Source organism: Lepisma saccharinum, chromosome 13, assembly GCF_977018435.1.
Source record: "Lepisma saccharinum chromosome 13, izLepSacc3.1, whole genome shotgun sequence".
Classification (NCBI taxonomy): domain Eukaryota; kingdom Metazoa; phylum Arthropoda; class Insecta; order Zygentoma; family Lepismatidae; genus Lepisma; species Lepisma saccharinum.
Genome location: NC_139241.1, coordinates 9,729,040 through 9,873,218, shown reverse-complemented (window position 1 = coordinate 9,873,218; position 144,179 = coordinate 9,729,040). Strand labels below are relative to the sequence as shown.

The 144,179-nt window shown below is 39.2% G+C and overlaps 3 protein-coding genes across 3 annotated transcripts; 2 read left to right on the top strand and 1 right to left on the bottom strand.

The window, feature by feature from the left end:
* The first annotated feature begins 27,045 nt into the window (after positions 1–27,045).
* Positions 27,046–27,495, top strand: LOC145996693 (uncharacterized). Its single transcript, XM_083133211.1, has one exon. It carries the CDS (start codon positions 27,046–27,048, stop codon positions 27,493–27,495), a length of 450 nt encoding a protein of 149 aa, XP_082989337.1.
* On the top strand, positions 27,495–27,848 carry LOC145996691 (uncharacterized). The gene has a single exon (XM_083133210.1). The coding sequence runs from the start codon at positions 27,495–27,497 to the stop codon at positions 27,846–27,848; it is 354 nt and encodes a 117-aa protein (XP_082989336.1).
* Positions 27,849–51,192: 23,344 nt separating this feature from the next.
* Positions 51,193–142,465, bottom strand: LOC145996871 (uncharacterized). Its single transcript, XM_083133419.1, has 4 exons — positions 142,376–142,465; positions 138,094–138,270; positions 121,439–121,945; positions 51,193–51,422 (listed from the first exon to the last, which is right to left on the bottom strand). Exons 2-4 carry the CDS (start codon positions 138,222–138,224, stop codon positions 51,233–51,235), a joined length of 828 nt encoding a protein of 275 aa, XP_082989545.1. The 5' UTR covers positions 138,225–138,270; positions 142,376–142,465; the 3' UTR covers positions 51,193–51,232.
* Between the last annotated feature and the right edge of the window lie 1,714 nt (positions 142,466–144,179).

Below are 144,179 nucleotides of genomic sequence, written 5' to 3'. Positions count from 1 at the left end.
TGCTTCTGAGGCTAATTGCAATGCTAAAGGTAAATGGCGAGGAAATGTAACGGAGGAGAAACAGTCCCAAAAGTTATGGGCTGCATGTAAGTTAATACCACAGAGATATTACAATAGGTGTAGGTGTAGGTTCTACCAGCAGAACAACCTAACTCAGATTCAAGCAGCAAAAAAATAAACAGAAACCAACATGGCATCCAGAAAGAGAAGTCAATAGTCACACTCATAGAACAGCTAAAAGACTACATAGCCGAAACCTTAGAGAAACATAAAACTGCAAACACAATATATATAGATCCTTCCAAAGTATAGGATAGAGTAAAAACATGGCTTGCTTATGGACAAACTCAACAACATAGGAATAAAATAGACAAGCAATCCTTTTTTCAGTACAAAATTCCAATTACTCAAGTAAGCTACATCATACGTTGTACATAAGAAGAGCAAATTAGCATCATCAGCAGTAAACCATCATGCAACTTCTACCTGCTGAAACAACTGAGTATAATTTATCAGAAAAGATGCCTAATTGACCTCTACATTAATAATGCTACCAGAATACTAAGGTTTCAAAAGTGAACACTAAGAATAATGTTCAGACTAAAGTATAGGGCATCTTGCAAAGGATTATTATTTACTACATCTACAATTCAGTAACAATTATTCTAAATACTACTAACTTGGGCAAAATATAGTCAAATACACTACACAAGAAGGAAAGATAATTACAAGTAGAACATTATTATATAGTACACTATAATTATTACCGTTACATATCGTTGGTTCGAGTACCGGGACCATCTAAATCGTAATTGGACCTGTACCTACACCCATTACCACCATTCATAGCAGTTCATAAACCACAAACTCTTATTTTCAATATTATAAACATTAATTATTATCGTTTCATACATTACATACTTTGCAGTAATAAGCATAAAATCATATGCATAACATATAGTACTACTAATTACCTTCTATATACATATTTTTCATAAGATGAAAAATGAAAAATTCATAAAAGTTATAAATATGCAAATACATAAATGCAAATTTTTCTAATGATGTGCAAATTAGTTCTTAATTATATGCAAATAAATTCTAAGCACATGCAAACAAATTATGAATAGTAAACAGCAACAGGCCTTGGCATGTTCACCATCTACTACAAGAATCTGGCTGTGGAATCTTCGGATTCGCAACAACATCATTTCGCCATACCATGGCTTGATAATGTGCTCTCAATATACCTAGGTAGCATAGTGAAGAGCTGACTGTGTTGGTAGCATTTTCTCTGATTCGGCAATTTTCTTTTGAAACAAGGTAAACCAGACAGCTCCAACATCTGATTTTGCAGAGTTTGGCATGTAAAGTTTAGAAGCAAAATGTTCTAATGCATCAAAAATACCATTAGATGGTGTTGCATCCAATCCCAAGTTTGCAAAAGCTTGCAAAATATTTGTATCACATTGCTGAAATGCTTTCCAACATGAAAGTTTACCTTTACCAGTGAAAGCTCCTGTGGTATCGCTTCCAGTTAAGGCATGAAACCTAGGCAATGCATTCACTTTTTCTTCACCTAAAGCATTGTAGATTGGTTTTAGAGCAATCTGTCTTTTCTTCTTACTACTCCCTAAAATACACGATATTCTAGAACATAGCATAGGGTATCGCCGAAGAGCCAATATAACATCTGTATCTGGTGAGTGAATATCAATAGTAGAGGCTCCTCGTAAGGTTGCATCAGCAGTGTGTAATATCAATTTTGTGTCAGCTTCCTCGTGTGAGCTTCGTAGGTGCTGTACTGTGATGTGAGTAGCTGCAACTTCTTCTCGCCATGCCACAATGACATGTAGTTTCAGTTCTTTAAACCGACTGATAATTGTATTTGCCAAGTAGGCAGTTAACTCTTCTTTAGTCTGCACACTAGACAGCAATGTTTTCATGGTACTGTTCTTTGTTCTTGTATTGTCAACGATATGATATGCGATTGATGCATTTCCTCCAAGACGTTTTTGGCGAGTTGCATTCTTCAATGAAACTGGAATATTAATCAAAAACAACTTGCACTTCGTCATAGGAGTTATAGTATGTCTGTAATCTATTAAGGAAATGATTGGACAAATCTTCACAAGTATAGATATAATGAGGCTTATCAAGGCTCTGCAAAAATGCCATACCATCTACAATTGCAACACACATGTGGTTGGGCGGCTCAGGATCTTCAGGTGCTTGGTCACCAATTTGAGATTCTTGATTGGCAAGAAGGTCGCTCTTGCTACTTGGTAAAAGCAGGTTACCTTCAGGTGTGAAGAGTGCACATGGAACAACCGAAAGCTCATAATTAGATATAGCATCTCTGAGATCTGCAGTTGGTTTAGACTTTGCAACTAATAGCAATCTCACAAACAATGCACAGTCTTCTTTCAGCTGCAATGCCTTAGACTGAAGTTTCACACTTGCTGTTTTGCCATTACTATTAAACATGTTAAGCTTCAACATTGTCATTTTTGACCATAAATTGGTTACATTATTTTGTATGCAAGTTTCAACAATCTTGTCATAAGCTCCCTGACCAATGACATTGCTGTCACAAACATCTTTCTTAATGCTGTCATTCATGACAGCCTTTGTCATAAAATTCGTGAGATCTGTAGATTTGAATTTGAATTTGAATTTGAATTTGAAATTTTGGGAGCGTCAGCACTTAGGCTATTTTGCTCCCGTCACATTATATGGGGGCCAGCCCCTTATCATTACAAATAACAACTCTAACGTTGTATCACTAAAAATCTTAAAAAGTTCTGACTTCTGTTAAAAGCTGAGGCTGTAAACGGGCACTCAGCACACACAAGGACAAAAAGCAGGACAACACACACAAAATTATACTGGTCATAATGCCAGTCGCCAGAGCCTCGTTAGTCTTTAGTCCAGGGTGCACTACGTGGAAGTGAGGTTGACTTTTGGGCGCCTTAGAAGAAGGCCGCCCCTTACACCCCGTGAGATCTGTAGATGTTTCTTTAAATACATTGCCTTGGTTCTGTAGCACCTCAGCAAAGTTATTCACATTACATTCATGTAGATGGAAAAAGGCCTTTGTGTTTTCATGATGCCCACCACGCTGTTTGGAAACAATGCCTGCCGTTGCTTTGTAATCTGCAGCAAGAACAGCCATAGCAGGTGCAATTAAGAAGAATCTTGTTCTGGCTGATGGTATTCCTGTTATACCAATTAATCCTCCACTCACTTTCATGGTACGGTTCATATGTTCTAGAGCATGATCTGCCCCTATAGCACAGAAAGGTATGATGTTTCTATTTACAACCCAATTGCCTCTTGAAAACTCATGGAACAATTCTGGATTTGTTTCTGGAAGAGCTTGCATCTCTACCAAATATAGTGGAATCATGGAATCATAGTGATGCTTGTCATGTGCAAAGAAGTACTTGACTAATACATCAAGGGAGGATAAATGAAGTTGCCAATCACCAGTTCTAACAGACTTTATAAATAAAGTCTATCACCATTTCGATATACAGCAACATTGCCTTTGCATTTGGAACAGATTTCAATTTTTCATCAAACACTTCCATTTTTGCATAGATATCTTTTGATTCAAGAACTTGCTTAAATTGCTGCATTGCTTTCTTTATGGACTATTTTTTTTCCAATACTACTGCTAAATGCATGTTGTAGGTTTGTAAATGATCTTTGAATGTCATCTTTCAAGGTTGGGTTCTGTGCATAAAATTATTCCATGTACTGTGAAAAGAGTGCCTGGACACTTATCAAATGTGCTTCAATTCCTCTTCTCACATGTTTTCCAAGAAGAATTGAACTTCTTGTTGTAGATCCATGCAAGCCACTCTGAATCCAGGCCATATCTAATCCACTATTCTCTGCAAAAGCACTAATACACCTCAGTGCTGCCATTACTACCTAGGTATGTGCAGTTCACCTGGTCTGAGCACAATATGATGAAGGTCACTTCTACTCATTTGTAGCTGTTTTGCTGGTATATACAGACCCATATCCAATGTAATTACTGTTTTCCTACCATTCCCCATTACTGCATAATTAATGCTCTGAGCCTGAAGTAAAATGGTAAGCAGTGTGCTCCATTCTGTTGATAGTGTGTGAATCAGTGGTGCAACACGTACTCTGGTTCTAGGTAGTACATTACTCAGGTGGGAATTGTATGCGGACCACGTAGGAATCAGGTTAACTGTGCAATCACGACTGACACTATTAATGTCTTCTTCACTAGCAATATCTTCTGTTGCAGCATGTAATGTCTTTGCTATGAGCCATGACTTCATTTCCGTAACACCTAGATTGTCTTTCATTGATGAAAAATTAGTATATGTTGGAGATTTTTGAGTTGGTTTGGTTGGCATACTGCATTCTTTCAATAATGTCACGCTGTCTGGAATTTTTGTTATGGCTCTATTGTTAGATGATTTGATCAAGTGTGTAGCTGGTGAATTATCATCTGGTTCTTTCTGTTGATAAATGGCAAGGGCTGTTGCATGTGTGGTATTCTTCCCATCTAGTGTATCCTAAATGAAATCCACGTTGTCCACTGCGAAGAAAATATATCTGTCCTTGATATCATCTATTATCGTCTCAGCTATTTGTGTTTCACATCGTCAAAGTCAATCGTATCCAATTGACAGACCATAGCCATGCAAAAGCTCAATGACTTGTTCTTTACAGATTGGTGAACTGATAATCCTACAGCTACTTGCCGAGGCATTACACGTGTAGGCTGACTATTTGTAGTTGTTGTACATTTCACTTGTCTCTCATTATATGTCATGGATATTGCAGTATGTGATATGCTCATGACAGCCTTGTTAACACTTGATTGCTTGCATTCTGAAGACATATGTTCAACAGTACCACAAATAAGCCATCTGAAAAAAGAATACACTTCTCGTGGCACATGTTCTTCTGTTGCTTCTAATGATCCTGTGAATTACCACTTCTTAGTGTTCATATAGACTTACAAAGATAACTAGCAGCATCATACAAACTCCTCATAGTCAAGTCCAAATCTTCATCATTCTGTGATGTCATAGCAATATCTCGTGCATGCTTCATACTAACAATTTCAGGTTGATTTCTTTGTGATGGACAGTGAAATTCAATATCTGTAACATTTTTCTGCAGCAATTTCTTAATTTCTTTCCTTGTTATAGATGGATAAGCGACATTATTCATAACACAAATGTTTTCATAAGTGGTTTGCACATCAGCCATACTCAAGGAACCAGTCTTTAAACACTCTTGAATCATGCAGATGTATTCAATCTCTGATGCAGCTTCAGGGGCTGTAAAGATATTGGGTGCACTGGTATCAGGACATCGTAGTACATGTGTCACATTTTTTGCCCAGCACGGCAAATGGTACATAAAGTCGATAGCATGACCATCTTCAGGGTTGATTGCTGTATTGAGCTTTATCTGGAGGGCTTCATTTCCACTTTTAGCAATAGCATCACTCAGGCTTTTTTGAGCATGATCAACCGACAGCTTCCTGAGGGAATTTGCACGTGTCTGACCACCATTACAGAAGAAGCATTCATCTTTCTTGAATGGAATGCAATACGGACGTGTTAGTTTTGTAGTGCTGCTTTCTGCCACAGTTGGTGTTTGCTGATTTTGGCTTTCATAGCGCTTTTTCATATGCTCCAATTTTCCGTTGTGAGTGACATCTTGATAACAACTTTGGTGCCATGATGCCCTGTTGTCTGCCAGCATGGCAGCAGTCATTCCACGTAGACGAATATTAGATGATACATACTTCACGTTTTCGTATTCAGCATTCTCTTGCACACTTTGTAAAACCTTTTCATGTGTTGTGGGGTTTGTGATTAGTCCTTCGGTTAATTTCTGTTGACATATTATACACAGTGCATAGTTGATTTCCATTTTTAGCCTCGTTTCTGGTTCACTGAGATCCATCTGAAACAGAAAGTTTTTTTGTATTTAATTATGCATAACATGAGCTTGTTAAAACATTTTTAAAATAAATGTGTACTGTTACCGCTAGTTTTTACACAATTCACATTATTCCTAATAATCATAATTGTATAAACTGCATCAAGAAGTATTCAAAGCTTTGAAAATTTGTTGTAGTCGTATAAATGATGAAGATTTCGGTGAAAGGAGTTGTCGGCCATTTTGAATCCTCCCACCCCCCTGCACAATTTTTGGGACTGGCAACATCCATATTCGTTTTCCTTGTGCCAATACCTTTCAGAGAAACTAACTCCCATTATTGTACCACAAAAATCTCACGTGAAACTATATGCTCCCCCACTAGATAGATTATACTGACCAGGAGTAATAATATTTTTTTCATTTCCTACAACAACCCTATTATTGTGTTCTGTGATATTAGGAATAAGATACATACTGCAGAAAGCACGTAGAGCTATAGATTTAGGATAGATAATATCATTGTGTAAGCTAAGTTTTAGTATTGAAGTCTCACTAGTGAGATGGAATACTCCCATCATGCTTTAGATGCCACAATGCTTTCCGAAAATCTTCAATTGATGGTTTATTTATTTGAGATAAGAAGGCCTGCATAGAAACACATAGGTGGCCACAATTTACATCCCCAAAACTTTGGAATACACTAACTGACTAAAGCCAATGGTGGTATGTCTCCAAAAGAATCAAAATCAAAAGCTATGTTAGCTTGTTTGTAATAACAAATCCAGTGGGTGCCTTGATTTTCGAAAGTATCCAAATTGACTACTCTACACTCTATTTTAAATGGTCCCTTGAAGGGTAAGGAATCTGACATGAAAACACCTCTGAAGTATTTACTTTACAGTAACTGAATCATATTTTCAATATCATAGTTGGATAATGGTTCTATTTTTTTAAAATATTTTCTGAAAGCATTAATACCCTTGCCTTTCTTCTCCATTGCCAGATTATGACGTTTTTGTTCTTCTAGTTCAGCTTTGTTCTTCTATGCATCAATTAGTTTTTGCTATAGCTGCACTACCTCCTGCTAGAGTCCCCATAGCACCTAGAGATGCTAAAATAGCTGGAATACTAAATATGAATCCACCAGTGTGTTTCTTTTTTCTAGAACTCTGCAATATTTTTAACTGAGGTGTATTAAGTGTTAATTTCATTCCATGACCTCTACTCAAACAAGATTCTTTCTTCTAATGTTGTTTTTTAGTGAGGAGATTGTCTAAGGATCCTAGAGATTTTAGATCTGAATAAGGTACTTGGTATACAATACCTTTAGGTTTCATCATGATGGGTATATATATATATATAAGATTATAGTCCCCAACCCAATTTTTGTTCTGTATTCATGACAATGGTTGTACCTAATGCTGCTATTTTTTCACCTAATGAAACATCTTTGCTGATTAGTCTTCCAAATGCTACTTGTTCCAATTTTTGATCAGCCTTATGACGAAAACTAAGGTCATTGCAAGTATTCTAGGCAATGTCATGGTCTTTACAAGCTGTATCCAAAGGATTAATTCCTTTGTCTTCTTTCTCCAGTCCTTGTTCTAGTTTAGTCCCTGGACCACAGTATTGGTAACCAGGTAAGTGCATTTTGAAAGGAAGTTTGTTAATAATGTCATTAACTAAACCCTGACCCTTCCTGAATTTGGGAGGTAGAGTATTAATAATTTTAATTAAGTATCCTATGCCTTTACTGTCATTTACAATAAAATTAGCTAGTTTAGCACTAAACATATCTACAATGCATATTTTTTCATTATAGAAATTATTATTGCCAGCATTTTCTTCTCCTGCTATGACCAACAATCTATTCATGAGTTTTGGTTTGAGTTGCTGTTTTAAGTCCACTTTATGCACAGTAAGGCTAATCGGGACTGGACCTACAGTTTAAAGTGGGATCCGAACCACTTGCGCCTCCACCGGGTATCGAACCCGGGACCCCTTGATTACAAGGCGAGGACGCTACCACTGCGCCATCGGGGAGGCTATTCATGAGTTTTCTCACATCATCCACCCACACAAACTCTTTAGGTAGAGAATTGTAGTGTTTAATGCCACTACCAGTTTTAAGTTGGTTCCATATAGGTATAATCAAATTTTTGTATTTGTCTCCACTGCTAGATTTAACTATATTCTGACTAGCATCATTGTTTTGGTATAGAGCATCAGACTGGTAATCTTCATCTGTATAATCTCTAGGGTGTTTCTTGGTGATGAGTTCCCACAGTCCCACAGTGCCAGGATATCTAGACCAGCTATTTGCTCCACCCAAATTGAATTTAACGTCATCTCCTTGAAAAGTAACTCTAGATTTTCCAATTTTCCAAACTACACCCTCATTAGGCTCCATGGTTGGATATAATCCAAACACTTCATCTTTGTCAAATTTCCCAGTATTCAGGTAATCAATCTCTTGCCAAGGGACCTAATTCAATTTTTTCTGAATCTCCTATGGCCTTAGTAGGTGGTTGTTGGAGTACTAGAGGAGTATGAATACTAGATAATGGTGTAGGAGGATAATCTGCATAATTTCTAGCAGCAAGAGGCACTAGCTCATTTATGAGATTATTATTTTGTTCTGTGACCCTTAATTTCTCTACCAAGACCAGATAGCATCAATAATTGGTTGATATTGACGTTTGTGTTGTTCATATATTCCTCTATTCTCAGATTTCCAGCCTTTAAATCTTTTAGCCAATTATTCACGTAAATTCAAATTGTCTTCAATTTTACGTTTTGTCATTTTTGTTCATAGGTTATTTATAACGTCACAACATATCTTATAATGACTCAACATTTATAAAATTGTTAATTTGTTTCTATATTTTCCATTGTTTGGTTTTTTGAGTCACATCAATTGTGGCAAATCCAAAATCATCTTTGTTCCAGCAGGAAGAACAGAATTTTGAAAATTGACTGTAGTTTAAATCTCCTCCTACATAGTCATTATATACATGTTTAAGATTAGTGTGGTCCTAATGAAACAGACAAACTAGATTTGTATTATCATGAAGTAACTGTTTGGGAATCTTAGAATAAGTCTGAGCCAGATAAAAACAGTCTATTCCCCTATGAGGACCCTGAGTTAAAAAATTACGTACTTCATTTTGATTTTCTAAAATTACATCATCAAAAACTACAACTGAGTTTTCAAGACAATGGTCAACTGGTTTGATTTCTGATTTAAATGTAGCTATGCCCAGTCCCTCATACAGTTTCAGCTGCTGGTATTTTGGTTGCTCCAAACTTTTTGAGAAAATATACAAGTGTCTGTTCTTCCAGTCTAACCAATTGGAGGCAAGCAGAAAATTATCTACAAGTAGTGTAGTTTTTCCACAACCAGATGGACCTACAATGAGACACCTAATATTGTTAGGTAGCAACTCACCATTTTTCTTTCTAGTTGCTAGTAAATCAGGCAAACGTCTTACCACATTCCATGTTGTTGTCATAGAATTACTTGGTCTGTGGTAATTCAACTTTTTTCTGTAAGTCCCAGCCATTTCACTAATAACTTTTTGTTTTTTCTATGTAATACTTTCTCAATAAGATATGTATCTGGGTATTCAGTTTTGCTAAGTTCTTCTTCATAAAATCTTCCTTTCAATATTTCATTGCAATTGTCTTTTATTATATATGTATGTATGTATACCTGTTCCCTGGTAAGACTTCAACCACAGTGAACAACTCTGTACTCCAATTTTTAGTAAAACCCTTTTCAAAATGATGTTTCAATATACTCTCACTTGATCTCCTACTTTGTACTTGGGTTTCTTGGTTGTATATTGATATTTAGGACAGTGAATTAGGATCTTGTAATTCGTCAGATTTAGTTACTTCAGCAGTTTCATATGCATGGTTCTATGTATAGAATTATTGTAATTATGAACAAGATCAGATAAAATTGTTAACCACTTATAGTTACCCTGCAAACTAAACTGTTTCCACATATGATTTTTTAGTGTCCTGTTGAATCTCTCAATTATGCTAGCTTTCAAATTACTGTATGTAGAATAATGTCTAATATCATGCTGGACCATTAATTTGGTGAATGTGGAATTGTAAAATTATTTTTCTCTGTCTGTCTGTAGGTGACGAGGTATTCTGCCGTGTTCAAAAATAGACTTAAAGGCCTCAGTGACACAAGCTCCTGTTTTAGATTCCAGAGGAATAGCCCAATTCAGATAATTCAGATTTTCCAGGTTAGTAATTTGTTGTTGGACTATACTCAGAGTTTCAGTAATGCCAGGTAATTTTGATTCCAGTATTTCCTGGACACTCATTAGTTCATTTTCCATTGTTGCCAAAGTGGGCTATGGTACTTTGAATTTTCCCAAAATCCTCGTAAGTCTCAAGTTGGAGTTTGATGTTAGTAACATTACGATCAATGGCATTAAGTTCACTGGAGGAGGATAGAATATTTATAAAATTTTCTAATATTTGAAGTTTTGCTTCGACTTCAGTTATGGCAGTATGCAGCTCATCCGTTTGTAGTTCAATTTTTATATTTTCCAATGTAGGAATCTCAAAGGATTGAAACTGCTCACACAAATCCGCCATTATACTATCATAATCTTCTTGAGTTTTAATATTATGGATAATAGCTTGTAGTTCTGTACGAATACTGTTTGTTTGATTATTTAATTGTTGTTTCAGTTGTTCTACATTAGTAGTCTGAGCTTGTCTGAATTTCTCAACCTCATTTTTTTAATTTGCCTACACTCTCTTCTAAGTTTTGAAGATTGTCTATTGGAGTTCAGCATCAATTTTGAGAATAGGATCCAGACACTGACACTGGAGGCTAGCTATCTCAGATTGGATACTAGAGTTGAGAGTTTCTTGCAATGTTCGTAGATCAGTACGTAATTTTCTGACTCTAATATCAAGTACAAGAATTTCATCACTGTGATCAATGTGTTTTGTATGACCAAAAATATCATTAGGCATTTTGGTAATGGTTATTTATGATAGGTAAGTACTTTTCAACTCCAAAAATACAGGTATTAGTTTATCATACTCTCCCAGCAATTATATATACAGACAATCATTTGCAGATATATCATATGTGGTGGCAGTGCCCATTTTATCATATTTAATACTACAGATATTAATCCCAGTAAATATTTTTATCTCACCTTTGTTCTCGGGTTTTATGGTAAATTGGAGTTTCCCACCAAAGGGGAATTTGTAATAATTTAGATTATTATTAAAAAATATAAAATATTTTATTGACAAATATTACATTGGTTGTCATCTCCTAGGCAATAGTGACCCCATGGTAATGTATGTATTTCACGTGAGAGGATCTGTCTCTTGTCATCCTCTGAATCCAGGGCAATTTTTCTTATTTTATTTGTAGTTAATATATGATCAACACTTTGGATTCTTCCTTCCTCCCTTAGTTTGGGAGACTTAGTTTTGAGACAGTTGTAATAATCATCAAAGGAGAGTTTATTCTCTACTATGGTTCTACCTACTCCCTTGCTTTTTTAATATCTTTTTCTGATCCAATTGCATACATCATTGCTTGTAATCCAATAAATTCCTTAATAATATCATTACTTTTCCATGTTTTGGTTTACCTGGCAACTTTTTGTTGTGGGAAGGAATATCAAAATTAGGAGGTATGAAGATGAAGATGTGTCAAAATAATCAACCAACTTAGGATGTTTTATATCTTCATACAGATTAGGTGTCTTGATATGATATATAAAACTATCTGTGTCCATATAAAGAGAAAGGTCATCTTTATAAAAAGGCTTTATTGTATTATAGTGAAGTTGATACATGTGGAGCTTAGACATATCCAGAACTGCAGTTCCCAGATAGATAGGTTTGGTAATTTGAACCATGGCTTCTCCACTTGAAAAACTGACAATTTTTCATCATATATTATACGAAATTGAAATTTTGGATTTTCCACTAATTTATTACACTTTTTTGGATCAGAGACTAGTCTTACACCTACATGCTTCCTAATATTCTCCATGGGGTCAAGAGTCATCAGAAGCTTCTTTTCTTTTGATTCAGGTGGACACTTGAACTCAGGGGTTGGTGGCAAATCAGAAAATAGATTATGCAACTCATGAGAGAAATCAAAATTCACCTCAGCAAGAAACCATACTAAGTGTCATCAAAATTTTCTATGTCTATTGATGTAGGGTCTATCCACTGAAAATCACCATAGGGAAGAAAGTTTCTGCATCATTGAATAACCATATAAATTATTTACATCAACATAGAATATATAGCTACAGTTTTCATTTGTCTTATATTCTGTCATATGTCTATTATTGGCTTTTGCATATCTTTGTGCGCATTGTACCATGCCCCCACGCATAGCTCTTTCTATAAATAGAAACATGTTTACATCTGAAATTAGCTCCGGGCTCAATTTTTTTAACATAGCTGCCCAAGCTAACCCTGGCAAACTGTAAAAATGTGCAGGGTCCAATTCATAGATATCCATGGACAATTTTCTAAAAGCTTGAAATAGTTATGTCAGTAAGAATTGTCACATCTAACTTTAGATAAGCATCATGGTAATCTCCAAGTGTCTTACATCCTAATTTCTAATCTTTATCTGTAATATTATTTTCTCTTAGTTGGCTATAGAACTCCTTGAAAGGAGGAAGAGATTCATCATTAAACTTAGTATAGTCAATTACATATTCATATGGATAGACCAATTTTTGTCTAATATGTTCTATGCCTAAGCCAGGAAAACTATTAGTTGTAATTTGGAATTTGTCATCAGATAATTTGTTGGCAAGAGCATCCAGGCCAGCATAGGGAAATCTCATAGAGTCTAGAAATCTCATCTTAATAGTGCCACAACCAGGAATCTTCACTGTTTTGCTAAGACTAATGCATTTTTCTTGATTTTCTGCTAGGACTTCTATATTTTCTGTATCATAACTGAGATGTTTAACCAAATGGTGGAAATCATAACCACTGCTATTATGGAAGAATATAGGGACAAATTTGTTTCTCTGTACTTTGAGATTGAAATTATTGCGTAAGGGTCCAAGATTTTCTCCTGTGAAATGGCCATGATGATGAATTTTCTTATCTTCATTTGTAAATTATGAATTGCACTGTGGGCAAATCTCAGTAGCATCATATAATTGTTCTTCATCAGCAGATAATGGCACTCTTGGTTTTGACGCAGATAATATGTTAAAAAAATCTTTCTTCTTCTATTATTTTTTGGAAAAAAAATGTTTGACAGCATTAGGTCCTCTGTATACATAAGGCTCATTAGATTTTAATGAATTACGCCACACAACTATATAACCATAACTACAGATCTCTTGGAGTTGATAAGGTTGTAGAAGATATTTCAGGATCAGGGTCTGAATAGTTGCATGGTTTGAGTAGTGCCTCAAAATCTGCTGATATTATAGCTGGATGCTCCAACAGGGCCTTGTATTGTTTGAATTTCTCAACTTCTTTTGGTTTGGGCATAATCATACGTACAGGCTTGTTCTCACCACAGTATTGCTTGTGTTCTTAAGGGCCGGTTGCACCATCGCCACTTAATCTGCCACTTAACGAAGTGCTGGATAACGACAGGCGGGAGATTTAGGCGGCGGTGGGTTGCACCAAGCATTTTTATCCTCGGCCTTGTAAGGTGGAACTTTCTCCTGCTTGCCGTACGACCTGGCAACAGAAACTGGAGAAAGTTGTGTTTTCGATTGTGTTTTGTTTGTTTATTACGTGCTAATATCTGCTTGTCAATTCCAAATGCATGCTTTTTCAACTGAAATATGTTTAAAAAAACTAAATATTTATTGCAATAAAATGAAACAGCTGATAGAAGTAGGTAATGCATGTGTCGTACTCTCATATAATATCAAATGTATGTTATATGATACAATATCACCCGTAATCTTTCAAAGTAGTGGGATGCTTACAAAATTTTCAATTTATTTTTCACGTACTCCAATTAACATAATGCAAAAAAGAATATTCCTCGTCTTATCTTTCAGTAAGACATACGGTCACTTTTTTAAAAATATTAAACACTACTAAACAGTGACCAAAATTTTACGAAGTCGTAACAAATGCAAGTTACATTTATTCAATTTTTAGTGCAAGGCTGACATATCTGAGTTTGTGCAAATATATGGAATGAGAAGAGCAATCTTCTATTCTGCTCTTACTAATTTATCATTCGTTTCTGTTAATAATTTATCAATCCGTAACCCCTTCTTTAGCGAATAGCGAGTATTAGTATTATTAACGTTGACCATCTTATAGGTTTCTTCTTTATTTATAATGCAGCTTTTGTGAAAGTTGGTTAACGATGCAGATGAAAATTAATTTTTTGTATTCAAAACAAATTCGAATAGCACAAAAAAAATCGTTAATCAACGGTTCCATGTACAAGGTACATTTTGGGAATTACTATCATCATAGCACAAAAGGAAGAATCAAATAGTAATGTAGAGTACCGTACTACTGTATGTACGCATATTCTATTCTTATTAAGAAAAAAAAGAAACTCCAGGCTGTATATACTTTCAGATAGGTAGTTTCGTGCAACGTTATATGCTAGTGCAATGCAAGAACGTATATATTTCTTTACAAAAAAAGTAATATTCACCAGGAAAATATACATTGTACATACGTACAAGCTGTGGTCCTTTTTAGACGAGCGGATAGGGACAGTATTAGCACCTTGGGTAATACATGCTAACAACACCAAACATGGCCTGCCTAACCTATCCACGTATGTATATAATAGCTTAAATAAACAAATTATAATTTGCCAAACCTATTTACATGCTCATTTATGCTATTATATGCCTACATGGATAGGTTAGGCAGGCCAGGTTTGGTGTTGTTAGCATGTATTTCCCAAGGTGCTAATGCTGCCCCTGGCCGCTCGTCTTTTTAGGCCAGTTATTTTGAAAAATCAAATATTAGTTCATGTGTATTGCATATGAATGTTAAAAACAAACAAACTTGAGTGCACGTTTTATGCATCTTCAGGCATGTAGATTCGTGCAAGGTTTATTACAATGGTGCATTTTCTTTGTATCTACGAAACGTAACACCATTCGGAAATTGTTCCTTGTATATACGTATCAACGCTGTAAAGATACTGCTGTACCTGTCTCTATTATTGTCAGTTTTAAAGTTAAAGTACAAAATCTCGCACAATGTAATGAAAAATATGTTACTTCACATAAAACGTTTCCTCTAAGTAGTAAATACCGAAAAAAAACTTTGGCATTTACGTCTTATGCTCTCCCATAAATATTAGGGTAGGGTTGGTTAGGTTAGGTACAAAACCAGTAGGAAATTGTTCCTTGTACATGCATGTCAACATCGTAAGGATGCTTGTTAACAGTAAACTTTTTTTTTTTGCCAATTTTGGAAGTTAACATACAAAATCACACATATACAATGTATATGTTTCTTAAAACATTGGTATTACGTCTTATGTACTACTAGGTATGTAGTTTCTTGCAAGGTTATTATTGTAAATGTGTGTGTTTATAAAAAAATACACCACCATACGGAAATTGTTCCTTGTACGTACATATGTATGAACTGGACGGTAAGAGTAGCTACTGCTAAATATTATACGTGCATTCTGTGCCAGTTGTTATTCGGAAACAACACATTACTTGTTTATTTGCAATGTTAGATTCACACCAATGGCGACGGAAGTGACTCTAATAATATTACACGTGTTTTAATCTTAAAGATTACAAATTACCAGGATTGCGAAAAAGCAACTGATGCATGGTGTACATTTCGTGTATTGCATTTGGTTGAAAAAAATTGTTACAGCAAACACACATTCATTTATTTGGAACGGCATTTTAATACAATTTTGCAAGCATCAAACGCATTACTTTAACCTGGTTTTATTTTCTGTACCCTCATGCACTCAAATCCTACATATGAAATTACAGTGAAACTGCTAATGCTAATATCAATATACAACATTTTCGGAACACACACGAAAATGACCATCTAATATTCATTTCTACACATATATTTACAAACGTTGCTTTATTTATTGCCGTTCCTGGGATAATTAACAAATCCGCCTTTTTTTGCTCTTATTTGGTAATGCAAAACATGCAGCAAACTTTCGCAATTTGCAACAGCTGATCGAGACTTTGCCATTTTATCAACTATAAAAGTGTAAACACAGATTATACTAGGTGCTGCATGTATCTGTTGGCTGCACAGTGTACTGCTTTTCCATGTTTACCTGGCACTTAACGCGTTAGGTGGAGCCCCGACCGCCACTTACGTTACACGGGACTTTAAGTGCTAGGTAACGTTAGGCGGACATTGAACAACCGCAAAATGGTGTTAAGTGGGGGATAAGACGTTAAGTGGAGATGGTGCAACCGGCCCTTAAGCTTCTGGATAGCATCATAGTTCTGATTATCAAATATGGACAAACACCTACGACAAATTTTGGTTTCCCCATGATGTTTAGTTGCTTGACTTCTAACCAGATGAGAAAGATTATGAATTAGACAGTAATGAACATTTTTATCATTTGAAATAAGTAACAAATCAATCTCAGTAGCATTATCATTATTAATATTACTTATTCTGAGAGGATATACAAAATTATTCTCTGTATAAGCATACACATAGATTGCCAAGAGTTCTTTTGCTTTTCAAATTTTGTTATATCAGATATAGCAACAGGATATTGGACACCTGACATATCATGCTTAAAGTTTGTCTCATACTGTATATAATGATGGATTAGCTCTGGATTGCCTTTCCTATCAAATGGGTAAAGTTTTGCCAAGAGACACCACAGAAAACACTTATCTTTATTTTTTTATATTTACTACAGCTTTCTTGTTCTGAATATCTACTGGAAGAAGAACATGGTGAGATTTTGACTTATTTTCAATTGTATGTGGGAATCCACATAATTTCCAACCAGATCCTTTACCATCAAATTCCTCATGTTTTGTGAGTAATGTGTCCATAAGCTGGGCATAAATTTGTTCCAAATTATGTATTTCACTCAAATATAGAGGCTGAATCTTGGAACAATTACTAACTCTCTAGCCTTCTTAAACCCGAAGGTTCATGGCTGCAGCAACACAGACCTTCAATCTTTCCCTATCTAAAACAAGATCTATATACTCTTTTTCATCCCTACCGATTTCCCTTAGGTCCATCTCAACGTTGTCCCTCCATCTTCGTCTTGGCCTTTCTACAGGTCTCTTACCATCAGGTTTCCCAACAAGAATCCTGTAAACTCCTCTTTCCTCTCCCATTCGTGCCACATGGCCTGCCCACCTAAGTCTAATCTTGGAACAAAGGTGATGTATATGATGTGTTTCATCAGGTTTCTCATATTCAGAGAATAGAGTAGTATAAAACCTGATAGATTTATTTTTAAGTTCTTTTCTCAAGAGTTCTATTATTTAAGATTTTATGTTCTTCAAAAAATTGTTGATATCACCATGTGACTCTGATTCAAAGGAGTAATCATTAAGACGACCACCAAAAGCTGTTGCACTAGGTGTAGTCAAAAATCTACTTTGTTTCGGTTTAGGATCATCAGTTCGATCTATATCTGCTTGTCATTTTCTAGGATTAGTCTGGCTGGTTGATGGTTGAGATTTGCAACTGATCTTCTTATGTCTGCACATATGAGGTATGCTAATAAGATTTCCACAATAGGGGCAGGGTTGAGTTGGTAATTTAGGAGTCTTGGGTTGGCCATTGCATATTGCCAAGTATTTATCTTAGATACGAATTTACCACAAATGTGTCACTCAGTTTTACAAGTAGGATTAAATAGTAAAATATTTTGGGTGTATATATATATATATATATATATATAGAGAGAGAGAGAGAGAGAGAGAGAGAGAGGGGGAGCGAGATAGAGAGAAAGACCATACTTACCAATCTTGGCAATATTTGAGCTTTAGAGCTTCTAACTGAAACTTTGTATACTAGCTCTTCAAGCAATCTGAACACACTATATTTAACTAGAACAGTGTATAATAGATTTCTAGACCACTCAAAATACTGAGGTATTGCAAACAAAACAAATTAGAAACTCCTCTAATTTACTAGATAATACTAGTATAAAATTCTAAAGTAAAATTTACTTAAACCAATAATTTTAACAAATTCTGTATGGTAACAGGGTTTACATAGCTTAAACAATAAAGATTGTCCACCCTAGATGGGATTTTAGATGTATCTGTGTATGTTAATATTTTCTTCACCATATATTCTTGTAGCTTGCAACATGTTGATTAATATGCAAAAAAATTGAGCTCTCTATGATCATTTGTTCAGAAGATATAAACAGTTAAAGTTACTTTTTGGCAGGTGGGCCAAAATGATTCTCAGACTACAACTAGTGAAAATATCATATATGATATGATCACCATACATGCTTCTAGTTAAGCTTTTGCCAGATTTCAGCCATTTTGCTCTATCTCTCACCATTTTCGAGATATGGACCACCACAGTTAATTTTTGGCAGGTGGGCCAAAATGATTCTCAGACAACAACTCATTTTCATCAAATAAATACTTAAATATTTTACACAATACCTCATCAGGCATATCTGTTAACATGTTATAGTTAAGTAAAAAACACTAATATCAAATATATAACTTATTATAACTAACTAACTAACTCTCTAGCCTTCTTAAACCCGAAGGTTCATGGCTGCAGCAACACAGGCCTTCCATGTTTCCCTATTTTGAGCAAGTTCTATATACTCTTTTCCATCCCTACCGATTTCCCTTAGGTCCATCTCAACGTTGTCCCTCCATTTTCGTCTTGGCCTTCCTACTGGTCTCTTACCATCAGGTTTCCCAACAAGAATCCTGTAAACTCCTCGTTCCTCTCCCATTCGTGCCACATGGCCTGCCCACCTAAGTCTTCTTGATTTAATTATTCTAATAATATCTGGACATGAATACAAATTATGTAGTTCTAAATTATGTAACCTTCTCCACTCACCTGTCTCCTCATCCCTTTTAGGTCCAAATATTTTCCTAAGGATCTTATTTTCAAATACTCTCAATTTATGTTCCTCTTTCAATGTAAGGGACCAAGTTTCACATGCATATAATACTACAGGCAAAATTACTGTTTTGTATATTTTAACTTTCAGTTTCTTAGATATTAAACGAGAAGACAAAAGTTTATGAAGAGAGAAGTAACATGCATTTCCTGAATTAAGACTACTTTTTATTTCCTCTTTAATATAATTTTCATTTGTTAATATTACTCCTAAGTATTTGAATTTGGAAACTGGTTCAAACGAGTTGTTATCAATAATTAGATTTTGATTATTACCTAACACTTGGTTTCGGCCTGTAAGCATATATTTAGTTTTCTCTTTGTTAACTTCCAAACCTATCTCTTTAGCAGTTTTGAAAAATATTTTAGCATTATTCTTAATTGTATTCACATCATCCCCCAGTAAGTCTACATCATCTGCATATGCTAACAACTGAGTCACACCATTTAATTTTAGTCCTTCTTTAGTTTCTTTTACCTTCCTAACAGCATATTCTAAGGCAAAATTAAAGAGCAATGGAGATAATGCATCTCCTTGTTTTAACCCATCATGAATTGTAAATTTGTCAGACATATTAAAACCCACACGAATTTTACTTTCTGTTTCACTGGTACATACTTTTATCATACTAACAAGCTTCTTAGGTATTCCAAACTCAACTAATATATTATATAGTTTATCTCTTTTGACTGAATCATATGCTTTTTTGAAATCAATGAATAGCTGATGGACATTTTGATTATATTCCCACTTTTTTTCAAGTGTCTGTCTGATGTGAAAAATTTGATCTGTAGTTGATCTGTTACGTTTAAATCCACATTGATAATCACCTATAATTTCATTAGCATATGGGGTTAGTCTTGTTAAAAGAATGTTAGATAATATTTTATATTTTGTTGAGAGTAGAGAAATTCCACGGTAATTATTGCAGTTCATTTTATCACCTTTTTTAAACACAGGAACAATTATGGATTCTTTCCACTGTTGAGGGATTTCTTCTTTATTCCATATTAAACAGATTAATTTATGAATTTGATACATTAATGAATTTCCACCATATTTAATTAACTCAGCTGGTATTAAATCAATGCCAGGTGCTTTGTTATTCTTTAGCCTTTTAATAGCATCTTTAACTTCAGTCAAGTTGGGTTCTGGAACTAAAGGTTCTGCTGTGTGTACTTCATTCACTTCTGATTTATCTCCTAGATGGACATTTAAAAGGTCATTAAAGTAGTTCTTCCATCTATTTAGAATATCACTTGGGTCAGCTAGAAAATCACCGTCTTTATCTTTTATCAAGTTTACTTTAGGTTGCCACCCCTTTCTAAATTCATTGACACCTTTATATAAATCTCTGATATTTTTATTTTTGCTGTTTGTTTCAATTTCGTTAATTTTGCTTTTCAAGTAATCTCTTTTTTTACTTCTGAACGTGCGGTTAACTTCTCGCTTTATTCTATTATAATTGTTTAGATTTGTATCATCAGAGTTATTTAACCACCTAAGTCTAGCCTGATTTCTTATTTCTATTAGATTATGACATTCATTATCAAACCATGGCTTACTTTTTCTCGGTTTATGGTATCCTATACTTTCTTTAGCTGCTGATTCTATTGCATTACGTATGTGCTCCCAATTCTTATTTACGTCTGTTTCATTTAAATTTTCGTCATCATTTAAATCCTGCAAAACATCAAATCTATTTGACAGTTTAATTTGGTAATCTTTCTTAATTCTTTCATCAGTAAACTTTCCTGTATCAAATTTTAGAACTTTTAGATTTTGTTGCTTATGATTTATCACTGAGAGTCTTTCTCTTAATTTAGCAATTACTAAATAATGGTCACTAGCACAGTCAGCACCTCTATGTGTACGAACGTCAATTATACTAGTATGCCTTCTCTTATCAATGAGAATATGATCTATCTGATTGTGAGTTTTACCATCTGGAGAAGACCAGGTATATTTATGGATATCTTTATGTTTAAAAGTGGTACTTTTCACAATTAAATTCTTTGAGGTTGCAAAAGTAATCAATCTTATACCATTATCATTACTTAATTCGTGAAGACTTTCTTTACCAATCGTGGGTTTAAATGTCTCTTCTTTGCCAATTTGTGCATTACAGTCACCTAACAGAATTTTCATATCATACTGAGAAAATTTATCAAAGACCTGTTCTAACTCTGCATAAAAATCATCTTTAGTATTATCATCTTTATCTTCCGTTGGTGTATGTATGTTTATTAAAATAATTTTACACCACCTACCCTGTAAAACTGCATATGATATCCTATCATTAATAAATTCTACTGTTTTAAGAGCCGATATAATTCTATTATTTATGAAAAAGCCTGTTCCAAAATTATGATTTTCAGTACCACCATAGAAAAAAGTATAATTTTTAGTTTTACAATTCCCTTCTCCTGGCCACCTAACTTCCTGGACAGCTACTACATCTAATTTATACTTAACTATCTCATTAACTGTACACTGAAATGCCCCAGGCCGGTAAAGGCTCAGAACATTCCAGGTGCCTAATTTAATATCCTTCTTCCTAACGTAGATCTTATCCTTAGTCCAGAGACCTCCCAAAGTAGTCCCCACCCGGAGATCCGAACGGGGGACTATTTTACCTCCGGAATATTTTACCTTGGGAACATCCATGGCCTTATATTGTTGTTTCTTGACATGTGTTTTTACAGTGCAGAGTTGTCAGCTCTACGCCTAACCCCCAATATGAATGGAGGAACTACTACGAACGAACACAAACACATTAGACAGCACAACTACTACACAAGACACACACAAACACATCACAACTACAACAAAATATAAACACAAACACACCACAACTACTACACAAGACAAACACAAACAAATTAGACAGCACAACTACTACGCAAGACAAAACCAACATACTAGACAGCACAACTACTACACATACATACTAGACAGCACAACTACAACACAAGACACATACATACACACCACCGATACTACACAAGATATCCGATAAGGATATCTATTAGTGTCATCGAGCGGACGATTGAAAATGATGCGACTAATTTCAACGAGATCAGTAAGTCGAAACGAACAAATGTGCAGGCTGGCTCTAGGGTGCTGGTGAAAAGACCAAGCTTCAGGTTCTTTTGAGTAGTGAAAGTCATTTGGTTCATTTAACCGTTCTCATTCATCAAAACTTAAAAAAAAAACCTAGGTTTTGGGAAAGGCGAGTTGGGCGCTACAAATATCCTCTCAATTTGCAGAATAAGTTCATCGGCGTTTGTTTGAAGCCATGGAACATGTTGAAACAACCGGTACGGCGATTCATCATCTGGCTCATTATCTTCACATCCCCATCGAATGTAACTGATTGGTTCCCCGTAAAGATGTCAGCCACATACTCCGACCAACTTGGAGGAAAATGGATGTGCGCTCGAAACGTGTGAACTTCCGCTTCTTGAACTCTCCTTAACGAACCGATGTGGCACCCACCGCCCAAACCAGCGTGACACTTTGAGGAAAAAATATTACTCCCCGTGTTTTTTCTGCTCTTAATCAGAAGTGTTCAATGTAACGCAAACAGACTGAAACTTTGCTTGTTTTCTGTTCCAAATCACTGTCACTAGGCAAGTAAATCCTCTTCCCAATTCCGGTTCAGCGCAGTGTGATGGCGCTCGCTCTCTATAACTTATTATAGTCTCTTATTTACGAGTTCAATTTTATATTATTTGGATCTAAATAATGTTCTACTGGGTGAAAATATTCTAAGTCCAGAGTGTCTCAGTTAGAATTAACAGTAAAATTATATACAATACTTACAGTGTTGTACTGAATGAAAATATTCAAAGTTCCAGAGACTCTCAGTTAGAGAAGACAGAAAACAAGAGAGAGATATACAAAGTCCGTTGGAAAATATTTTTACAAGTCTGCCTTGTTCTTTAACAGTAAAATTTACTGTACAACGCTTGGTGTGTTTTCTGGGTGAAAATATTCTAAGTGCAGAGTGTCTCAGTTCACTCGCTAAACAAAAAAAATCATGAAAATTCCCCCCCCCCCCGATTCCGGGCACTGCCCCTGGGTTTTTTGCCCTACCGCTACCGTGGCCCCGCCTGTTTCCATAGAGTCCCTTTAAAGGCATGTTAGAATCTGCCCAACATTATGTAGGTAAGGAATTTTATTATTAGAAAGAGGTAAGTTTCGTATCACGTAGATCTCTAAAAATTTTCATCCGCGCTAGTTAAAAACACCCTTCGTTAGAAGAAACTTCATTTTGAACGAAAATATTTGAAATGTGGTAGAAATCGAGGGAGGAGGATTTCACGATTCAGCCCATTTTCAAGGCCTGTGAAGTACGCCAGGTTTTCTCCAGCCACAAATACAAGCCACGCCCACAATAGCAGGGTTGCAATCCGCAAACATCACGAATTTCAGTGTATGGTACAAGGTAACCAAGAACGTTCTTGCCATTCTAGAGCAGTGATAAACAAAAAGCAATACAGTGGACGGTACGTACCTTTAGGTTTCGAAGTAATGTCCATCAGCATCCAACACCTGTTGCCAACGTTCCTGCAGCTGCACAATACCCTGGTGATAAAACTCGGCAGGCTTGGATGCAAAGAAGTCCGTGAGTGCGTTCCGCAGGTCTCCCTCACTACGAAGGATCTCCCACGGAGGTGGTTGTCGAGGGAATTAAACAGGTGATAATCTGTTGGTGCAAGGTCCAGTGAATATGGTGGATGGCACAGTGTCTCCCAGGCAAGTTGCTGAATGGTCTCCCGGGCCTTCTTTGCCACATGTGGCTTCGCATTGTCATGCAGGAACAGCACACCCTTGCGATTCACCAATGCCGGCTCCTTCTGCCGCAATGCACGGTGCACCCTTTGCAACTGCTGGGAGTAGAGGTCAGCAGTGATGGTCTGACCAGGTGGAAGGAGCTCGTAATGCACCACTTGCCGACAATTCCACCATACAGAGAGCATAACCTTTCGTGGGTGCAGAAGTGGTCTTGAAGTGTGAGGAACAGGGTTACATGGTGACAACCAATGTCTGGTATGCTTGGGAGTGTCAGAGAGACCCACTTTTCGTCACCAGTGAGCAAGCTATCAAATATGGGTGTGTTCAGGTGCCGAGAGAGCAAGGACAAACAGGCGGTCACTCGTTGTTCCTTGTTGGCTGCCGACAATGTGTGGGGTACCCACTTGCTTAACTTGTATGACTTCCCTATCCCATGCAGGTGCAGTCTGACTGTTTCAGCTGAAACATGGAACCTTTCTGCAAGTTCATCACACGTTAGACCACTGTCCTCCTCGCTGGCTGCTTTCAGGGCCTCATCATCCAACATGTGGTCGTCCACAGCGAGGTTCATCCGAAAGGCTCACAACTCCCGAACGGAATTTCTGGAACCAATGCCTGGCAGTGCGTTCGTTCACGGTATTCTCCCCAAATGCCTGGCAAATACGGCGACTTGATGCGGCAGCTGACAGGCCCACTTTAAAGTCATACAACAAACACACGCAAACAAGCTGCTTCGATACCTCAATTTCTCTTCGACACTGGACGAGCTATGACTGCTGTGTGTGTGCAACGTGTCTATATTACTGACAGCTGATGGTCAGACTAACTCCCGATCACTTGGCAGGCACGTGCGTCATTTCGTTTCCTCTCTGTGCATGATTAATGGGACGTCAAAAACGGCAAGAACTTTTTTGGTTACCTTGTATAACGCACCTCTTCTCGCAGAATAAGCTAAGTAAACTAAGATTATACACATACGTAATGCTTAAATACATCATTCTAATAAAAATATGGTATTACGTAAGAAAAACATTAAAGAAACAAATATTTTTGTTTGTATTCTACAATGCCGTTCTAACACGAAACCACTCGTTCAGATCCAGATGCAAATGAAAATTCTAAAAAAGAGACCTAATAAAAATTGGATTTTATGGGTTTAAAAAAAACAAAAGAAAACATTAACGAACCATATAAAATGAAAAAAATACAGTCACACCCTACAAATAATAAAGATACATGCCCTCGAAGAAAGACGTGTTTCTCGCTTTATGATATCGACCGTGATTCAGCCACGGAAACACACTCACATTCACTGCCACGGGTTACATGTGCTACATTTTTCAACAGTGTCATGTTATTCTCTTATTCTTTTAAGAGAAAACATTATTTTTTCAAATCTTCAGCAGTTATTAGCATCTAAACTTGCAAGGTGGTATCACCGTGTGTGTGTAGTCGCCATTTTTAAGGATCGTGTGAGACCCAATTTGCTGCCTTCGCAAACGAGTCGAGTCGGAGGTAGGTAGGAAAGTGGAGCCCTACTTAACCACCGTGTGAAATTGGCTTTATACAAACTTAAACGATTCCTTCAAATGTAACAACTCCTCACATAAATATTATACAAGGAATGACAGCAACCTCACGATACCATCACACAACACCACGTTATTTGAGAAAGAGCAAAAATACATGGCTGCTCACTGTTTCAATAACCTTCTAGGTGACATAAAACAATACAATCATATACCTCATGTAAAAAGCATGTAAAAATACCTACTAGATCATTGTTTTTATTCGGTTAAAGAGTAACTGACAATAAATTGCAAATTGTCACATCCTAAATGAACTCCTAGGACATGTATATGAACTCCAAGAAACGTTAATAAGATCAACTATAATGTAATCATTGTCTTTAAATGTAACGTATAATATCTTCATACTTGTACCTATCTGACAAGTTCCATACCATGTGTTGAAAACAATCACTGTACAATGGTCAACTGAATGAAATATATCATATCACATCTTATTACTTATCGGGGATTCATAAGGGCGAATTCCCTAATGAGTTTTCAAATGAATTTTTAATACTCCACAGAGAAAATCTCTATTCGTATTGAGGACATTCGTATGAACGAATTCCCTCGTGAATTCTCATGTGGACTTTCAGGTTTCCACTTTTAGTAAATATCTTTTTGCACTAAAGGCATTCGTATGGACGAATGCCCTAGTGACTGTTCAAATGTACTTTTAAATTTGATCTAGTAGAAAATCTCTTACTGCGGTGAGAGCATCAGTATGGAAGAATACCCTCGTGAATTCACAAATCAACTTTCAAATTTGCTCTAAAACAAAATCTCTTATTACATTGAGAGCATCCATATGAACGAATACCCTTGTGAATTGCCATGTGGGTTTTCAAAGTTCCACTTTCAGTAAATCTCTTTTCACACCGAAGGCATTCATATGGACGAACACCTTGTGGATTCTCATATGGGCTTCCAAATTTCCATTTTGAGTAAATGTCTTCTTGCACTAAGGGCATTTATATGGACGAACACCCTCGTGAACATTCATATGGTCCAATACCCTAATAGAGGGAAAAGGAGAGTGCTGACTCACCCGGGCGAGCCGTTCCCTTTTATGCCTTTATTTTAACAGCAGTGTTGCCAACTTAGCGTAGCCTTTTACGATGTATATTTTGAGGGCCTATAGATTTTTGCGATGTATGTTAACATAACCAGCAGTGTTTCCAACTCGGCGTAGCCTTTTACGATGTATATTTTAAGAGGTCATAACCTTTTACGATGTATGTTAATCTTACTGGCAGTGTTGCCAACTCCTCCTTGTTCACGATCAAACACGACAACATGAAAGCCAGAGTCCCGTACGACAACTTTTCCGTCGGGGATCGTCTGTATGCAGAAGCTACTGCGACGAGCATGGAGCATCCGATACCGATTTTCTTGGAGCTGGTGCTGTCCTATCCCGTCGCCAACGTCAGTTGTGGGTCCTAGGTAAGTCGCCGATCTTAAGTAAGCAAGAAAGAAAAAATAACATAAAATAAAGAAATGAAGGAATGAAAGAAATCTATCAAGATAATAGTTCATGCTCCATCTTTGCTTCATCCCCCCTCCATCCTTGCATCGGAGCACTGTTGTCTATAAGTCTCAAACAACGTCGCCTACATCGTCATGAGAGCGGCTTTCGTGAACGAACTGCACAAACCTGCCTGCAGGAAGTATCGTCGACTGCCCGTGGTCACCAAGGGGATCGACGACCTCTGGCAGGCCGACCTCGTGGAGATGAGCACGGGGAACCTCAAGAGTCTTCACAAGATCAACAAAGCTTTCAGGTACCGGCTCACCGTCGTGGACATTTTCAGGAAGTATGCTTGGGCGGTGCCCGTCAAGAACAAGACGGGGGTCGAGGTCGCAAAAGCTTTCGGATCCGTTCTTGGCGTCGGCACCTCCGAGAAAAGATCGTCTCGTTTCCTTCAGACAGATCGCTGCAAGGAATTTTACAACTCGGTCTTCCAGAAGGTGCTGAAGGATAACGGCATCCTCCACTATTCCACCTACAGTGAGTTGAAGGCGAGCACCGTGGACCCTCAAGAACCTCATGTAGAAGCAGTTCAGACCTGATGAACGAATACAACAACCGTCGCCACAGGACGATCAGAATGAACACATCGGAGGTGACCAAGCAAGACGAGGGGCACTTAATCTCCGAGGCGTACTGCAAGCGAAGCGAGAGCAGCGGTCGCAAGAGAGCAAAGTATAAAATAGGGAACAAGGTGAAGGTGAGCAAGTTCAAGCGACCGGGTTTGTTTGATAAAGGTTTCACCAGGAACTGGTCCACCGAGGTCTTCACTGCAACCGACCTTCTCCTGCCATCCTCCTCGCCCTACGTACCCAACTACAAACTTAAAAGCGCCGTGGACGGCGAGGACATAGAGGGGAGATTCAACGGACAGGAAATATCATCCACCCAGTAAACGGACACGTACCTCGTAGAGAAAGTGCTGCGCTGCAAGAAGGGTAAACTTTTCGTCAAGTGGCTGGGTCGTCCCGGTTCGCAGAATTCCTGGGTAAATTCCGGCGAGCATCATATGAGCTGGAACGAAACCAAGAGGTTACCCTACGTCGCCGAAGATGGTAAACGGAAGAAAAACGGCGAGTTGCTCCCCGAAAGCATTCGATGTCTCATAGTGGGGCCCCTCGGTATGCGGCAAAACGACGTTGATGGTGGACAATTTCATCCTGGCTCGATTGGGAGAACAGGCAGCTGTGTTTTTTCAAAAGTCTCGAGCAACCGAAATACAAGCAACTGACCGAGATCTACGGCGATCTGTAGCCACCTTCGCCTCGGAGATGATGCCTTTCGACGAGAGTCGCGAGAATTCGGTGGTTGTCTTCGACGACGTCATCCTGGAAAATCAGGACGAGGTGCGAAATTACTTTACTCGAGGCCTCCCCAAGGGTATGGATTGCTTTTACTTGGCTCAGACCTTCTCCAAAATTCTTCTTGGCGTCGATCACGGTTTTGGCGATCGCGGCAAGTCCATCTGTAAACTGCTTTCTGCTTCCGGATCCTTCAGCTGGTGCCTTCCTTTCTTCTTGCGCCTCCCCCAAACCAACATTGTGTAGTGTAGGAAAAACGAGAAAAAGGCTTTGGTGATACGATAGGGAAGAGACTGTGTCGATTATTTCGGCGAGAAGGAAAAAATAGATGGATGCGTGTATCGCCTTACTCAAACCAATAATGAAGTGTGCAGGAAACGAAGTGAATCAAAAAGGTTTTCTACGTACGTACGATATAATACAGAAGTGTGTGTGTGTGTGTGCAGTGGATTCGTTATATATAGAATGTGAATTGGCCTAATTACAAATACTGCATTTTTTGGACTTCCCTCCGATCGGAGAATATCCCAATGGAACGGTGTGAATACCGCAGTTCAAAAGTTTTCTCTTGTTGTCCTTTGCGTCCAACGCCACTTTGTTCAGTTTCATCGTCTTCACATCATGGCCCATGGTCTTTAACCTCCTCTCTTCCCGCAGGATGGGGAGTTACTTTCTTCTTCAAGCATTCGATGTAATCCTCGACGTTTAACTTCCCCTGAACAGTGCTTTTCTTTACTTCCTTGGACTTCTTGATGGTGGCGACGGCCGTTCTGATGCAATACACTTTGGACCTGAGTCCCATGAACTTCCTGATGATCTCGCCGTTCATTTAGTCCTTCATCAATCCAGGAAGCAGTTAAGCAGTTTGCAGTGCACTACGTAATGTTCCTTCCTCTCCAACGTCAGAAGTTTAGGTTGATTGGAGCGAGAAGAACATTTTAGTTCAGCCGCCAAAGGAAAATCCGAATGGGGCTGGTGCAATTCCGAAGGATACTCCAAGTCTACCTCCGCGAAGTATTCTGTGGGTCCTTCAAAATTATCCTCTCGAGGCAGATGTTTCAGTCCTTCCTTGGTGATGTCCGACCACTCGAAATCAGACAGTGGCAGCTTCTGCGTCTACGCGTAACCATACAGGTTATTGGCGTCCAAGTACATTATTTAGTTGGACTCCTGATTGGGATTGTACTCGGAGCCCATGTACTCATTCTTCGCTTTCGACGCCTCCCCTGATGCATTTCTCGATGAAAAGCTGCATGTCGCATAGATCTTCCGCGAAAAGCTGCAATCGGATGCCCGTGTAATACAACATGGCATTCCAGGTGAATCCCGGAAGGCTCACGAAGTGCGCCGGGTCGACTTCTTAATCACGAATAGCGGTTCGGCGAAACGCTTGGAGCACGTCGAAGAGGAGAAGAACGTCGAGCTTCAGGTATTGATCATGGAAATCACCCTGCGAGCTGCATTGAAACTCGTTCCACATACTTTTCGCGTGCGCGTAGTCTTCGTCAGGTAGAATTGAAAGCATCTTTCAACGGAAGATCCGTTTCGTCGAACGTTGAGGGACCATCGCGGAAATGGCCTCTGGTAACTTCCAGCACGTCCAACATGGAAACGCTTTTTTCGAGGCTAGCCTGGAGGAAGCGGTAAGAATCGATGAATCCAAGTTCAATTCTTCTATATTTTGGCTTCTTGCCAGCAGCGCACAAGGTTCACCCATCATCACAGGGAATCGTTTCGCTCTTAACATGATAGCCCGATGGAATGTTCACCCACTTGCTGATGGTAATGTATTTCTCGTCGGTTTCGGCAATTACACGAGTAGACCTAGTGGCCCGGTACCAAGTCATCAATTGGCGCTCGAATCATCATTTGGCGCTCGATCGCCTTAATGGATTTCTCTCGTAAGGCATGTGTTGCCAACTCCTTACCCGAAAAAATCACCAAGATTATGACGCTCGTCGTAGCTTTTTATGATGTACATTTTGAGGGCAGAGTTGGCAACACTGTGGGTTTACTGTAGCCTTTTATGAGGGGGGGGGTTTATTGCTTTCTGTTTGCATCTGGCAACACTACCGTAGATTGACAGTGTTGTTAACCTACTGGGTTTTTCACTGTAAATTTTCATCAAAGGGCCTGAGGGGGTCCATGTATTTTTTATGTCTGGCAACACTGTTGGGGGCCTAGTGTTGGCGACACTGTGGGTTTACTGTAGCCTTTTATGAGGGGGGTCTATTGCCCCCTGTTTACATTTGGCAATTTTATTGGATGTTTTGTTTGAGGCTTGGGTTTTGCCAACCCATCCGAAGAAAATTCCACTATATGATCTTTCACTGGCTAAGCTAACCTACAAATAGGAATTGGCAACACCGACGAGTCTTGAATTATTATTTGAGGCTCGTCGGTGTTGCCTACCCACTCTTCAAAAATTCTACTATATGATATTTTGAAACTTTTGAATGCAACTTATCGTAATTTTCCAACTGTGGGACCAAAGGTTTATATATTGTGACTTTTGTAAACCTTTTTCGGGAACAATGTGTCGCACACACACACGCGCGCGCGCGTGCCTGTATTGTGACGCAAGCAAACAAAAAAAATTTTGCGTGTCATTACAAAAAACACTTTGACCGTATTCTTAAATAACTAACAAAGACAATGAATCTTTTTGGCTTTCGCAAACAGATCAACATGGAGACTGCACCGCCAAATTCCAATAACCTTTTACCTTCCGTGTTACCTAAACTCAACGGTCTGTTGATCATTCACCTCAACAGCATTTGGACGAAACTGAATGACGATGTGGGCAAGATGTTTTATGTTTTTAATAACAATTTACATTTCTACGAAATTCCGATCGACGGGAAACTTCAAATCACCGTGAATCCGGAAAACGCAGGCGAAATCAAAATTTCTACCGGCAAGAACATTTTTCGAATCAAGCACGACAAGATGCTTTCTAACATTAAGTACGATGTGTCTGCAGGAGATTATTTTTACATGGAACTCCTCGGAGATTACGACAAACTCATTCCTCTCTTCGTAGAATTACGAATCGTCTATCCTATTATAAATAACCGTTAACCAAAAATGCCTAACGACATTTTCGGCAACACCAAGCGTGTGGACCACGCAGAAGAGATTCTCATGTTGGATATTCGAGTTAAGAAGTTGAGGACCGATTTGATCGCTTTGCAGGAAACCTTAAACAAAAGTTTAGAGTCGGAAATCGCTACGCTCCAAACGCAATGTCTCGACCCCATTCTGAAAATCGATTCCGAACTGAAAACGCTCATAAAAAATTATGTCGACGTACCTTCTTACGACAGCGTTCAAAATATACAGTTGAGCGTGGATTCGCTTCAAAATGATTTGGCCAAATTACAGCAATTTCAATCGAAAAATGAAGATTTGGAAAAACTGAAACTCGAAATCGAAGAACGAACTTCCGCAATAGAAAAGAATTTCTCTGAACTTCAAACCGTCGTGAACGATATAGACGCAGAACGCTTGCATGTCGTTGTTTCCAAATTACAAGAAGAATTCACCAGCACGTTGGAAGAAATTAAATCCAAGTTGCAGACTTTGGAAGATACAATGACGAACCTACCATCGTCGGACGAACTGCAGGTCATCGGTAAAAGCGTCGCGAACATAAAAATTCAATTGGAGGCCTATCGAGATTTCGAACACATTCAAACCACCATCGCTACGCTTCAGGCGTCCTTGGAATTGATCAACGAAGAAATTAAAAATATTCACGCTGAAGCGAGAGCGTTGACGAGCATTCAAGACACGTTGAGCACGGTTCAGCAGAAGATCGAATATTTAGAAAATTTTAACGTCGAAACGAATCTCGCTCATTTTCATCACGTACTCGACAACATACAGGGTGACTTGGAATCGTTACGGACGAGCGTACCTTCGAGCGAAGATTTGGAAAAATTAAAAACGGCGGTGACGGCACTATCCGATTCGAGCGACATCAAAAGTTCATTGAGCGATCTCGAGAGTAAAGTGGCCAATCTCCCCACCTCCAAAGAATTGCACGTTTTGAAAAGAAACATATCTCGAATGCTGAAACGACTAGAAACGGAAACGGCGAACGTGGAACAGATTCGAGACGAAATTAGTTCGCTGGTGTCGACGCTGCCCACTTCGCAGAGCGTCGCCGACCTTCACACGCAGTTTACAGAGATGCGAAGCATCGTGAACGATCTTACCGAGAAGAGCTCGAAATTGAATCAAGTCGAGAACCTTCAGAACATCGTCGTCAACATCAGAGATCAAGTTGGAGTGCTGGAATCCACGCAGGAATCGACGCTGGCCTCTTTCGGTGCCAAGTTGCAAGAACTCAACGAAAACTACAAGCAGTTGAACGTGGAAGTGAAAATCAAACCGTCGTTTTCTACCGTAACGGATACCATAGTCGAGCATTTGCTGCCCATCGAAAATAAACTCGGACAAGTTCACAGTAATCTGCTCGGCGTCGACACTAAATTCGCTAAACTGCATTTTCTGCAAGCCATCGAAATCAACAGCATACCCAATCAACAGAGAATCTCCACGTTCGTCGAAGGTAACAAACTGTACATGTTGCATCCTTATCATCCGTACTACAAGTTTCTCCTCGACGGCACGATTCAGATAAACGAATTTTCGTACTGGTCTCACGGTAGAAAAGCTAGCGTTCCCACCATGACCTTGATATCGAATCGTGGTGTCCAGAAAGCAGGAAACATTCCTCTGGCACGTTGGAACGAAACGCGCAACATATATGAAATACACGAAGACGAAGATCTCACCGTTTTCGACGTGAGTGCCGGCGATAAGCTGATCATTCAAAACACGAGTGAAGTACCACCCTCTTTGAATCCCATCACGCTTGTGCTTCTCTTGAAACGTAATCTCTAAGAAAAAATGTCTAGGCAAGCCATCGTCGAAGAATTGCATAAACCTGCACGCCGCAACTACGAACGTTTGGCTGTGGTAACCAAGGGCATCGACGACCTCTGGCAAAGCGACCTCGTGGAGATGAGTAGCGGCAATTTGAAAAACGTACATAAATTGAACAAGGGCAACAAGTACCTCCTCACCGTCATAGACACGTTTTCGAAATTCGCATGGGCTCTACCTTTGAAGGCGAAAACGGGAACGTGCGTCACGGAAGCATTCAAATTAATTTTTCGCGAAAGCGGTGGCAGACGACCACGGTTTCTGCAAACGGACAACGGTAAAGAATTTTACAACGCCGTATTCCAAAAATTTATTCAAAAACATGGCATTCGACATTATTCGAGCTTCAGTCACATCAAAGCCAGCATCGTGGAAAGATTTAATCGAACCTTGAAAACACACATGTGGAAACGATTCACGCTTCGGGGAAATTACAAATGGGTCGACATCCTGCCGGAACTCGTCGACACCTATAATGATACAGTACACAGAACGATAGGCATGAAGCCAGTTGACGTTACCAAATCTGACGAGCAGCATTTAATTTCTACCGTTTACTGTCCAAAGTACACACCCACGACAAAAAAAGCTAAATACAAAATTGGAGACCAGGTGAGGATCAGCAAATTCAAACGCACCTTCGAGAAGGGATTCACAAAAAATTGGAGCACGGAACTTTTTACGGTGGTTCGAGTTCTACCTGGAAACCGACACACGTATATAATAAAAGATAGTAGCGGCGAGATTTTGAAAGGAAGATTTTACGAAAAGGAACTCTCTAAAACAAAACACCCCGACACGTACCTCATCGAGAAAGTATTGCGTAGGAAAGGTGACAAACTGTTTGTCAAATGGCTGGGACTTCCAGAAAAAAGTTGGATCGACGCGGACGAAGTGATCTTGTGAGTACGTGGAACGTGGTGAAGCGTCTACCGGATCCGGAAAGTCAAACGAAGAAAAAGAACGGCGAGTTGCTTCCCGACAGCATCCGCTGTCTGATCGTAGGTCCTTCGGGGTGTGGGAAAACGACACTGCTCGTGGACAATTTTCTCCTCGCACCGAATTGGTTAAATTGGAAGAACAGGCACCTGTACGTGTTCTCGAAAAGTTTGGAGCAATCCAAATACCAGCAACTGATAAAACTGTACGATGGTCTGGACATTGCAACATTCGCCTCGGAAATAAAACCGCTCGACGATTGTCGTGAAAATTCAGTCGTTGTGTTCGACGACGCCATCCTGGAAAATCAAAATGAAATTCGCAACTTTTTCACGCAAGGTCGTCACAAAGGAATGGATTGTTTTTACCTAGCTCAAACGTTTTCCAAAATTCCAAAACAGTTAGTGCGCGACAACGCCAATTTCATATGTTTGTTTCGTCAAGATCACACCAACCTCAAGCACGCGTACGATGACTACGTAGGCGGAGACATGAACTACAATCAATTTTCGGAAGGCTGCTCTACTTGCTGGAACGGTGACGATTTCGGATTTGTGACGATCGACATGACGAGAAAACCCAACGATGGAAAATACAGAAACAAAATCAACGACTTTCTAAACGTTGCAACGTTGTGAGAAACGACGTATATAAATAACGTCATGACGAAACGAAAAATCGAAGACGAAAATCTCAAGCTTCGCGATTACCTCGCGAAACGCTTCAAAGGTTGGAAATCCGAGAATCGCGGATTCTACGAAGAGAAGAAACGTCAGGATCAACCTGTGATCGATGCCATCAGCAGTCTAGGTAAAGAAATTAAAAGTGTCACGGAACAAAATAAAAATTTGATTAATGAACTCGTACCGCTCGCAGCTAAAAGTTACGCCGTACCCACGCCTATTTCGAGCATTCCTTCGACGCCGTTCGAACTGAAGGATGCACCGGCACGACGTCGAGCCATAGGCAGCACGTCGTCGTCTTCGGATAAAATCGAGTTGGGGCCTTTGGCACGAGACTACCTGAGCACGGGGAAATTCGACAAGGATGAAGTGTTCGGATTGTATCCCAGCATGGAAACCAGCGAAGGCGGCGGTGTGGTGTGGAAGATTGGGAAATCGAAGGTGACCTTCGAAGGCAACGACATTAAAGTCAATTTAGGCGACAAGGATAGTTGGAACAGGTATCCGGGTACGGTGGGACTGTGGGAACTCGTTGCCAAAAAGCAGCCGAAAGATTACACCGACGAAGATTACCAAAGTTACAAGGAAATTCTGATCATGACGGATGCCTTGTACCAGAACAACGACGCCTCGCAGAATAGGGTGAAATCGAGCAGCGGCGAGAAGTACAGGAATCTCATCAAACCGATTTGGAACCAGGTCAAAACAGGCAGCGGCGTCAAACGCTACAACACGTTACCCAAAGAATTCGTTTGGGTGGACGACGTTAGGAAACTCGTGGACCGATTGTTGGTGATAGCCGGCGAAGAGAATGCAGGCAATCGTAATTTCTACAACGAGAAGGTTGGCATCGTGGACATGATCAGCACGAAACTTTCCAACTTCATCGTGAACGACGACAAGGGCATAGGTTACCTGATCAAAATCATCAACACGCTGCCTCCAAAATTTTGGAACGTGGCCGAAGGAAAGGGACTCGTGAACGACATCATCAACAAGTTACCTTTCGAGATGCATCTACCTGGCTACCAGTACTGCGGACCGGGTACCAAACTCGAGAAAAGATTGGAGAGAGGAGACAAGGGTGTGAATCCGTTGGACGCGGCATGCAAAGATCACGACATCGCTTACAACACCACGCAGACGGATCTGGACGCACGTCACGAAGCAGACAAAAAATTGGAACATGCAGCTTTCGAAAGGTTCGTGAGCAGAGACGCATCGCTGGGTGAACGGGTCGCCGCACTGGGTACCACCATCGCCATGAACACGAAACAAAAATTGGGGTGGGGTATATAAATAACATACAGTAAAAAATAAACTGATTTGCCGCACGAACTACTATCTAAAATATTCAAAAAGGTAGTTAACGGAGATGTTAATAAACTTGTGATCATAGCTAAAACGACGCCGGCATTTCACATGGGATGCGAAATAGTTCTCAAGGACCGTCTTCGGGAGATCAGTGGAATGAGGTGCGGTGATCTCGACACTCTTCTGTCGGCCGCGGGGGGAGAAATTGAACGAGAGGTTGGATGAACTGCACGAGGCGAGGCAGGGAAGAAGACGATATACTGATGATTGGCGTAAGTCCAAACAGGAAACTGAAGAAATCATCACGCAAATCATCGCGTTCTCCGAAGCACGAACTTTCTTCCTCTGTTAAAAAAATCTTCGATACAAATCATGAAAAAAAAAATATATAAATAACACACATCGTGAAAAAAAATAATCTTCGGTATATATAAATAACACACATCGTGAAAAAAAATTAAATTTCTCTAACACATACACTGAAAATTTCTCTTCTTCGATATGACAACTGAAAAAATGAGTGAGCTCCAAGCATTAAAACAAATGCTAAATTTGTCATTCGAGTATGTAAAAATTCGGGAATTGGAAGTCGGCAAATCTTACACGATAACTTCCGGTTCAATCGTTTCTACCCAGTATGGTCCCAAGGTACGCCTGTTGCTCAACGCACAATACAGTCTATTTTTACCAGATCGATACGCTAACATGTTATCGGACGAGAAGCTATCTATTTTAATCGAGAACAAAACTCGAATCGTGTACAAGGGGGCAAAGGAACTTCTTGGCAAGAAAACGAAGCACGTAATAGAATTTGTGTAGCGACTGCGGGGCCGTGAAAAAAAAATCTCAGAATATTTATATATAAATAACATACCGTAAAAAAAACTACACAAGAAAAAAATCTCAGAATATATATATAAATAACATACCGTGAAAATAACACATAGAGCATCAACATGAAGCCCAAGGGTGTCGTGTACCAGATACCATACTCCAATCTGAAAAATCTAGGTGCCCTCGATGGGTTACTCACCAAGAAACAACGCGAGAAGAAACGTTCTTGCTTGTCGAAAGGACACGGAATGAAATTGCTGCTCAGCACACCTCAATTGAAAAGATTGCAGCGTTCGCGGAAACAGCAAAAGGTCGGAGGTTTCATATTCAGCATCCCGGCCATCCTAGCAGCATTGGGGGCTGTTGGAAGTTTAGCCGGCGGTAGCGCCGCCATCGCGAAAACCGTCATCGACTCGAAGAAGAACAAGGCCGAGTTGGAAGAACAGAAACGTCACAACCTGGCCATGGAGAAGAAAAAGGGGAAGGGCGTGATGAAAAAGTTTAAAAAAAAGAAACAGAAGCACTCACCAACCGAGACATTGAATCTCTGATCGAACCGTTACAAATCAAACACTTCAGAGGAGTTTTCATGTCCGACTCGTTACCTTCAAGCGTTAAAAGAAGAGAATGCGGAGTAGTCAACTTGGACGGTCAAGAAAATCCAGGCACGCATTGGATATGTTACCACAAAAATGATGATAAAGCATTTGTTTTCGATTCTTTCGGAGGTGTTCCACCTACAAATTTAATTCATTATCTGAAAACGAGCAAAACCTCTATATACTACAACGACGAACGCATTCAAGATTTCGGAGACGTGAACTGCGGCCATCTCTGCCTCTCTGTGCTCGCGTTTCTCTCTAAAATAAATAACCCTACGGTCGAAGATTTCCAGAAAGTACTGTGGAACCTGAAACAGCATCACTAGGATGGGCGTGTTCCATCTCACGAGCGAATCTTCAATCTTGAAACTCACGCTGCACGACGACATCGTCTATCCTAAATCCGTGGCTCTGCGTGCATTCTACAGCATGTACCTCATACCTAATGTTACGCAGCACAACAACAAAATTAGCGTCGGAAGCGAACACATCGTCGTCACGCCAGGACAATACAATCTTTCCACTTTGCAAGCTCAGTTACCCAAAGGCACATACCTTTCTCAAAATTCGGTCACTCACAGAGTGGAAATCCTATCCGCGACGGAGACCGTGGACCTGGGCACCATAGGAGAACTTTTAGGTTTCGAGAACGACACCAAACTCGAAGCTGGCATCAAGCACGTAGCAACCAACATTCCTAAATTCTTGGCCATAGAGACTCTGAACGTACACTGCAACGTGGCCGAAGGTATGATCACGAAATCTTCGGACGGATTGTTAGGAAGTCACAAGCAGACGGGAATCATAGCCACTTTCAAACCAAGTTCCGAGTTCATGGAACCGATCATCTACACGCCCTCTTCGCCGATCTATTTTCCAGTATGTCGCAACCGCATAGACGACATAGAGTTGGTGGTGACGAACGAGAAAGGAGACGTGGTGGATTTCGCAGGTGCCACTACGACGGCCATCGTGGAGATCAACGTATAATAAATAACCATACATGTAAAATGGAGCAAATCGAAAGTTACGAATTGCAATCTTTCCCTCCCAACCGTCGCACGTTCGCCAATCTCAACGAGGCAAACAGGGAGATCGAATACGACGTGGACGTAGGCGACGGGTTTATTCATCCTCACAGAGCGGACCTCTACCTTCAATTCGACGTGGTGAAGAAAGAAAGCGAAGACGCGTTTCCCGCAGCAGCAAACTTGATACTCGTGGACAACTTCGTGCCTCACCTGTTCTCGCAGGTGGAGGTGAGGAAACACAACACCGTCATCGACAGAATAGATTATCCAGGCATCACGTCGACGGCAGTGGGAACGTTGAAATTATCCAAAACGGACGCAGCGTACTACCAGGCCGGGGGATTCGAAGCCGGAACCAAAATATCGACGAAAAGTCACACGGTGCTCTTTCCCATGCGTCTGCTGCCTGGTTTCTTCTCGGATTACAAGGAGATCATGTGGAAGGGAGGACTGAGGATCACGTTTCGAAGAGCAGCCAACGACAACGACGCACTGATGCGATACGCTACTTTGGGTCCGGACGGCACCACGCCGATAGCCAACACTTTACCCGAAGCAGCGAAATGCGTCATCCGAAGCATGGAATTGAGAATGCCGGTGGTGGAATACGAAACGAACTACGCCCTCAAGTACAAAGCGGAGATCTTGAAAAATCCGCAGGTGTCGATTCACTTTCACGGTTACCAGTGCGTGCAGAAGATGGCGTCGGGAAGTCACATGGAATTCGACGTGACGACGCAGTTCAACAACATACAGTTCGACATGCCAGATTTCGTCGTAGTGCTCTTTCAGACCGGACGCGATAACGATCAGGAAAAAGATTCCAGCAAGTTCGACGACTGCAAGATCAAGAACGTTTATCTGAAGAACGGTAGGAACGAAGTGTTCCCGCGCGAGAATTACAACCTCGACATGACCAAAGACGATTACCTCAAACTTTACGAAGCTTACACGGCTTACAAACGCGTGACCGAGGGAAGCGTGGACGTGTACTACGCGCCCAGCGAATTCAAAGCACGGAGACCCATGACCGTCATCAACACATCTAAGAGGAAGCAAGTGGTGGTCAACGATCGTACCAACATCAAGATCGTCTGCGAGTTTCACGATGCCTTGCCCGAGGATACCCTGTGCAGTGTCATTCTTATTGCAGAGAAAACATTTGTGTATGACGTCAAGAATGAAAGAGTGACTGAACAGTTTTAAATAAATAAAAAAAAAATAGCACACAATAAGAAATGTGGAATTTTATATATATAAGTACAAATTGCAATTAGCAGTTTCCAGAAGTTTAATTTTGCTGTGCCATGCATGCATGTAATCGAGGAAGTGGAAGTAAATTAAAATTGTTTTTTTTTTTCGCATTGCCTATTACTTTTTGTTGCACTCTGGGCAGGCCTTACTAGTTTGGAGGCGATAGTGGCCCCACGGAAGTGTATGGACCCCACATTCAAGAATACACCTCTTGTCGTCGTGTGCATCCAGAGCAACTTTCCTGACAATATTAGTTGTAAGCACATGATCGACGCTTTGGATACGATGCTCTTTTTGTAGAATGGGCGATTTTGTTCTGAGGCACTCGAGGTAATCCTCAAACTTGAGGTGCTCCCGAACCACTTGCCTGCTTACACCCTTTGCCTTTTTTGTTACTGAACCCTCAGCCCGGATCGCATAGGCTTTGGCACGAAGTCCAGCAAACTCCACAATCACATCCCCGTCTTTCTCGTCCTTGAGTTTGCCGGGTATTTTTTTGTTCCGGGGCAGAATTCCATACCGGTTTAGCTGGGGATAGCCCGATGTGTCGAAGAGCTTGACAAGAGCTGGAACTTTGGCCATATCACCATACGCATCGGCCGTGCGAACATGGTACACCAAGCTGTCTGTGTCTGTGTAGAGGAGCGAGATATTGTGGTTGTAGTGTGCACGTAGTATGCCGTAATATGTCTCGAACATGCACAACTTGCTCAGATCCAAAACTGCAGCTCCCACATAGATGGGCTTGTTGAGTAACACCTTGCCCCGGTTCATGTGAATCAGAGACATCTGTTCGTTGTAAATTGTTCGAGACCTGAACAGTGGGCTTGCAACAAGTCGACGACACTGTGTTTTCTTCGTCACCAACCTCACATCAACGCGATTTCGCACATTCTCCATGGTCTTCCCAAATACCGCATTGTTCATTAATTTGAAAAAATCGCGATCAAGTTCCGAAGTGGCATCAGTGCGATGTTTGGTGTTCAGTTCGATGTACGGCTTCAACCATGGAGACTGCCTGAACAAGAGCACGCCGTAAACTGCTTTGACCGAGACCCCTTGCTGCATTAACCACTGGAGGTTCCGGTAGTGTAGCACATAACGCTTTTTGGGCTCCAAGTCCATGACGAGCTTCGGTTGATCCGAGCCAGGTGGGCACTTCAATTCCGGAGCAGGCGAAAGGTCACAGAATGTATCCTGCAGCTTCTCGGGGAAGTCGAGGTCCACCTCGGCAAAAAACCCAAACTCGTCGCACTCTTTTTCGATGTCGAAGTTGGAGGGGTCAGCCCACTCAAACTGTCCTGTTGGGAGTGGCTGCATCATGGAGTGCCCGTAAAGATTATTCACGTCAGTGTACATGATGTAGCTTGATGGTTGGGAGGGGTCGTAACCAGTGGCCATGTGGGGATTGTTGGCGTGTGCGAAGCGTTGCGACACTTGGACCATGCCGCCCCGGATAGCTCTCTCGATGAAAAGCATGATATCATTATCGGTGATAAGTGAAAGTTTAACTTTAGTCAGCAGGAGCATGGCCGACCATGCCAGTCCAGGAAGGCTGTAAAAATATACAGGGTCCAGGTTGTAAATGTTTATCGCAGTCGCCCGAAACGCCTGGAACACATCGGCAAGAAGCGTCACATCAAGCTTCAGGTATGCATCGTGGTAATCACCGAAAGTTCGGCAACCCAACTCGACCCACATAGACTGAGCATGCTTGTACTCCTCGTCGGTAATACCAGAACCTCTCAGCTGGCTGTAGAACTTATCCTGGGGAGGCAGCAACTCTTCTTCGAACTTGGAAGGGTCTGTGACGTATTCGTAGGGGTAGACCCCTTTACGTCTGATGAGTGCGACATCTAAGTTCGGGAAACTTGATGTGGTAATGGCTAGTTGGTCGTCTCTGAGCTTCCCAGCAAGAGCATCGAGGCTTGCCTGGAGGAACCTCAGAGAGTCGAGGAACCGAAGCTCGATGCTCTTGCTTGAGTTGGGGATCGGCACCCACTTGCTGATGCTAATATAACGCTCCTCGTTCTGCGCCAGGACATTGATTCTCGCATTGTCGTACCCTAGATGTGTAACCAAGTGATGGAAATCATATCCCGAGCCATTGTGAAAAAAGACCGGTATGAAGCGCGGGTCCCTGGCTCTCAAGTTACATCTGTTGCACCACGGGCCAATGTAGCTTCCGGTCCCATAATGGTCATGGTGGTGGACCTTTTTGTTATCGTCAGTGAAGACCGAGTTGCAAACAGGACAATTTAGAGCCATTTCGTGCTGATGCTTGTCTTCCGGAGACAGAGGCAGCATGGGCTTGGGGGCCAGCAGCACCTTCCCTATCTTGATGGCTTCCTGTTGCATTCTCTCCAGGAAGTGTTTGACCGGGTCGGGACCGCGATACACATAGGGCTCGGAGGCAATATGTTGGTCTCGCCACACCACAACATAGGAGTAACTCGAGGCCTCGTGGATTTGGAAAGGAATGGTAGAGGATGTTTCGGGGTTGGGCTCGCAGTTAGACAGAGGTTGAAGAAAGGCCTCGAAGTCTGCTACAATATAGGCAGGATGCTTCACCATAGCACTGTGCATGCGAAAGCACTCTACTGCACCAGGTTCGGGCAGGATAATTCGTGCAGGCTCGTTGGTACCACAGTAGAACATGTGGCGAGCTAGCTTCTCAGCAGCAATGTTGGGACCTCTGATGCGCCGGTAATCCTGCTGTTCTCGATTATTAAATGTAGCCAAGCACCTGCGACACACCTCGACGTGGCGACTATCACTGCTCCGTTGGGTCGAAACAAGCCGAGAGAGGGAACGGATAAGGGTGTAATGGTGATGGGTCTCGTTCTTGATGAGCAGGAGGTTGATTTCTCGTACCTCGTTGTTGTTGCTCACGTTGCTCACCCGGATGGGGTGGACCTCATTTTCATTCTCGGTGAGACCGTAAACATTAATGGCTAATTGTAGGCCCAACAAGTCACGAGCACGAACCTCAAACTTGCGAATATGCAAGACTTCTACAGGGTAGGCAATCCCGGCCATTGCATCCTCCAGTTCCGACTCATACTGCGTGTAGTGGTTAACACGGCATGGACTGTTTTTCCAGTGAACAGGGTGCAATGCTGCCAGCACCGACCAGAGGAAGCATTTGGTGTCTTTGTTCTGAATATTGAGAACAGCTTTCCTTGCTTCAACCTCGGGTGGCAGGGCAATATAGCTAGACCCTGCCAGTGGCAGGAACTTGCTAAGCGTCAGACAAAGTTCGTGGGGGTCGCCACACAGCGAACCGCCCGAGCCTTTAGCCTGATGCTCCTCGTGCTTTGCCACAAACTCCTCGACAAACTTGTCGTAGATGCTGTCGAGGTCAGTGATATCTGCCTGATGCAGTGTTTTTGCTTTTGTCGCATGGAAGAATTTATATATTTCATCAGATGGTTTCTTATACTTGCAGCATAGCACAGCATAGAATTTAGTGGAGTATGTAGCCAATGCATCGTTGAGGATGGATATTATCTTAGCTCGCTCGCTCTCCAGAAAACTACGCACATCGCAGAAGCTGTCTGATGTTATGTTAAAGTCTTCTAATAAATGCTCAAATGCAAATTGGTCTGCTTTCTTCGCCAGCTTGACGCGTTTGGCAGGTGGCGATGCATCGAGGGAGGTTACTTCTACCTTTCGCTTGGAAGGTTGCGGTAGAGATGTTCCAGTGCTCTTGCAAGTAAGCTGGTGTCGCTTGAAGTTGGCAATAGATTTATTTTTCCCACACTTAGAGCACAGTTTGGTCGCACATATTCGCTTTCCCGGCACACAAGTACGACAGTGCCTTTGAAAATGTTCACTTGACATAGCAATTTGGCACGTAGGGCAATTTTTTACAGAACGCATAATGCAGAGATTTTTTGGGGGTATGTTATTTAATACCAAATGCTGTGCAATGCAAAATATAATTGCTCACTTTTTTTTTAACTATTTTCTATGACCTTATTTGGGTTTTTTTTCGCCAAATTATATGCTTCTAGTCTCCTATACAATACAATATACGTACAATATTGTCAACAGTATTATATTTGAACAGGTCGCTTGTCACCTAAACACTACAGCTCACAGGTCGGGAAAATCTGACATGAAAGCAGATAATACGTTTATGCCTTATTTATATATAATTTTCACGGGGCGTTCAATATTGTCAACGGTATTATATTTGAGCGCGTCGCTTGTCACCTAAACACTACAGCTCACAGGTCGGGAAAATCTGACATGAAAGCAGATAATACGTTTATGCCTTATTTATATATAATTTTCACGGGGCGTTCAATATTGTCAACGGTATTATATTTGAGCGCGTCACTTGTCACCTAAACACTACAGCTCACAGGTCGGGAAAATCTGACATGAAAGCAGATAATACGTTTATGCCTTATTTATATGTAATTTTCACGGGGCGTACAATATTGTCAACGGTATTATATTTGAGCGCGTCGCTTGTCACCTAAACACTACAGCTCACAGGTCGGGAAAATCTGACATGAAAGCAGATAATACGTTTATGCCTTATTTATATATAATTTTCACGGGGCGTTCAATATTGTCAACGGTATTATATTTGAGCGCGTCACTTGTCACCTAAACACTACAGCTCACAGGTCGGGAAAATCTGACATGAAAGCAGATAATACGTTTATGCCTTATTTATATGTAATTTTCACGGGGCGTACAATATTGTCAACAGTATTATATTTCAGCAGGTCGCTTGTCCCCTAAACACTACAGCTCACAGGTCGGGAAAATCTGACATGAAAGCAGATAATACGCTTATGCCTTATTTATATATAATTTTCACGGGGCGTACAATATTGTCAACAGTATTATATTTTAGCAGGTCGCTTGTCACCTAAACACTACAGCTCACAGGTCGGGAAAATCTGACATGAAAGCAGATAATACGTTTATGCCTTATTTATATATAATTTTCACGGGGCGTACAATATTGTCAACAGTATTATATTTTAGCAGGTCGCTTGTCACCTAAACACTACAGCTCACAGGTCGGGAAAATCTGACATGAAAGCAGATAATACGTTTATGCCTTATTTATATATAATTTTCACGGGGCGTTCAATATTGTTAAGAGCGTCAGTTTTTGTAGAGCTCTCTTTTTCCATCTTTCCTCTATACAGTAAAGTTGTAGAAGACACAATTAGCTAACCTAGCATACAACATACCTTCCTAATTAATATGGATATTGTCACACATTCCTCTTATTTTATACTGTTGTAAATAGAAAAAATTATGTACGGTAAATGTTTTGTACATTATAGGGAAAAAATGCAAAATATCCCCCAATTTTAATTCGATCCACCTCTGAATCGAATTTTTACATATTCTCACGCCACCACATATTGTCCTATTTGCTTCTTTTACTTGCCTTGCTTAATTAACTCTCGCTAATTAGCATTTTTTTGGAAGAAGTCAACTAGAACAACATATAGCGGTATGAGAAATATGCAAATCAAAGAACATTTTAGCAATATATGGGCCCTAGCAATTAGCTTCGTCGACTAAGAGTACTCCTTCAAACATCTTCAGCTAGATCGTATTACTACGCGAGGACGTTTAAAATTTTTGGGTGTTGAAAAAGTTTGACGCTACTTTTTATTTCTATTGTTTGCTAATAAATGGCGCTAATAATACCCCCTCCCCTGCCCTCTCCCCTCTTCTCCTCTGCTGTATGACAAATAGCACAAACATAAAAATCAAGATTTTGGAGAGCAAAACATAAAATTTGCATGCATCTGATATCGAACCGGGAACTTTTATCTTTCGGGGAGTCAACATTATTTTTTTACTCAGTCGTCATATAACATTGAACACACGCAAAGATTCACATGTGCTTTTTATTATTTTGTGTTCGGTAAGTACAAGTATAATCTTACATAAATTATTGTTTAATTTAATAAATTGTAAACTCAAAACCTGCTAAACTAACACTCCTTCTGTATTTCATTAAACTATTGAAAGCGAATGTTGCGTGCATGCGGAAATAACACAGAAAAAAAAACCCGGATGGAAGCAATTTAAAATCACTGGGGCAAGGTCAGTATTACGAGAGCGTAAAAACATGTGCTTCCATTCAACTTCGAAAAATAAGAATGAATGTGTGCATACAGAACACATATGCTTTCTTTTCACAGTTGTAAAATCATATAAATTGTGCATGAAGTAAGTTACGGGAAGGCTCTCTCAATTAGGTACAAGTATTGTACAATTAGGTACAAATTGTTGTACAATTATTTTCCCCAGTTGCCCAGTTGGAGTTGGGGGCATAACACTGGTATTATTTGTAATCACAGTGCTTACTCATGTATTTTGTTTAATATTTTATTTCAAATTCACTGTCAGAAACTAGTGTTACCTACTCTGTTGGTTGTCACCGTCAAGCTTCCAGTATTCGTACAGCGTAAAAAGCTATAACCCCCTCTCAAAATATATACATTGTATACGCCAAGATGCTCAATAGCCTAGCAACACATCATGAAAAAACATGCCAAGAGGACCCAGTTGGTTTATAAGTCAGTGCTGCCAATTCCTATTTGTAGGTTAGCTTAGCCAGTGAAAAATCATATTGTTACGATATAGTAGAATTTTTGTAGAGTGGGTAGGCAACACCGACGAGCATCAAATGATGATTTCAAGCCTCAAATAATAATTTCGAGCCTCAAAAAAAAGAAACATCCAATAAAATTGCCAAATGTAAACAGGGGGCAATAGACCCCCCTCATAAAAGGCTACAGTAAACCCACAGTGTCGCCAACACTAGGCCCCCAACAGTGTTGCCAGACATAAAAAATACATGGACCCCCTCAGGCCCTTTGATGAAAATTTACAATAAAAAACCCAGTAGGTTAACAACACTGTCAATCTACGGTAGTGTTGCCAGATGCAAACAGAAAGCAATAAACCCCCCCCCTCATAAAAGGCTACAGTAAACCCACAGTGTTGCCAACTCTGCCCTCAAAATGTACATCATATAAAGCTACGACGAGCGTCATAATCTTGGTGATTTTTTCGGGTAAGGAGTTGGCAACACATGCCTTACGAGAGAAATCCATTAAGGCGATCGAGCGCCAAATGATGATTCGAGCGCCAATTGATGACTTGGTACCGGGCCACTAGGTCTACTTACACGGATGGGCTTTTCGTCGTAGCCGAGCTCATTGTCAAAATGGTGAAGATCATAATTGCTGAGCCCGTGGAAAAATACCGGCACGAACTTGGCGATTCGAAGCTTCAAATTGCATCTATGGCATAACTGACCGATGTATTGACCCGTTACGTGATTGTGGTGTGCAACTTTTATCATACGGTCATCAAATTTTGACCTGCAATTTGGACAATGTGTTGCGCAAACACACCTCAATTCTTCGCCTTCAGTGACGTCTTTCATGGGTTTCATCCTGAAAAAACCTCACCCCATTCCACCACTTCCTTGACCAGGAATTCCAGGAAGCGTTTCCCAGCCTCGGGTCCTCGGTAAAGAACAGGTTCCTTGCTATCTTCGTCCGCTCCGGCGATCCAGTGCACGTAGTATGCGAAACTGCAAGGTACGTGCTCCTGGTAGGCCGTGGTTGATGATTTCGCCGGGTCGGGGTTGCAGATAGCCATGGGCTTCAAGAACGCTTCGAAGTCCGCAACGATGACAACGGGAACTTCCAGCTGGGCCTTGTGCTTTCTGAAGAAGTGGTAACCCCCAGGGAACACGCACCTGGATGGTTTACGCTGCACGCAATCTCTCAGGTGTACAAGCAGTCTCTCCTTGGCGATTCTTGAACCTCGGTTGTCGAAAGATATCATGCATCGATGACAGATTTCGATGCGACAATTGTGTTTTGTCATTTAGCTTCGGACCAGCTTCGAAAGATCACGGATGAGGAAGTAATGGTGATGTTTCACATTTTTCATCAACAGCAGGTGCACTACATTTTGCTGATCCGAAGCGGTAAAATGGGCACTTTTTTGTTGCTGATTGTATATCCGTACACATTTACCCTGATTGGGATCTTGTTCATTTGTTGATAGGTCTTTTCGAATTTTTCGATTTTTGCCAGCTACACAGGAAATGGAACGCCTTCGAAATATTCATCCAATTCATTCTCATACAGACTGTAATTTCCAACGTGCGCCGCGTTTTTTGTTTTATGATCCAAATGGGCCAAGAGGCACCATTTGAAACACTGGTCGTCGATGTTTTCAATATTAACAACAGCTTTCTTGTTTTCGATCGCCTCCGGGAGCTTCACGTAAATCGATCCCGAAAGAGGCTGGTATTTGCTTACGTTGATGTTGAGGGTGTGTTGTGACAGTCAGATTTACCGTCATTATTATTATTATCATTATTATTCATGTATGTAGCGGTAAAAAGACGTGTTGATTCAAAGTGATGATTGTTTTAATTTGTAAGATTACATATTTGATTTTTGCCAAGCCGACGGGAGGAACGAGACGTTCGCGTGTGTTAAGGGTGAGCACCTCAAGGGTCACGCTATGCGTCTAAAGCTTAGGAAATTCGACTGTAATGACAAACATTTAAATATCTCGGTTTCCAACGGTCAGATTCATGTGAAACTTATACCAGCGCAGCGGCATGTGTACAAGGACGGATGTGTGGAGTTTCGTCACGATCAAGCGACAATTACGGACGCCAGATGAAATCGGTTCTAATTGATCAGTTTGTGGACAGCGATTGCAATTGAGCTATGGGCGACAGCCAGGCGGAAGCTTAATCCGCACAAGTAAACTTCGGACACGGTCCGTCCTAGTTTGGAGACAATAGAGCGTGGTGGAATAACCTCTCCGGAAGCGTCACTCCAACGTCCGCCTAGCGTCCTTTTTGAAAATCCAAATAAAACGAAGGACGTGGTTTTTCGATACACAGTCTTACCGCGATCCTTGTAGCGAGAGCAGCTCCGTGCTACCTCTCCATATACAGTTTTGCCGCGATTCTTGGAACGAGAGCACCTTCGTGCTACCTTTCGTGTACAGTGGACTTTGTTGTGTTGTGCGAACACCAGTGTGTGTGATAGGCAGTAAGTCTACACGAGTGCGCCTACCTCAACCGCTGGGGGAAGTTGAAGCGAAACCGTGTTTCCGTGATTACCTTACGCCATTTATAATTTTTGAGAAACGAGGAACACCGGAAACTATGGCGGGCTAGAGGAAGAAGAGAGATGAGGGCGTTACGTCGATTCGCCCGATATCAGACGAGACTACGCCGATGATGCCTACCCGCCACGGAGAGAGAGAGAGAGAGAGAAAGATGAGCCACGCCGACGATGCCTATCCGCCGCCATGGAGAGAGAGAGAACGTCGAACGCCGCCCTATTGATACGCCGACGATGCCTACCATCCGCCACGTTGACGCCCCGACGACGCCGACGACGCCTACCAGCCGCGACAGAGAGACGTAGAGAGAGATGTTGACGCCCCGACGACGCCGACGACGCCTACAACGACCGCTCAGATGCGACGTCCGAACCGCGCCATACCACGGAGATCCACCGATCCCGAGAGGAAGAGGAGCCGGGGAACTAGGTGTATGAATGCTTTTTGCATCTTCGTCGTCGCGACCAAGGAAACCTTTCGCGTGGATACTATGTGTTTTCAATCGCCCATAAAGACGCCAGGATGCACCCCGGAAGCTGAGAGATGGTAAAGTATTCATCTGTGTGAACCTTAACACGTGACGGCCCGATTGATTTAGAGAACGCCCTTGAAATTCGTCGACATTTTGAAAACGCCCACTCAACTCGAACTTCATACCAAACTCCCGTCGCGCTTGTCATTTGTAATCTATTCGTCTCAGGTCAATTTTTCTTATTCCTTGTGATATTTTATTTATGATCTTAAATTCATTGTTGTTTGTGCTCCTTTGTATTTGTTTAAAGTGCGTACTATTAGAGTAAAGCGCCGCCCGCTTAATTGCATATTCTACTTGAGGTTTGTTCATTTTTGTGTGTCAGCGCTGTGTCGCTGCTAGCTATGTCCGGTCGCATATGTGATTATTTGTTAAAGTATTTGCCTGGTAATGTGAATTGCTCGTCGCGGCGAAGTGTTTAAGCCCCGCCTGCTAGAGAGTATATGTTTGCGCCACTCAACGGAGGTTATTTGTTATGTTTGGAACCACGTGAGGTCTTGTAAAAGGAAAACGTCCGCCCACGTGAATGTAATTGCCGTTGAGACGCCTTCGTTTATACTGGTCAAGTAATGTATGGTCACCGCGCCGACTAGTTTCTTTTTTAAAAACAAAAGGTGAACTTAATTAAGGGCTGGCTAGGATTTAAGTAGCACTGGAGCAAAATCACAAATGACCTGATTAGACAAAAAGTAAGATAAAATTAATTGAGAATGCAATAATTAGGGCTTGTCGTCATAAAACCTGTACATGTCATGTATAATTTCTTGTGTCGATGACCCCATGAGGATTGAATCTGAGAGAGAATGTGAGAGTGCAAGTGTGGGGACCTGTAATAATTCCATTTTTGTTGGTTATGAATAGAATATACTTTTTATTTTCATGTTAATTTTGGGCTATATCATTTTCGTATGCATGTCGCTACCCGTGATTTTCAGGTATGCAGCTAGCCGCTTCCCGGCTACAGGTAAAGAGGTAGTAATTTGAAAGTACATATGTCTTTGTTTTTATTCGATATGGCTTATTACTATGCACTGTTGGTCACCGGTTCCTACACATGAACTTAACCTGGACCGTAACGCTATTTCGCTTGTCCGAGGGAGATTTTTCCGCCTCTATCTAGGTAGTGGTAGCATTTGTTTTCCCGGGCAAGGGAGGGCGTAACAGTGTGCAGTGTTGCAAAGACTGCAACCCGATCCTTTGCCTTGAAACTATTCCTGCTTCCGGACGAGCTCGTCCACCAGCTTGTCGTAAAGCTCGTTTATTCCCGCCTTCTCGCTTTCCAGCAGAAGTTGTTGTTTTGTTCTACTGGAGAACACGTGGTTTTGTTCCGACGGCTGCTTCTAGAAAACGGAATCCAAAACCAGGTTGAATTTGAAGGGGCCCTTGTCGAGAGTGGAATCCAAAATCTTGACCACTTCTTCTTTCTTCTCCTCCAGGAAAACTTTGGCGCTGCAGGGTGAACCCCTATTCTCGCTGTTAAGGCTGTAATTTGCCTACATCTACCTGAAGGCCGTTCTCTTCGGCGCAATGTATTCTGGGTCGCGTGGTTTAGCTGGTTCAGAGATCTTTCTTCTTTTATCCTTGCTCGACTGGTCGTCAGCATCGTTCGGAGACTGTTTTCGCTTTACCCCACTGCGACTCTTCTGACGACAAGCCAAATATTTTGATATTGCAATTTTCCTATATTTGGGGGGAGGTTTGGTGATGCTGGCGGATTCTTTCGACGATCCCGGGCGTTGAACACATCTTTGTTATGGCGACTGAGGTGGGACTTGGTTTGCGGGATATTACAGAGGGGACAGTTGACTTGGGGTTGCTTCGTCTTCGGAACAGAAGATGTAGTGGATGCGTCTTGTGGCTGCACCATTTTCTGCAACAGAGAAAGCCCACTTTTCAAGGATATGTCAATGCAAATGCAATACGCTATTGTATATATTTCGGGGCCATGTACTTGATTTGATTGAGAACAAAATTCGTAAATAAACGTCGAGCCGCCTGAAAACACGGAAATTCTGAAAATTGACTAGCGGGTGAAGAAACTTCGTAGTGATCTGAAGAAGCCTTAGCTTCCAGAAGTTATCATCGTAATATCCGGGCGCTTGGATCTCGTCGAAAGCGCTTTGGGTGAGCTACTTCGGTCTCCGGAAAGAAAGACGCTCTGGAAGCAATATTAAGCGGTCTAACTTCCGTTCAAATCATAATTTTGCACAGCGCACCGAATCGAGATAGGTTGTCCCCGTTCGACGAGCACGCTAGAATATACGTCTTGGACGCCTACAAGCCTTACTAAGAGTTTTTCTTCAGGCGAAGATTTAAAGTGATCCACTTCTCGTTCAACAAAGTACCGCGAGTGTACCTGTATCCCTATCTCCAAATTGCAGACAGCCACAAGAGTGTGAAGTATGCCAGCGCCAACTCGGATTCCATTCAACGGGGAATATACATATCGATGTTCCTTTGGAACCAGATGAAGATAAAATCCCGGAAATTTTCGCCATCGAGGCAGGAGACAGGCTGTACATCGAGAACAAATGACTTCCACGGGCTAAAAATCCGATAACGGTCGTTCTAATGTACGAGACTTTGTTGCAAACTCTGTAATAGTGAAGTTTTGTTGCGTTAAAAAATTAAAGAAATGTGAAATATATCTATCTAACTTGAGAACGAAATATCATGATAAGATTCATTTTGGTAAATTTCCCGACCTCGGAGAAGAAATTAACCTTGCCAATTGACCCAGAGCACCTGATTTCATTAAGAAGCGTATCGTACCCAAGGTATTGGGTAAGAAGTATAAAGTCTTAGCATAGCAGGTAGCAGAGATAGGAATGCTGAATAAGTAATCAGACAAAGGTCGGGTGATTGACTTGGAAGGGTATGTGGCATGAGTGTTGGAATTGTCAGGAGGTGTGATCAGTTGGCGAGAATACGAGAGAGAGCAAGGTCTGCGGATTGTGAGAGAGAAGGAAAGTGGAGAAAGATTATTGGACGATGGTGTGTGATTGACTCGATGTCTGACAGGGAGGTCAGACAAGTGACGTTTGAGAGGACAAGTGTAGGAACAATCTTCATCTATTTGTAAGGCAAGTAATATCCTTTTCTAAACCAATCCATATCGGTTCAGTCATGGAGAGTATAAAACCCATATCTAACCTAAGTTAATTTCTATCGCCATTCCTTTAAGTGTAACCTCTTGCATTTATCACATTTAGGCGAAGCGAGTGATAACCATCTGAGAGATGAATGAGAAATAACTACATCACCCAATTCAATCTAGAGGTTCTTGGTTCGATCCCAAACGCAGCATGGGAGTTGCGTTACGTGGTGGACGTGCTTTGGGCTTCTCATCCATTTTGTTGCAAATGCGATGAGAAAACACTGCAGTACGTGAAATACTGCAATTTTCATTTATTTCATCCCGAAATGTCATGAAAATAATAGAGCCTTCTAGCTTTTCAAATTACGTACGTGCGATATGGCGCCGGAATTTTACTTGTTAGCGCTTCACGTTGTGTTAATTATCAATTATTACCAAATATCAATAAAAGAAAGCAAAAGTAGGCCTAGCAATATGTTACGCGGTAAGGCGCAAATAAATAAGAGTAGAGTTTCAACTAGGTTATTCGGCGTTTGGCTTGTGAAAAGATGAGAATTAACATTAGGATGTTGCATAAAGGTTGGTTAAATAGTTTAAAGATGTGTTCGGTATTGTCGTCACTCTGTTACGCGATTGTTGAACCTAACTTATTAAATTTCCGGGAGAGTAAACAACCGAATTGCTAATAATGTCCTGTCAAAGCCACGGTGCGATGAGAAAAGAAAACAAGCAACTTAGTGCTAATTTTAAGCTAATCAAGCATTTTTCCTGCGCATAGGCTAATCATAGAATCATGGCGCAATCTAGATTTATCCACCCCGACATTCTCGAAACTATCCAGTTTCAAGGTAACATTCACGAGGATGTATTAAAATTCATTGATAAATTTGAAAGTTTATCTATTCTTAATGAGTGGAATGACTCAAAGAAAAGGCAAATGCTACCGGCATTTTTGGGTGATTCAGCATTGGAGTGGCTCAATAGTTGGAGTCGAACTCAGGAAGCACAGGATATAGATTTTGTAACTATAAAAACTAAAATTGTGGAAGAATTTACGGAACCGGGGGACACTTTTCAATTATAAGAACAAATCAGATTACGCTTCCATCATGAAAATGAACCTGTTTCAAAATATGTGAGAGAAAAACAGTTGTTATTAAAATTAGAGCCTGACATGGACATTAGTGAGCAAATTAAGCAAATAAGCGGGGGTTTACAACCTAACTTTATGAAAGAAGTTTATAACAAGGAATATGATTCAGTGCATGAAATGTTACGAGACCTGAAAAATGTTGAACAATTCAAATATCTTGTGCAAAAACTTAAAATTCTAGAAACTGAATGTGAGACAAAGAAAGCTCTGTCATTTTCTGAATCGAGTCGAACATACATGCCGACTCATCAAGCTATCACATTGCAGCGCACAGTCAATGGTCATGTTGACGTAACATTTTCTCAGGCTAATCGGGAGATCGAGGAACGATTAAATGCACTGCAACAAGACCTTGATCAATTACAGTCGAACACGGGACTCCAGTCTCATGAGTCAGATTTAGTTTCGCAATTTCAGAATCTTGAGGCTAAAGTAAATGCACTTGCAGAACATCGGAAAAAACATTCATTTACCGAGTCATTATTCTCATATACAGTTAGAGAAAATGAACATAGAGATAGAAACAATAGGAGAACCTATTATCATAATAGTAATCATAGAGCTCAGAATAGAAATACTTGGCGTAACAACCACAATAATAATCTCGACGCACAGTCGCAACGCTCGCATAGGGGGCGATGGCGCAATATCAGTAACCCTCGATTTCAGCGTTCGAACTTTTCATCTTCATCGCCGCGAACATTTTTGGAGCAACAACAGCAGCGCTAAGATCCAAATAACCATACTAATCAGGTTGTTAATGCAAATCACTCTACTTTTCGTAAGAACAAAAGCAATTTTAAACGAGTAAGACCTGCATATGACGGGGACCTAGGTGCAGGGCCTTCGGGAAAAACTCTAACGGTCTCTCTAACTTTTCCTTCTGAAGATTTCATTTACATCAATGTGAAAGTAGATGGGGAAATTCGACAGTTCATCCTGTATAGTGCAATTCAAATTTCGGTAACGGGAGATAAGAATATACCAGTCAATGCCGATTAGAGGGGTCACTAATAGTCAACTGACGGTTAAGGAAATTGTGTTACTACCATTTTCTATACATAACCAAACATTTGTTCATCCATTTAGAATCGTTAAGGATTTTAATCAAGTTACTATATTAGGAAATGATTTTTTGAAGGGACAAAAAAATTAGATTTTTAGGAAAATAAGCTTACATTGCATAGATTTGGCACACCTCCTAGAAACCAAATTAAAAATGAGAATAAGAAAGCTTTTGACGTGCCAATGAAAGTTTCCCATTTGTTACAGTACGTTTTGCAACCAGAATTTGTGGCTGCTAAAAAGATAAAAGTGAAACCTAGGATGAAATTGGTGAACAGGCACAGGTTTTCGCAACGGAAGAGTCAGGGAACGTCAGTGACGCACGGGCGGACCCTAGTCGGTTTGATGTGAAGCCGAATTTAGAACCCCAGCAAAAGGAGCAAGTTTTGGCTGTTTTAATGAGATATCCACATTCCACATGTTTTTGCGTGGTCAAAGGATGATATAGGTAGAGCCACGAATTATAAACATAGAATTCAACTAAAAGATGACACAGAATTTCACTTAAAATCCTACCCGATTCCAGTTCACCTTAGTGATGCAATTAAAGATCAGATTGAGACTTTCTTAAAGCAAGATATTATTTCTCCTACACAATCACCCTTTAACTCTCCAGTTATCCTTGTAAAGAAGGCAAAGGGGGGTTATAGATTATGCCAGGATTATCGCAGATTGAATGCTTCGTCTGTATTTGACGCTCTGGGTGTGAATAACATCAATGAAATATTATACAATATGGGGGGCAAGAAATATTACTGTACGGCAGACTTGAAGAGCGGATTCTTTAATATCCCTCTCACCGAGGACAGTAAGAAATATACAGCATTTACAATACCAGGAATGACACAGCTTAATCCAAGAAAGAACTGAGCCCAACACTTCTAAGAACGGCCTTCAAGATTCCAAAATGCAAGTGTTGAAAGTGTTTACGTTGCAGAGACAATAGTTCGATTTTAAGAAAGAATGATAGAATAGTCGATATCGACGGATGTGAAGGAATGAAACGGTTGTATTGATCTAAAAAAGTGAGAGATCCGTTGCTCTGTTGAAAGCGTCGACAATGAGCAGGGAAGACAGCGATACTGAAAGCATAGGGGCAGTTAGTTCTCAAGAGACATCCGAAGTTGGTGCGTTTATGAAGACGCTGTGCCTCTTCTACTTATCATACCCATACCAGGTCGTGGATTCAGAAGTCTTGCAGGAAACGTCAAGGAATTCGTCTGGGGTAGAACGCCCCGAGGTCAAGAGACGGTAAGATACTTCTTGGAATTTTCTCCTCTCCTAATGCTCTTACTGCACAAATCTCAAAGTAGCTCGTTTTGTAGCACATTTTGCCCATTCAGAACGTATGCTATCCTGCATTAGAGCATCCGAATTTATCTCTTGGACAATCCTGATTTGCAGCACCAGCACCAGAGTTTCTACAATGCGTCTTTCGCTGGAATAATTCTGCATGGTGTTAATGTTTTTCTTATGTCTGTTCCCGCATCTGCAATATTGTGGAAGTTACTGGTGATAGATTGCTAATATATTGTAAGATGAAGATCCTACGCAACAAGTTTATCCATCTACTTTATCATGATACTGTCATGATGTGCGTTAAAACTGTAATAAACTACATTAAAATGTGATATTTTCACTATTTTACATTAGTAATTTTGTAAGTGAGCCATAAGCAGGAGCTTGTGCAGAAACATTCGTTTTTTACAAGGATTTCGGTGTAACCCATTGGCTGAACTGCCATCGCTCAACGTTTCGAGGTAAGGTACTACACGTACCTCCTTCTCAAGAGCTACGAATCAATAAAATGTAATGCCAGTTATAAAAAGACAACTGAGAACAATGTTGTAAAAATACATTAACATTTAATTTTATACACAGACACGTACGTGCTAAGAAGCATATCGACAACTTTGTAATTTATATATTCTATTTTTCATGCTTTATAATTATTATATTTCGATGGTTTTACGGCAGAGATTGAAGCATCTCATCCGGCTATCGACACGCTGATAACGTTGTTGGTTTGTAATTAACTTACATGACGTATTTCAAACCATTATGATGACAAGTTGTTTACCTTTATCTCCTCTACTGTTTGCAGGTTTGTTGGTATTGCATGGTTACACCCTGCATGCATTGGAATTACAAATAAGCAGCAAGGAAATGTCTTTGTTGAACAAGTTACTGCATGCTACATTTCAGGAAAAAACATAGCACATCATCTTTGTTGATCTGTGGTAATCTTTTATTTTTATTTATTTATTACCAAAACCCAAAGTGCTTGTACCAGATTGAATGAGATTACAATCCCTAAATAAGCTTCACCTAACATAATTACATTTTTTGCATGCCTATTTGGTATATTGATATTAATGTTTTTATCTATTGTCCATGTAGAAATGCAGAAATATAAATATGTTAAATATGTATTGTTGAGAGATTTAAGCACTGTTGGGCAAAATGTTCTCATCATACACAACAATCTCTTTACTTGTTATGTGATTTGAAAATACTCTGATACTTATAGTGTGTGTGTGTGTGTGTGTGTCTTGTATATATTAATTTACCATATTAGTACTAATATGGTAAATAATAATTACTAATTAAGAGAAAAGACTCTCAGTGATAAATCATAAGCAACAAAATCTAAAAGTTATAAAATTTGATACAGGAAAGTTTACTGATGAAAGAATTAAGAAAGATTACCAAATTAAACTGTCAAATAGATTTGATGTTTTGCAGGATTTAAAAACACAAGGTACAAGAGCAAAAACCATGATGAAAAAATGTCTGGGAAAATTCATTTTTGGACTGGAAAAGTCCGGAAATTTAATGATCAAAAAATAATAGCAACCCTGAATACACTAATCAGGACTGGGCCTAGTTTTAAAATGGAATGCAAATCACCATGCAATATGTCTGCACTGAGGATCAAACCTGGTGCCCCTTGATTTCAAGACAACCGTGTTACCAGTATGACATTGCGTTGGCACTCACATATGGCTAAAACAAATTAGTAACTTAAAGAAATTACCAATATGTCTCTTGGCTGCTGCACCATGTAAAATTAATTATCTAGTTATGATGTGTTTTTTTCCTTTTTTCATTCTTTCATTCATACGTTTCTTTTTTTTTCATAATCTTGTGTAGTAGTAGTTGTGCATTTGTTTCTTCCTTGTGTAGTGGTTGTTATGTGTTTGTGTGTCTTGTGCAGCAGTTGTGCTGTGTAGTGTGCGAGTTTGTCTTGTGTAGTAGCTGTGGTGTCTAGTGTGTTTGTTTGTCTTGTGTAGTAGTTGTGGTGTGCTTGTATGTGGGTTTGTCTTGTGTAGTAGGTGTGCTGTCTAGTGTGGTTGGGATTGTCTTGTGTAGTACGTAGTTGTGCTGTCTAGTGTGTTTGTGTTTATCTTATGTAGTAAGTAGACCTAGTGGCCCGGTACCAAGTCATCAATTGGCGCTCGAATCATCATTTGGCGCTCGATCGCCTTAATGGATTTCTCTCGTAAGGCATGTGTTGCCAACTCCTTACCCGAAAAAATCACCAAGATTATGACGCTCGTCGTAGCTTTTTATGATGTACATTTTGAGGGCAGAGTTGGCAACACTGTGGGTTTACTGTAGCCTTTTATGAGGGGGGGTTTATTGCTTTCTGTTTGCATCTGGCAACACTACCGTAGATTGACAGTGTTGTTAACCTACTGGGTTTTTCACTGTAAATTTTCATCAAAGGGCCTGAGGGGGTCCATGTATTTTTTATGTCTGGCAACACTGTTGGGGGCCTAGTGTTGGCGACACTGTGGGTTTACTGTAGCCTTTTATGAGGGGGGTCTATTGCCCCCTTTTTATATTTGGCAATTTTATTGGATGTTTTGTTTGAGGCTCGTTGGTGTTACCTACCCATCCGAAGAAAATTCTACTATATGATTTTTCACTGGCTAAGCTAACCTACAAATAGGAGTTGGCAACACCGACGAGTCTTGAATTATTATTTGAGGCTCGTCGGTGTTGCCTACCCACTCTACAAAAATTCTACTACATGATATTTTGAAACTTTTGAATGCAACTTATCGTAATTTTCCAACTGTGGGACCAAATGTTTATAAATCGTGACTTTTGTAAACCTCTTTCGGGAACAATGTGTCGCACACACACACGTGCGCGCGCGTGCCTGTATTGTGACGCAAGCAAACAAAAAAAACTTTGCGTGTCATTACAAAAAAAACACTTTGACCGTATTCTTAAATAACTAACAAAAACAATGAATCTTTTTGGCTTCCGCAAACAGATCAACATGGAGACTGCACCACCAAATTCCAATAACCTCTTACCTTCCGTGTTACCTAAACTCAACGGTCTGTTGATCATTCACCTCAACAGCATTTGGACGAAACTGAATGACGATGTGGGCAAGATGTTTTATGTTTTTAATAACAATTTACATTTCTACGAAATTCCGATCGACGGGAAACTTCAAATCACCGTGAATCCGGAAAACGCAGGCGAAATCAAAATTTCTACCGGCAAGAACATTTTTCGAATCAAGCACGACAAGATGCTTTCTAACATTACGTACGATGTGTCTGCAGGAGATTATTTTTACATGGAACTCCTCGGAGATTACGACAAACTCATTCCTCTCTTCGTAGAATTACGAATCGTCTATTCTATTATAAATAACCGTTAACCAAAAATGCCTAACGACATTTTCGGCAACACCAAGCGTGTAGACCACGCAGAAGAGATTCTCATGTTGGACATTCGAGTTAAGAAGTTGAGGACCGATTTGATCGCTTTGCAGGAAACCTTAAACAAAAGTTTAGAGTCGGAAATCGCTACGCTCCAAACGCAATGTCTCGACCCCATTCTGAAAATCGATTCCGAACTGAAAACGCTCATAAAAAATTATGTCGACGTACCTTCTTACGACAGCGTTCAAAATATACAGTTGAGCGTGGATTCGCTTCAAAATGATTTGGCCAAATTACAGCAATTTCAATCGAAAAATGAAGATTTGGAAAAATTGAAACTCGAAATCGAAGAACGAACTTCCGCAATAGAAAAGAATTTCTCCGAACTTCAAACCGTGGTGAACGATATAGACGCAGAACGCTTGCATGTTGTTGTTTCCAAATTACAAGAAGAATTCACCAGCACGTTGGAAGAAATTAAATCCAAGTTGCAGACTTTGGAAGATACAATGACGAACCTACCATCGTCGGACGAACTGCAGGTCATCGGTAAAAGCGTCGCGAACATAAAAATTCAATTGGAGGCCTATCAAGATTTCGAACACATTCAAACCACCATCGCTACGCTTCAGGCGTCCTTGGAATTGATCAACGAAGAAATTAAAAATATTCACGCTGAAGCGAGAGCGTTGACGAGCATTCAAGACACGTTGAGCACGGTTCAGCAGAAGATCGAATATTTAGAAAATTTGAACGTCGAAACGAATCTCGCTCATTTTCATCACGTACTCGACAACATACAGGGTGACTTGGAATCGTTACGGACGAGCGTACCTTCGAGCGAAGATTTGGAAAAATTGAAAACGGCGGTGACGGCACTATCCGATTCGAGCGACATCAAAAGTTCATTGAGCGATCTCGAGAGTAAAGTGGCCAATCTCCCCACCTCCAAAGAATTGCACGTTTTGAAAAGAAACATATCTCGAATGCTGAAACGACTAGAAACGGAAACGGCGAACGTGGAACAGATTCGAGACGAAATTAGTTCGCTGGTGTCGACGCTGCCCACTTCGCAGAGCGTCGCCGACCTTCACACGCAGTTTACAGAGATGCGAAGCATCGTGAACGATCTTACCGAGAAGAGCTCGAAATTGAATCAAGTCGAGAACCTTCAGAACATCGTCGTCAACATCAGAGATCAAGTTGGAGTGCTGGAATCCACGCAGGAATCGACGCTGGCCTCTTTCGGTGCCAAGTTGCAAGAACTCAACGAAAACTACAAGCAGTTGAACGTGGAAGTGAAAATCAAACCGTCGTTTTCTACCGTAACGGATACCATAGTCGAGCATTTGCTGCCCATCGAAAATAAACTCGGACAAGTTCACAGTAATCTGCTCGGCGTCGACACTAAATTCGCTAAACTGCATTTTCTGCAAGCCATCGAAATCAACAGCATACCCAATCAACAGAGAATCTCCACGTTCGTCGAAGGTAACAAACTGTACATGTTGCATCCTTATCATCCGTACTACAAGTTTCTCCTCGACGGCACGATTCAGATAAACGAATTTTCGTACTGGTCTCACGGTAGAAAAGCTAGCGTTCCCACCATGACCTTGATATCGAATCGTGGTGTCCAGAAAGCAGGAAACATTCCTCTGGCACGTTGGAACGAAACGCGCAACATATATGAAATACACGAAGACGAAGATCTCACCGTTTTCGACGTGAGTGCCGGCGATAAGCTGATCATTCAAAACACGAGTGAAGTACCACCCTCTTTGAATCCCATCACGCTGGTGCTTCTCTTGAAACGTAATCTCTAAACAAAAGAAATGTCTAGGCAGGCCATCGTCGAAGAATTGCATAAACCTGCACGCCGCAACTACGAACGTTTGGCTGTGGTAACCAAGGGCATCGACGACCTCTGGCAAAGTGACCTCGTGGAGATGAGTAGCGGCAATTTGAAAAACGTGCATAAATTGAACAAGGGCAACAAGTACCTCCTCACCGTCATAGACACGTTTTCGAAATTCGCATGGGCTCTACCTTTGAAGGCGAAAACAGGAACCTGCGTCACGGAAGCATTCAAATTAATTTTTCGCGAAAGCGGTGGCAGACGACCACGGTTTCTGCAAACGGACAACGGTAAAGAATTTTACAACGCCGTATTCCAAAAATTTATTCAAAAACATGGCATTCGACATTATTCGAGCTTCAGTCACATCAAAGCCAGCATCGTGGAAAGATTTAATCGAACCTTGAAAACACACATGTGGAAACGATTCACGCTTCGGGGAAATTACAAATGGGTCGACATCCTGCCGGAACTCGTCGACACCTATAATGATACAGTACACAGAACAATAGGCATGAAGCCAGTTGACGTTACCAAATCTGACGAGCAGCGTTTAATTTCTACCGTTTACTGTCCAAAGTACACTCCCACGACAAAAAAAGCTAAATACAAAATTGGAGACCAGGTGAGGATCAGCAAATTCAAACGCACCTTCGAGAAGGGATTCACAAAAAATTGGAGCACGGAACTTTTTACGGTGGTTCGAGTTCTACCTGGAAACCAACACACGTATATAATAAAAGATAGTAGCGGCGAGATTTTGAAAGGAAGATTTTACGAAAAGGAACTCTCTAAAACAAAACACCCCGACACGTACCTCATCGAGAAAGTATTGCGTAGGAAAGGTGACAAACTGTTTGTCAAATGGCTGGGACTTCCAGAAAAAAGTTGGATCGACGCGGACGAAGTGATCTTGTGAGTACGTGGAACGTGGTGAAGCGTCTACCGGATCCGGAAAGTCAAACGAAGAAAAAGAACGGCGAGTTGCTTCCCGACAGCATCCGCTGTCTGATCGTAGGTCCTTCGGGGTGTGGGAAAACGACACTGCTCGTGGACAATTTTCTCCTCGCACCGAATTGGTTAAATTGGAAGAACAGGCACCTGTACGTGTTCTCGAAAAGTTTGGAGCAATCCAAATACCAGCAACTGATAAAACTGTACGATGGTCTGGACATTGCAACATTCGCCTCGGAAATAAAACCGCTCGACGATTGTCGTGAAAATTCAGTCGTTGTGTTCGACGACGCCATCCTGGAAAATCAAAATGAAATTCGCAACTTTTTCACGCAAGGTCGTCACAAAGGAATGGATTGTTTTTACCTAGCTCAAACGTTTTCCAAAATTCCAAAACAGTTAGTGCGCGACAACGCCAATTTCATATGTTTGTTTCGTCAAGATCACACCAACCTCAAGCACGCGTACGATGACTACGTAGGCGGAGACATGAACTACAATCAATTTTCGGAAGGCTGCTCTACTTGCTGGAACGGTGACGATTTCGGATTCGCGACGATCGACATGACGAGAAAACCCAACGACGGAAAATACAGAAACAAAATCAACGATTTTCTAAACGTTGCAACGTTGTGAGAAACGACGTATATAAATAACGTCATGACGAAACGAAAAATCGAAGACGAAAATCTCAAGCTTCGCGATTACCTCGCGAAACGCTTCAAAGGTTGGAAATCCGAGAATCGCGGATTCTACGAAGAGAAGAAACGTCAGGATCAACCCGTGATCGATGCCATCAGCAGTCTAGGTAAAGAAATTAAAAGTGTCACGGAACAAAATAAAAATTTGATTAATGAACTCGTACCGCTCGCAGCTAAAAGTTACACCGTACCCACGCCCATTTCGAGCATTCCTTCGACGCCGTTCGAACTGAAGGATGCACCTGCACGACGTCGAGCCATAGGCAGCACGTCGTCGTCTTCGGATAAGATCGAGTTGGGACCTTTGGCACGAGACTACCTGAGCACGGGGAAATTCGACAAGGATGAAGTGTTCGGATTGTATCCCAGCATGGAAACCAGCGAAGGCGGCGGTGTGGTGTGGAAGATTGGGAAATCGAAGGTGACCTTCGAAGGCAACGACATTAAAGTCAATTTAGGCGACAAGGATAGTTGGAACAGGTATCCGGGTACGGTTGGACTGTGGGAACTCGTCGCCAAAAAGCAGCCGAAAGATTACACCGACGAAGATTACCAGAGTTACAAGGAAATTCTGATCATGACGGATGCCTTGTACCAGAACAACGACGCCTCGCAGAATAGGGTGAAATCGAGCAGCGGCGAGAAGTACAGGAATCTCATCAAACCGATTTGGAACCAGGTCAAAACAGGCAGCGGCGTCAAACGCTACAACACGTTACCCAAAGAATTCGTTTGGGTGGACGACGTTAGGAAACTCGTGGACCGATTGTTGGTGATAGCCGGCGAAGAGAATGCAGGCAACCGTAATTTCTACAACGAGAAGGTTGGCATCGTGGACATGATCAGCACGAAACTTTCCAACTTCATCGTGAACGACGACAAGGGCATAGGTTACCTGATCAAAATCATCAACACGCTGCCTCCGAAATTCTGGAACGTTGCCGAAGGAAAGGGACTCGTGAACGACATCATCAACAAGTTACCTTTCGAGATGCATTTACCTGGCTACCAGTACTGCGGACCGGGTACCAAACTCGAGAAAAGATTGGAGAGAGGAGACAAGGGTGTGAATCCGTTGGACGCCGCATGCAAAGATCACGACATCGCCTACAACACCACGCAGACGGATCTGGACGCACGTCACGAAGCAGACAAAAAATTGGAGCATGCAGCTTTCGAAAGGTTCGTGAGCAGAGACGCATCGCTGGGTGAACGGGTCGCCGCACTGGGTACCACCATCGCCATGAACACGAAACAAAAATTGGGGTGGGGTATATAAATAACATACCGTAAAAAAAAACTTGATATATAAATAACACACATCGTAAAAAAATAATCTTCGGTATATATAAATAACACACATCGTGAAAAAAAAAACAATTAAATTTCTCTCTAACACTCTGACAACTGAAAAAATGAGCGATCTCCAAGCATTAAAACAAATGCTAAATTTGTCAGTCGAGTATGTAAAAATTCAGGAATTGGAAGTCGACAAACCTTACACGATAACTTCCGGTTCAATCGTTTCTACCCAGTATGGTCCCAAGGTACGCCTGTTGCTCAACGCACAATACAGTCTATTTTTACCAGATCGATACGCTAACATGTTATCCGACGAGAAGCTATCTATTTTAATCGAGAACAAAACTCGAATCGTGTACAAGGGGACAAAGGAACTTCTTGGCAAGAAAACGAAGCACGTAATAGAATTTGTGTAACGACTGCGAGGCCTTGAAAATATATAAATAACATACCGTAAAAAAACTACACAAAAAAAATCTCAGAATATATATATAAATAACATACCGTGAAAATAACACATAGAGCATCAACATGAAGCCCAAGGGTGTCGTGTACCAGATACCATACTCCAATCTTAAAAATCTAGGTGCCCTCGATGGGTTACTCACCAAGAAACAACGCGAGAAGAAACGTTCTTGCTTGTCGAAAGGACACGGAATGAAATTGCTGCTCAGCACACCTCAATTGAAAAGATTGCAGCGTTCGCGGAAACAGCAAAAGGTCGGAGGTTTCATATTCAGCATCCCGGCCATCCTAGCAGCATTGGGGGCTGTTGGAAGTTTGGCCGGCGGAAGTGCCGCCATCGCGAAAACCGTCATCGACTCGAAGAAGAACAAGGCGGAATTGGAAGAACAGAAACGTCACAACCTGGCCATGGAGAAGAAAGGAGGAAAGGGCGTGATGAAGAAGTTTAAAAAAAAGAAACAGAAGCACTCACCAACCGAGACATTGAATCTCTGATCGAACCGTTACGAATCAAGCACTTCAGAGGAGTTTTCATGTCCGACTCGTTACCTTCAAGCGTTAAAAGAAGAGAATGCGGAGTAGTCAACTTGGACGGTCAAGAAAATCCAGGCACGCATTGGATATGTTACCACAGAAACGACAATGATAAAGCATTTGTTTTCGATTCTTTCGGAGGTGTTCCACCTACAAATTTAATTCATTATCTGAAAACGAACAAAACCTCTATATACTACAACGACGAACGCATTCAAGATTTCGGAGACGTGAACTGCGGTCATCTCTGCCTCTCTGTGCTCGCGTTTCTCTCTAAAATAAATAACCCTACGATCGAGGATTTCCAGAAAGTACTGTGGAACCTCAAACAGCATCACTAGGATGGGCGTGTTCCATCTCACGAGCGAATCTTCAATCTTGAAACTCACGCTGCACGACGACATCGTCTATCCTAAATCCGTGGCTCTGCGTGCATTCTACAGCATGTACCTCATACCTAATGTTACGCAGCACAACAACAAAATTAGCGTCGGAAGCGAACACATCGTCGTCACGCCAGGACAATACAATCTTTCCACTTTGCAAGCTCAGTTACCCAAAGGCACATACCTTTCTCAAAATTCGGTCACTCACAGAGTGGAAATCCTGTCGGCGACGGAGACCGTGGACCTGGGCACCATGGGAGAACTTTTAGGTTTCGAGAACGACACCAAACTCGAAGCTGGCATAAAGCACGTAGCAACCAACATTCCTAAATTTTTGGCCATAGAGACTCTGAACGTACACTGCAACGTGGCGGAAGGTATGATCACGAAATCTTCGGACGGATTATTAGGAAGTCACAAGCAGACGGGAATCATAGCCACTTTCAAACCAAGTTCCGAATTCATGGAACCGATCATCTACACGCCCTCTTCGCCGATCTATTTTCCAGTATGTCGTAACCGTATAGACGACATAGAGTTGGTGGTGACGAACGAGAAAGGAGACGTGGTGGATTTCGCAGGTGCAACAACTACTGCCATCGTGGAGATCAACGTATAATAAATAACCATACATGTAAAATGGAGCAAATCGAAAGTTACGAATTGCAATCTTTCCCTCCCAACCGTCGCACGTTTGCCAATCTCAACGAGGCGAACAGGGAGATCGAATACGACGTGGACGTAAGCGACGGGTTTATTCATCCTCACAGAGCGGACCTCTACCTTCAATTCGACGTGGTGAAGAAAGAAAATGGAGACGCGTTTCCTGCAGCAGCAAACTTGATACTCGTGGACAACTTCGTGCCTTACCTGTTCTCGCAGGTGGAGGTGAGGAAACACAACACCGTCATCGACAGAATAGATTATCCAGGCATCACGTCGACGGCAGTGGGAACGTTGAAATTATCCAAAACGGACGCAGCGTACTACCAGGCCGGGGGATTCGAAGCCGGAACCAAAATATCGACGAAAAGTCACACGGTGCTCTTTCCCATGCGTCTGCTGCCTGGTTTCTTCTCGGATTACAAGGAGATCATGTGGAAGGGAGGACTGAGGATCACGTTTCGAAGAGCAGCCAACGACAACGACGCACTGATGCGATACGCTACTTTGGGTCCGGACGGCACCACGCCGATAGCCAACACTTTACCCGAAGCAGCGAAATGCGTCATCCGGAGCATGGAATTGAGAATGCCGGTGGTGGAATACGAAACGAACTACGCCCTCAAGTACAAAGCGGAGATCTTGAAAAGTCCGCAGGTGCCGATTCACTTTCACGGTTACCAGTGCGTGCAGAAGATGGCGTCGGGAAGTCACATGGAATTCGACGTGACGACACAGTTCAACAACATACAGTTCGACATGCCAGATTTCGTCGTAGTGCTCTTTCAGACCGGACGCGATAACGATCAGGAAAAAGATTCCAGCAAGTTCGACGACTGCAAGATCAAGAACGTTTATCTGAAGAACGGTAGGAACGAAGTGTTCCCGCGCGAGAATTACAACCTCGACATGACCAAAGACGATTACCTCAAACTTTACGAAGCTTACACGGCTTACAAACGCGTGACCGAGGGAAGCGTGGACGTGTACTACGCGCCCAGCGAATTCAAAGCACGGAGACCCATGACCGTCATCAACACATCTAAGAGGAAGCAAGTGGTGGTCAACGATCGTACCAACATCAAGATCGTCTGCGAGTTTCACGATGCCTTGCCCGAGGATACCCTGTGCAGTGTCATTCTTATTGCAGAGAAAACATTTGTGTATGACGTCAAGAATGAAAGAGTGACTGAACAGTTTTAAATAAATAAAAAAAAAATAGCACACAATAAGAAATGTGGAATTTTATATATATAAGTACAAATTGCAATTAGCAGTTTCCAGAAGTTTAATTTTGCTGTGCCATGCATGCATGTAATCGAGGAAGTGGAAGTAAATTAAAATTGTTTTTTTTTTCGCATTGCCTATTATTTTTTGTTGCACTCTGGGCAGGCCTTACTAGTTTGGAGGCGATAGTGGCCCCACGGAAGTGTATGGACCCCACATTCAAGAATACACCTCTTGTCGTCGTGTGCATCCAGAGCAACTTTCCTGACAATATTAGTTGTAAGCACATGATCGACGCTTTGGATACGATGCTCTTTTTGTAGAATGGGCGATTTTGTTCTGAGGCACTCGAGGTAATCCTCAAACTTGAGGTGCTCCCGAACCACTTGCCTGCTTACACCCTTTGCCTTTTTTGTTACTGAACCCTCAGCCCGGATCGCATAGGCTTTGGCACGAAGTCCAGCAAACTCCACAATCACATCCCCGTCTTTCTCGTCCTTGAGTTTGCCGGGTATTTTTTTGTTCCGGGGCAGAATTCCATACCGGTTTAGCTGGGGATAGCCCGATGTGTCGAAGAGCTTGACAAGAGCTGGAACTTTGGCCATATCACCATACGCATCGGCCGTGCGAACATGGTACACCAAGCTGTCTGTGTCTGTGTAGAGGAGCGAGATATTGTGGTTGTAGTGTGCACGTAGTATGCCGTAATATGTCTCGAACATGCACAACTTGCTCAGATCCAAAACTGCAGCTCCCACATAGATGGGCTTGTTGAGTAACACCTTGTCCCGGTTCATGTGAATCAGAGACATCTGTTCGTTGTAAATTGTTCGAGACCTGAACAGTGGGCTTGCAACAAGTCGACGACACTGTGTTTTCTTCGTCACCAACCTCACATCAACGCGATTTCGCACATTCTCCATGGTCTTCCCAAATACCGCATTGTTCATTAATTTGAAAAAATCGCGATCAAGTTCCGAAGTGGCATCAGTGCGATGTTTGGTGTTCAGTTCGATGTACGGCTTCAACCATGGAGACTGCCTGAACAAGAGCACGCCGTAAACTGCTTTGACCGAGACCCCTTGCTGCATTAACCACTGGAGGTTCCGGTAGTGTAGCACATAACGCTTTTTGGGCTCCAAGTCCATGACGAGCTTCGGTTGATCCGAGCCAGGTGGGCACTTCAATTCCGGAGCAGGCGAAAGGTCACAGAATGTATCCTGCAGCTTCTCGGGGAAGTCGAGGTCCACCTCGGCAAAAAACCCAAACTCGTCGCACTCTTTTTCGATGTCTAAGTTGGAGGGGTCAGCCCACTCAAACTGTCCTGTTGGGAGTGGCTGCATCATGGAGTGCCCGTAAAGATTATTCACGTCAGTGTACATGATGTAGCTTGATGGTTGGGAGGGGTCGTAACCAGTGGCCATGTGGGGATTGTTGGCGTGTGCGAAGCGTTGCGACACTTGGACCATGCCGCCCCGGATAGCTCTCTCGATGAAAAGCATGATATCATTATCGGAGATAAGTGAAAGTTTAACTTTAGTCAGCAGGAGCATGGCCGACCATGCCAGTCCAGGAAGGCTGTAAAAATATACAGGGTCCAGGTTGTAAATGTTTATCGCAGTCGCCCGAAACGCCTGGAACACATCGGCAAGAAGCGTCACATCAAGCTTCAGGTATGCATCGTGGTAATCACCGAAAGTTCGGCAACCCAACTCGACCCACATAGACTGAGCATGCTTGTACTCCTCGTCGGTAATACCAGAACCTCTCAGCTGGCTGTAGAACTTATCCTGGGGAGGCAGCAACTCTTCTTCGAACTTGGAAGGGTCTGTGACGTATTCGTAGGGGTAGACCCCTTTACGTCTGATGAGTGCGACATCTAAGTTCGGGAAACTTGATGTGGTAATGGCTAGTTGGTCGTCTCTGAGCTTCCCAGCAAGAGCATCGAGGCTTGCCTGGAGGAACCTCAGAGAGTCGAGGAACCGAAGCTCGATGCTCTTGCTTGAGTTGGGGATCGGCACCCACTTGCTGATGCTAATATAACGCTCCTCGTTCTGCGCCAGGACATTGATTCTCGCATTGTCGTACCCTAGATGTGTAACCAAGTGATGGAAATCATATCCCGAGCCATTGTGAAAAAAGACCGGTATGAAGCGCGGGTCCCTGGCTCTCAAGTTACATCTGTTGCACCACGGGCCAATGTAGCTTCCGGTCCCATAATGGTCATGGTGGTGGACCTTTTTGTTATCGTCAGTGAAGACCGAGTTGCAAACAGGACAATTTAGAGCCATTTCGTGCTGATGCTTGTCTTCCGGAGACAGAGGCAGCATGGGCTTGGGGGCCAGCAGCACCTTCCCTATCTTGATGGCTTCCTGTTGCATTCTCTCCAGGAAGTGTTTGACCGGGTCGGGACCGCGATACACATAGGGCTCGGAGGCAATATGTTGGTCTCGCCACACCACAACATAGGAGTAACTCGAGGCCTCGTGGATTTGGAAAGGAATGGTAGAGGATGTTTCGGGGTTGGGCTCGCAGTTAGACAGAGGTTGAAGAAAGGCCTCGAAGTCTGCTACAATATAGGCAGGATGCTTCACCATAGCACTGTGCATGCGAAAGCACTCTACTGCACCAGGTTCGGGCAGGATAATTCGTGCAGGCTCGTTGGTACCACAATAGAGCATGTGGCGAGCTAGCTTCTCAGCAGCAATGTTGGGACCTCTGATGCGCCGGTAATCCTGCTGTTCTCGATTATTAAATGTAGCCAAGCACCTGCGACATACCTCGACGTGGCGACTATCACTGCTCCGTTGGGTCGAAACAAGCCGAGAGAGGGAACGGATAAGGGTGTAATGGTGATGGGTCTCGTCCTTGATGAGCAGGAGGTTGATTTCTCGTACCTCGTTGTTGTTGCTCACGTTGCTCACCCGGATGGGGTGGACCTCATTTTCATTCTCGGTGAGACCGTAAACATTAATGGCTAATTGTAGGCCCAACAAGTCACGAGCACGAACCTCAAACTTGCGAATATGCAAGACTTCTACAGGGTAGGCAATCCCGGCCATTGCATCCTCCAGTTCCGACTCATACTGCGTGTAGTGGTTAACACGGCATGGACTGTTTTTCCAGTGAACAGGGTGCAATGCTGCCAGCACCGACCAGAGGAAGCATTTGGTGTCTTTGTTCTGAATATTGAGAACAGCTTTCCTTGCTTCAACCTCGGGTGGCAGGGCAATATAGCTAGACCCTGCCAGTGGCAGGAACTTGCTAAGCGTCAGACAAAGTTCGTGGGGGTCGCCACACAGCGAACCGCCCGAGCCTTTAGCCTGATGCTCCTCGTGCTTTGCCACAAACTCCTCGACAAACTTGTCGTAGATGCTGTCGAGGTCAGTGATATCTGCCTGATGCAGTGTTTTTGCTTTTGTCGCATGGAAGAATTTATATATTTCATCAGATGGTTTCTTATACTTGCAGCATAGCACAGCATAGAATTTAGTGGAGTATGTAGCCAATGCATCGTTGAGGATGGATATTATCTTAGCTCGCTCGCTCTCCAGAAAACTACGCACATCGCAGAAGCTGTCTGATGTTATGTTAAAGCCTTCTAATAAATGCTCAAATGCAAATTGGTCTGCTTTCTTCGCCAGCTTGACGCGTTTGGCAGGTGGCGATGCATCGAGGGAGGTTACTTCTACCTTTCGCTTGGAAGGTTGCGGTAGAGATGTTCCAGTGCTCTTGCAAGTAAGCTGGTGTCGCTTGAAGTTGGCAATAGATTTATTTTTCCCACACTTAGAGCACAGTTTGGTTGCACATATTCGCTTTCCCGGCACACAAGTACGACAGTGCCTTTGAAAATGTTCACTTGACATAGCAATTTGGCACGTAGGGCAATTTTTTACAGAACGCATAATGCAGAGATTTTTTGGGGGTATGTTATTTAATACCAAATGCTGTGCAATGCAAAATATAATTGCTCACTTTTTTTTTAACTATTTTCTATGACCTTATTTGGGTTTTTTTTTCGCCAAATTATATGCTTCTAGTCTCCTATACAATACAATATACGTACAATATTGTCAACAGTATTATATTTGAACAGGTCGCTTGTCACCTAAACACTACAGCTCACAGGTCGGGAAAATCTGACATGAAAGCAGATAATACGTTTATGCCTTATTTATATATAATTTTCACGGGGCGTTCAATATTGTCAACGGTATTATATTTGAGCGCGTCACTTGTCACCTAAACACTACAGCTCACAGGTCGGGAAAATCTGACATGAAAGCAGATAATATGTTTATGCCTTATTTATATGTAATTTTCACGGGGCGTACAATATTGTCAACGGTATTATATTTGAGCGCGTCGCTTGTCACCTAAACACTACAGCTCACAGGTCGGGAAAATCTGACATGAAAGCAGATAATACGCTTATGCCTTATTTATATGTAATTTTCACGGGGCGTTCAATATTGTCAACGGTATTATATTTGAGCGCGTCGCTTGTCACCTAAACACTACAGCTCACAGGTCGGGAAAATCTGACATGAAAGCAGATAATACGTTTATGCCTTATTTATATGTAATTTTCACGGGGCGTTCAATATTGTCAACGGTATTATATTTGAGCGCGTCGCTTGTCACCTAAACACTACAGCTCACAGGTCGGGAAAATCTGACATGAAAGCAGATAATACGCTTATGCCTTATTTATATGTAATTTTCACGGGGCGTTCAATATTGTCAACGGTATTATATTTGAGCACGTCGCTTGTCACCTAAACACTACAGCTCACAGGTCGGGAAAATCTGACATGAAAGCAGATAATACGTTTATGCCTTATTTATATATAATTTTCACGGGGCGTTCAATATTGTCAACGGTATTATATTTGAGCGCGTCGCTTGTCACCTAAACACTACAGCTCACAGGTCGGGAAAATCTGACATGAAAGCAGATAATACGTTTATGCCTTATTTATATGTAATTTTCACGGGGCGTTCAATATTGTCAACGGTATTATATTTGAGTGGGTCGCTTGTCACCTAAACACTACAGCTCACAGGTCGGCAAAATCTGACATGAAAGCAGATAATACGCTTATGCCTTATTTATATATAATTTTCACGGGGCGTACAATATTGTTAAGAGCGTTAGTTTTTGTAGAGCTCTCTTTTTCCATCTTTCCTCTATACAGTAAAGTTGTAGAAGACACAATTAGCTAACCTAGCATACAACATACCTTCCTAATTAATATGGATATTGTCACACATTCCTCTTATTTTATACTGTTGTAAATGGAAAAGATTATGTACGGTAAATGTTTTGTACATTATAGGGAAAAAATGCAAAATATCCCCCAATTTTAATTCGATCCACCTCTGAATCGAATTTTTACATATTCTCACGCCACCACATATTGTCCTATTTGCTTCTTTTACTTGCCTTGCTTAATTAACTCTCGCTAATTAGCATTTTTTTTGGAAGAAGTCAACTAGAACAACATATGGCGGTATGAGAAATATGCAAATCAAAGAACATTTTAGCAATATATGGGCCCTAGCAATTAGCTTCGTCGACTAAGAGTACTCCTTCAAACATCTTCAGCTAGATCGTATTACTACGCGAGGACGTTTAAAATTTTTGGGTGTTGAAAAAGTTTGACGCTACTTTTTATTTCTATTGTTTGCTAATAGATGGCGCTAATAGTACCCCCTCCCCTGCCCTCTCCCCTCTTCTCCTCTGCTGTATGACAAATAGCACAAACATAAAAATCAAGATTTTGGAGAGCAAAACATAAAATTTGCATGCATCTGATATCGAACCGGGAACTTTTATCTTTCGGGGAGTCAACATTATTTTTTTACTCAGTCGTCATATAACATAAACACACGCAAAAATTCACATATGCTTTTATTATTTTGTGTTCGGTAAGTACAAGTATATTCTTACATAAATTATTGTTTAATTTAATAAATTGTAAACTTGGAGCCTGCTATACTAACACTCCTTCTGTATTTCATTAAACTATTGAAAGCGAATGTTGCGTGCATGCGGAAATAACACAGAAAAAATAGCGGATGGAAGCAATTTAAAATCACTGGGGCAAGGTCAGTATTACGAGAGCGTAAAAAAACATGTGCTTCCATTCAACTTCGAAAAATAAGAATGAATGTGTGCATACAGAACACATATGCTTTCTTTTCACAGTTGTAAAATCATATAAATTGTACATGAGGTAAGTTACGGGAAGGCTCTCTCAATTAGGTACAAGTATTGTACAATTAGGTACAAATTGTTGTACAATTATTTTCCCCAGTTGTCCAGTTGGAGTTGGGGGGCATAACACTGGTACTATTTGTAATCACAGTACTTACTCATGTATTTTGTTTAATATTTTATTTTAAATTCACTGTCAGAAACTAGTGTTACCTACTCTGTTGGTTGTCACTGTCAAGCTTCCAGTATTCGTACAGCGTAAAAAGCTATAACCCCCTCTCAAAATATATACATTGTATACGCCAAGATGCTCAATAGCCTAGCAACACATCATGAAAAAACATGCCAAGAGGACCCAGTTGGTTTATAAGTCAGTGCTGCCAATTCCTATTTGTAGGTTAGCTTAGCCAGTGAAAAATCATAGTGTTACGATATAGTAGAATTTTTGTAGAGTGGGTAGGCAACACCGACGAGCATCAAATGATGATTTCAAGCCTCAAATAATAATTTCGAGCCTCAAAAAAAAGGAACATCCAATAAAATTGCCAAATATAAAAAGGGGGCAATAGACCCCCCTCATAAAAGGCTACAGTAAACCCACAGTGTCGCCAACACTAGGCCCCCAACAGTGTTGCCAGACATAAAAAATACATGGACCCCCTCAGGCCCTTTGATGAAAATTTACAGTGAAAAACCCAGTAGGTTAACAACACTGTCAATCTACGGTAGTGTTGCCAGATGCAAACAGAAAGCAATAAACCCCCCCCCTCATAAAAGGCTACAGTAAACCCACAGTGTTGCCAACTCTGCCCTCAAAATGTACATCATAAAAAGCTACGACGAGCGTCATAATCTTGGTGATTTTTTCGGGTAAGGAGTTGGCAACACATGCCTTACGAGAGAAATCCATTAAGGCGATCGAGCGCCAAATGATGATTCGAGCGCCAATTGATGACTTGGTACCGGGCCACTAGGTCTACTGTAGTAGTTATGCTGTCTAATGTATTTCTGTTTGACTTGTGTAGTATCGGTGATGTGTATGTATGTGTCTTGTGTTGTAGTTGTGCTGTCTAGTATGTTTGTGTAGTAGTTGTGCTGTCTAGTATGCTTGTTTTGTCTTGCATAGTAGTTGTGCTGTCTAATTTGTTTGTGTTTGTCTTGTGTAGTAGTTGTGGTGTGTAGTTTGTTTATGTTTATATTGTGTAGTAGTTGTGGTGTGTTTGTGTTTATATTGTGTTATAGTTGTGATGTGTTTGTGTGTGTCTTGTGTAGTAGTTGTGCTGTCTAATGTGTTTGTGTTTGTCTTGTGTAGTAATTGTGCTGTCTAATGTGTTTGTATTGTGTAGTAGTTCCTCCATTCATATTGGGGGTTAGGCGTAGAGCTGACAACTCTGCACTGTAAAAAAAATGTCAAGACACAGCAATATAAGGCCATGGATGTTTCCAAGGTAAAATAGTCCCCCATTCGGATCTCTGGGTGGGGACTACTTTGGGATGTCCCTGGACTAAGGTTAAGATCTACATTAGGAATAAGGATACAAAATTAGGCACCTGGAATGTTCTGAGCCTTTACCGGCCTGGGGCATTTCAGTGTACAGTTTATGAGATAGTTAAGTATAAATTAGATGTAGTAGCTGTCCAGGAAGTTAGGTGGCCAGGAGAAGGGAATTGTAAAACTAAAAATTACTTTTTTCTATGGTGGTACTGAAAATCATAAGTTTGGAACAGGCTTTTTCATAAATAATAGAATTATCTCGGCTCTTAAAACAGTAGAATTTATTAATGATAGGATATCATATGCAGTTTTACAGGGTAGGTGGTGTAAAATTATTTTAATAAACATACATGCACCAACGGAAGATAAAGATGATTTTTATACAGAGTTAGAACAGGTCTTTGATAAATTTTCTCAGTATGATATGAAAATTCTGTTAGGTGACTGTAATGCACAGATTGGCAAAGAAGACATATTTAAACCCACGATTGGTAAAGAAAGTCTTCATCAATTTAGTAATGATAATGGTATAAGATTGATTACTTTTGCAACCTCAAAGAATTTAATTGTGAAAAGTACCACTTTTAAACATAAAGATATCCATAAATATACCTGGTCTTCTCCAGATGGTAAAACTCATAATCAGATAGATCATATTCTCATTGATAAGAGAAGGCATACTAGTATAATTGAAGTTCGTACACATAGATGTGCTGACTGTGCCAGTGACCATTATTTAGTAATTGCTAAATTAAGAGAAAGGCTCTCAGTGATAAATCATAAGCAACAAAATCTAAAAGTTATAAAATTTGATACAGGAAAGTTTACTGATGAAAGAAATAAGAAAGTTTACTGATGAAAGAATTAAGAAAGATTACCAAATTGAACTGTCAAATAGATTTGATGTTTTGCAGGATTTAAATGATGATGAAAATATAAATGAAACAGACGTAAATAAGAATTGGGAGCACATACGTAATGCAATAGAATCAGCAGCTAAAGAAAGTATAGGATACCATAAACCAAGAAAAAGTAAGGCGTGGTTTGATAATGAATGTCATAATCTAGTAGAAATAAGAAATCAGGCTAGACTTAGGTGGTTAAATAACTCTGATGATACAAATCTAAACAATTATAATAGAATAAAGCGAGAAGTTAACCGCACGTTTAGAAGTAAAAAAAGAGATTACTTTGAAAACCAAAATTAACGAAATTGAAACAAACAGCAAAAATAAAAATATCAGAGAATTATATAAAGGTGTAAATGAGTTTAGAAAGGGGTGGCAACCTAAAGTAAACTTGATAAAAGATAAAGACGGTGATTTTCTAGCTGACCCAAGTGATATTCTAAATAGATGGAAGAACTACTTTAATGACCTTTTAAATGTCCATGTAGGAGATAAACCAGAAGTAAATGAAGTACACACAGCAGAACCTTTAGTTCCAGAACCTAACTTGACTGAAGTTAAAGATGCTATTAAAAGGCTAAAGAATAACAAAGCACCTGGCATTGATTTAATACCAGCTGAGTTAATTAAATATGGTGGAAATTCATTAATATGTCAGATTCATAAATTAATTTGTTTAATGTGGAATAAAGAAGAAATCCCTCAACAGTGGAAAGAATGCATAATTGTTCCTGTGTTTAAAAAAGGTGATAAAATGAACTGCAATAATTACCGTGGAATTTCTCTACTCTCAAAAACATATACAATATTATCTAACATTCTTTTAACAAGACTAACCCCTATGCTAATGAAATTATAGGTGATTATCAATGTGGATTTAAACGTAACAGATCAACTACAGATCAAATTTTTCACATCAGACAGACACTTGAAAAAAAGTGGGAATATAATCAAAATGTTCATCAGCTATTCATTGATTTCAAAAAGGCATATGATTTGGTCAAGAGAGATAAATTATATAATATATTAGTCGAGTTTGGAATACCTAAGAAGCTTGTTAGTATGATAAAAGTATGTACCAGTGAAACAGAAAGTAAAATTCGTGTGGGTATCAATATGTCTGACAAATTTACAATTCATGATGGATTAAAACAAGGAGATGCATTATCTCCATTGCTCTTTAATTTTGCCTTAGAATATGCTGTAAGGAAGGTAAAACAAACTAAGGAAGGACTAAAATTAAATGGTGTGACTCAGTTGTTAGCATATGCAGATGATGTAGACTTACTGGGGGATGATGTGAATACAATTAAGAATAATGCTAAAATATTTTTCAAAACTGCTAAAGAGATAGGTTTGGAAGTTAACAAACAGAAAACTAAATATATGCTTACAGGCCGAAACCAAGTGTTAGGTAATAATCAAAATCTAATTATTGATAACATGTCGTTTGAACCAGTTTCCAAATTCAAATACTTAGGAGTAATATTAACAAATGAAAATTATATTAAAGAGGAAATAAAAAGTAGTCTTAATTCAGGAAATGCATGTTACTTCTCTCTTCATAAACTTTTGTCTTCTCGTTTAATATCTAAGAAACTAAAAGTTAAAATATACAAAACAGTAATTTTGCCTGTAGTATTATATGGATGTGAAACTTGGTCCCTTACATTGAAAGAGGAACATAAATTGAGAGTATTTGAAAATAAAATCCTTAGGAAAATCTTTGGACCTAAAAGGGATGAGGAGACAGGTGAGTGGAGAAGGTTACATAATTTAGATCTACATAATTTGTATTAATGTCCAGATATTATTAGAATAATTAAATCAAGAAGACTTAGGTGGGCAGGCCATGTGGCACGGATGGGAGAGGAAAGAGGAGTTTACAGGATTCTTGTTGGGAAACCTGATGGTAAGAGACCTGTAGGAAGGCCAAGATGAAGATGGAGGGACAACGTTGAGATGGACCTAAGGGAAATCGGTAGGGATGGAAAAGAGTATATAGAACTTGCTCAAGATAGGTAAAGATGGAAGGTCTGTGTTGCTGCAGCCATGAACCTTTGGGTTTAAGAAGGCTAGGGAGTTAGTTAGTTAGGAATGACACAGTATCAAATGAACGTCGTGCCACAGGGCCACGTCAGTTCACCAAGTGCAATGACTCGTTGCGTTCACCTAGCGTGCTCAAATTTGGATCTCAATCACTTTGCCCATTATGTGGATGATTTATTTTGCTTTGGAAATACCTTTGAAGAAATGCTCGTAACTCTAGAGAAAATGTTAGAATGTTACAGGCCGCGGGATTGAAACTTGCAATAGAATGCCACTTCGGCTTCACTGAGATTATTGCTTTAGAACATAAAATTTCGAAATTTGGTTATCGGATCAACGACAAAATCATTGATTCTATCAAGAAATATAAGACACCGACAACTGTGAAACAAGTTCGCACATTTCTCGGATTAACATCCTATGTCAGAAAGTTTTTAAAATCATATTCCGAGATGGCACTCCCCTTGCAAAAATTGATAGGAAAAAAGAAGAAATTTCTCTGGGGGGAAGAACAGCAAACTGCGTTTGAGAAGTTGAAGGAAGCTTTACTTACAGCTCCTGTATTAATGGCATATGATCCATCAAAAGAAGTAAGGGTACATACGGATGCAAGCAGTAAGGCTATTGGTGCGGTGAGTTTACAACCGAATGCGAACGGTGATTTTCAGCCTATTTCCTATTGCAGTAGAGTGTTAAAAGACCATGAAACTCGACTTTCGACCATCGAGCAAGAATTGTTGGCAATCATATATGCATTTAAGTCATTCAAATTCTTTTTACTTGGGAAAAATTTCGAATTATTTACAAACAACCAAGCAATCACATTCATTCGATCCTCAACGCAACTTTCAAACAAATTATTTAGATGGTACACGTTGATGGCCGAGTTCGATTTTATGCCAATTCACTGTAAAACTACACAAAATATGGCGGATGCTATAAGCAGAGAGACGGAACATGATCCACAGGATGAAGACGAGGAGCTTCCATTACACCAACGAGAGGATTCTTTTTTTGGAAATATCATCAACATTTTGGAAGGAATAGAAGACGAGGGGGGCAACAACCCACCCAACCCCTCCCTACAGAGGCAAGCTTGCTATTATGTTATGGAAAATGGACTTCTTTATAGACAACATAATCTGGGAGCTACGACTAAAAATTATTATGCATACCGAAGTTACTTCGCAACACTGTTATTGAGACATTACATAGTTTACCAGCTGGAGGAGCGCATTATGGCTTCACTAAAACATACAAAAATGCGTTGGACAGGATTTACTTTCCATTTATGAAGAACCATATTCAGAAAATGGTCAAGGAGTGTGTAATTTGTCAGCAGAATAAGCGCATAAAAGGAGCTCCATATGGAGAACTTTTAACGTTCAACTCGCAGAAACCATTAGATAGAATCGCTTTAGATTTTAGCGGACCGTATCCACCAAGTGGGTTGCTCCGCCATAAATATATACTAAGTGCAATCGATCATGGTACAAGATTTTTAATTGCTCAATCAGTAGCAGACACTTCAAGTGAGACAGCAGCTAACTTCCTTTTTGAAAATGTAATTTTACGCTACGGTTGTCCTTCTCATATAGATACAGACAGAGGTACTTCATTCACAGCTAGTTTATTTAAAGAACTATCGGAGAAATGTGGAATCCATCTGAAATTCGCTCCAGCAGCTAATCACAATTTAATTAGATTATTGGAACGATCACATGCTATTTTACAGGGACTTATGAAAAACTTCATGAACTGAAAACACACAGACTGGCTTTTATACTTGCAATCACAATGTTAATTACCAGGAGAATTTGAAGAACAGTCCATTTTTTCTTCATGGATTTACGCCTAGATTAGTCTGGGAGAGCGGACTACATTTAACGCCCAGTGAGAATGTAAACAACGAGATGAGATTCAAGATTCTCGAAAAAGCACGAGAAGCAGCTTATGAGTCTACAGAAATGCCACCGACAAGCAAAAAAGTACTACGATAAACGTCACCAGTCCATTGAATTTACGCCAGGAAAATTTGTTCTAGTATACGATGGCAGTCATTGTGTACACGCCGCTAAATGCTTTTCGGCAGTATATAAAGGACCTTGAAAAATCATAGCAAAGGAAAATCCCAATGTTTACAAAGTGGAATATAAGACAAAACGGGGACAGACAGTCGTGGACTCAATTTCGGTTCAGAGATTGAAGAAATACTATGCTTCGAAACACGGTAGCGGCGATGAGAATGTAAATGGTGATTAGGAGAATGAAGAACAGGAACAGTCAGGAGTGAATGAGTGAGAACATACCTTTTACCCTGTACGTAACTTCCTTTACAGTACTCTGATGCACTACATAAATTTTACATCTTGAAAATATTTCTCTTTAAATGAACAAACACTAAAATTATGTGAAATATTATTGTTTAGCCCTTAATAATTGCACGGCAGTGTAAAACTAGTTATTACCACACTAACATCATTAGTTAAAACTCGTAGACATCGAGGTTTCATAATAATGAACAACAAGTACAGGAACGTGCGAAAATAATAATAATTAATATTATTGAATTAACGAATAGTGAACTAAGGCAATGCTGATGAATATATATTGCGCGCAAGGAATTTTCCTCAGGTTTCTGTAGGCCTGCAGAGAACTGATGGAAATAATCTTTTGTGAACTACAAAAGATAAATAGTGTAAGTCGATAATAGACTTTAGTATTTTGTATGAATAAAATGTGTTAAACACATTCGGTAAGGAAAATGAGAATTAAAATTCTCTATGATTTAGCGTGGTTAGTCAAAATAGGGTTTAAACAATTACACATTTTAATATTTAAATTGTTAAATTTAAGTAACAATTACATTTATAATTTTAATAACTAAATAAATGACAGAAATATGAGATTATCAGTTTTATAAGATTTAAATAACGTTAAAATATAGAGAACAGTTATAATAGGAGCTGAGAATGCGTACAGCCAGTAAATATTCAAAAGAGTTACAGATCAATAATGACTAAAAAAAATATTGCGATAATAAGAATTATAATATAGATAAAAATAATAACGAAGAGAATAGTGAACATATTAAGTTCTTTGATATTTATTTATAAAGCTTAAATAAATATCTCACATCGAAATAATATAAATATTAAGATCACTTTTATAATTATACGCATTTTATTCAGATTTAATTATTTTGTATGTCTTTCTTACATAACTGTAAATAAAAGCTTGATTTGAAATCTGATATGAAGATTAATAATAAGTCAATTAAGAGCATAGGAGAAATAAATAGTATTTTACACATACAGCTACGATCATGAGTTATCAGCAACCACTTGTCAGATTTTGTTAACAATTTTACGACACAGTCATGAGATGAATTACGACAGCCTTGAAGTAAAATATCTTTCATTAAAAATGAACATTACAATGATCCATCTACTTTGGGATATTTCATTCCAAATACGACTCAATTCGTTTATTGAATGTTATAATCAAGTTATTCGAGTACTTCCTAATTTTTTTCTTCCGCATGGTAGAAATTTCCCATCTTGTAAAATTCCCACTTAAAATTTCCTTACATGTGTTTCACACTTCTCGAAGCGATATCTAAAGTCAATTTCAACTGCCTTCATGATAAAATGTCTTTCGTCAGCAAAAGGATTAAAGTTCAACTCGAATGCAATGGAAATCCTTCCTCTTTTAAGCATTGGGGAAACTTGAGTTACATTCATAAAGACAGAACAACTTAAGAAATATGCAAGTCAGGCATTCTATCCGTTTCTTGCGGCAACGATATGTCCCTACATAGGCAGGAGCAAAATCTCTCTTGACAGGAAGTAACCAACACGTTGCAAATTAAACAGCAGATATCTCACATTCCACATTAGCCGGGGCACTGAATAAACTGCTGACAGAGCATTCTTTCAACTCAGGCTATCGACTTCAAGGATACAAAAGAACATGCAACCTTATGGCTGTTTAGAACGATATTTCTTCATCTGGCAACATTTGGAATATAAATTGTAATTAAGTTTTCATTTTTATATCATTTAATGTTAGGTGTATATGCATATAGTTAAACACTACGAATTGTTAATTATTTTATTATATACACAATTGTATATTATTTTTTTTAATATTCTTAGACTGATAACAATATCATTATGGGAGAAAGAGTCAGTAATGGACAACGAGATTTCGGATTCTTAGAATATTATCTGATGTATTTCAATTTATGTGGACAATATTAGCAAGTGCACAGGAAATTTTACAATTAATCTTTATTAATGACGATATTTTATCAATATTATACTAACAGAAGGACGATTGATCAACACATTATTTTTTTAGTAATATTTAAATATTTCATTCAATTCAATTGTTATTTATAAATATTTTCAGTCAATTTAAGCGTTCATATATTTTCAGAAATCAATTATAATTTAAATTTTGCAGTAGTATACAGTATACACTCATAAAACCTTCAAGAGTATTTACAGCATTACATTCTATTCATATATAAAGTTCAATTTGCTTTTAGTAATTATTAGTAGTTATGTTTTTTTCTCTTCTAAAGATTCTAATTATATTTGGTGTGTAAAGGATGGGATTAATTAAAATTTGGGTAATTTATAGTAAGAGTAAATGTTATGACTGAATCGGTACTCCTTTTCAAATTCCATTTCCTAAAAGTACTTACAAGTACTACTTTCTTAAAATAAGGGTGACTTAGAGGCGCCCTTGTCTCAACAAAACCTCTACACATACCGACATATTAAGTTCTCTCACAAACAACATTACACTAACAATCAAGAGGAAATGCCTGTTCGGTATATGATGCAAATTTCCTTTCCAAAACCTACCTGATTTGCCTCACAGATAATTCAAATTTGAACGGTGAAATGAACATTTTATCAATTATGAAACCATGTTAAAAGTTCTCAGTTCAGCTTTTTCACCATGTCAACTTCCAGAGATAGTCACAAGCTAAAACCATGGAGAAATAAGAAATCAACACGATTTACACCTGAAGGACGCAGAGGAATTAATTGTCCTACAATTTTTTTGAGATATTCTCAAGATTTTTATTTCTGAGATTTTCTTTTAATTTTTGGACTCGGGGAAACATGAATTACAATTAGACCTTTCATCAGTTTTAATTACGCAGTTCAGCGAAATCAGTTGATAAGCACCAAATCGTTTAAGACGGATCTCCTTCATTATATTCTAATTAACTCCTACTGAAGTCAAGTAGTAGTGAGACCTTGAAATTCAACGCTTATAATACATACATCGATTTGAAGGAATATTTACATACAACTAAATACTTCACATTCACAATTCGACGATATGCAGTCCTCTACTGTACGTTTTTCATCAATGACAGTATTTGTAGTTGCAAAGTTAATACATCCAATTGAAAAACATATTTCACGGCCACAAGGAACTAATATATACATATATATGTGGTTTGGTTCAAGAAGAAACTTCATTGCTATACGCAGAGACTATTAAGTGATGTTAACAAGAGTAAAATTATGGTATTTTACTTGAGCTCTTTGTGAGAATCAGAATCACTCAAGCATTAATTTTATGGACAAATGTTAGTGCTGTGATTTTATATATCGAACACTATTATATTCTTATTTTCAAATACATAAATTCATGTACATATATTATTACTCAAGGACAGTAACTGATACAGTGTATATATTTTGATTAACTTCAAGTTTTCTAATTAAATATTTACTGTGATAGTTGACATATATTATAAATAAAAACGACAGCGATATTTACATGATACACTAAAGTAAGAGAAGGTGAAAATTACATCGATACTATGACCTATATGTGCAAGTGTAACTCGGATGAGTATCACAAATGTTGCTGATTTTGTAAATATTAACTTCAAAATATTTAATAGTGTTGTGCAGTGTCAGTGTTTACAGGATCAATTACATACTACCCGCTAGTGTCTCATTGAGACATCAATTCTGACAAGATCCATACTTGTGGAACAATGCTTTTATAATTTTCTCACGTGGTGTCAGAGTGTTGCATGCTTATGCATGGACTTCGTTACGTCATCATGTAGTATTGGAACTGAGGCGATTGTAAGCCTCTCAATGAATACGCGCACGAGCAGATTGCCGAGTTAGCATAACAAACTCACATGCCAATGTTAACCTTTTATATGCCTTACGCAGACATGTATTTTTTAACAAACTCACATGCCAATGTTTACCTTTTATATGCCTTACGCAGACATGTATTTTTTTCTTCTCTTTTTCCATCGGGACTTGTGATATCTATATATTTTCAGGACCTATATTATTCCATTTACATATATTCTGGGTAATGGTATGCTATTACAATATTTTTAGTACACTATATTTTATAATAAAAAAATCTCTCCATAGAAAGGATCGATATGGAATACAACTTTAAATCTTTCACATTTAAGTGAAAATCTAAAGATTTTCTTTAGGAGGTAGAGGAGCGTATCGTACCCAAGGTATTGGGTAAGAAGTATAAAGTCTTAGCATAGCAGGTAGCAGAGATAGGAATGCTGAATAAGTAATCGGACAAAGGTCGGGTGATTGACTTGGAAGGGTATGTGGCATGAGTGTTGGAATTGTCAGGAGGTGTGATCCAGTTGGCGAGAATAGGAGAGAGAGAGCAAGGTCTGCAGATTGTGAGAGAGAAGGAAAGTGGAGAAAGATTATTGGACGATGGTGTGTGATTGACTCGATGTCTGACAGTGAGGTCAGACAAGTGACGTTTGAGAGGACAAGTGTAGGAACAATCTTCATCTATTTGTAAGGCAAGTAATATCCTTTTCTAAACCAATCCATATCGGTTCAGGCATGGAGAGTATAAAACCCATATCTAACCTAAGTTAATTTCTATCGCCATTCCTTTAAATGTAACCTCTTGCATTTATCACATTTAGGCCAAGCGAGTGATAACCATCTGAGAGATGAATGAGAAATAACTACATCACCCAATTCAATCTAGAGGTTCTTGGTTCGATCCCAAACGCAGCATGGGAGTTGCGTTAAGGAAGTATGGTCAGATTCGCTAGACGACCGATAAAAACGGAGATATTGAAAAACGTTCATTTTGCAGGCTAACAAGGCCTGTGAGAAGAAAACTGGTCTTGCCAGTTGATTTAGAGCAACAGTTTCATTAAGAAGTGAAGCCAGATTCGCGAGACGACCGATAATAGCAGATATATTGAAAAACGTTTATTCTTTAGGTTAACGAGGCCTCCGAGAATAAAACTGACCTTGCTAATCGATTCAGAATGCTCGTTTCATTAAAATATATATGTAGTCGGATTCGCGAGAGGGGCAATAATATCGGAGATATTAAAAATGTTGTCAATTTGATTTTTGTTAAAGTCCACTTTATGCACAGAAAGGCTAATCGGGACTGGACCTACAGCTTTAAAGTGCAATCCGAACCTCTATGTATCTCTACCGGGTATCAAACCTGGAGCCCTTGATTATAAGGCGATGATACTACCACTGTGCTATGGGGGTGGGGGCAATAATTTTCATGTGTTCTCTCAGGTATACAGAAATGCGAGAGAAAGAAAAGACACGGGGTTGAATAACCATGGTTCGTTATATAAAATGAACATTGTGGGCATGATTTGTTCCTAACGGAGAAAATTCGTAATACAAACCTGAATGAATCGTCACCTGGAGGTGAAGTTCCATTAATTTTTCGGGTTTGTATCATAGCCAAATTACAGTTAGGTTATAAAATAGTTTTTGCTTATGTTACTTACCCAAGTGGGGTTTGTTCATGCAAACTTCACCACACAATAACAAACAAAACTGTCACCGTATCGGACACTAGTGATGACGTCTCACTTCTGGGTTAACAGTGCCATGAAGAATGAGGATAAATACCTAGGGTTTGCTAGGGAGATCGGAGGTGCGAGTGTAGCCAACCAGTGAATATTGTCGCATATTGGTATTGGTATGGACGGGGAGCAGCATGCTTGCAAGGAAATGAGAAAAGGCGTGACGTTTGTTTGCGAGTGCGTGGGTAGCGTGTTTGTGTGGTATCCTTGTCGCAATAATCCTTTACTTCTGTACATGTCTCTCTCAGTTTTTCTGTTATACTCTGGTGGTTAACCACGCAGATTGGCAACACTGTTCAACGTACACTGATTTCCCCTCAAGGCCTCTCCTCTTTATCCTGGCACTTTGCCAAGTGGGGTTATCCAATCGACCGTGGCGGCCGGCAGGTTGGTTCGGAAAGCGATCAAAGCATCGTCGAGCAAGTTCTTCAATCATAAGAATCAGTCGCTAGTTGCTAAATGCATCAGCAAGGCCTTTCTTGAAGCAAAGGGGGAAAAAATAAAATGCCTGAACAGGGAAAAGAAAGCAATGCACCAGTTTTCGTTTTCTCGAATAATAATCCAAGAAAACATCCGGATGGCGAAAAGGGCTCCTGGTCCTCGCTAGAGGACAATCTTGAATTTTATTTTTCTCACTTTTTGAGTTGTGGAAACGGTCATGAAGGTATGTGACTCGTTTACTCTAGTGGGAAAACAACCACGAAAGCACGTGAAATTCTTGCACTAACAGGACGGTAGTACCGCGGCCGACAGGGTATAAAATTCAGAGGCTGATGAAAGGCTTCAAGGCACACATACACGCATGCGCAAAAAAAAACTAAAAATAAAGGCGGAAAAGTCATGAGATCGTCCACTTACTCTAAAGGGAAAACAACAACGAAGGGGTGAAATTCTTACACTTACAGGAAGGTAGTGCCAGGACTGGCAGGGTATGAAATTCATAGGCTCATGAACGCTTCGAGGCACACGTACACGCATGTGCAAAAGTAGCTCATGAAGGGCTTTGGCTCGTCTGATGAAATTTTCAAGGGGGAGTTGGCAATGCACCGGTGGGAGAGGTTAGTTTAATTTGTAATAGATTGGGCATGATGGAATAAGTGTTTCCAACTCACTAGTTGGTTAGTTTAACTCGTAAAACATTGACTGGCGAAAATTTTATGGGAGGAGTTGGCAGCACTGGCAGTTAGGTTAACATACATCGTAGAAGGCTGTATGTCCTCAAAAAATACATCGTAAAAGGGAACGACTCATCCACCTCACTTGGACGAGCCAGGGTTCCCTTTTGCTATCTACTTACCCTCGTGAATTCTCAATTACACTTTCAAGTTTGCTCTGGAACAAAATCTATTTATTGCACTGAGAGCATCTGTATGGACGAATACCCTCGTGAATTATCATGTGGGTCTTCAAACTTCCATTTTGAGTAAATGTCTTTTTGCAGTGAGAACATTCATATGGTCGAATACCCTCGTGAATTCTCAAATGAACTTTTAAGTTTGAACTAGAAGTAAATCTCTTGTTGCACTGAGAGCATCCATATTGACGAAAACCCTCGTGAATTCTCATGTGGGCTTTCAAACATCCATTTCGAGTAAATGTCTTTTTGCACTTAAGACATTTGTATGCACGAATACCCTCGTGAATTCTCATATGCGCTTTCAAATTTCCACGAAGAGTAAATCTCTTTTCGCATTGGAGGCACTGATATGGACGAATTCAATCGTGAATTCTCATTTCGGTTTTCAAACTTTCACTTTTAGTAAATCTCTTCTCGCCCTGAAGGCATTTGCATGGACCCTCGTGAATTCTCATATGTACTTTCAAATGTCCATTTCGAGAAAATGTCTTTTTGCACTGAGGACATTTGAATGGACGAATACCCTCGTGAATTCTCATATGTACTTTCAAACATCCATTTCGAGTAAATGTCTTTTTGCACTGAAGGCATTTGTATGGACGAATACCCTCGTGAATTCTCATATGCGCTTTCAAATTTCCACTTACAGTAAATCTCTTTTCGCAATGAATGCATTTGTATGGCCGAATACCCTCGTGAATTCTCATATGCACTTTCAAAGTTCCACTTTGAGTAAATGTATTTTTGCACTGAGGACATTTGTATGGACGAATACCCTCGTGAATTCTCATATGCGCTTTCAAATTTCCACTTTGAGTAAATCTCTTCTCGCACTGAAGGCATTTGTATGGACGAATACCCTCGTGAATTCTCATGTGGGTTTTGAAACTTTTACTATTAGTAAATCTCTTCTCGCACTGAAGGCATTTGTATGGACGAATACCCTCGTGAATTCTCATATGCGCTTTCAAATTTCCACTTACAGTAAGTCTCTTTTTGCACTGAAGGCATTCGTATGGATGAATACCCTCGTGACATTTCAAACGACTTTTCAAGTTTCCTCTATTAGAAAATCTCTTACTGCACTGACAACATTCATTTGTAATTATACACGCGTGAATTCTCATATGGGCTTTTAACTGTCTAATTTGAGTAAATCTCTTATTGCACTGAGCGCATTTAGGAGCACGATTTCTTATCTCGCTTAATTTCTTTTTGGATTTTATCTCTTGGACATTTTCTTTTGGCAATGGTTCCATCATAACAAAGAATTCATTATGTGTTTTGATATGGTTAGTTAGGTGTACTTTCCTCGTAAACGATTTTCCGCAATGAGCACAATTGAAAGGACAAACTCTTTCCTTGACTCGAGGTTTCATATTAATGTCTTCTTTTCGATTTGCGATATTCCTGTAGTCACTTTTAAGTAAAGCACCTGATTTAATGAATGATTTCCTAGTATAACTGATCGACTTGGTTTCAAGTGCCTGGTGAATTTTATGACTTTGACAAAGAATCTCATCAGTACATGTGATTCCTGGCGGTTTTCCACAAAATGCTGTCATGTCAGGTAATACCAAATTTCTTTTTATCTTCCTGAAATGAAATGTTTCAATAAGCTGAATTTTGTACAAGAGAATATCTTTAAAACATAGGCTGTACTTTGTGCATGTACACTTCTCCAAATGTGTCCTGACTGCCCTGAAAGTCCAGAAATCGTTAATTTGGCAACACAGTTCTTGAGCAGCAGCAGAGAGTAGCCAACTGTTCTACAGGTCCTCTACTAGGCAAGAAATACTGTGCTGAAAGATTTACATTATTGTTTATAACATGAAGTTAGAAGCTATATTAACCCAACATATTATTAGAGAGAAAAACCGAAAGCTAATGTATGATAAATAATTTTAGAGAATACTTGCGATTCGGAGTGTTAAAATTTGAATCAGAGAAACCGTTGCGAGGTTGGAAACACTGCACTCCCTAGTGGTCCACCTGGAGGAAATTGCTCTCAAGTTTGAACACAAAATGGCATAATTACGAATAGTTTATAAAAATCAAATATAAGAACACCTTACAAAGTAGTGTGCAATGAGCGAAAATTAAAAGATATCGCAATTTGCCGCGAAAAACTGTTCATCAAGTAGAAAAGTGGTAATTTGCGTAATCATTACCACGTTTCAAAAGATCTGCAAGAAGTGATGTTGGCGAATGACGGTAAAGTACTAGCGTCACAGATCTCTTTTATCCTAGGAAATAAGGGTCGTGGGTTCAAATCTGAAACATTCCAATTCTTTTATTTTCAATTTGTAGTATTTTGTTGAGATACATTGAGTATGAAGTTTAGTAATTAAGTTTAATTATCTTTGTTTCGCAAAAGTAAATTCGGTGTTGAATTTGACAAATGTTTCCAGCAGCTCAATATATTATTTTTTTTCTTTCTGGCACTGAAGTATATTTTTCAGAGATGAGATTCATTTCAAAGCACTAACTTTACACTCAATCTAGGCATCCTACATGTGAAAAGTCTGCAATTATTTTGAAACTAATTTACATAACATATCCTTGATTATTATTACCATACACTCTAAGTAATTCTTTCTATTATTAATTATAAAGCACTAGGAACTTCTATCATTTTAGATCGAAAAATAGTTAATTCTTGTCACATTCCAACAAAAACCAGGGCTCGGAAGTTGTAGAAGAATATTTTTTTTTCTGAGCTTTCAAATCAATGATAAACTATATATCAGTCGGTTTTCCTTCAGATAGAACTCGATAACAATGTTTTTGTTATCTCCTTTTTATGCTCTTCGGCCCTTTATGTCATTTTCAGTATTTTTCCCCTTCTTTTGTTACATTTTTCTTAATTTTTAAGATATTTTCCTCCACCCTGTTGATTCGTGAATTTTAAATGCAGTTTCTGCTGTTGTTGGAATTCGCTCTGATGAGCCGTCACACAAGTCGAGCAGGTTACCATTACACCACAGACGCCAGAAACACTTAATATTTAGTTTTAAGTGACATTGCACTGCATAGGTATTTAGTTTAACAAAGTATGGTATTCATATTTACTGTTGGTTATGTGAAACGTGTTGGGATACTCATGGATGTGCGAGTAGTGCGTTCATTTGTTTAAAAGATCAAAGCACTGAGAGTTGTTGGAGAAAGAAGAGCTGCCAAGCACAAGCCTTTCCAATCTCACTAGCATCAGTCTCCGTGGCAGAGTAATTAGTGCAGCGTGCAATCATGTCATGGGTCCCGGGTTCGAATCCTGGCTCGGATATGGATGTTTGTGATTTTCTGTCCTGAAAGAAATAAAGTAGATATTGAATAAAAAGTGAATGAAGTGTGATAGCGAACCTGCTGCTTAGGGGTTTTCCTGAGCAAAAAGTGTAGTCTGTGGTGTAGTGGTAACGTGCTCGACTTGTGTGACAAGGGTCGTAAGATCGATTTTCAACCACAGCAGAAACTTTTTCAGAAGACAAAAAGCGTAATGAAATATTCCTTCTTCAGATTCATGTAAATGACGTTGGTATCTCTTCCAAGAGTTTGAAACCTTAAATTCCAGACAGCTATCTCAATTGCAGCAGACCATCAGATACCACGTGACAGGTGCAGAAATCAGATAGGAAACATACCTTAGTCATCACTAGAGCTCGGAAGTTCATGACCTGTAGAATGATCTTTAAATTAAAAAAATGGCCTAAAATGCTTTTTGCTCTGAATATGAAAGTTTGATTTTGAAATAAAATAAAAGAGTGATTGAATAATTCAATAAAACCCGCCGTAATGAAGCAAAGAGATAATTGAGTTTTCTCTATTTTAATTTCTCTATGCTTTGCATTTTGACTGCGGGATGGCATCGGTTTGAGTCCACCAAAGTTGTCTCTGGGGGTTCGGCAGTGCCGCATCAACAGCCCGCAAAAAACTCGCAGTGTGGCGGGGGGGGAGACAATTAAGCCTTTAGGGGACCCTCAGCCATTGACATAGTAGAGGGTTCGCGTATGTAAAAAAAAAAAATAAACGTAGTTGGTCAGGGGTGCAGAAACGAATACAATATATACAGGTAAAGTTCCCTGTGCATATAGCACTGTTCCATTATGGCACATTCAGGGTATGTGGAAGTAAGGCCCCACAAATTTCCGATGTCGGACATCTTGGAGGTGATGTGATCAGCTGCACGCTCTGCCCGCCTTTACTTCTCACCGCAGGTACAATTTGATTTGAGGATGGGTGGGCCATGTAGCTGCTTTATGTGTCCTTATTCAGGCCACAGACAACCCACCTAGGGTCTTTCTTTCTTTGTAAGATAAAAATACGTAGACAAAAACAACCCGTGTAGGTTAACTTAGTCCGTAAAAGGTCGTAAAAACAAAAGTAGCAATGCATTTCGACCAAGAAAATGGAAAACGACCAAAAATATTATGCAGAAACCCTACGTTTACACTACTACAATCCACCCAAAATAGTTTGGATGAATATGTAATAATTGATGTTTATTTGGATACAATAAGCTCAGAACGAGAATAGTATAGTATAATCACAGATAAGTGTATATACCCTTATCTGTGATATAATACTATAATAATAATATAAAACGGTTCTCTTTCGCCCCCAATTGCTTCGGAATAGAAATAATACAAATGATGCACCTGTTTTATATTAAGCAGTATACGAAAATTAAGCATTATATTTTAAGAGGTGATGTTAATAATGTATATCGAGAATATCACTCATGTCTTGTAATGCAGCTACAATACAAAAAGTCACATGTACCTCAGTAAAACGCCAAACATGCATTCATGCATTTATGAAACACAGTACTGCGAGCGAAACGAGCAAGAAAATTTTTACATCCATTCCTTTGCAGGCTTTCAAGAATATTAATTTAATGGAGTATCAATACTTTCTTATAGGGGGGTGCAGGACAGAATTTGTTGAGTCGGGACGGGAAAATTTCCCAAGCTCTGGAAATCTCAAATTCTACATGTCATTTTAACCTTAACTGATTGTTTTTGCATTTCTGGTACAGAAACTAACGATTTCCGATAAGTTCCAGACATTTACAATGCAGAAAATGTCGAGAATTAACATCTTTTTAAAATGACCATTCGATATTTCCAGACTGCTCGGGATCCCGGAAAGTCGCGAAGTCATTTCCCGAAGTCTGGATTGGGTCGAGAAATTTTTCCCGAACCCGCTCCCGATATTTCGGGATCCCGCACACACATACTTTCTTAGGATCTGGCGATATTTACTCTTTTCAAGATTCTCTTTACACACGTTCGGCGCTGAAAACGTGTAGATACCATATCGCTAAATATAGTACCCAAGATATAATATTCAAACTTCCCCCAACTTCAGAAATCGCTCGACAATCTAAGATTTAACACTTTGTCAAGAGCTTCGTATCCCCCCTAAATGCAATACTCAATCCAACCATAAAAATCTCCATGCCAATTTTAGGCTTACTGTTTATATTGAGAAATGCCATGAAATATGCCATGATATCTGAAATGCCATAAGATATCTCGCTTTACACGGAAGCATTTTGGTCATGACATAAATGTTAAGAAAAATGCTAAGGAAAATGCTTTTGTCTAAAGCAAGAATGGGACTGTTCATTGCCAAACTTTTCCGGTGGCAGCTCCACCACTGTTGTGTCCCTAAATAATTTTGTTCGTCATTTGGTTGCCCTAAGCTTTACATTGGAGTACGATGGGATGGCTATTCAAACGTTATTTTCAATTAAGGTAAGAATTTCTCGTGTAAATCAATAATAAAAATCGGTTTAGTAAAGTTTTAAGATAATGTAGCCAGTCATAAGTTTTTCGAGAATTACATTCTCCAGAACCTAAGAATTAATATATTAAAGCACTACGGAATGGTTGCGAAAACGAGCTAAATATAGTACGTTTATGCACAAAGAACACTAAACTTGACGTCATTTGGGTCGTCTCTAGCTGCTATGGGTCGATAATACAAAAATTTAGAAAAAATAAATATGCTGACCAAGGCAGTAATCTATTTCATTAAAAACAAACTAAACGTAACGTTTCAACCTTCTAGCAAGATGTTTACACAACGCTTTGCTTCTTTTTCTGGTTGCGAGCATGTGTAATTCAACGGCAGGAACGAATCGAAGAAACTACCAAAATTATAAAGAAAAATGTATTAAGTGTGTAAACGCACAATATATATTATTATACACTATGACTGACATTATGCCCTATCGGATAATTTAATATTAACGTATGCTTTCATTGTATTAAGCAGATATTTTCCCCTCGTATTTTCGTCCTTTTTCTTGGTAACAACAATTTTAGAAGTATAATTCCTGTAAATAAGATAGCCCTAGAGGTTGTAAGACATGAAACAGAAGAAAAAATATTTCCTGTAATAACTATTCTTGATGATAAATGTGTATATATATAAAACAAAGGGCCATATTAACTAGTGGAAAAGTATGATATATGAATAGAAAAGTCAGTTATTAAAAACAACTATAAAAATAAAAGCACAGTAATTATCCTGCATTATTCTTTACCGGATTCACAACAAAAGATCACTTAAACTGCGAAAATTACAACTGACGTAAACAAGTGCTGTGCAAATTTTAAGGCTTTTTTGAGTTTCGATATATTTTCTATTGTTGACAATCATCTTTTCAAAAGTCTTACTCTTACAGTACCTTGTATTAACCTTCGAGCGGGCGCGCCTGCGCAAAATTTACGCCAAAAGTAATTTTCTTTAATTTTCTTGTGTTTCCTTTGAATTCGTCGACCTATGCTTTTTATGTATTCCTCAAATAGGTATTTTGTGTTGCATATTAGCAGTTATTGTTACTAATCCATATGTTATACTCTGTCAATTGTTGTTTATTTCAGATCAGATCACCGTGTCGTAAAGTTTGCGCTGCGCGCCTGCTCCTGTTCAGTAATTATTTCGTCCGGTCATTGTTGAAAATGAGTCGACAAAACGTAGACATTAGCGAAATTCAACGTATCCTTCAAGTTTCTTGAATAGAATAGATTGATTGATTTTGTTTTTGAGTCCGCTTTATGCACAGAAAGGCTAATCGCGACTTGACCTACTTTGGTAGCTAGGCTCGTTCCCAGGATGTTTTCAGGAGACGGACATATCCGAAAATGTGAAAGTAAGTTCTTATTATTTGGTTTATTTTACTTAGTTTATACGATATATATATATATATATATATATATATATATATATATAGTGTGTGTGTGTGTGTGTGTGTGTGTGTATGTGGTGAGGAATGGGGGAAGCGGGAATGAGTACACAGGATATTGCCATAGACTGTCCATAATTTTTCTTATGACGTAGAGAATTTTTACTCGACTCGATCCCTCTTGAACTTGGATTGTAAAGTGTGTGTACATAGACTTGTAACATTTAGGTTTTCAGCTGGAGTATCTGTCGTAAAAAGTATGACACGCGCCTGCTGATGAAAAGCGTGTTGCGCTATAAATACGTATGTAATAAGTTACGTACTTTTTTTTCAGCATTCTAACTTGTATTTCAATATGTTTCATTTATATTAACCTCAGATATGATATAAATAAATGTAGACCCCAAAACATTTACGTTTATATTATAAAAATCCACGCTCATAATGAATGATACTAAATGACGTAAAAAATGCGTCACGTGCCCGCTGGTGACACGATAATGAACGCGCCCGCTAGAAGGTTAAACTATCATGTGCAGACATCATTTCTGAGGTTAAGATGATATTAAACTTGCAATTTAATGTAATAGCAGCACGTCCGGCATCAAATTCCCCATGTATTTAAATGAGAGAACAATTGCCGATCAAAAGTGTGGGGACACAACACGGGTGCTGCCACCTACAACAGTTTGCTTTGACCAGGCCCATTGGATACCCCCCTTTCAATTTAATGCTCACTGGACATTTCCACTCTACCCTAAAATATAATTTTAACTTTATCACTGCATTCCTTTAATTTTATATTAACGCTGTGCAAAACAGTTCCGTGCGATGCGGGCTTTACTCATTTTCAAAAGTAACTCAGTTACATGTACTTCAAAACTAACTGTAAGTTACTATTGCAGTTACTTTCTGCTGAAAATTTTCTTCCAACCAAATAAAACAAATCATCATTAATTGTAATAAAATACTTTGTGAAGACTAACATGTATTTTACTTACGATACTGGTACATAATATAAGTCTTCGTACATTTCTTAGAAAATAAAGTGCTCTCCTGTCCTTTGCGCAACGCCATGAAGGTGTATAGGGGGTGTGGAGTTAGAGCCCCACACTTTCTTGATCATGGCCGAAGGTGGGGGTGATGTGATGAGCACCGCGTTCCTGGCATCCTTTAACCCCCCCCCCCCTTCCCAGTTTTCTCCAGATATCCACCTTATACGATTCTGGGTGGACGCTGGAGCTGCTTGAACAGGTAGAAACATTTCTCGGTTCTCTCCAACCGAGGATCGAACCCGGGGTCTCTCGCATGTTAGTCAGGCACCCAAACGATTTTTTTCAAGGAATACTCCTATGCGGTAGTATCTCAGTTTTTACGTATGTCAATTTTCTGTTTTCTGTATTCTCATTGGAACAAACACAAACATCCATGTTCGAAATGAACAAGAATCCGGGACTCCTGACATAAGGTGCGTTGTGCTAACCACTCTGCCACGGAAGTTCACCTGAGCTACTGCAACTTAAACATTTGTATTTTTATTATCATTGTTGTTATTAAGGAATGTCCATGGAGGGGGGGATTCTAGAAACTGTATAGAAAGAGAGAGAGATATCACTCACGTAGAACATATTCTAAGAAGGGAGGTCTGTTTCGCATAAAGGGCGTGTCAGAGAAATAAATTTGTTGTACAAATGATAAAAAATATAATGTAGTGGCCTATAATTGTGCATTATCAATGAATGTGAAAATGGCATTTCAAACATACCCCTTCAGTTCTCTCTGAGACGATTACATAAACAAGCTAGAATGATCGTTCGAGTCTTCCTGATTCTTTCGTTTGCCACTTGAGTGTTGTAATTCACTGTTGTATCAATAATAATGGTGAGATCTGTCGTATCTGTTATTGCAAGAAAATGGGTTCTCATTTAAATCTTTAACGAATAGCACTTACCAAAATATATTACTTTTTACAAAATGTCCAGAAATGCTGAATAATCATAAATAAGCGAATTCTAACCCGAAATATTTTTACTTCCATTTTTAAATTATCAGGAACTGAGATAAAAGAAAACACGTGGAAACAATTACAGTTTCGTTCATACCTAGGTACTACCAGTATCGTTGAATTATTTCGATAAAACACTGAAATATTGCATTACGTCCCTTTTCAGCTTAATCCGATATTATAGCAAAGGAAGAAACTGCTTACAGAAGGGGGAAGTTATTCACTGAGGAACACCACAGAGGAACAAACTACAGAAACAAGAAACACTTTACAGCACACAACTGACAATGGCAAACTGTCAGCAATAGGAAGGAATTTTCATCCTAGAGGCTTATCTTTCCGTTTCTGGGATATCCACCCCTCTTCCGAGGCATGTTTGGAATTCAGGTCTACCAAACGAAAGATGAAACATAGGATAATCCTTGAAATACCTGGCACCTGGCTGGAGCCAACTGACTGACCAGGGCCAGGATATAAATTTAGTACAACAACTTTCTCTTTTCCTCTTCATCTATTGTTTGCAAGAATTAATGTATCAAATAATAGGCTTTTATATCACAGCAGAAACAAATTCCGGGTCACTTGAGTCCAAAATCGCCAATAATTTATGACACTTACACAACAATTTCAGTGTCGCAAAGTAACTGTTAAAATGGTACTTTTATCATAAAAAAGTAACTCTGTTACAGTTACTCACTTTTCAAAGTAACTAGTTACATTTTCTCAAAAACAGTAACTGTTACTTGTAACTAGTGTAGAGATATGGAGATTATTAAACCGAGAAAACCTCGTCATGATAATATTTACGCTTGTTTATTTCCTGGAATTGTCCGACCAGCGGGCGATCCCAAGAATGCGCTAACTTTGTAACTTCCGAGAAGCATTGACTGAAAGGCAAACGCGTGGATCTAAACAAGATCTGGCGTGTTCGAAAGGTTTAACAACCTTTCGAAGCCTAAGATTATAAAAGGGAGCTCACTCCCCGAGCTCGCTCTCATTTGGCTCAATTAACTCTCAGTTGGATTACTTGTATCATCAAACTCACATTAGTCTCTGATTACACTTTACTCTACAACACATTACAACTACTGAACTACGACGACGGAACACGGAGTTATAGCTGCCTAGCATGCAACGATTCGCGCGGGATCGCTCGGTTTGGTGAGCCAAGGGTCGCAGGATAGAACCTTGGCATCAGTCACAATTCGGTCTGCAAGAAGCAACTGGACAAGAACATCACTCACTTACCAGGTATGAACAAGCGTGAATAACCTTTAACTCAACTTTCCATATCTCTTCCCTCTTAATCGGAGCAGGTTCAGCTAACAGATACAATTAAGCTCTACCTAAAATGTATTATTGAAACATCCCTGTGACCTCAGATCCCAGGAAAGACGGGATTACAACATGGTGGAGATGCTTCAGGCCCTTTTTGCAATTGAGTTCCCTTCTGTACAAATTGTTTTAAATTAAATTAGTCTTCCTCCCCCTCCCACTTTGGGAACTTTTCTTTTTTTGGAAAGTAAAATTTTAGTAGTTCCAATTCATACTCCCACAGTACGCTTAAGATGCGTCAGACCCAGTGACAATTTTGTATATTGCCCTATGGAATACAACCCCTCTTTTCTCTTTGTGCCGAGTCCCCCCCCACAAAATCTAGTTCTTCTGCATAATTTTCATTCAGTACGTATTTAAGCATCATTCACACAGGAATGAGAACAACTGCTTATATTTATTTGACAGACGACATATTAATGAAATAAATAACTGCATACCCATACTTTCATTTGTTCTTTGGTCAGCACGACGAACTTTAGTCTATGAATACGTCACAGATAGCATTGCACGAACACCTAGATTCCTCCCTCGACCAAATCATAGAGTTAGCTACTGCAATTACGGCGAACCCAATAAATTCACGACCTTTATCCCCAGTCCCCTCCCCTCTACTAACACGGTTAAGATCTGCTAACAGAAACTACCCTCAATTTGTACTAGGTCTAGAAACACCCAGCAGAAACCGACACCAACCCTTAGCAAGCACTCCAACTTACGTTCCTCCTACCTCTAACAATACTAATAGCCCTGAAAACGTTACTGTAGAAATTCCCACCACTAACATGGCCACCTCAATCCCAACTGCATTATATCCAACGCCATTTGGCGGGAATGACCCAAAAGAGGTTGACCCCTTTTTCCTCAAATTTCAAAATATAGCACACGCCGCGGGATGGTCGGAAGCTAAGCGTAAAGAGATGTTGCCTTTTTTTGACTGACACCGCTTTGACTTATTTTCATGATATACAGAAACGACCTAACTTTGCAGACCTGACATATACACACATCAAAAATGAACTAAGTACGTTGTTTAGAGGCGGATCCCGTTCAGATCATTCTAGCGAGAAGACAATCAATTACAGAACCAATTCACACCTATGTTATTGCTAAGAAGACATTAGTCCAGCAATACTTCCCGAACGCCACTGAAGAACAGACTCTATATTATATAATTACGGGACTGCGAGCCAAATGCATTGGCTGTTTAAAATAAGCACTTTGCCAAAACAGAGGAATTAATAGCCCACCTACAAAATTTCGAACGCCAACAATCATTGATTAATTCCCGTATGATGGAGGAGAAGTTTGAAATTGACCAGGCAATAGCGCAAGCAAGCTTGCATCAGCCATTGACCCAGACGCCACTTCACAGCTGTTCTCATACACAGGTTTACTCCCCACTGCCAAGTAATCCGCCGAACCTGAATCAGCAATTTGTAGCATATAACCAGAGTCCATCCTTTCAACCACCACCCCCCGCTCATCAAGTCCAAAGTCTGCAATCAACTGCCGCTCCCGTCATTCCCACCCAGACAATGTATCAAGGCCACAGTTTCGCAGCTTCACAACCTATCCTGGCTTCCCGACCAAGTTCTGACATTGCTCCCTGTATGGCGCCACCAGCTGTGTCCAACATGGAACACGCTCAAGTGACGAGGTAAATAAGCTTTCGTCATAGATGGCGAACATAGCCCTGCATTCACAGGAACAAATGAACACAGCTTTCCTTTTTACTTTCTGCTCAAATGTGCTGGAATTCGCGAAAAATGCTAATCAGAGCGCACATGATAGACGTACTAGAGTTCAAAGCAAGGGGAATAATAACTCCCCTTCCTACAAAGGTAATTATAGAGCTAATCAAAGAGGAAACTTTAGATCGAACTCTCGAGGCCAATTTAGGAGTAATAATAACAATAGGTTTCAACGTCGAGATCAGACTCGAAACATGGGTAATCGCGACGATACAAATGCATCGGCCTGTACGTTCTGTGGTTGCTATAATCACGTGAGCGACAACTGCTTTTACAAACCGCAAAGAGACAGTAGTTTAAACTTGATTCATCTTCGACTTGCAGCAACGAAATCGAAGATAATGGTAGACTAGACAAAGTTCCTATTATTGAGAAAAATGGCTTATATTATATCAATAGTAGCATACAAGGGAAAGAAGTAGATTTACTTATTGACGTGGGTTCCGAAATATCAATTTACCCCTCCCACCTCCTTCCTTCTGAAAGAAAAACCTACAAGGTTAAGTCCACAATCCAAGGTGTGTCCGGATCAAAACTGAGTGTGTCTGAAATTGTAGATCTTCCTATCATAATTGGAAAGCATAAATATTCGCACCCGTTTAGAATTATAGATTCAACAAATGTCCCTCCCATTTTAGGAAATGACTTTTTGCGAACACAGAGGTGCGAGATGTCGTTAAAAGACAATACAATAACTCTTCATCATTTAGGACGTACTCCTAATTACAGTATTTTGAGGTCAAAGTACAAGACTCACCAGGTGTCGCATGACATATTCAACCAAATTGAAAATGCAAATGCGTATACGGGAAAAGCTACCCTTTCAAACACAATTCAGTTAAGTTCACGATCAAAAACTTATATCAATTTGAAAATTACCACTACGACACCTAACACCCCTAAGCCTGTACTTTTTACCCCATCTGCTTCCCTTATGAGCCAGCATGCAGTAGTCCTTCCCAATGCTACAGTAAACTCTCAGTCACCTGTCATTCCCATACACAACCCTACTGAAAGCACAATCACTCTGGAAACTGACACGATATTAGGTGAAATATCGACATGTGAAATTTTAAGTGACGTTACTTCCATTTGGGAAAATAAAAGCGAAGATGTCGCATTTTCATTCGCTTGTAATGAAAATAGCACAGTAAAACAACAAATCAGTGAAAGTCAACAGAAATTTGATCCCTCCCTCTTCACAGGTAATCCTGAAATTCCCCGAGAAAAAAGAGAAAAAATCCTAAAGCTCGCATACACGTATGCAGATATTTTTCTCTGGCCAGGGGATAAATTAACTAAAACTAATGTTTTGGAATATAACATCAAGCTGACAGATGACACCCCAGTGTATGCCAAGACCTACCCTATACCCTTTCATTACAGAGAGCCCATGAAACAGGAAATTCAGAAATTATTAGACCAAGGTGTTATAGAACGCTGTGAAGGGAGTCCATATCGACACCCAGTCCTATTAATCAAGAAACCCAATGGGACTTAGCGTTTTATTTCCGATTTGAGGGCACTTAATGACGTAATAGCTCCGATTTCATTGAAGTCCACAGACATACAAACCATTATGGCAGAGAAGGCTGGTAAGAAATACTACTCAATTTTGGACATGTCAAGTGCATTCTTTCAAGTTTCATTAACAGAGCGTTCTAAGGACATTACCGCCTTCTCCATTAACAATGTTGGTAGTTTTAGATATGCTCGGTTATGCCAGGGATTGAAAACATCCCCCGGTGTAATGAACTGCGTAAGCGAACTTGCCCTTAGTGGAATAGACAGTTCAGAACTTTCTGTTTATACTGATGACATTATTATTTACAGCTCAAATCTCCCACACATGATTAACATACTGGACAGAGTGTTTCAAAAGTTAAGAAAAGCATCCCTTAAATTGTCGCCCTCTAAGTGTAGGCTAGCTTTTACCGAAGTAAAAGTCCTCGGTAACTTGGTATCTCAAAAGAGAATTAAGATTTCAGAGCATATTCTTAAAGCTATTTTGGAATATCCCACCCCTACCACCAAATGAAAGCTTCGTAGTTTTCTAGGACTTGTAAATTTCATTCGACGATTTGTGCAAGGATTTGCAGGACCAACAGAATGTTTATTCAAGCTTCTCAAAAAGAATGTCAAGTTTGAATGGACTGATGAACACCAGAAAAGTTTCGAAACACTGTAACAAATGATCACTTCCGCACCTATCCTCCGCCCTTATGACCCTAAGCGCCCCTCATATGTATTCATTGATGCCAGCGGAAAAGGGATTGGCGGAGCGCTGTTACAGTCCGACGAAGAAGGAAATTTACATCCATGTGCTTACTGTTCACGAGCCTTAACAGAAACAGAGAAAAAAGCTGACACATTTTTCCTCGAAATTGCAGGTGCATATTATGTTTTGAAAACTTTGAAATTTTTTCTTATGAATCAACGATTTGTGGTTCTCACAGACAACAAAGGATTATCCTATCTTCGTTCAACTAAACACCATAGTTCTATTTTGGGAAATTTTGATTTCGAAATAAGGCAATACAGCGCCAGTAAAAATGAACTTGCGGATGCACTTTCCCGTGCAAGCTTACCGCTTGAAAAGACTAATCCTGACAAGAAAAATGATGATTATGCCCTGTTCTTTCATCAAGTATTTCATGCACAAGCAGAAGATTTTGATATTAGCTCAGAACAACGTAAAGACCCCTATTTAAGAGACATTATTGACATTTTAGAAAACAAAGATCAAGCTAGTAATCCTAAGATAGAAAAACTTTCGTATTCTTATGTACTCAAAAATGGAGTCTTATACAGGACTAGTAAAATCAAAACTGGTTATCGGGATAGACTTTGTATCCCCATGCATTAAGAAATCAAGTTTTCGATCTTATTCATGATCATAAAATGAATGGAAGTCACCAAGCCGCACAAAAGTCACATAATCTAATGCTTATGGCTACTTTTTCCCTAATATGAAGAAATTTGTGTACGATAAGGTTCGACATTGTAACCCTTGCCAGATCTCAAAGAAACCACAAGGTTCTAAACCACATACCCTACAAACATTTCAACCTGCCCAAATTCCTTTCCAACGAATTCATATTGACGTTTGTGGACCATTAGTCTCTTCTAAAACGCACAAATACAAATATTTTCTATCGGTAGTTGATAGTTGTACTAGGTACGTCATTACAGCTCCTTTGGCTAATCATGATGCACAAAACATAGCAACAGCTCTAGTTGACAAAGTCTTTCTAGTCCATGGCCTCCTGGAAACGATCTATTTAGATCGCTCAACGCCCAATTCAAGTTTACTTTTACGGGAGTTAGCTAATATTACAGGCGTACAACTAATATATGCAGATACTTGTGCACATTTCACGAATGGGCTAGTTGAGAGTTCATTTAGTTACTTAAAGAAAGTTATGAGAGTTTTTGTGTTGGAGAAGAAGGTTTCGTGGTGTGACTATTTAGCTAGTGCGACGTTCAGCCACAACATTACAATCCATTCTGGATCACTCCAGAGCCCGTATTTTACTTTGTTTGGCTACAACACAAGGATCCTAGCAGACGCAGTCCTTCCTTCGAACCCTGACAATATCTCCCAGACGAACGCACAGAGACTTGAACTCCTGACATCCATACGTAAGACCGCTCACGACAATTTACACAAACGTTACGAACAGCAGAAACAGTACACAGACCGCACTTCTAGGCAAATACAGTACTCACCAGGCCAACACGTGTGGATTCTAGATGCCACTCTGATTCCCGGCGTGTCAAAAGCTTTTGCGTTCTCTTATAAGTACAAAGGAACTATTCTTCGAAAAGTTAACGAGAATTCCTATGAAGTTACTTTCATCGACGGAAGAAGCAAACAAAAAACCGATACTATTACTGTTTCTAGGCTCAAAGCCCGCTACGACTAGTGCCATAAGAACCCCACTAACATATACACTAACATTCATTAACACTCCACTCCGTTATCACTCTCTTTAGCCTCCTCGCTACGTACATTGCACATGCTAACATCCCATGATCCAGCATTTTCCCACGCTTACCCCCCACCCCCTTCTTCACTTCCCGTGCTCGCACTGCACTTCTGCGTTAGAACGAACTCATTTTTTTTATTTTAACAAGCCCAGGATTACAGAATGCTATCTCAATCGTCGGAACATTTATAATAAATCTCTTGCCTAATAATTAATTTCTCCTGATATTTTAATGTTATTTTATAATTTGCGATTATACGCATAGTAATAGTCAGAACATATCACTTAACTGATTTGACTCATAAGTACTTAGCGCGTTTATGGTTCTAAATAGCAAACATTTTTTTCCCCATTTGCTGGTACATATACGCTCAAATAAAAAAAAAGAGTAGTACAAAGAAATCAAGAAAGAAAGAACTAAGATAGAACAAGATGAACCATTTAAAGAACAAATGAACTGCGTAGAACTTACTGAACTTTTGGCTTTTGGCCATAGCAATTTTTTTTACGCTCAGGTGTAACGCGAACTGCTTCTTTGAAAGCTGCAATGCACTAAATATGTTAACAAAGCATATAATAAATATAGGCAAATGTTCCCACTCTCTCCTTTAATTTTATAGTTCAATTATTCATAGCATACAACAAGGTATAGTTCATATCCCATGAAATTAAAACCTACTCTCTTTTTCCATGAAATTTCATATAAATCTATTACTTACTCTTTTTCACTTATTTTTCAATTTTTTTTTTTTTTTTGGTTAGCAGCGAATCGAAGGCGCTTAATCCTTTGCCCACAATACACGTAAAATTCTTGGAATTATTTTATATACGACACTTACACATATTACAGACGGAAATGTCTCTTAATCACTTAGTTCGTTCTCACTGAACTCCCCTTTCTTTTCTCATTTCATTCCCGGCTAGTCCGGGTATTCCAACTTCCTCCCCACCGTTGGCCCCCGGCGAACTTTCCTTATGTAAACCTGTCATTCATAAACAGGTCCTCTTAAAAACTCTGCGTCATATAAGTAACAACGCCCCTTCGCCGTCACTACGATCAGATATTACCTCCCCTCCCCCTCAACATTATTACCCCGTTTCATCTGAAAGTCCCTTTTCTGTCGACTTTATCACCCGCCATCATTTATTATAACTCTGCTCCACTACCTTTTACATTTTCCTAATTTTTCCCTTTTTGCGCTTGTTTCATTCTCATCGCCACGATTGCTGCCAGATGATTCACCATGACGACCTCCTGCCTGTGCTTTCGAGAGAGAGATCTAGGCTCATCGAAGAGACCGGATGACGAACATGTGGATTTCCAGCACCGAAGGACCCAACCCTGTCTGGACCGATTGGCTGATTTTCCCATCTTCCCGGCCGCGATCCAGCTCTGGAGCGTTTTCATCAGCAAGTCTCCTGCTGCAACGACGTCCTACGCTTGAGTTCCAGACTGCCATTCAAATGACGTCACGGCGACCTACATCGGCCAAGCCCCTCCCACTCAATGCGTAATGCCCTTGTTTACCTGACCTCACGTGGTACGCATGATTCCTTTCTTCGGCCGCACGTGTGTTCCAGTGTTCGGCCTCCATCAAATAGCGTCAGGCTAACCTATTTAGTAAACAAATATGTCGTATACAGCGCCAGGGTTGTGACCACGGGAGCTGACCCATATTTTAGTGGATTTACATTTTCACGCCCTCTGTGAGATGATTCTTTGTTTTGTGTTTTATCGTCTGCTACAGAGTACGTTCCGCCTATAGCGACGTGCAGCCTACGGCGTTGCCATGGTGACGTAAGCTCCATGCTCCGCCCACCCTTGTGTGTGTTTTTCAGTGTGTACTTTGAACTCCGCAAAAAGTCAACAAACCCACGTGTGTTGTGCGACGTTCTTTCACTGAATAATGACCTGTTTCCCCCCCCAGCTGTTGTGCTGTTGTCATGTTTTCATTCAAAACTAGTTAAGTGTCAAACCTATACGATTATTTTTTTATATATGCCTCAAGACATCGTTTATTGGTGTTTGTACTCTTTGAGTACACAAGAGGCTGTGACCCACAGTTTTAATTTTTTTCTCTCTACGTGTTTTATTTTTTTTTTCTCAACGGTGTTTTGGTGCTATTAATCTTTTGATGATATGACTCTTTTGATTATCTCAATATTTTTTTTTTGGTGGTGATGTGAATCTTATGGTGAAAAGTTTGATGTATTGGTATTCTACGGATTTTGGAATTTTAATAAATGCTAATTTTAAATATAACCTCCTCTGGAGCCGGTTGGTCGACCATCAAAGAGTGGCTCGATTAACTTAACAAGGGGAATGTAGAGATATGGAGATTATTAAACCGAGAAAACCTCGTCATGATAATATTTACGCTTGTTTATTTCCTGGAATTGTCCGACCAGCGGGCGATCCCAAGAATGCGCTAACTTTGTAACTTCCGTGAAGCATTGACTGAAAGGCAAACGCGTGGATCTAAACAAGATCTGGCGTGTTCGAAAGGTTTAACAACCTTTCGAAGCCTAAGATTATAAAAGGGAGCTCACTCCTCGAGCTCGCTCTCATTTGGATTACTTGTATCATCGAACTCACATTAGTCTCTGATTACACTTTACTCTACAACACATTACAACTACTGAACTACGACGACGGAACACGGAGTTATAGCTGCCTAGCATGCAACGAGTCACGCGGGATCGCTCAGTTTGGTGAGCCAAGGGTCGCAGGATAGAACCTTGGCATCAGTCACAATTCGGTCTGCAAGAAGCATCTGGACAAGAACATCACTCACCTACCAGGTATGAACAAGCGTGAATAACCTTTAACTCAACTTTCCATATCTCTTCCCTCTTAATCGGAGCAGGTTCAGCTAACAGATACAATTAAGCTCTACCTAAAATGTATTATTGAAACATCCCTGTGACCTCAGATCCCAGGTAAGACGGGATTACAACACTAGTTACTTCCAAACACTGGACGAAAGATATACGAAATACAATTCCGGTAATCTAACATGTGTACATGCATTCACGGTAACAGAAATGAGAGGAACTAAAAGCAGCGAGTTAAGATATTTGCAAGGGAAATTTCAGATGTTTTACTTTTACAACATATTCAAAATCAATCAATATTATTTTGTTGCAAGACTTTTGTGAGTAGCGATTGTTCCTAATCTTCAGTTGTTATTATTAGTAGTAGTGGTGGTATTACTGCAGTGTAATCAGTTTACTTGGAGAAAAATGTTACAGTTTCTTTTTGCACGACGGTATAAACCAGCATTATTTTCTTTTTTCTGCGTAGCGGAAAATAAATGTATGTAATGCATATACGCGTCGTTCGAACCGATACGTTGACCGGCTCCTAGAAGTTGGCATTGTTCATTTCAAGTTACAAAACACAATGTATATTATTTTTATTGTTAATAATAATAACAAATTAATTTCATTTAGGCATTATTCCAACCAAGCGCGTTGCGAGATTTTTTTGAAGGATTTCAGGACAATGATAAAACTTGAATAGTAGAAGAAATAACATTAATAAAAATTGATAAAAAAATTGTAATTATACAATGATAAATATTATTAACTAATAAAATAAACCATTTTTTCCAATTTTTCTTATTATATAACCAGGGACAAATTCCGACGTCCATGATTCAAACAGAAAAACTAGGTAAAAAAAATGCACAAGATGGAAAAGTTAAGTGTAAACGCAGGAACCATATTTTACCATTTAAACCAAAGAATAAATGATTCTACAATTTTCAAAATTCCAAAAAAGATTTTTTTTATGTAAGAGGTCGCACAACATAAACTTAATGACCAAAATTTACCCCTAACTTAAATAATTTTCTTTTAACAAGGCGTGAATGTAAATAACAAAATATAGGACTATGCATTTCAGTATAATAATAACTGTATTGAAATGTGGGGAAAAAACTTTGCGCTGCACATTCGCTCACCTGGTGGACCGAATACAACAGCCTCTCGAAGGAAGGATGTAATAAAATTATTACAGGAAAAAAAAAACTCTTTTACTTTATTAGTTTATAGGTGTTCCATAATGACAATCATAACTATTATTATGTTCATTATTTCTATTTTGATTGATTGATTGATATAGTTTATTTTACTTCGAGTTTTGTGCCTCTTGGCTAATTTGCGAAGATGGGGATGAGTGATGAAATTGATGAATGGACATTCACAAACAACCAAGCCCGAGCGGGATTCTAACCCGGGACCCTTGGCATCTCAGCGTGATGTGCTAACCACTCGGCCACAGGATCCGGCTTCTACTATTTTGAGTTTTATGTACCTAAACCCCGTAACTCGCTCAAAAATTTCTGGCTACGCCTATAGTAATGCACGACATTGTAATAAAATAGAACAGTGTTTCTAGTAATCTGCACTTTTACATAACTTTCACAGACCAAGTTCTTTGTTCTTGTAGCTTATCATTGATGTGGCGTCGCCATGCAAATCGGACCCAAGCAAGTCGCCTTTTTTCAGTCGTGGGCACGGTTGCCAGACGTCCTGTATACCCACACAGCACAAATCTCCCAGGAATATCCATTGGTTATCCACAATGTCCAGATCAGATCCATGAATATTATATATATATATATATCCATTGAATGTCCATTAGATAAAACTAGACAGATTCTTGGTATCTAATACACAGCCTAAACGTGTGTAGAACTGGTTGTAAGAAACATTGTCCAATTCCGAATATCCAAAACAACCCCGGTTGCCAGACGTCCTGTATACCCACACAGCACAAATCTCCCAGGAATATCCATTGGTTATCCACAATGTCCAGATCAGATCCATGAATATTATATATATATATATATCCATTGAATGTCCATTAGATAAAACTAGACAGATTCTTGGTATCTAATACACAGCCTAAACGTGTGTAGAACTGGTTGTAAGAAACATTGTCCAATTCCGAATATCCAAAACAACCCCGGTTGCCAGACGTCCTGTATACCCACACAGCACAAATCTCCCAGGAATATCCATTGGTTATCCACAATGTCCAGATCAGATCCATGAATATTATATATATATATATATATATATATATCCATTGAATGTCCATTAGATAAAACTAGACAGATTCTTGGTATCTAATACACAGCCTAAACGTGTGTAGAACTGGTTGTAAGAAACATTGTCCAATTCCGAATATCCAAAACAAATCCAATTCTGGATATCCAAAGCATATCCAGATCTTGTCCAAAACTGGATATGGAAAATACATACAATTCTGGATGTGTAATACATGTCTAGAACTGATCCAGAACTTGTTATCCAACAATGAACATAAATAGGATGTATTTCAAATATTAGAAAATGGTACAGGTGTGCGGGATCCCGAAAAGTCTGGATCGGGAAAAAAATTCCTGTTCCAATCCCGACTTCGGGAAATTAATTTTCGACTTTTCGGGATCCTGAGCAGTCGGAAAATACCGAATGGTCATTTTTAAAAGTCGTTAATTCTCGACGTTTTCTGCATTGTAAATGTCTGGAACTTATCGAAAATTGTTCGTTTTTGTACCAGAAATGTTTAAACAATCACTTAACGTGAAAATGGCATGTAGAATTCGAGATTTCCAGAGCTTCGGGAAATTTTGAACTTTTCCCATCACGAAAATTTCCAGACCTTGTTGGGAAATTGCAAATTTTTCCCATCCCAAATGTCGGGATTTAAAAAAAAATTCCATCGCGACCCAAAAAATTCTGTCCCGCACACCCCTAGAAATTGTCATAGTATTCCCGTTGTGTATACTTTTTATACTTTATCTTGGAATTGAAACAATAATTGCATTGAGGCATTAGCGTTTCTAAACATATTTACTTGTTATAGTATTAGAAAATTTCGATTTAGCACTAAACGCTACAATATAATCGAGACTAGAATCGAGTAAATCCTACTTAGCTCAACTGGGAAAACCCGTTCCTTGTATATATTTAGCATAGACAGTAGCTATACACATCATTTTCAGTTCGTATGTTTTACGCCTGAGGCCTGAGTGAATAAGAAGCTTGTGACGGTTTTCCTTGTTGGTGAGCATCTTGTTATTTGATACTATCAGCGACTGAAACTTTTTAAAATCTTAGAATCAGAAACGATACAATATACTGCATACAAGAATCGGGCCAATGCTCGCTTATAGCATCACAAATCTCCAAGGAATATACCCAGTTAGCACACATGCTTGCGGAAAGCTTACAATTGCAAGCTTGATATGACAAGCTGGATGCAAGCTTTAAGTAATTATGTGGTACTTAGCGTGGCTACATTTTTTAAAAAATATACCAATAGACACACTTATTAATATAACAATAGAGATACTCATTAGATATACACAATAATAACAAAATGAAATAAAAACAAATACAGTGTTATGAAGTGATATGTGGATACAGTATGATGTTGATGTTACCTGCACTAGATGGCACTAGCAAAATGTATAAAAGAAACTTAAGTTTTCATAACACAAATAATGGTATATTTCATTATAAATATAATGAAAAATTGTGTTATAATACTCTTCGAACGATGTGTGAACATTAAGCTGCAAGGATGAGAAGAAAATGTAATGCAGTGAATCTCCCATGACCAACCCTTCTGTTTCATGACTATATAATCAGGAGCTATGTGTGGTGGAACAAAGATTCCATGGGCCGTATACGACGTCTTGCTGGAAAGAAGGAAGCAAATGGCATATCGTCTACTGACGGTGTACCTCGGTCGAAGAGGTCTCCCACGACTGAGGCCGACATGAGCAGAAAGAGACTCAGAGATGAAGCAGAGCTTCATGGAGCCTGCGGACAGCAGAGTGACTGGACAAGATGTTGGATGACGCAGCGTGATGCAGAGTGCCGCTGCCTCAACACTAATCAACAGTGTCAGTAACCATGACGCTCCTCCTAAAGTGGGACAGCTCCAATCATTTTCGAAAACGGATACCACGATGGGACAAATCAATTCGACACAGCCTGCCACTGTCAGCACCCACAACAAACCTTCGACACGCAAGACACCCGGCATTTCTCTCTTCAATCAGGCCGGTTCAGTCATCGCGGACTGTATTTCTGCCATTCTTCCAGGGAAGGTCACTTTTACGTTCGACAGGAACTTCTGTCGGATACACACCCGAGACGACGAAGGAATTCACCACCGTTTGCGATTATCTGGATCATCAGAACATCAACTACGCATACGGCTCCTCAGCTGCAGAGAAGCTGAAAATCATCGTACGACAACTTCCAGTAGACTTATCACTGGACAAGATTCGCCAGCTCCTGCTTGACCAACTTCGATGTCCAATCTATGCCGTTGGCCACCTTACCTGTAGCGATTTATTGCTATTACATCGCTAAATCGTACAACTTCCAACTCTGCGTGTTGGTAATTGCTGCGTTCAAAAAAATACAGTTAAATAAATGACTGATCAGTTAATTCCTTGAACTTCTGAGAGATTTTTGTCGTAATCACGCCAGCTGGAACTCTGACGTAACAGGAAGTAAAAGTAGTGTGTGTACGTGTGCTTGCACAGAAACAGTGGCGCCTTTTTCTTCGTATCGTCAATCGTCAACAGTTCTTATTCACGTGCTCGTCCGCAAACGTTCTTTGGGACATAGTTTGAACTTAACCATGTGTTCTTGCCGTTTTATAACTTGTGATGAATTGTGGAAGTTTGCATGAAAGTAAACATGTTACTTCCATGTAAATAGACATCGCAACAGTTTAAAATATGGTACTAGTTGGATAGTTGACATATCAACACGCCATTTAACAATTTGCTGCAGGCAGTGATATTGGTAATGGAGCAACGAGGTACTTCAGTTTCCCATGACTAGCTATATACGTCCATTTGGATTAGTTTCCAAAAGTGAAGGAAGTCGTCCCTTTCAGAACCTTGAAGTTTTACTTCGCATAAATTAAGGTAGGCAAGTGATCTTGTTATTTTGGTAAACGTAGTGCGAGTGATAATGACGATTTTGACTCTCACAAAAACTATGCGTTTGAAGTAACATTTGAGATGAGTGATGAGAATCGCTAGTTTGTCAGTAGAAATGTTCTATCTACCCTCAATATAACGATTTCCAAAGAAAGGATAGAATAGAAACTTGTAAACGTTCGAAAACCGGAACTTACAAAGGCAGCGTATTGTAAACAAAATAAAACTGTACGTCACATGTTGACTAGGAACCATTTCTTGGTTGAACATAAAGATGGAAGTTTAAAATGGTGTTTTAAATGTGTGCGTGCAATATTGTTGATGAATTGCAATTCATTAAGCATGGTTTTGGAGAGACTTGTGTGATTTGTGAAATACGTCACAGGAACTAATTGCGACGAAGTCTCACTACTCCTCTTCCTCCCCATTTTTACGTTCCAATAATTACTGGCAAATTGAGTAACGTTAGTTAAATTATTTCCTTAGGATGAGCATCTAGGTAACCTTTGACATAAAAAATGTTGATGTAAAATTTGTCACAAGCCTCTTAGTATAAATTTCCGCAATTTAGGAAACCCATTAATAATGATGATGATTTGAAAGATTAAATTTATTGTATATTGTGTTGATCGAAAAACAGTAAAAGTACAAATTTGAAGGCGAGTTAACAAAAAAAAAAATACCGAGATTAGAAAAAAGACATTGTAGAATTATAATCTTGGTGGTTCAAATTTTGAAATCTATTAAACACTTGTCTCAGATTATTTTAAATTGTAAATAGAAGCCATAGTAATACACGTGCTATAAGTTGTTTTATCCAATTGTTTCCAGTCATCGTAAAAATGACGTAACTTGCTGTTTGATTTATATTTGCCAAAGTATGTGAAATGTTATGAAGAATGTTGTTGATGGTTTATACGGCACAATATTGTTATTGAAAATTGGAAGGGATGATATTTTCTTGTTGTTAAACTTTAATAATGAATAAAATATGTGATTGAATTGTAAAAAATTTGAGATCTGAGTTTATATTCATTTATATTAAATCTTGCCATACCATGAAGCTCTTGATGAAGAAGAACGAAGAGTAAAAAAAGGCATAGTTACAAATGTTTCTAGTTTGGTGAAGGTTATTATTATATTGTGATTACAATAAGGTTTACTGTATTGTGTAACGCAATTTGGAAAATTCATTTCAGTATATTGTACGACGTTCTTATTTTCTAGGATTAACTTGAAAAGGCAATATTCTTACGCATATGTACAAATTGACATTATAATTTGTGAAGTTCTTAGGTAACTTTGAGGTGTCGCGAACAACGCGAAAATAATCTAAACCCAATTGATTTTGTAGGTTCTGTCAAGCTGCTTAAATCAGACTATGGCCTTTAAGGTAGCAGAATTAACGATCCAACACAGTCACGACTTTTAAAATAAAAGCACCTTGCAACTTGATCGTTACACTACTAAATCTCGACCACAACACCACGCTGCAGATGATGGTATGGATCACACACAGCCCGATCCAGCTCTAACCAGACAACCCATTCCATTGGTTTTGGTCACACTTCATCGAACTCCCGACTCCCAACGCATCTTCCAACTACAGAAATTGGGACAATTTAATTTACAGGTGGAGAAATACCATTCTCAACTAATTCTATAGTGCCACGCCTGTCAACGCATAGGCCATTGGCAACGCCACTGCTATGTTAGACCCCGGTGCGTAAAATGTGCCGGAAATCATCGCTTCTCCGACTGTCCCAACAAGGACCAAGAAATATCTCCTACATGCGAAAATTGCGGACAACAGCATTTCGCCAGCTACAGGGGCTGTCTGTCCCCTGTTTCTAGCAATCAAGAAAGAACGACGTGCCCCATCAGACACCAACAGACGCGCTCCTGCTAGACGCATTCGACAAATCCAGGATAACACGTCATCAGACCAAGGAAACTCCATGAAAACCTCCTATGCAGAACCCGACAGATGGACCAATCAGAAGCCTGCTCCAAAACAGCCAATGTAACAACGTGCTCAGCTGCCCCGACGAGACGGCCGCCAGAAGCCTGCAGCAACTCTGACGTCGACTCCACCGAACTTGCTAGATGTACTCCCAACTGCTTTCTGCTCCTGACGTTCTCCCGGCACTCATCACATTGTTGCAGGGACTAAAGCACATTAAGGAAGCAACCTCTTTCGACCAGTGGCAGCAGGCTATTGCCAGACTTGCTGCCCAAATATAAATGTTCTGTGTTTCTCTTTGTCTTGTATTGTTGAACACAATCAAAGTTTTTTTCCCCGCCATGTGACAGTTGCTGTCGGTTCCTTCTTATTCAAGAATGAGACCCCGGGCAATCTTTATACTAAAAGGTGTCCCTTTTCTCCTTATATTTATGTATAAATATTATGTAAATTGTCAAATTCCAGTAGTTTCATAGAGTCAAGAGCCAACCCAGCTCGATACTCATCTCCAAAACTTCAGATTTATGCCATGCCATGGTGGAACAAAATTGACACACTTACTCAGAGTTCGGTTAGTTCATATGAACTTTCCAGCCTCCTCATTACCAGTGCGTAGTTACAGATCGGTTAGTTCATTGAACTATCCAACTTGACTAGTGCCTATTTTAAGGGGAAGCAAGAAAATTAACAACAAACATTGGTGGTTAACTGTTGGATGCATCCTTTCATATCGAAATAATATCCAGATGAGGTCAAAAATTGTAATTTTCGTGTTCATGCAATATCCAAAGTACATACAAAAAAAGTCTAAATCAAAGCCTAATGTCCAGATTACGTCCCACTTGATGTCCAAAACTGATCTGAAAATGTCCAAAACATATCTTTTCTGGATATCTTTTAGATATCACGTATGCGGAAAATGGATATCCAGCAGATATCCAGTGGATGCAAATTGGACATTCCTGGATATCTATTGCATATCCAGAACTTCCGACACAAATATTCAAAAGATATCCACTTGTGTGCTGTGTCCGTTTTTTAAAGAAATGTCCCGATATCCCGGAAAATGTTCTCGGGATGCCCATTTCTCCCGTATTTTTCAGTATCTCTGCATACAACGTGCATGTGGAACAAATATTTTCTATGATGACTGTTCAGTGGACCAAAGAATGAAATCGGCTGGACTTAACGACAGTGGAAAGCATATTGCAAGTTCTAGTGAATGAGGATAAGTAATGTTCTGAATTTCATCGTAATGCATTGGGAAAAAAGTCCTTAAAGGACGCCAAGAGTTCACTCAAATATTAAAATATTTTCTCAAAATGTTAAAAATTGAGGATTAATAATGTTTTAAACGGCAATTGATTTTGTAATGTTTAAAAATGTTATATATTTTTTTAACTATATCCATGTTATAATCTGTATGTTCAGTTTTTTTTATTTTAGAAATGTGGCAACCCTAGTTATGCATACATTGAGCAATATCTTATTGGGGTATCTGGTACTCGTATTTGTGCATAATGTTAAAATGCACAACTTATAATTCTTTATTTTCCATTGAGCTGATACCAACAACACTGACTAACTACAGGGCAGCTCGGCTCTTGTAACTCGCATGATGGAAACTTGTTGTTTCTGCGCAAAGCAATGGTAAACTCTTATTTGTAATGTTAACTCGGCAGAGAAAACTGTAGCAAAGCACTGACAGTGTTAACGACCACCTCCGATTCTAGTAATTAAGTTTCCTTTCCAATCAATGAGCCTGGTCAAAGCAAACTATTGTAGGTGGCAGCACCCCTGTTGTGTCCCCACGCTTTTGATCGGCAATTGTTCTTCCATTTAAATACATGGGGAATTTGATGCCGAACGTCCTGCTATTACATTAAATTGCAAGTTTAATATCATCTTAACCTCACAAATGATGTCTGCACATGATAGTTGAATAATCAGTGCTGTAAGAGTAATACTTTTGAAAAGACGATCGTCAACAACAGAAAAGATATCGGAACTCAAGAAGCCTTAAAATTTGCACAGCACTTGTTTACATCCCCTGCAATTTTCACAATTTAAGTGATCTATTGTTGAGAATCTGGTCAAGAATAATGCATAATCATTCCGCGCGACTGTACTTTTAATTTTATAGTGTTTTTAGTCACTGACTTTTTTTTCACGTGATATAATACTTTTCCACGTACCTAGTAAATATGGTCTCGCAACCTCTAGGTCTATCTTATTTACAGGTATTATAATTTTAAAATAGTTGTTACCAAGAAAAAGGAGGATGAAAATACGAGGGGAGAATATCTGCTTAATACAATGAAAACATACGTTAATATTAAATTATCAGATAGGGCATAATGTCAGTCATAGTGTACATATCATGCATTTACGCACTTAATACATTTTTCTTTATAATTTTAAGTTTCTTAGATTCCAACCCACCGTTGAATTACACATGCTCGCAACCAGAAAAAAAGCAAAGCACAGTGTAAAAATCTAAATGTTTGTATTATTGATTTATGGCAGTTAGAGATGACCCAAATGACATGAGGTTTGGTTTTCTTTGTGCATAAACGTACTATATTTAGCTCGTTTTCGCAACCATTCCGTTGCTCTTTAATATATTAATTCTCAGGTTCAGGAGAATGTAATTTTCGGAAACTTATGACTGGCTACATTATTTTAAAGCTTTGCTAAACCCATTTTTATTATCGATTTACATGAGAAATGTAAAGCTTAGGGCAACCAAATGACGAACGAAATTATTTAGGGACACAACAGGGATGGCGCCGCCAACAGAAAAGTTTGGCAATGAACAGCCCCATTATCACATAGCAGACACAGAAACGTCCTAATACCAAATGAAGCCAACACAACGTGCAGATGACAGAACGAGCCAAACCGCACTGTCACCTCAGTGTTATTGATAACAACTCCCTTGAAACAGTTTCCAAATTCAAGTACTTAGGAGTAATTCTAACAAACTAAAATTATATTAAAGAGGAAATAAAAAGAAGGCTTAATTCAGGAAATGCATGTTACTTTTCTCTTCATAAACTCTTGTCGTCTCGTTTAATATCTAAGAAACTAAAAGTTAAAAATACAGTAATTTTGCCTGTAATATTATATGGATACGAAACAGAAAGATAAATTCAGAGTAGTTGAAAATAAGATCCTTAAGAAAATCTTTGGACCTAAAAGGGATGAGGAGACAGGTGAGTGGAGAAGGTTACATAATTTAGGAGTACATAATTTGTATTCATGCACAGATATTATTAAAATGATTAAATGAAGAAGACTTATGTGGGATGGTCATGTGGCACGAATGGGAGAGGAAAGAAGAGTTTACAGGATTCTTGGGAGACCTGATGGTAAGAGACCAGTAGGAAGACCAAGACGAAGATGGAGGGATAATGTTGAGCCGGATTTAAAGGAAATTGGTAGGGATGGAAAAGAGTATATAGATCTTGCTCAGGACAGGGACAGATGGAAGGTCTGTGTGCCTGCAGCCATGAACTTTCAGGTTTAAGAATGCTAGAGTGCTAGTTAGTTCTAATATGTAATAATATAACCCCCTCCCCGATAATTCATATTACGCCTATAATTCTCTTGAAAGTCTAAAAATTGCTATTTATATAGCAGCAATGGTTAATTGATAGCGTAATGCAACTTGTGTCCAACATTATATTGGTTACATCAAATTTCCATCATAGAAGTCCCCCCCCAAATTGGGAAAACTTGCGTCCACAAACTAACCTGTGGGCACCATTTCCCCAAAATACCTTATTTTCGTCAAGTAATGGATTATATATGGTGCATTTAACGTGTATTTTTTTTTTACATATATTCTAGAAAAATATATAAATGTTGAATTTTATATTATTTGAATGGAAAAAATCCCCCCAAATCTCCATGGCACAGTCTGAGCCATAATCCCTCCTGAGGGGTGGGCACCCCTGGCTACGGGAGAGTAGTGTAAACTGGTTTCGGAAAGCTCCAGTAGTGGCTGTTGGCCACACGTCCCCCCATTACAGGTTGAAATCTCCACGCCTATAGGTAGGATTGTGGCAGTCTGGAGATAGGCCAAGGCTCTTCCAGGGCTGTAGAGCCATAGATTAAAGTGATGACAGAAGCTAACAAGGGAATCTCAAAGTATGCTTCACACAAATTATTTTACTCAATTAATTATTTAATGTTGCCTATTTAATATTGCCAAATATTTCGCTTAAAAATAATAGTTGTGCATTTCCACTGACCAGATAATCGTTTAATGGCGAACTTGCTAACAGGGCTATGTCAGGAAATTTGAATCTCTAAGTTTTGCTAGAAAATGCATTTGAAATTAACGAAAAAACAAGGAAGGAGAAAAATAAACTTTAAAAATTAAGGAAACTGTAACAAAAAAGGAAAAAATACTGAAAATGACAAATACCAAAAAAAGACAGACAAATGAAAAGAAAAGAATTCTTCATCAACTTCCGAGCCTAGATCAGCACATTCCTAGTAAAAAATTTCTCTTGGAATATGAAAACAATTAAGTAACACTGTTAAGCCTTGTTTCCATGTTAATAAAACATTAAAATGCTGACCACGGCAAACTTTTATAGTATAAAAATATACATAAAAACATAATGTTTCCACCCTCTAACAGGATCTTCTTCAGACGAAACTTCACAAGATCCTGTTGGAGGGTGGAAACGTTACATTTTTATGTATATTTTTATACTATAAAAGTTTGCCTTGGCCAGCATTTTAATGTTTTAAGAATTAAGTATTTTTCGATCTAAATTGATGAAAGTTCCTATTGCTTTTTAAATAATAATCGAGAGAATTGCTTAGAGTGAACGGTAATAATAATCAAGGATATGTTATGTAAATTAGTTTCAAAATAATTGATTGTAAAGTTAATGCTTCAAAATAAATCTCATCTCTGAAAAGTATACTTTAGTGCCAGAAAGAAAAAAAGAATATATTGAGCTGCTGGAAACATTTGTCAAATTTCACACTGAATTTACTTTTGCGAACATTATGAAACAATTTTTTTTTTAATGGAAAGTTTGGGATTTGAACCCGCAACCCTTAATTTCTATGACATGAGAACTTGACCGATACTCCACAATATCACTGCTAGCAAATCTCTTGAAACGTGTTGATGATTACGCAAGCTACCATTTTTCTATGTGCCGAACAGATTTCCACTGCAAATTGCGATAATTATTAACTCTCGCTCATTGAACATTACCTTGCAAGGTGTTCTTATATGTGATTTTTATAAACTATTCGTAATTATGACATTTTGTGTTCAAACTTGAGAGCGTTTCCTCCAGGTAGACCACTAGCGAGTTCAGTGTTTCCAACCTCACAACGGTTTCTCTGATTCAAGATTTAACATGCCGAATCGCAAGTATTCTCTAAAATTATTTATCTTGTTTAAGCTTTCGGTTTTTTCCTCTATTAATATGTTTGGTTAATATAGTTTCTGACCATGTTTTAAACAAGAATGTAAATCTTTCACCACAGCATTTCTTGCCCAGTAGAGGGACCTGTAGGACAATCAGCTACTCTCTGCTGCTGCTCAAGAGCTATGTTGCCAAATTAACAATTTCTGGACTTGGAAATCTTTCAGAGCAGTCAGGTAACATTTGGAGAAGTGTACATACATGTGCAATTATTTCTACATATTGTTACATAAGACAATCTACACTGCAACAGTAAGATTTCTTTCAATATATTTCTACATCATGGCAATTTTCTCCTTACCATAACAATCTACAGAAGTTGTGTATACTCTGCATCATCTATATAATCTGAAATGATCCAGCAGTGGCGTCACAGGAGTTTTATTTTTCCTTCCTCGTAACATCATTTCAAGGAAATATTCATTCACTGCATTTCTCTACTTGCAGCATGTGAATAGTTCTTCCCTTTGTAAGTGAATGACCGATAAGCATTCTCACGCCTAGTGACTCACCTGATGGGTGAGACAGTTCCCTTCAAATCTGTTGCAGCAGAAGAAGGAACTACTTACCCCTTCTGTAGCGATTTTTTAGAGCCTCTTTCTGGATATTCAACTCTAGAACATCACCTGCTGGACAATCTCCCAAATTCTTTGTTGTTCCATTTGACTGCACTCTTAAACTCTCTCTGCCATTACCCCGATATGTTCTGTGTTGGTGTTGATATGAAAGTTATTTTGTATCCAGGAGGGAAATTTACGAGGAACGTGAAATTTTTAGAAACAGAAATAACTTAGTAAGTGAAATAGGAAAAACTTTGGAAGGTGTGCGAGAAATGAGGTAATCTGAAAAGCATGTACAAGTACTGTTCATCAATGGTTAATGCTACTTGTAAGTTAACACATTCCTGCTATAAATTAATTATTCTCAGTGAAGTGAATTTTAACCCTGATGAGTTGAAGTTTTGCGAGTGATGTGACGAAGTAGTCAAGTCATGACTGTAGTCCCATTGTATGAAGATCACTCAGTGTATTCTCTACTAGCGAGTGTGAGACTGATGTCAACTTTTGCAGAAGCACACCTGCGAATCTCAGAACAACCTGCAGGGTGGATAAATTTTTACAGATAAATTTTTAGATGGTCAGACACCTTGTACCAAAATATGCCATGTAGAACAGAGTTCTGTCCAGCAGTGGCGAGAAATGCACATACTGGGATATCAATACTCCGGTCCTGGTACCAAACTCGACTAATGGTTAGAAAGTGGATACCAGGGTGACAACCTTCCCTTGATGCTTTTTGCAAAGATCACGACATAGCTTACAAAGCGAACATGGATAGTCACAAACATCACGAGATTGACAGAAAATTAGAGCATGCCACATTTCGAAGACACATTAGGAGAGACGCATCACTGGGTGAGAAGGTGGCACACCAGTGCCAAACAATGTAAACTGGAATGGGGTTGTAACAACACTAGTCAAATCACAACAGCAACCAGGAATACAGGAGTGTCATGTATCAAGTGCCTCATGGCAATTTGAAAAATTGTGAAAATAATTATTTTCTTGTTTCCAAGGTCTCTGAACATAAACTTTCCAGTTAAGGAATTTATAACATTGAACACTCACCTACACCTACTTTATAGGATTGCGTGTAAGTAATTTGTGTGTTTCATCACTGGTGAATTTTTTTTTCTCACTCTTCCTCATTCAGATGTATTTATTTCAGTTTTAAGACAGCAATAACTATTTACCATTTGCTGCCTACAAACATGGAACATCATCACCCAAACACGATAAATATGAATTCTATTTTTGAGGTTTCTTGATGGAAATAGTCCTCCCTGCAATTTTCCATGACATTTCATTGGCATAACCAACAGTCGTCAGAAGAAATGCCATCAGAGTGACAGTAAAGAACTTAAGTGAATGATGAGACTGGCCATAAAATACAATTCAAGAAAACCTCAGTGGCAATTAGATATCTCGGGGGAACCAAAGGAAACCATGTTGAAGTGAATAAAAAAGAACGGTACACAATTTTAGTTGCCATTAACAATAAAAACAACCCATAGTTCCTCTCTTCAACATTCTGTGTGTCATTATGACTTAAATGCGCCAGATAATTCTGGAATACTCTATTTCACCAACACTGCATAAGGTGTATTTACAGTAATGATATTCATTATAATGTAGATATTATTCATTACCTGGAATTAATATCTTCATCCTTTACTGGGGAGATCAAATCCATATCTGCCAGATTTAGCATGTTTTCATCTTCTGTTTTAATAATTGGGATTTCTACATCAGGATATTTTACTACTTCCTCCTTCTGTAAATATTCTACCTCCACAAATGAAATTTCTTTTCTTTCAATGTCAATCTTATTTTCCTCCAAATTGAATGCATTTTCACCTTCCTTGGCCTCTGATTTGTAGACAACTGACTGTTCTGCCATATTTAAATTTCTAATTGAATTAGGTTTTGTATCTGGTAATACCACAGGACTAAGATTATCCATATCACTCTTACAAATACCATCCACTTCACTTATGTCATATTTGTGCATTGATGTTTTATCCTCTGTTTTTAAAGAACTGGAATTCTGGAAATTTGATATGGAGCTGTATTCCTCAATAGGAGTTTTTTGAGATGTGACAAATTTGATATCCCTCTCCCATTCCAACTCTGTGCTTCCAGATGAAACAATTTCACTGAAATTATCAAATATGAAAATATAATCATTAAAAATAATGGTTAAGCAGAAAATGAAGACAAAAATTTTACTTACAAATTTACTGAATACGTTGTAATGCACAGGGGGCCGATTTTTGCAGTTTTTTTCCTTGGAGAAAAATCATGCTTTCAATGGATTAATTCATTTAACTTGATCGGGAACACTCTGGCAAAGTATTATAGTGCATATAAATCCATATTTGAGCATTCATTTATTTCAAGTTTGCCTCTTCTATTTTATTATCCCTTGTGCCAAAAGTAACCTATTTCATTCAAGTTGGTTCAAGGACATCCAGTAACAGGAAATTACAGATGTTGCAGAGATAGAGAAAACCACTTTCCCACCAATTACACACTTAGAAAAAATTGAGTCATTGGTGTCACAGGCACCAGTGACAGCAGGGCAAGTTAACTCTTGATATGCTATCTTCGGAAATCTGTGTCTGAGTGGTACTTGTTTGAGAAGGGGGAGGGGATAAATGGTGCATTTTCCTTCTGGTTACAACTGTTAAGCACTTGGGGGGATGCTACATATATGTGCTTATGCTTCCAAATAATTAACTGGAACCTCACGTACTGAGTTGGAAATATTTAAAATACTAAAGTGTGTGATATTCTCCATCCTGTGTAAGAACAAATTAAATGTAAATAAAATCATGTGACATGTGATGTTCGGACCCCCACCCCTTCGAAATCGATAAGGTACCTGAAATAACACCCCCTTCCTCCTTAGGGAAGTATCGTTCATTTGTCAAACGCTCTATATTCTTATGCATTGGAATATGCCATCAGAATAATCAATACAATTTCCTTCAAGCCATGTGCATCTGTTTTCATCCACTCCATGTTTGCTGTGGAGGGTAATCAACAAAATGTAATACTGAAGGATTAAAGAGAAAATTGATTCAACAATGAATAAGATATGACGGTGCAGTTATTGGTGCTACAGTTATAAATGCCAAGTCTACTTTATTATTATTATTATTATTTTACTACTCTGAGCATGTAAGCATTACATTTAATATCTTAGGTATCTAGAATAATTTATTGTGGTTCACATGGAAATTTACATACATTATTCGTGTTACACACATCAACTTCTCACCATATGTCATGGCCACTATTACAACATGAACAATATGGGTGCCAACTTCCATGCCGTAAGTACTGAAAACATAGATTTTAAGTTCAGTCTCCTTTCCTGTCGCAGTTCATTCTTCGAATTTCCAGCGAATGTTTGGAAATTAGAATGCAACAATTTATTCATAATGTCATCAAAAATCAAAGTTCAAAAATTAGTCATCTTCATGGTCTAAATTACTTGATTACTTATTATTACCACGTCTTATACATGTATTCTCTATAAGCAGACAAGAAGAATACTACAGTAGGAAATTGGTTCTTTGAGATAGGGCCAAGATTGTGCAACAGTGTCTTCAACAATAATTTTTAGACTAGTTTATTAATGTCCAACTTATTTAATTTCTTTTACAAACTTTGCATGTAATGCAGGGCAATTTCATTCTTGTTTAGCTTTTAATATCTAGTGCATGATGATCCTGTTATTTGAGGCAAAAATCTCAAATAAACCCCAGCAACTAGTCATCATTTCCTGCTTTGTAAACAGTCTTTATCCATAAAAATATAAATGACAGAAATGCAATATTTTTTCATTATCCATATTGATTATTATGTTATATTATTATATTAGCCAAGCATGCTGGAAATATAGTTCTATAGGCAGGAATTGCTTCAAATCTTTGAATTGTGTGGATTATTACATGACATCAGAAGGTGGGAGGGTAATGCAGCAGTCATAAGGAATATATAGATTTGAATACACCATTTTTAAGACACCTTTTAAAAATGTATAGTGAATATTTTACCTGTTTTTAATGCTAATTTTGATATATTTAGAGCATAAAAATTCGCCCCTAGTAATGGAAGATGGCATCAAGAAAGTGTGATTAGGTAGCCAATACAGAGTAATGAACCCCAAGGTGCTATTGTTTTATATAAGCAATAACTGAACTACCATTCAATACAGACACTTTGCTGAAAAAAGAATTGCAAAATATAGATTTTCATTAATATTTTTAACTTTACTTTTCCACTTAAATGTACCTATGGAAAACAAAGTTCACTATTAATATTTTCATATCTGCAAATTTTACCACCATGACAAAGCAAACAGTAAAAGTAAAATACAATCCATGCACACAAGCTAGATATATATATATCATTCCTTGGTTATGTTCCACACACACAGCAATGACATTTGTAATATTTATTACATTTATCATCCTGCAAATCCTTGCAGAAAGGAATTATCAAAATCACTTAGTTGATTACTTACTACTTAAAAAGTTCACATGATTGTATGTGTTCAACATAAATACTTATGAATGAAATTATAATATTTGTAAACTGAGTGTTTGAATAGTAATTTAATTTGAGTAAAATTTAACATTCTCAATAACAGAGATTAACATTTTTTGGACGAGCAATGGGCTACAATTTCTGTCGAATAAGATGAGTAAGTATAGAGGGACCGCAAGGAAAAAAACCTTGGACAAAAAGTCCCCGCCCAGCTTTCCCTTCTTCCGTTCAGCTCATGCAATAAGGTAGCATGGTCCAATATCCCCCTCCCCTCCACGCGGAAGTACGGTGCACAGGAGTTGCGGGTCTGCGCAGGTTTCTTGCTTGTGGTTAAACTATAGCATAGGCCATTCTTTCACTATAAAATTCTATTGTGAATGAAGATGAGCTATAAACTCACCATGTCTCTTGTGCAGGTGTATTGTATCTGTTTGAAATTCCACCACTGCATGTCCTGTTTTCTTTGTTCCTGAAATTTACTTGTGCTCGTGAATAATTACCTACTATTGGATTAAAAATTACATATACTAGAGTTTAGAGTGCAATTAAAAAGTAACCAGTAAACCTACTACAAAACGAGTTACATCAAAATTTAGCTCATTCAATTCTGCATTAATTTATGCTAATCAAAATTGTTGCGAGTATTCCTTATATACTTTTGCATTGTGAGAACGAAAAAAGGCCGTCTTTTTGAGTTTTATAAACAATCGCTAAATTTGAAATTCTATAAATAAAAAATGGGTTGTCAGATTGTGATGAAATTTTGGTATAGTGCAGTTAGAAAGGTTTTAAACATAAATCTTAATTTTCAGATTTTTAACATTTGTTAAAAAACAGTTATCAATTTTGCGAAACAACTTTTTCTTAGTATTGGGTAGTTCTTCCTACAAATGCAATATGTTTTTAAAATCAATCATCATTGTCAATTCACATTGAGAAACCGATTTTTTACAGGTTTATATTCAGCAGAGTAAAGCTGTATGCTGAATGTGGCAACAGCGCTTGCAGTGACAGCCTGCAGTTTCCACAGGGTTTAACGGATATCGCTGTGTGCCATGTTCCTCATAGAGCTTTATTCTGCTGAAAAAAATCTGTGTAAATTCGGTTTCTCAATGCGAATTGACAACTATAATGGATTTAAAAACAGATTAAAAGAATTTCCAAACAAGTAGGGGTGTGCGATCGGGACAGGATCGAAATGGGACAAAAAAACATTCCAGATATTCGGAAAAATGTCGGAATGGGAAATGACTCAGTATTTCCAGACATTTCATGAATTTCCCGACCATTCAGATTTCTGGAATTCCTGACTCATTGAAATTTCCCGAGTTAACAGGATTCCCGATCTCAGGAATTTCCTGACACATCAGGATTTCCAGAAGGTTCGGGATTCTCGACTTCGAGAATTTCCCGCCAATTCTGTACTTCCCAACACATCAAAATTTCCCGACACCTCAAATTCCTAACCTCTGGGATTTCCCCGAGGGTTCGGGATTCCCAACTTCAGGAATATCTCGACACTGCCCATTTCTTGAGACATCAGCAAATCCACGAGCGTGATGGAATTCCACATTTAATGAATGCTTGGCTTAGTTTAAAAAAACTGAAAACGTGGTTAGTACATGACTATATGAGTCATCACTCCTCACAGCGTATCGAACCAGGGATCCGTTGAATACACAGCGATGGCGATGTAATCATTGTAATGGTTACTATTCTCTCTGCCATAATTTTTACACTCATATATGAGTATGGAAGAAATTTACTCTCATTATGGATGTGTGGGTGAGGTGGGGATGCAAATAGTCGAGGCAACGTTTATTTGTTCCACCTAGAACTACAAAATACAAATTCTATGTAGTGAAGGGTTATGGTCGTTACTTTTCGGGAGTCAGCTCACTGCAAAGAGTCGTTCAAAGGAAAGATGCAGCTTTTTTTTGTGAGGCAGTTCACTGGAGCTTGCTTAATGAGGGAGTCGTTCAAAGGAACGACCGACACCACCCGCCGTTTTTTTTTCCTGCAGTTGAGCGAAGGGGGTGGGGAGGAATGTTGCTTGAGTTATTCTGAGTGAAAAGGATTAGGGAGGGAGGGAACTCCGCCTGCTATTCCAAATAATAAAAAAAGGAGAAGAGAACATACACAGCAGGAAGGAAACAACCTACCAGTCAGGGTACAAAATCATTGAAGACTGATAGGGGGGGGGGAGGAAGATCTTTATGTATTTCAACTTATAATTTTTTTGGTGTTAGATACGTTTGTCAGGTTCTGTGTCTTCTTTGTTGGATTCAGGTACGTAGCCAGGGGAGGGGCTCGGGAAGCTGAAGCTCCCCCCAAAATCCCACAAATGTATAATTCAAATAGTGCATTATGGTAATTAATTTTACTCCCTTAGCAAGATTCAACACCTTGCATAATAAATTGTAATATACTGAGAAATTCATCTTCAGAGCTTCTACATCCCCATTTTTCTTCTTTAGATGGCGGCTGCTGATAAGAGATGAGCCCCTCCCTGAAATAAAATTTCTGGCTACGGATCTGGTTGGATTTGTTGCTTACGTTGTGTCTTCATGTCGTTAGATTAACTGTGACAATTAAGCATGGACGTATGCAGTATTTTTTTCTGGAGGGAAGCAAAGGAACCATATTTTTCCACGTAATAGTGAGACGGTCCTTCAGTTTGAAATTGTCATTTTCCTTTTACACCATTCTAAAAATGAACAAGTTACTGCGAATGAAATGAAATAATGTGTGTTGAATATATAATTGTATTTTGCAAATAATTTTTCAGGGTGTCGTCGCCCACTTGCCCCTCCACTTACAGATGTTTATGCAATTCGATAAATGGTCAAGCAAACACCCAGTCTTCCTGCCTCCACCTTTTTCTTTACGATAGTAGGTCTGCTGATTGAAAGACATTTCAATAAAGAAGGGCACAGATAAGGAACCCTGTGTGTTTCATCTGTGCTTGTTTCCACCTGCGAAGTTCCTTTTACAGTTATTCTCACGTTGCGAAAACATGTCACAGTAAGTTTTAAAAGTGAATAACCAGCCCATCCCTCACTCCCTTGTTGTTCCGCTACTGTATTGTTGTTATAAATAGAGTTGCGTGCATTTCTCTGTGGAAAACTGCCACAACAATACAGCAAGCAGAAACAAAACATGGTTGCTCTCTCTCGCAGGTACTTGGGAGTGAATGATTGGGAGCGGAAACTGCTGGAGCGACTGGCAACACACGCAAAGCTCACGACTCCGAGGAACGACCAGGTGCCTGCCGCATCTGTATGACACAATGTTTTGGTCATGAAGCCAGTGGGCGGAGCTTATTGTCTGCCCAAGATGGCCGCATCTACTTCAAATGACAGAAGAACATCGCATCGCGTACTGCAAACGCACATAGGCTCTCCTTCTACCAAGCGAGACTGGAGGTGGGCTGCAACTGCAAACGTTCGTGCGCACGTAACTATGTACAAATTCGAAATATTACGAAGATCAACTATAGATAGCTTTACTTACTTGTGAGCTGGACCCTGTGGCCAAGTGGTTAGCACATCGCGCTGTGACGCCAAGGGTCCCGGGTTCGAATCCCGCTCAGACTTGGTTGTTTGTGAATGTCCATTCATCAATTTCATTATTTCATCACTCATCCCCATCTTTGCAAATTAGCCAAGAGGCACAAAATGCAAAGTAAAATAAACTAAATCAATCAATCAGTGGCGTGGCGTGACCTTTTCAAAAGTGTTACCGGCTATCAGTACAACAATTATGCCTGCTAGACGTTATGACCCCCCTCCCGTAAAGAAAACAAGTCTTCGAGCTAAAAATTTGTTCATTTCGTTCTTGTTTTGCAATCAGCACAGTGATTTAGCCACAAACACTCGTAGAAAGAACTACCACTCATGAGACAGTTATCACGAAAATCCAATGAATAGTGGTAGACCCTTGTCAATTCTTCATCTGTCTCTGTTTCTTTGCAATGAGGTTCGAAGGGGAAGAAGAAGAACCACACTTTTCTCGGGTCAGTTTGAAGTTTGTATGGTGAGCACTGAGCAGACGACAGACCTCCGCTCCTTTGTGGAAGGGAAGCCCAGCTGTACGTACTACTGTTGCCAACTTAGTATTTTGGAGCAAGGTTTGTCCAAATCACGAATCACATCAAGGAACTAAATTTACGTCAATTACCTAACTGGTCTCAGTTGTAGTTCAATCCAATGCCTTTGCAGTCTACCTCTAGTTGCTTCAAAGAAATGGTAATCCTATTTTAGGCAGGATTTAGCTCTATTCTGCCAATCCAGTGTGACAACACTGGCTGATCCGGTAGGTCTAAACAGCAACAAAGCCCTTAACAGGGATATGAATAACCGCATAGCACACTATCCCCCAAGTCACTCCTCGCTCTTTTCTTACATTGGCACCCTCTTCTCCCTTGTTGCCTCTTCAGGGTAACAGAACAGCCTCCCTCTTCACTTCTGTCGGCTGCAGAAAAAATGTCCTAGGCAATATTTACTCGATGGCAATGGTGTTCATTAATGTATTGAACAATGTTGTTATTTTATTGAAACGACCTTTAATTCTTTACATGTCCCTTGCCATGCACACCACGCCTCTGCAATCATTTACATGTCCCTTACCATTCATACCACACCTCTGCAATCAATCATTTGGTATAAATGGTATTCTTTCAGTTCTCCTGTTGCTTCTGTTGGTACAGCCATATGCTGAACAAGTCAACATTGCTCCGTAATTCGCATTAAAAAGTACACAAAATTACATACTTTCTTATGGCGACCACGAATGTTTTGGTCTGACTTCGCTTCAACCTGTCATGTGACCCGGCTTCAGAAATATTGCGTGGGGCTTGCTCCTCCCCTTCTTACCTCCATGGGAACGACCACAGAGGAACTGCTCGTTCACCCCGAAGGACCAGGCAGTTCACCGTTCCCAAGTGGGAGTCGTTCAAAAGGAGTGACTCGTTCACGAACGACCCATCATTAATTCTACGTGCTTACATAATTTCAAGCGAAATAAACCCTTTGAATATAGACGGTGACACAGGAACAGCTTGCAGAAATCAGAAATAGCCAAATCAGGATAAACTTTTATGGGGATACTGAATAATTTTCTATTCAAATGTCCAACTTATTGGTATATTCGGATTATCCGGATATCAGAATTTTTGGGATTCAGGGGTTCCTAGACTTTTTGAGTCGTTCAGCAATCAATCGTTGTTATGAAAAGGGAATGTTTTTTTCTTGCAGTTGGAAATAAAGATTCAAAGGTTGATTTACATTTTGCATATTCAGAGGGGGCTGGAGGAATATGAATATGTATTCAGCCCTCCCGCCCCCTACACACACACACACACACACACACACACACACACACACACACACACACACACACACACACACACACACACACACACACACACACACACACACACACACACACACACACACCCCCCTTCCGTGCTTTCCGTTGGCATGCTGGTAATGTTGTTGCCTTGTAATCAATGGTTCCAGAAACGATATAAGTAAATTTATTTATTTATTTATTTAAGTTTGGGGGACCAACAGGCATTTAGCTGCCCAATTATAGGTCTCCGCTAATTACATTTAAAAGTTACAGCTACAAATATGCATGCCACACACATACAAGTATATTTATGGTTGATAACATTATCAGTATTTCACAAGCAAATCTAGAAATATGCTCAATCGAAAAGATCACATTATATAAGAGTAATGCAAAAGAATTATTGGTATGTACAAAAAAAGAAAGAAATAGAAATTTACCACACAAGTATAAAAATAAATGATCAATATTTTTCTGACAGCAGAATTCAACTAATGATGGTTCACTATGGGATATGGACATTAATATTGAAGTATATTAGAGTATATTTTGGATGCAATATTCTCAGTGCAAATTAATGCATCCGTGCTTCACATACTTCTTAAACACATTCTGTTCACTATTTCAGACAAATCATTTACATTATGAAGTAAAAATTAGTGAAAAGAAAAAACAACCACACACACACGCACAGAAAAACAATAAAAGACAATAATTACCTATTACTGGTGGTTAGCTATGTGTATTTTGAACTCGGGAAGCTTATATCTGAACACGTCTACTTGATCATTAAGCGAGTTAGTATCCCTTGCAATACAGTTTATTGTTGTATAGTAACCCTTATTGTTAAAACTGAATGCAGTGCTGAGCAGAGGCTTGCTTCTGGTATCATATCATCATTGGCTATTTGAAAAGATAAATTGCTCACAATTTCTGGTGAATCTATTATTCCATTCAGACATTTGTATGCAAAAAGTAAGTCAGCTTGTTTCCTTCTCCGATGCAAAGTGTCCAGGGAATATGTCACCAAGTCCTTGTTTGCGTATAAACTACAATAAATATCCCATGGTAATCTTTCCTTAATATTCAGCTTCCTAAAATTCAGGTATCTGATAAACTTCCATTGTATTTTTTTCAATGTCATTACTGTAGCTTGCATAATAAGGAGACCATATTGTGGTTGCATATTCAGTATTCGTCTTACAAGTGATTTATATAGCATTGATACGAGTATTTATCTTGGCAAAATCATTTGACGACCTAATAATGAAGCCAAGCATTTTGTTTGCTTTATCACAAATTTCCATCACATGATACTTCTAAGTTACTTGAGTGTCAAAATTAATACCTAAGTCAACGATGTTCCGTTGTTTATCGACAGTTTTGCCATTCATTTTATATGTTTTATCCTGCATGCTTTTCTTTCCAAATCTCATGTGTCTTGCATTTCTTTATATTCATTTCCATATGGTTATCTTGGCACCAAGTCATTAAACCATTTATATCCTCTTGTATGCTTTCGTGGTCATTTTTGTTTTTCAGTGGCAAATATATCTTTAAATCATCTGCGTATAGCAGATATTTACAGTATTTTATGTAACCTCCTACGTCATTTATGTACAACAAGAAGAGTAAAGGACCTAGATTCGAGCCTTGAGGTACTCCTGATGGTATTGTCTTCCAATCAGAGAACAATCCTTGTATTGCAACTCTTTGTTTTCTGTAATTTGTGTAACTGGAGAACCAATTTAATAGTGAGCCACAGATACCATACGAGAAAAGTTTTTCTTTTAGAATTTGGTGATTAACTTTGTCAAAGGCTTTGGACAAGTCTGTGTAGATGGCATCTATCACTAGACATTTGCTTAAGGCTAGTGTAATATCATTTACATATGTTAAGAGATTTGTTGTAGTGGACCTGCCAGGAAAAAAAAACATGTTGTCCAGGTATGATGAATTGTTTAGTGTGCGCAAATAATCTTTTATATACCAATTTCTCAAATATTTTCCCCATGTTATTCAGTATTGATATTGGTCTTAGTTACTTACCAATTCCTTATCACCATTTTTGTAACTGGGGATTACATTTGCTTTTTTCCAGGCATTAAGAAATATTCCTGTCATTAAAGATTTGTTGAAAATTATATATAATGGTGTTGTTAATTGATATGCACAGTTTCTGATAAAATATGGGTGAATGCCGCCTGGTCTACTGGCTTTCTTAATATCTACCTTCATTAATTCATCCATAATTTCTTTCTTTGTTATTTGAAATGATGAAAATAAAAGGCTTGTTTTGTCTTTTATGGCTAACTTTGATGGTTGCAGATTGTTAGTTAGATATACGGAGTCAAAATAGTCAGAGAATATTTGGCAGGCTTCCTTTGCATTGTTTCCAGTCTTATTTATGCTTGTGATGGGATCAGGTACATGGATATTGTTCTTAAAATATTCCCACAAATGTTTGCTGTTTTGTGATATATTGTTTTCAGCATGAGTCACAATTTTTTTGTGGCAGAGCCTAATTTCAGATTTTACCTCTCGTCTCAAGTTATGAAATGTGTTAACATATACTTGCTCTCCAGTTTTTTTGTTTTTTTGTTTAACTTGTGCATGTTCTTTCATGTTTGTTAGACGTATCAATTTGTAACTGAACCACGATGGATATCTCGTTTTACTTTTTGGAGTAAGAGGAACATGCTTTGATATTAAAGAGTTTAGTATCATGTACATATATCCCATGGCTGCATTTGCATATTTCAATTTAAGTTCATCATCCCAGGATAAAATTTCAAGTCCTTTCCTTATTTTGTATTATTTCTTTTCTTTTTTTACAGTTAGATTTCGTGGAACGTATACAATTCCCTTTGAATGTGTTTTTTTTTTAATTTCCAGAAAAATGCTGTTGCAAGACGATTGTGATTTAAAAAATTTACACTTTATGCTTTCCAATACACCAATTAGTGCCCCTCCCCCTTCCTTTTTATTGGATGCTACAATTGATTTGTCACACCTAAACACATGTGGTATCAGCCATTGAATAGCTCTGAGCTCAGCATGCCATTGTTCAGCCATGTTTCAGTTATACAAATAATGTCATACTCACAGGACAATGTGTTCAGATAGGCTTCCTGGGTATTTGTTTTTAAGCCTCTCGTGTTCTGATACCACACACTGAGTTTACCAGTTACGTTCAATGATGATGCCATAATATGTACATGAAAAACTAATAATCTAAGCTAAAATTTAAAAATTCTGAAGAAAAACAAACAAAAAATACCTGAAAGTTATTACCGCCAGCCATGGTTAAATGAGAACAGCACTTGTACATTACACTATAGCTCTTTTCAGTTCTTATGGCGTGCACTCTAGAAGCTGGCAGGGGAAGTGCGGAGCGGGGAAACGACCTATCCAGCGCAACGAGACAGGTCGGTTAGAGAGAGAGAGAGAGAGACTGCAGCATTGCCAGAGTAGCGGGAAAGGCGAGTTGAAATCGAAAGAACCATGAAATGTTCAACGAAAAAAACAGTGTTCGCATATGGCCTGAGTATGCGTATTATCCCCATCTTGTGGTCTGTAGAATACCGATAAGTATATGATATCAAGTGTATAAAAAGGTTCATTGACAAGAGACCGAAAAACAATTGGTTTACAAAAACAGAGACATGTCAGGTGTATGGTATACAACACGTTTGCTTACCTTACACCAGCTTCAGTGTACACGGGAAGGCACTCAGCATCTTCACCAGAGCCGTCACCGGAAATATCCTCGCTACTTGACTCCTCGCTGTGGCTGTCGTCACGTAGATTCACGACGATCGGATACATGACCATGTCCCTTGCGTAATCTTCCTCTTGAAATTTCTCTGCATGTGGCACACAAGCCTTCCAGTCCTCAGTGTTACATCATCCAGTTCCTCTTCCATTAAACATTGGACATCAGCCAGTTTGAATGTTTTGTTCCTTTTCCCCATGGCACTTTTAACCTTTCCTCAAATGAGCTCTATGGGGTTGTACTGGCAGTGGTAGGGCGGTAGTCAAACAACGGTATGTCCCTTTCTCGCAGCAAGTGTATCAATTTCGTACATTTTGGCCTTTGGTTTGGCCAAGTTCACAAGAGACAACAGTTCAGCTCTGGTGAGATTGCTGTCGTGAGGAATATTCCTAGCAGATAACCATGATATCAGCTTTTCATGTATTTGTTGTAGGAATTCTTTCCAACTGTACCGAATGGTAGCTAGCAATGTCCATTACAATCAATGCGTTTTTGATGTTCATTTTGTCAAGCGTATCTAAAAGCTGCAAAAAAACACTGTTTAAATACTTTAGCATTCATATCAGTATGGTAGTCATCAGACGTCGATTTTGCCTTTGGCCTGAAAACTAATTTACATTCCTGTAGAAAACCAGTGTGACTGGAACCTACGTGACAAACAATAATGCACCCACATTTACCCACAGGTACTTTTAAACAACCTGCACCCTCTTTATTTTGCCAGATTTTTGTTGGAGCATAATTCTGATGTATGTACGTTTCATCTAAATAAAATATATAGGGCAAAGGTTCCTTATTTCTAAGAAAATTCATTTTCCGCAAAAACGTTACTCTGGCTGTAACTATATCGGCTCCCTCCATCAGAAATCGTCTACTGTCGTTGCTCTTTTTGAACTTGAACCCCATAGACTTCAGTATCCTCCACAATGACAAAACTCCCCAAAGAGAGCTTATTTGTGTTTGCAAAACAACATGTAACTTGTTCAGTGTTGGATATTCACCCTTTACATAATACCCGAGGATAATTCTTCTTATTATATCCTTATCGCAACCGTGGATTGCCTTTGTGATACTGTTCCTTTTGATTCGTTTCCACAGAGATTCAAATGACGTGGAACCCGACGCCTCAAGACTGTCTTTGCCTTCCCTAACAATATGCTGTACAGTTCGTGTACTCACTCCACAAGGTTCCGACACTCAATGTTGCACTTTGTACACACTTACCAAAGGACCACTGTTTTCTGCTCCCTTTTGAAAATATCTATGAACCCTACTGATTATTTTCCTGCCTTGGCTACGAACTACCTCTTTCCTGTTCGACATCATATGATACTGCGTTAATAAACATAAAGCTCCCAAAGGAACAACGAGAGTACAAATTAACTTCACATGCCACATACACGTTTATCAACGAAAGAATGGAGTTAGCCAATACACGACGCGACAACAATTACTCCCACACACGTTATTCATACATTCCGCTCATAACAAACAGGAATCGACACTGGGGCAAAACACCATCAGCAGCATGACGAATTGGCAACACAGCAATGTGCAGATCGAGGTTAGAGCTCCAGCTTCCTTACGCGACTGCATAACTCTCGGCTGTTCTCTGGTTGGTCAGCGGCACGTTCCCCGCTCCCCCTGCCAGCTTCTAGAGCTCCCACCGTAAGAACTGAAAAGAGCTATAACGAAGGTTTTCTATTTCCTTTTTGCAGGTAATGCATTTTACGGGGGCTGCACTGGACTTTCGCATGACAATCTTACCATTTTTCACCCAAACGTATTCGTAGTTCTTGTCTCTTTTCTTCTCTTTTGCTTCTCCTAGCAATGCCTTGTTATGCGATGTCAGGTGTTCATTTATATAGATATTATTACTAGGTCCATGTAAGTGCATGTCCCTCGTTGTTAGTTTCTTCTTTCTAGCTGCGTCCAGAATTTTGTCCCTAGCATTCCTTGTGTTCTTGTTTGCACTCCATGTTGCCACTCGGTGACACAAGTCAATGTCAAGTGGCCTAAGATTGCAGTTTAGATCTTGTACAATAGTTTCAACAAGCTCATGTGGATTCTCTTTTGGGTTTTACGGGATACCGCAGATTTCAATATTTTGTAATCTGGAGTATTGTTCTAATTCTCCGACAGAATTTTGCAGAAATGCTACGTCTTTCTTCAGTTTCAAGTTGTTTTTTTTCAAACCATCGACTTCCACTTTCAAGTTCATTAATTCGTCCAAACGATCTCCGTTGTATTTCACACTTTTAATCAGTTCATCTTGTTCTTTAGTGAGTTGGTATAACTTCAATTTCATATTCTTAAGAGTTCATCTTCTCCAGCAGAACATCTTTTGTTTCTTGGAGGAATCCGTGGTTTCATCCCTGGTGCTAAGCGAACATACTTTGCATTTCCATGTCACACTTGGAAGATTTGCAATAATTCTAAACTGGTTGTTCGAAAGGGAAGCACACTGCACGTGAAATAACGACCCGCACACAACTTTACATTCAATTCCTTGAGATTCTTTAGAATTTTTTTCAGAGCACACACTACACCAACCACTTGCCTTCGCCGCCATTTTTTTTGTTCTGAAACCCATAACGAACTGTAGCTCCAATCTCAGTTAGCATATCTGTGCATAAAATGAATTTAAAACTCAACTCAAACTGCACCACACCGCTTTCAGCACAAGGACTTCCAGCGAATTACCGACAAAACTTGGCATAGTTAAAGCTTTGCTCTTGTTTGCACATAATTAATTGCATATAGATTCGATAATATCATCCATTCTGAAGAAAGGAGATTTACAACAATTCTCTGTCCTGACGAATGTATCCAAGCATAACATATCATTTCCACTTTCCAGTGTCATAGAGGGAATGATACCAAGACCACAATAGTAATTTCAAACATATATGGCATACCATAAAAATCATGAAATCGTGAAAACATGAGACTCCCGGAATCATCGGGAATTCCAGAATCGCCAGGAAATACCGAGGTTCAGGAACCCCAAGTGGTCGGGAAATAGCAATGCTTCAAAATGTTTCCAACACTCGCGATTTCTCGAAGTATCAAGATTTCAGAGAAGTTGGGAATTCCCAAATCCCCGAATGGCGGAATTTCTCAAAACCCTAATATTCATGAAGAGTCGGGAAAGGATTCCCCCTAAATGTTAGGATTTCCCAACATTTCGGGATCCTGGAATATCGGGAAGTCATTTCCCAAAGTCGGTATCGTGACGGATTTTTCTTTCCCGATCCCGACTTTTTGGGATCCAGCACACCCCTACAAACAAGACCAATATTGAATTTGTAGGACTACCAAATATTAACAAAAAGTTTTTTCGCAAAATTGATGATAACGTCTTTTTAACAAATTTTAAAGATCTAAAAATTAAGATTTATGTTTAAAACCTTTCTGCCTGCACCATACAAATATTTCATCATGATCAGACAACTCATTTTTGATTTATAGGATTTCAAAATGAGCGATTATTTGCAAAACTAAAGAAAAGACCTTTTATGTTCTCATGACGATAAAAATTATAAGGCCTGCTCGAAAAAAAATGTTTACCATAGATTAACACAGAATTGGAAGCTGAATTTTGGTGCAGATCTACAGGTTCATTTTTAATTGGAGTCCAAACTCGAGTATCTATAATTTTTAATCTAATATTAGTTCTTCTGTTTTTACTCTGGAGAATAGCATTGAACATTGTGGAAATAATTTATGAGGATTTCAAATCGAATTTCACACTTGGTGACTATTTCCATCCTAATAGATGGTTATTTTCATTAATTCATTAATAAATTCTGTAATCCCTGGATGTGATTCCTAGAGAGCATGCTTGGTACCAATTAGGAAGTTGCCCATCCATCACCACGAAGGGTATTTCCAGACCTCCACACTACTCCCTGTGTGGAATGCAACGAGGTATCCACACACCTCTCAAAACCATCTGACAGGGAGTATGCCATGTTGCTACGATGAATGTGTGGCCGTTACAGGTTGCCACACTCCATCTCAAATGACATGTTGTTGTTGAAGGGATATTCCAATAATGTTCATTTTCATCAATGTGCGACATTCGCACAATATACAGTTGTTACATTTACACCATGGTGTGAAATTCTGATCTTTTGAAAATGACTTGTTTTCTCTCTAAATTATGCTTAACTTTTGGACATGATTGTACAATGAAGAGGCATGAAATTTAAATATATATACACCCAAACTTTATGTTAGAATTAGAATTTCTTTATTCATGGGCGAAGTTCAGCCTGTGGCTGCTCTACCACTTAAGATCATAAGCACATTAATTATTCAGTATAGATGGTCATGGGGTTGAGTTATGCACGTGTCTCGTTCACTCAATAGGAGCACTGAAAACAATCTTTAGTAATATTCGTATGATGTAATTTACATGTTGTTAAAATTTGTCATTCTTGTATGGTGATAACCTGTCTAATTTTTTTCAAAACAGTATTAATCAACCATTTAATTACAACGATCAGAATGTAAACCAAGAAGGGGAATGGCATGTATGTGTGGAATAAATTAAGGATGTATGCATCATAAATTGTATTGTAAAATTAAAATTGAATTTACACTGGTGTAACTTACCTTGTATTCAAATGAACAGCTTCACTTTGATTTGATTCTGACAATTTAGAAAGCTCTTTCATTAGATCCTTTTTCAAACTCTCAATTGTCTCCAGTATCTGCAGATCTGAGAGTTTCTGGTAATCATCCATTTTTGTTGTGACAATTGTCAGTTATATCTTGGATGTATGCAAATATCTGTCAAGAAAAAAGAAATAACTGCATAAAACTAATTTCTTATTCACATTGAGAGCATTCTAAAATTAAAATATGCATTTAGAAATTAATGTACAGGATCATATGCTACATCATTTGTCTAATTTCAGTTAATCATGCTTTAAGCAGACAGAAAAACCATTTCAAAGCAGATGCTTTTCAAATTTACATTTTTTCACACACAAAATATATATTTTTTTGATTTAGTTTATTTTACTTCGCGTTTTGTGCCTCTTGGCTAATTTGCAAAGATGAAGATGGGGATGAGTGATGAAATGATGAAATTGATGAATGGACATTCACAAACAACCAAGCCCGACCGGGATTCGAACCTGGGACCCTTGGCATCGCAGCGCGATGTGCTAACAACTCTGCCACAGGGTCGGGCACACACACACAAAATAATATATATATACACACACATAGTGCAGCCATCAACTGCTTGCTTGCATTGTTCTAATTCTCCTGCTTCTACAACTTATGCAGCACTATTAAATGCTTGAGAAATAGCAATGAAGACTCATGCCTATCCCATTAGTCTGCGAGTTTGTGGGGGGTCATTATTCTCTTGCTTAAGTTGTTTTCCATACTTCGCATGTAGCACATGTTCTCATGATATGATATAATAAGCACCTTATTCTGGTAGCAAGCTTCGTAGATACTGTATTATTGTATATACGTACCTTTGTTTCTCTATATCACTCAAGTCATGTATTTTGTATCCGGTTGTAAGAAAATATGCTTGGTGACAATCTGTATTCCAGTTGTTTACATTGGAAAATTCTCCAAACCGTAAGTTCTCTCCCCACCATCAATTATCGAATTGTCTGATCGATCATTTTTTGTTTCTCGGTTGATTTATTTCGTCCATGAATCACAGTGTTTGCATTTACATGCAGTGATATCGAACATGTCAATTTCAATTTACAGTATCTTAAACCTTGCAATATTAATAGTACAATGAAATACAGGATATGCACACATGAAATATAGTAAAATACAGTGACATATAGGCTGTTATGAAATACTGCAACGAAAATGTTACCAGTTTCTGTTTACAATACCATGAGCATTACAACAATAATATACTGTCAATACAGTGCATGATTAATTCACAACTCTATCAGTATATATATACAAAATAGCAAACTCGACGGTGTTGCGTATATTGGACGTTCCAATAATATGAGTGGTATTTAGAAATGGATTGTAACAGATAGGGTAACATAAGAATATTTTTCATAAAAAACTAGAATATGTGGAAAGGTAAAGGTTCCAATTGTTTTATGATTTCTCCAGCACAAAGACTAATTATCGTAAAATTTTGGAATTCATTGTCACAAAATTTGAACCTTCCCTAAAGTAATGAGCACTGTTTGGACTCGAAAAAAAGTTATTTAAGTTGAAAAAAAACAACTTGAAGATTCCCTATATTAAAATTTCAGTAACCGCCAAACGTCTGAAATTCCTTTATTTTCTTCTTTTTCACATTGATACTTATGTATTCTGCATTGCTAAGGATTCTTCAACGTGGCTTTTATTATTATTATTATTGTTTGTTCATTTTTGGGTTGCGTTACACACAATATGACGGGCAAATGGTAACATTATCGTATGGGTAAAACGGATTCCTTAAAATTTCCTTCAAATTTACAGGAGAAAGTACTTACGGAAATCATTTTCGTGAACGTTTTGGAAGTTCCTGAATGTAGATTTGATCCATTTTAATGTGAATGAGTTTTGTTTTGTGCGAAAATCTCTGTCCGACACGCTGTTTCTGCTCCCGCCATTTGCTTTTTGCATGAGAGTGCAATGTTCCGTGTGTTAAGACGATGCAACCCCGTAGCCAGTGTTTCAGCCTCGCCGTGTTTTCACTAGAACCACCTGTCGAGTTCGGAACAAGCCATTTTCCCCCGAATAGGTGTCACTTATCGCACAACATTGTAGCAACATTGTGTTCGGACGTCACAGGAGAGAGCTGTTTTTACAATTTTTCTTTGTATTTATGCTAATGGAACCTAACCTAACAGGCCTAACCTAACCACGTAGGCATTCCTCGTCTGACGTCAATATTCAAGGTTGCAAGATTGTTGTGCGTAAAGGAAGAGAATTAACGAATTACGAAAGAAAGATGGTTCCCACCCGAATGGGTGTCACTTATCGCACAACACTGTAGCAACATTGTGTTCTGACGTCACACGAAAGATCTTTTTCATGTTAGGCAATACAAGCTAACGCGTCTCTTAGCGAAAATAATAATTTTTCTTTGTATCTATGCTAATGGAACCTAACCCAACAGGCCTAACCTAACCACGTAGGCATTCCTCGTCTGACGTCAATATTCAAGGTTGCAAGATGGTTGTGCGTAAAGGAAGAGCATTAACAAATTTCTAAAGAAAGATGGTTCCGACCCGAATGGGTGTCACTTATCGCACAACACTCTAGCAACATTGTGTTCTGACGTCACAGGAGAGACCTTTTTCATGTTAGGCAATACAAAGGTAACGCGTCTCTTAGCGAAAATATTATTTTTTCTTTTTATTTATGCTAATGGAACCTAACCTAACAGGCCTAACCTAACCACGTAGGCATTCCTCGTCTGACGTCAATATTCAAGGTTGCAAGAGTGTTGTGCGTAAAGGAAGAGCATTAACGAATTGCAAAAGAAAGATGGTTCCGAATTGCTGTGTATGGACAATGAACGTGGTAAATCGCAAGGTTATTTTACAAGTTCTACACGTAAATGCGACGTATTAGCATAATTTCAAATAGGGGCACGAAAGTAGATATTTTCCGGTGAACGAGGTTGCACCACTGCATAAATCGACAAAACACACTCAGAACGGCCCCTAAACCAGTATGCTATGACGGCCATAATGTGTTACAGATACTAAACAACAAGTAACAGTAAGTACTCGTAAACAGAGAAAATAAACATTATCTTAGTTAGAAATGCATTATTTCGCCTTAAGAAATGTTCCGCAACACGTTAGCAATGTAAAGAAGTCCGAAATATATGATTCGTAGGTGTTTCACCCATACGATAATAGTACCGGGCAAATCTTGACTAGCGTTATCGATGATCAGTGGCTGTGCAGTGTTTCCAAAATTCTTAACCAAAAAAAATCCTGATTTTATATTTTTTCCGGGTTTGAAAACACCACGAACCATGCATGGAAAGGTTAGGTTAGGTTAGGTTAGATACGGCAAACATAGTTAAAACTGTTATTTAACATTAGAAAAATGCAAGATAATTTATTTCACAGTTGCAAAACCGTGTGGTTGGAAACACTGGGGTAAATGTCTGTTACATCGGAGACACATTTCTATCGGATATTTTAAGTTTCAAATGGTTTGTACTTACCAATTGTGTATTGCGGAACGTAGTTGAAGGTGCCATTATGCATTTTACAGGAAAATAACTTCGATTTTTCACATTACGAGAAATTCTTTGGGTCCTTTCTTCCGTTGCGGAATATACAATAAGGCACGCACAGCTGTGGATCATCATACGTCGTGCTTGTGTTTTTTCGATTTGGAGTGTGTATGCAGTGTTCCAACCTTCTTAACCAAAAAATACCTACTTTCATGTTCATTATACCCAAAAACCATTCACAATATCCCCACGGACCATTTCCCGCAAGGTTAGGCATAGAAAAGTTATCGGTTAGGTTAGGTTAGGTTAGTTAAAAAAAATATCGTAAAAAAACGACACGTTTGGAAACACTGGCGAGACCGCGTGACTTTCGACGCTCGCGCCATTTGCAGGTACATAATGGAAACAACGGCATAATGTTGTCGCTTTGCACGAAATGCAAGTTTATCATATCAAAAGTGTTCATTTCTTGTTGTGCAGCATTCTACGGTGAGGAAATACCTCCACGAACTTTCAAAATGCTACAGAAACTCATTTCCGTACGTAGTTTCTTCTGTAAAAATGAAGAAATGTGTCTCCGATATAACAGACATTTACCCTTTCCTGCATCGGAGAGAGACTAATGTTGAAAAATACATGATTTACCGGCAAAATAAATTAAGCGAGGGGAAAAAACACGTTTGACGGGTATGAAAATTTTACCCTACTTACAATCACAGTTATTCACAATTTTCAATACACTGGTGATCATCCGAAAGCAATAAATTTACACCACTTCATCAAATGCAAATACCCACGCAGGTGAACCACAGATTAGTGATGGGCATAATAAATTATAATAATCGATTATTTCGATTATTTTAAGAGTTCGAGTACTTCGATCTTTTTAATAAATGGAGTCCATTAGTGGTGACGTCTCAGCAGACGAAGCTCTGGGATTGAGTCTAAACAAAAAAAAAAACACGTGCTTTTCTTCCTATTCAATTGAATGCTATTTTCCTTCGGAAGCATAAGCTTTAATGGACATTTCCACTTTGACATGAAAAACGTTTTAAATCCATTAATTTTACAGATAATTACACAAACATGAGATGTGCAAAATATCTCGGCGATATTTGTTTTGGTTCTCGAGAAACACGCCTTCAAACACCGCTGAAATTCACCTACTACGTCACGGATTTGAAAACGTCCTCTCCACAGACACGAGGTCCTCTGACGTCATCACATAGAAATGCGTGCAGGCAGAGCTTCTGCTCGTCCCGTCAACGTAGCATGAGCCGCGGAAGCGACGGCAAACTCACTTGTTATTGTGTAAAACAAGTATCTTGCAACTTCCAGTGCAAAAATCTGTGCTCCATTTCTTGGAGATGAATTATGCCCTAGCAGTATAGCAGTATTTACTATAATTCAGCCACTCGGTAGAGGGTTTTCCCATTAGGGTGACAAAGCAAACCTTGTAACAGTCAATGGCTGAACACGTGAACAGCCTTGTTCATTGCGAATACGTAGGTTGGTTCTGACTGGCAAGAACTTAATGTTATAGGAATGCCTTTTCTGGAATTACAATTATTTTCGTCATAATATTTTCTTCGCAAATTTTAAGATAATACTTTTAGAACACTGGTTTACACGCCAATTTATGCAATATAAGAGGTCATACGGTATAAAAAGGTACGGTGTTCTTTAATTTCCTGCAGTAAATGACAGTTTTCTTCAGTTAATATATATCTATTGCAATTTTTTGTATTTAGCCTACTTTTACGTCGCTTTTCCGTTCACTTTGTTTAACCGCAACGATGAGAACGCATGGTTAATTTATTGATTGATTGATTTAGCTTATTTTACTTCGGGTTTTGTGCCTCTTGGCTAATTTGCGAAGATGTGGATGAATGATGAAATGATGAAATTGATGAATGGACATTCACAAACAACCAAGCCCGACCAGGATTCGAACCCGGGACCCTTGGCATGGTTCATTTAGTATGTATCTTCTCTAACATCACATTTCTTCCCACTTTTGGCTAATCGCTCCAATGAAGATGAATGACTAGAAGAGTATTCGAAGTCGGGGTGCAGGAGTACACCCCCACCATACACACATACTACCACCAACTGCACAATCTATTTATTTATTTATTTATTGAGAAAATTTCAGATACAGCACAGGTGGCCAAGTATCACCCAACCTGCTACGATACGAGACGAACTTTTTCTTCTGTCCCATCTCATTTCGAAAACATTCACTTGTCGCATCTCCTTTTAACAGACGAGACGGAAAATGTCTCGTCTCGTGAGCAACACTAACATTAACAATAGAAGCATCCCCTTAGCTGTTCCCAAAGTCTCGAGCAAACATCCTCCCATGTAACAATTTCCAGTTCAATGAAATGTCACTCACAAGGAAACAGTCATGCCCAGGTCGAGAGTCAAACCTGGAACATGCGACTTCCTCAGATAAATCATGAATTTTGGGTATAATAAATAATTACAACGCCTGTTCATTCCTGGTAATTCT

What these genes read in the sequence shown, in the direction of transcription:
- LOC145996693 (XM_083133211.1), top strand. Translation starts at nt 27,046, where the DNA reads ATGAGAGCGGCTTTCGTGAACGAACTGCACAAACCTGCCTGCAGGAAG.
- LOC145996871 (XM_083133419.1), bottom strand. Translation starts at nt 138,224, where the DNA reads ATGGATGATTACCAGAAACTCTCAGATCTGCAGATACTGGAGACAATT. An exon ending in GCTGTTCATTTGAATACAAG is followed by an intron (nt 121,946 to 138,093) that starts GTAAGTTACACC and finishes TGATAATTTCAG; the next exon opens with TGAAATTGTTTCATCTGGAA. An exon ending in GATGAAGATATTAATTCCAG is followed by an intron (nt 51,423 to 121,438) that starts GTAATGAATAAT and finishes TCTCTGTTGCAG; the next exon opens with AAAATGGTGCAGCCACAAGA.
- LOC145996691 (XM_083133210.1), top strand. Translation starts at nt 27,495, where the DNA reads ATGAACGAATACAACAACCGTCGCCACAGGACGATCAGAATGAACACA.